General features: G+C 38.0%; 1 protein-coding gene across 1 annotated transcript; it reads right to left on the reverse strand.

Annotated features, from left to right (window-relative positions):
- Nucleotides 1–78,001: 78,001 nt before the first annotated feature.
- TTLL7 (tubulin tyrosine ligase like 7) lies at nucleotides 78,002–121,584 on the reverse strand (the record flags this gene model as incomplete). Its single annotated transcript, XM_080348705.1, has 21 exons — nucleotides 78,002–78,058; nucleotides 81,075–81,114; nucleotides 81,451–81,624; nucleotides 83,879–84,039; nucleotides 88,298–88,378; nucleotides 90,604–90,738; nucleotides 93,175–93,455; nucleotides 94,458–94,653; nucleotides 98,808–98,894; nucleotides 99,694–99,829; nucleotides 102,739–102,812; nucleotides 102,893–103,040; nucleotides 103,710–103,804; nucleotides 109,284–109,442; nucleotides 110,251–110,415; nucleotides 112,944–113,160; nucleotides 114,373–114,531; nucleotides 119,480–119,547; nucleotides 120,233–120,354; nucleotides 121,283–121,411; nucleotides 121,560–121,584. 21 exons carry the CDS (start codon nucleotides 121,582–121,584, stop codon nucleotides 78,002–78,004), a joined length of 2,709 nt encoding a protein of 902 aa, XP_080204831.1.
- Nucleotides 121,585–121,896: the final 312 nt, after the last annotated feature.

Consider the following 121,896-nt stretch of genomic DNA (forward strand, 5'->3'; position numbering starts at 1 on the left):
AGGTTCAGACAGGTTGTGTGAAACTGACGGAGACCACATTGCAGCTTATGATTCAGAAGCTCTTGAAAAGTTGGGTACATCTATTTCTGTAAACAATATACCACCATCCAAAGCATGACACAGGCAGCTTTCATAATAAAATATTAAACAAACTCCACTACATGAGTAACTTATCTTTTCCACACTTCTACTTCAGCTGAGGCTGTTGTACTATATTGTACTACACCCCACCTCACTTGTCAGCCTTTGCTTCTATTTCAGAAAACAGAGACCACATTGCTAGCACATCTATACTGATCAGCTTTTTGGCAACCTGTGCTGACCTCTCAGCAGCGACTATTCTACGGTCCTTTCTCTGCTACTACTTTCTCTGCTACTTTCACTTTCTCTGCTACTACTACTTTCTCTGCTAAGTAAGAAATATAATTTGTTTCCTTCATTACAACTGTTGTTAGCAATTTACACCAGCAGTAACACACTGGTGAAGACACTGTGGGGAGTATGCAGCAACACATCTGATGTGGATGTGTCTAGTACAGATTTGCCGACCCCACAGACCCGGTCTCTGAACCATCATCCATAAGCTTCTGTATCAAGTTTCCTCATTCTCCTTTCACTGAGATAATACCTGTATTTGTTGACTGAAAATGCTTTACATCTGAGTTTTTGTTTTTCTAAAACCAGAAGGAATGAAAAGCAATGCAAGATCTAAAACTGCATTAATGAAATCAAGTCCTCTAACACTTACACCAAAGCATTCACACCATGAAGTTGAAGCTTTTGTACATTTGGTCATGTTTTTTAATTTGCGCATTAGCCAACTGGGATAATTGTATTTTAATGCCCTTGAAGTGAAAACATATTTTTTACTCAAGATTTTTAAAGCTGTCACATATCTGAAACACAAATTGGAGTCGGTCAAACCCTTTTCCCTTCCTCCTCACCAAAGGCAGCTGCAGTGCTTGGTGCTCCAGCTGCCTCCAGCAGCTCTGTGCTCCCCCTCTCTCCCCCACGCTGGTGACCAACGAGCCGCCTAATAGCTACAGCTTCTCATACTTCTCGCCTATTGAAATACAACATCATTGTAACAGGCACACTATTACATAGAAATATTTTAAATGTTGGATTATTTTTTTATAGAGGTAGGCCAAAAATTCACTAAAGTTTGCATATAATGAAAATATTTCAACAAGTGAAACATAACAATGCAATATTAAGTCTAATATTGGTGACATTTCACAGATCTTGTCAGAAACTAGGGAGAAGGCTTTATTTGAACTTTGTTGCCCTTGTATTAGATTTCTTTTTCAGAATTAATTTATTTCCTTGTAGTTCTCATTATGTTTTTATTGCATTCATAGAATAGCGGAGCATTTCTCCAACTAATTTAACACCTGTAAATTCCCATGGCTGCTAATGAAAGATTGTGTAGACTACCAGATAAATTTCTAATTCATATTTCAAAGGTTGTAAGTTCAAATCCTATTAAGGTTGTACTTATTAATGATTCTATTAACTCTTTTCCATCTCTGAAGTTATAGATCGAATTAATACTTTCAGTTTTTCTAAAGAAAGAAAACACATCTGCTCCAGAATGTCACACAGAGGAGACAATGAAGGAGAAGGAAACAAACTTAGTAAAGGGACAGTTCAGATGCAATGTCTGCACTTTTTGCAGGGATAATGCCATTCTTGCAACTAAAGGCACAAACCAATGGACTACATGTCTTGAATCCTTCAAGTAGAAGTAAATTCTGGTGTATACCAAAGAGTGAAAAACCATACCTTTTTCATAGAATGCAACTCAATTGATGGAAGCTTTGGCTTTTGTTCCTTTCTAACATACTTCTTTACGACATTTCTCATTTAACCTCCCACTGCCTCAGTTTATTCATCTATAAAATGGATGCAATACTTAGTAGCCTCCTAGCTTAACAATTCTGAATCCTTTGCACATCTACAGCTATTTCCTTTAGAATTTCAAAGCTAATAAATTAAATGCAACTCCAATGGGATTTTGTCAAATTTAATTCTTTAGTTAAGAGATTCTTAATGAAACAGCTATAGATGTTCAAAGGATTAATTATAGCTGAAAAACAAGCACTTATAAAACTATTTAGCTATATCAAAAAGAATATATCTCTGGAAATAACCCTGCCCAATGAGACAAGGAGCTAAGCAACCTCTAATATTGCCCTTGATTGACATAACTTTAAATGCAGCAGCATTCTGGAACAATGCTTTAATTTATGCTGAGACAGTATCTACATCTGCTATCAGAAATAATTATGCAAAAGATTTGAGAAGTTTTTTATATATTGTTTGGCATATTAGATAGCATCTGAGAAGCCGCATTTTGTACAGCCATTAAAGAAAATAATTTGAGTGGTGTACAAATACGCAACAATTGATTAGCAAGCAGTATACTAGATTCCCTTCTCATTCCTTGAATCATTACTTTTTTTCAAAAGAACCCCAAAATTTTATTGGAGTAACATTATGTTTTCCACCTCTTTTAGAAATTTACAAGTATTCTCGGTAATCTTATGCTTGACCTCAAAGTCATAAAGCTAAAAAAGTGGGCTGTTATCTTCATTCATTTCTTTAACATATTTTGCTTCTCAGTCACTTCTTAATGAGCTTATAGCATATATTTCCACTTATTGTACAACAACATTCTATTGAAATTTAACAGAATCCATTTAACACCCACAAATCTATAACTATAACTTACTTGGGATCGAAAATCCCACCAAAAAAAAAAAATCTACAAATAACACAGGAATTTTTGAGCCAATCTGAATCACCATTTTAATCTGCTTGAGAAAAAGTGAACATGGAATATTTCCAACTGGAAGAGACCCTCAGGTTCACCAAGTCCAACCATAACCTAACTCTGACACTAAACCGTGTCCCTAAGAACCTCATCTATGTACCTTTTGAACACCTCCAGAGATGGTGACACCACCACTGCCCTGGGCAGCCTGTTCCAGTGTTTCACAAGCCTTTCTGTGAGTTTTTTTTTCCTAATATCCAAGTATGTGAAACACCTTTATTTATGTGGTAATAGTAAATACAGCTTGTTCTCTCATTTGGCTTTCTCCTTAGATCAGCATAAAACTGCTCAGATACATGAGGCTCTGGCTCAGAGACAAAAATACCTATTTTCCCACATATACTGCAATAGCATGAGTCCTCAAAAATGCCAAAGCGTACAGTCTCTGGTGGAAAGGCTTGTGAGCAGTACACAGTAACTGACAATACACATATGTCCTGATTCACAGGAGCCACCATACAAGGTCAGAAACTTTTTTACCGTCTTCTTGCATTACTTTGAGCCGTGCTTTACACTGTGCCTCATGTTTGGGCCACGTTTATACCGTTAGCCCAATGACAGCTGCAGACTGTAACTTCCCTGACAGAATTTGCTTTCAAAAAGACTGACTGACAAGTTCCTCTTTGTTCATTTTCTAGGGGGGGAAAAATATATAAATATGAGGGTCATGCTCTTGGTATTTTCAGAGCTCTAAAAACTCTGGAGACATGAGGGAGACAGAGCTAACTTCTTGCCGTTGATCACAAATTCCATCACAAAGAGAAAGAAGATTGAGGCCTTGATGTAAACTGTCAGGATTTATACCGAGTGGGGTTGTCTTCAAAAAAAGACTGCAGATAAATAAAAAGCCGGATACCAGGCTCTTCAGACTGAACATTAGAATCAAGGTGCATGAGCTGAGGAGCCCCATCAATAGTATTTCTGCAACAACAACCTGCCAAGAAAACTAGGGAGGCTCTGAAAAATGAGTGGACAGGGAATGGCAGAAAGAGTTTGTTTATCCATATGGTAACAATGTTCACATGGCTCCTAGTACCACGCAAGATGTAGTAATGTACTTGAGAGGAAATCATTTTAAAATATACTGTCTCCAAATTCTTACGATTCATACTAGCTTATAAAATCCTTAGGGCCAAATACCATAGTCCCTCCTCAGCCCTCATTCAAGGAAAATCTGCCCAAAATCAATAGGAGTTTGCTTATATAAGGAAAAAGTGAAAACTAAGGATAAAATAAGGCTATGATTCATGGCACACATGAAAATTATTTTGGTTGTTCACACATGCAGACTATGTATCATAATAAAAAGATGCTGTCCCACTGATGACCTGGTTTTCAAGATCTGTACGCATTTATTAATAGAACTGGACACAAACTTCAGTGCACTCCAAAACCGAGGTGTGTCACCTGGCTGGCAGTTCACAGCAACACGTCTGAATGTCCTGGTCCATCTTGGTAAGCGTTCAGCCCCTGCCTTGCATGAGTTTTCTTGTTCACACAATTATGCACAAGTATTTTGAGCAATGGCTGCATGTGATTAGGATAGGAAATGTTCTACTTATGGTGCCCCTGCATAAGAGTTCTATCAATTTTTTTTTAACTTTACCTCCTAATAACACAATCTGGGATTTATTTTGGAAGATTTGAGTGGTTCAGAATAATTAGTATCTCACAAAGAAAAAAAAAAAAAAGACAAAAAAGCAACAACAAAAAACCACACACACATTACCATGACAAATATTTAGCTATTATGTGGGTCATGTTTAATTCATTTTACTAAGTAAGAACGTTATTAATAGAGACGCTTATGAAAATAAGTAGGATTGGTTTACTATTTGTAGTGAAAATTTCCAAACAGACGTGAGAAGGACAAAGACATTTCATGAAAGATGTAAATCAAACAACCAACTATTATTCATACTCTTTTTCTTTTTTAAAAAAATGGAGACGGAAAACTCTGCTCAGCATCAAAGACATTGATGCAGCTTTTAGGGTTTCTTGCATTTAATCATCTTTGTGGAGAAAAGTGAGCCAGTGGTCCCCTGGATTTCAGCCAGTTCTATAACCCTCCTCTCATTAAATTTTCCACTTCCCTAATTCATCTTAACTCATTATCTCACTCTTACCAGGTTCTTGTTTTAGACTACAAAATGCATCTAATATAACACAATAAACCAAAACTGTCTGAATTTTAGTAGTATGTGTGCTACTGCTTTTCCTCTTCAGTTATTCATTCTCCACTCCACTCCATCATCATTTTCTGCTCAGACACACCATTGCAAACCCCTCCCCACTCAATCACTTTCATACTTGCGATTCCCTTATGTTCTCAGTTTCTCCTACCAGCAGGTTTTTTTTCCCCAAACTGTTTCATGATACTTAAGGCTCTCCTTCCCCCCGCCCTCTATCATCTTGTCTCTTTTCTGCTTTTTGTTTATAATAATCTTTAAATCTCCATCACTCACTCGCATTTGGCACAGCACATTTAGGAATCTACCTTTTTTCCCCCTCTTTTTCACAATACCTGTTCTCTCTCCTGCACCTTGATCCCTCTCTTGCTGCAAAATTCCCCTGTGAAGTGAATTTTTCTCACCCTCTCTCTCTCCAAGATGTTTTCTGAAGACAAAGCAAGATTTCTCATCAGCTTCTTTACTGACACATTAGTGCATCTCTCCCTCTTACTGTGCAACAGAACAGCCTGTGTGTGCATAGTGAGGTGTATATTCTAGCAGATTGCAAGGATGGTGAGTATTAAAATGCATATATGTGTGTGTGTGTGCATGCTGGTATGTGTGGGTGCGCATATAGATGCAAACTGCCAGCTACACTCCTAGACTCTATGAATTACTGCGACATGCACCAGAACTTTATCATTATTAAATTCTGCTTCCGAATCATACTGCAAAAATATTTTGCCTTAAGCAAATTAAAGCAGATACTGAAGCTTAGTATGAAATAGGAAATGTCTCCAGCTGATATCTTTAAATCTGTTAGAGAGTCTGAACCCAAACTAGAACATGAGGACAGTACGAGTGACAAGATGATTATATTTTTAAATGTTTAAAAAGAACAATAAATAAAGACCAAACAAAACAAAACAGCAAACAAACAAAACCTGCTGACTCTCACAGTATGACATTCAAAGGAACAAGGGAACCTGCTACTGGACTGCAAAAGTTGGAGAAACAGCTGCCAGTTAACATGGGGCAGCTAAAGCACAGGGGACAGGGATCCGCTATGAGAACTATGCGGCCTCTGGGTAAGAACAGAGGAGAAAAGAACATGAATATCCAGCTGGGGCAAGGACAAGCATGCAAATGCTGAAATGTTCTCGTGAAGCCTAGTGAATCTCTAAACTGAGGAGCACCCATGGGTCTGATAATGGCACATGTTCTTTTTGGACAACCAAAGCGCATTTAAAATATTTAACCCTTTCCTGGAATCAGAAACTGAGATGTGGTCATGCACATACAATTGAATTTGACAGTTCCTAGTGCCCACCCATGAAAAAAAGTTTGTTTCATGAAGCAAACTGTAATGAGACAGGAATCTTACAGGTCGTTTTCTAGATTCCTGAAGCTCATATAGAAATTTCAAACAACACTCAAGCCACCTCATTTTTAAAATCAAATATAAACTACTGATATATCTGTTTTTCAGAAGGTTGGTTTTTTTTCAGGTAATTTCTTTGCAGTGAAGCACCGTGACTAAGGAGAATATGCCTGCTGCTAACCTCTTACCTCCAAATTTTGCTATTGCCTATTTATTCTTCTTTCACACCTGCTGTTTCTCAGTACAACCCGATTACTCAGAGGTCATGCTAATCTTCATGTATCAAGTCCACTGGATTTCATAGAGTTACTAGTAAGAGAGGAACTTGAATGCTACTGAACCTCTTAAAGAATTACCAGGATGGTTCTCTGTATGTATAAGAGGTTGCATTTCCCATTCCTTAAAAATCAGAAGCATACAGAAAATTTCCTTTTTCAAACATAATATTAGATGGGCTATTACATCATGTATTCACTTTGCTCCCTAAGAGCTTGGTAAAGCAAGTTCACTTCTCCGTGTGTCTTGATTTGAAAAAACAGGAAAAGATTCCCCTTCTAAGTACTCTGAGGTTTAGAGGCCAAAGATCTATGTTAGGCATGCAGATTAAGAGAGCAAGAACAGTTTTACGGTTAAGATGCACTCAAGCAAGTTGATTATAAACTGCACCCAAAATGCAGAAAAAATAGTTTCATGTGCCTCATTTAGAAACATTTTTCTCTTTTCTGTTTCTCTGTCTCCCCCCACTTCATAGAACAAAAAGAAGCAATGACACTCACTGCTGACAGTCTTCAAGAAGGGTGTGATAACCAGAATTAAACATATACACAGGACATTGGCAGAATAATGCCAGAGACAGGAATAATTTCAGGAGTCATCTCATATTCACCAACTCATCAGTTTTATAAACTGGAACTTCATGCTATGCTTTCTATACTGAAATAACAGGTCTTTGTTTCAAAAAGAAAATAAAATACATATGAAGGTAAATGCAAATCTCTCAAAAGATCTATATATATAATAGCGGTAATGTTTGGTGGCACTTTTTTTCATTACTGCAGCTATGTGCTGACTACATTCAATTTGTATTGTCACCTTACTTCAGTTCCACAGACATATAATTGTTATTATGTTTTCATCAATAACTAATTTACTTGGAAAACATAACAGTCTCTGTCCGCCTCTAGATACGAAATTATTTTTGTTTCTTATCCACCATTGCTGCAATAATGAAATATCTCAAAAATTATTGTCAGATGTGTTTCTTTTTTGAAATGACATCATTACACAGTGCCCCATGACAACCAGATATGAAGAAAGAGTGACTCTTCAGAAGTCACATTTCTCAATCAACACTAGCTTGCAATTTTAATAGTACCATCAGTCAGATGGACATAGAAGTGATTGTGTATTTCATCAGGTTCCAGAACTACTGTCAGTCAGAAGTTATGTGTCACATCCATAGAAGAAAAATTCTAGAAATATAAATTACCCTTCTGTCTTCTGTAATGTATTTATACAGTGGCTCTGTCGAGCAGCATGTAAGGAAGAGACTTGTGACTAACAGAACACTCGCATGCTCAGTGTGTGGAAAAGCAGGCAGAAGAGTGTTTTTGTCATTTGCAGGAATGAGGAGACACCTAACTTTCCACCTGCCAGTTTGGCCAATTGTGTCAGAGCTGAACAGCAATTCAGGCCACTCAGCTGCGCTTCCTCTCCTCTTCAAGCCACCAGCAGCGTGTCACTGTTCAAGCAGATGCAAAGGGTGGACACAGCGCAACAAGCGCACACAGCGAGAACTGATATCACTCAGTAAAGTCACTGTCATGGCCACCAGAAGTTACGATGGCTTAAGGCCGGCCAGCTGAGACATGTAAGAGATGGAAACATCACACCCACTGCTCTCACGTGCCGGGTGAAATTAATCTAGTCAGTTTTATGCATTTATCTACTACGTGCCTTTTGCAAGTGACTGCTACCAAGAGATGAGTGCTTATGAACATTCTACAAATTGCAAGACTTAATAACTAGCTCAAGATGAGAGATATTATTTTGATGGAGGACTTGGCCCATTTCAGAAGCTTCTCTTGTGCACTCTGTGCCTTTGAAAGGGATTGCCAGCCTATGCACTGTAAATGGTAGGCAGAAGGTGTTGAGTTTTCTAGAGACAGAAATCCAAACCCTACATTACATGATCAAATTTCTCAATCTTTCCTACCTGTCCAGGACTTCAATCATACTGCATTACTCCCTGACTGGTCTCTAGGGTGACTAGTGTCTCTCTTCTTTGCACACATTACTTGTTCAGACTGCACAGAACGAATTGACAGGACTATATACTGTAACATACAATCACTTGAAAATGAGCATTAAAAAAAACATTTTCTGAAAACGATGAATGGAACTAGCAGAGCAGAAGCGCTTTGCCTATAAAATGCCACAAGCAGAGAAGATCCCTTGTAACTGCAGTGTTTGTGTCACAAGAGGTGTGATAGCTGAATGGTGAATAGTCCTTTATTTCATACTTGGAAAGTATTTGAAAAAAAGTATTTTCCCTTGAAATCCATTATTGGATTGTGTGCAGGAAAAAAAATACAGATTGCGTCTAATGCAGTTCTTTGCAGTTGCCTCCAGAAAACTAAATGTTGACTTTTCTTTTTTAAATGGAATTGAAGGAAGTTTTTTCCTTCATCTTGTGCTTATCTAACTTACTGCCATTAACCTTGCAGATAATAAGTGTTCCATCTTCTTCTCTAATGACAGAAATGAAATAAACTCATCCCACTTCAGCACTGCTTTGAATCTCTCCCTTCTGATGTGTCATCAAAGCAGTCTTGAACAGGCTTTTAAATGAGAGGGTTAAACGAATGGCAGTTATGCTGTGCTGCCTCCACCCACCTGTTGAATCCCATGACCTAGAAGTGGAAAAGCCACTTGCATCTGTACCTGCGAGTTCAAACCGCTCCACATGATTACTGCAACTGCATTCAGGATGCAACAGTGGGACGCTGAATGGCAGAATATAATATTGAGACAAGAGTAATACTAAGTGAAACTCAAAAAAGAAAACAACATAATTGTCTGCTAGCTAGACAGCCAGAACTACCTTCCTTAATACATTCCACTAACTGACACTAAACAGTTACAGCCCTGAGCTGATGGCCTTTCATTTTATTAAAATATCACTGTTCTTAAATTGAGCCAGAAGGACTCCAGATCTATAATTCTCCTTCCACACAAAAGCATACTGCTGTTTTGGAAAACATCTTGATCTCCAAGGAAGATTATGAGAAATCCCAATCCATTAATACTCTTCCTTAGGAGTTAATTTCATCTCTATGTACGTCTATAAAAGGGTTCTTACATGGAGGTCAATAGAGTTGAACTAAAACTGTGCAAAATGTGCAAAGATCCACATGAAACTATATAAAACTCACCAGGTCTAAGGTGTGCACTAATAATTTGAACCAGCAGGGCTTTGCTCTAAGTTTTATTGAGCCAGAGTACCTTTCATTAAAGGCAGAAATGTAATTTTGAGCATTATCTGAAATGGTACACATTTCTGGAGGCTAATTATTTCACTTTTTTCCCTTCCACTCTTCCCCTTCCAGGTTGGATGCTGTGGCTGTTGCACAAAGCCACTGATCTGAGTTTCATGGTTAAACTTCTGGAAGCCTAATTGGCTCAGCGGGACCAGCACGACGCCAGCTGCAGCTACGCAGAGAGCCTCTCTGTAGCTGACTTACATAATTCCTATTTCCAAAAAGTAAAAATTCTAAAAGAATCTCTTTTAAGCACTAACACATTGTGTTTCTGTCTCCCGCTGTGGCTGACCCAAAGAGAACAGCCGCCCATCACCGCTCACAGTGAGCAGATCAGTCCTTCGGCTCAGCAGCAGAGGTCTGCACATCTGGGAAAGGTCTTGGGTTCACTCCCTCCAACAAAGCAATTATGTGGTTACAAACCTCTACGAGTTTCCACAGAAAGTTTCACTACCTATTTGTGTAACCAGGGAGAAGGAAGCGAATCACTGTTAACTCTTTACCTGGCTCTCTTAGAAAAACCTGGAATAGGGATTCAAATTTGGAACATAAAGTATTCCTTTGAAGACAGTGCTGTCATCCTTCCCCACTATGTCATTCAGGTTTCAAGGCTACAACAAATCCAACAGCAGAGAGCTAAGAAATACTTGTTTCCAGTGACTCTTTTGTTAATAACTCTACTTAAAAATCTTTAAGTACAACATACGCATTCCACTCTCCTGATTACATGTGCAGTAGGAGCAATTTAACAGCCAAAAACTGTTTACAAGTGTGCAAGTTCCAGATTAATGCATACAGATGGAAAAAAATAAAATGATACACTGTTTATATGAGGAAACTGGAGCTTCAGTCTTCAACACATCTAGGTCTGCTTTTCATAACACTTGCATGGATAGATGTATAAAGCAGCAGCAGTACCAGAAGGAGCTCCTTACATTAAAAAAAATCCTTGAGAAGGGAAGAGTAAGGTATGAAAGGCAGGGGTTAAGCTTGATATATGTTCTCTTCACTGTAATTTTTATTTAAGTAGTTTTAACTCAAATTGCAATAAACTTTCTCTATTCAAATGTAAGTTGAACTAAAAATTTGGATAATTATTCAGCCTTTTAGACAAAATAGGATAAAGGATTTGGGAATTCTAGTATCAATTCTAGCAATTACAACATAAGATATTGAATTTTATAAGGGTAATCAGAACAAAAAAGGTGCAAGACATGAAAGAAATAAGAGAGATGAAAATTTAGTAAGAACTGGATGACCTTAAGAACTCAAGTAGGAAGAGAGAGATGAAATTGGATAATAAGATGTTATTAGGCTAAAAGCTTGCAAAATAATAATTAAAAATTAGCATAAGCAAGTTAAGCTAGCATACCATGCTGCAAAGCTGTGGTGTCATGGATGTCAAATATTTATGTATCTGTGTCAAGCTGGTTTAAAAAAAAAAAGTTGGAAAAATATAAATAATTATCTTTATCAACTATGGCCTAGCAGCAGATATGTAATTTTGTGTCTTGCCTCCTGAACATCTGGAAGTAGCTAACATCAGAATTTACTTTGCTTCTTTTAAGGATAGAACCTTCAGCACCTTTTTAAAAGCATAAAACTATATTGGTAAACACTTTGGGATTAAAAAACAAAACAAACAATCATACTGTACTGTGAAAATGACCCCGAGATTCACCAATGAGGAATACATAATTATAGAGGGAAATTAAATTCTCATCTTTGACAGAATTTGGAAGTTACATTTTCCCCCACAGATATCCAGAACACTATCCTGATTTTTTATCATTGTCTAAGTCTTCTTTGTATTTATGTTTTTAAGTGGGAATTTTGTTCTTTGCATAACCTAGATCTACCATAGAAAGTTATGTTGAGAATGGGCATGAGCAGCACATGTGCTGATCTTCATCCTTCTGCCGGCCTGCCCTTGGAAACTGGGATTGGTGTAATTCGGGTGTAGATAGCTGAAGTCTTAAGTGAAGGTTTCTGTGTGGCAGTTCTGGGGGAGAAGCCACAGCTCTGTCTCTTGTTTCTAGATGGCAACAACAAGGATGATGAGGATGACCACCAGAAGGGCACTTGTCAGAAATGCAGTACACCTCTCCTAGGAAGGGGCAGTTATCAGCTAGTACCCCTCATCCATCACTCCTAATGCTGCCTCACAGAGCTGCTGGGCTAAGGAGGAGAAGGAACTGACAGAGCAAGGTAGAAAGATCACAGATGTGGGGTACGTGCTAACTGCTAGGGAAAGATACAGCATACCATACAACATCAAGAAGCTTTGAAACCACTTGTGATAAAATGATAATCAAGGCAGAGAATGTATTTTACAATCAAGAATGTGATCTGGGAAATCAATTTGCTGTTGACCAACTCCAAGTACAGTAACATCAGCTGGATGAGTTGCCTGTCCTTGAGTGACCAAGGATTGCAAGGTTCTCTCTGGCATTATGGCCAGGCTGCTCTGAAATCCTTCATCACTCTAATTAATAATAACTGTTACTTTGTTGATGCATATACAGGTCAGAAGTCCAATAGCTGGTGCAAGTCTTTGTCTCATTAACTTTCTACTTACACATCAACCTTGCTGACTTCCCTTGTTCCCTCTGCTAAACATAGTACCAGCTCTGAACTGCTACAAACTGCCAAATTTCCCACTCCTCCAAAAGACAGAAACACTTCCTCATTTCCCTGTTTTACACTGTAGCAAACACAGACACTACCTGCACAACTCCCCTAGTTCACATCTGTACAATTTTCTTACAATCCTCCCCCGTAGTTAAGAGAGAAACTTACACAAAGCCTATCAAAGACCAACATCTGCTGACCAGTTCAATGAACAGCAGTTCAGGAAAGATGATCCAGAAAGACTGGTGCAAACATCTCACTATTCACCTTGGAAGAGCGGGGAAAAGTGAGGCTGAAGCACTTGTCCTGTGTCACTTAGGAAATCGTGGTAGAGACTGACAGTGCTCTGGGAATCAACATTTCCTTGGGAGGGTAGTCACTTGTAGAGGACACTCCTGAAACCTCTCTAAAGCAGCTGTATTAAATTATTGCCATGCTTTCTTGTTCTACAATTCATCATAACAATTGCATATAGAATTATTTTTAAACATTCATATCATTTGACAATGAAAATTTCCATTAATGCAGAAGTCATAAGCAGTATTTAAAGTGATGCTCTCTTCCAGGAGACCCTCATTTCTCACAAACATGCAGAACTATATAACAACTAAACTAACAAATAGTATTTCATCACTTTTCTTTAACTTTCAATAATTCATAGCCCTAATATTTACTCTATTACCTGTTCAGCATAAATATTAATGACATGCCACTACGAACTTTGAAGTACTTTCTGACTAGATCAACAGCAAGGAACTCTTGCCCTTGGTCTGAAGACAAAAGATAGTCACTGTGATTAATAACAGAAGTGACAAAACTTTGTAACTATAATAAAGATACATATTATTCTAGAGAAATATTTCACTAGTTTCTAAATGCATTTCACAAAGTGTTTTGATTAACATGTCAGAGAACCCACCCTGAAATTGTTGTATCACCTGGAAGCACTTGCAATTTTTTTATTGCATTGCAATATTCCAAAAGATCTATGCATCACATTTCACAGGCTTTCCATTTCATAAGCTTAACTTTTTGATGCATTAGTAAAAATGAAGGTTACTCCTCACTTTCTTTGACAGAATAATTTCACCTTAGTTTTAGAGGAAAGAAAATTTAAATCTTATTTAAGGGAGAAGAATGGAAGTCACTGTCCATCCAAAATATCCACCTATACACAAATAAATTAAATGGTAATCTTTCCTCCAGTTTTCCCTGAAGTAAAAACAACACTCATCTATTATTTCATTGAGTTAATTTAGTGAAAATCTAGAAACTTCTGATGACACAGATCTGCTAACACATTCAAAAGGTTTCTGAATTTCCCTAATGCTACTGCTAGTAATGCTTTATCCTAACTTGCTTTAATGCACAAAATTCTATTCAGTGCAGTTCAGCCTCTTGATGAGCCAAGGTTAGCATTTGCACAGTGCTGACATGACGACAGTTAATGAAAGTAGGAATCTGCAATGCTGTCATTGCTTAAAGAAGTCTTTAAAGAAGTATTTGGTGAGAAATCGTCACCTTATACAGTCTAGGACAATCTGGACTCCTGGACTCCAAACTAACACTTATTCTAGTTAAAACAGACAGCTTCCCCCATTTTCTCAATTTACTAAAGGAACAAAACAGGCAGTTATCTGCCCCCTCACCCCTCTTCCTCCCTCCATGATGCTGTATAATCTTTAAATGCATTTCTCACATTTCGACAATTACTGACAGTCCTCTATTAACTAGGGGCTGCCTGAGATGAGGAGAAACCTATTAGCTTTCTCTTCCACAATCATCAGGAAGAACTCAAAAACTAAGTCAGATTTTTAGTGGCAATGAATGTAGTGTTTCGGCAACCTTCACCAGTCTTTGCTCTTAAATTTTTTTCAGTTCTTCTCTCCTATGTTTGGCTTGCTGATTGAAGTCCAAAATGTGAGGGCTAGAATATGCCTAGTTTAGTATGGAAATGCAAATATCAAAAGCAGTGATCCTTTTTATGAACATACATGCACTCTCTTAGGCAACAACCATATATGTCCCACTGCTGCTTTTTGCCACTGGGAATATGAGATCTCAATCAGATTCAGAGGACAAGACTGAAAATTAGCGGAATGTAGTTTCCACCTCTTCCGACACAGACATAAGTTGTGACATAAGCAATAATTTCTATACTATGAAGTTTCAAAGGACCACAATCAACATGGGTTTCCAGTGTTTGTGTGGTTTGTTCATTTGTTTTTTGACACTTTGGCCTTTATGTAACTAATGCTTTTGGTATTAAACTATTTCAATGGATTGCTCAAGCATATGGAGGCTGGCATATCTGGACCCATTAATCAGGTAGAGAAAGACTTGGGCTCCAAGGATGTACAGCACAGGTCTCTGAGTAGAGAGAAAAAGATAACCAGTGCCATCCTCTGATGTCATTTAGTACACAGATTTAAAACCTTGCAATCCAGAATCTACCAGGAGGAACTACACCACCATGAGGACAAGACTTCTCTCTTTACTTTCCTGTAATTTATAAACTTTTCCTACAACTGGTCCCTTCTGGTTCAGGGAACCTACCTGTAGTACTCGCTTGATACAACCACCAGGGTCTGTACAGAGTTGTCTTCAAGATCAGTTTTTGATAGCTTTTCTAATAATATCAGTTTGCCTCTGATCCTTTTATTTTTTCCACAAGGACTTCCTTTTTTGCTTTATGTAAACATTGCCTTTCTATTGCCAGAGTGACCACTTCTCCTCTCTTTAAAATAAAAAGGTGTTAGACTAGAATAGACTATTTCAGCTGGAAGGGACCTACAACTACCATCTAGTCCAACTGCCTGACCAGCTCAGGGCTGACCAAAAGTTGGAGTATGTTTTTACCCTTAATAATTGTTCAAATACCTCTCAGTAAATAAATGGTTCCTGATGTTCAGTCTAAACCTCTCCTGATGCAGCTTTGAACCATTCCCACACATCCTACCACTGAATATCAGGGAAAAAGAGATCAGCTTGGAACAACAGAAAAAACAGCCATGGAACAACTGAAGAAAAGCATTAGAAAGAGCAAGAGATACAGTAATCCACCATGAAGGAATTACAGGTTGTTTAAGTGTCTGGGTCCCATTCCTGCCCTCACTACCCCTCAAATAAAATGGAGGGAACAGAGTAGAACACTTCCCCAGTTCAGCATTTTCACGGATCCTAAGCTAGAGTCAACACTTTTAGAGAATGATGCATGAAATAATTTCTATAGAAAAGCTGAAGACTCAGTGTTACCTTAATCTTGTCATAACGCAGCAAGGATTGTTCAATATCTCCTATGAAAGGACGAGAAAAAAAGAGAAGCTATAACCTAGTCTACCATTCAGTGAATTCCTGAATAGGTAAATAAAAGAATCAGATCATCAGGGGAGGACTGTGGACAGTTTCTATTGATCCTCCCAAGGCCATTTAATTATTTATCATTTCCTTGATTACCTGTGAGAGGGGTCAAATCACTTTTGTAACACATAAGGTTTTTATGTCATTTTTCAGCTGGCAAGGTAAATGATTATGGCTTTTTCCCTCCAGCTCCAGATGGGCTATTGTTGTTAATCTCTGCTATGTTAATAGAGTATGCAATATTAAGGAATATAAGATATTTATAACAAGTTATAACAGAGCTATGACCCAAACAAATCGGATATAAAATTTTAATGAATTGGTCCCTGAGTCTATTAATTTAGTTAAAGGGTAGAAAACTAGCAAATATATTCTCTGTCTCAGGCACAACAGAAAAACATTAGCCAGGGTCAAACATTGCTGCACGCTACTGAAAGAAAAGAGCATGTTAGAAGGTGACATACATTTTAATTTCAGGAAGATTTCCTAGTAACATCACTATAGTCATGTTTCCTAGTAACATCATTATAAACAAAAAGCTGAACTACTTTTTCCACAAGGTGTTCCTCTATATCATACAATGCTGGAGATACACATATACAAAATTCAAGACTGTAAAAAGCTCACAAAGGTCCCAGTTGAGCTCACTATCATTTGTAGTGGAATAATACGATATCCACAGAAACAATGTTTTCAAGTTCCTTCTGGGAAACAATGCCTTTTTGCATATGTGCATATACAGGTAGATAAACACTTATCAGATTACTCATTCCAAGGAATATTTTCTTGGGATACATTCTTCAGAAAATCCTCCAGGCTAGCTTTAAAAGCTTCTTAGAAAGTATATCATCTTTTTTTCTAGAAAAAATGCATTCAATTTCTGTAGAATTATTCTACAGTATTTTTATAAAGGTCTTCTGGAAAAATGCCTCAGGAAATTAATAGTGATTAAAAACATACATTCTACAGATCAAACTCTAATCTATTTTCTGTAGCCTTATTAGACTGAAATGTAGCCTTATTAGACTACTGATAGCTTTGGGTACCAAACATGAGATTTTTTTCCAAAAATATTGATTAATCAATCAATCAATGAAGGTTTTGTTTATGTTTGATTTTACGTGTGTGCGTGTGTGTGTATGTGGGGTTTTTTGTAGTTGTTTATTTGTTTGGGGGTTTTTTGTTTGTTTGTTTGGGTTTTGTGGTTTGTTGTGGTTTGGTTTTTTGTGGGTTTTTGTTGGTGGTGGTTTTTTTAAGAGTTCACTTGCTAACCTATAACCAAGAACATGTAATAGTTGCATACAAATTTATTTGCCTAATGAATATCAATCCAACTATGTGACTTGCTGTTATAGAAATCTTTAATCCAGGTGTTTCATTTTGCTCCTTTCTATCCCTCTCCTTCATTTTAATACACAAACTCCTCATTTTATCTTCATCTGACTCAATTACCCTTCAGGATGATCTGTCCACATTTTCCACATAGCCACTTAATTAATAGCACTGCCATTGCATTATGACTGTCAGAAATGTTACACTGGGAAGTGTTGGAGATTATTTACATTATACATTATATTCCTGTACACTCCCGCACCTACAGAAATAAACATGGGAGATTTAATTCTTTCTTTTCCCTGGCTCTTGATCACAAATGTCAGTTTTCCATAACTGAAATTATACCTCCTTGAACCAAACTCATCCTGATCGCTCCCATAAATACCAGCTCAGCTACTGCAAATGATGAGAGAAGTCACCACCGCACTGCATGCAGATCTGAGTGACTCATCTGCAATGAACCCACATCTCTGACACAGCAAAGTCTTCCAGAACAGCTCTAGATGGCTGCCAGAGGACAATGTGTCTGGAGACCCCATGCCAGTGAATGATTACACAAACAGAGTTGTGCCTCACTCTGCCTCACTGGGTTTTGTTTTCCACAGAAACTCTGTGCATCACACAGGCAACACTGGCAGAGTGTCACATTCACACCAATATGGCTTTTGCCTGTTCTTTGGGATATTCTAGAAACACACTGCATTAGACTTTATACCCTAACATATTTGTTGTCCTTTGTAATTCTTGGCAGTCTCCAGGATTTTTTTTTTTAATGTTTCAATTGCCATATAAACCACTAAAAGCTCCCATAAACATAAATATTAATGTACTAATAATGCATACTTCTCTGCACTGCAGAATAGCTTACTTTTACGACAGTTCTGCTTTGTACAAGGCACAATAAAAACAGCATCTTGGCATTTTATACTCATATTCTCTCAATTACTTTAATACTATTAATTAAGTTCTAAGTTTACAAGTTAAATGTTGTTTACCTTTCTGCCTGCCAACGCGCATATATAGGATAAAATCTGAGAGTCAAGCTAGGTCATCTGCTACTTCACAAACAACAGTCAGCAGAAGTCGAATCTATTGCTTAACTCTTTGCTTAGTGGTATCAGCAGAAATTCAGAGAGCATTTCCCAGCTGGGGCACATTATGCTAGAGATTCTCCTGCTTGGAGAAAACCAGAAAGGCAAGGAAAAATTCCTAACAGCTGCTTTTTTTACTTGGTCAAAAAGGTATTAAATAGATACCACGCTTCACAGGATTCAACACTCTGAAGCCTTGACTTGTGACTGCTTTCCGTGAAATAATTGCTTATTGATATCTCTGTGCTCTGTTACCCATTTCTCTTTGAGTACTTCCCCCACACACTAAAAGCACACAAGACATCGTTTCCCAGTGGAATCAAACTAGTAGAAATCTTCTGCTGAGAAGTGCTCAAAAACATTCTCTCCCAGCCATACAACATGGAGAACCTTATTCATTGGTGAGAGTGAGGAGAATCTATTCTCATTCGTATCTTATAATGACATTTATGATCTTTTTTGTATCATAATATTTGGAAAATGAGAATAAGGTGGATTTCCAGGAGAATGATGAGCCAAGCTTGTTGTCTTGATTGACTGCCTCTAACCAATAACTTGGTGAAAGTTTAATTCAGGACATCAGCATCCAGCCAGCTATCAAGAGAGGAAAAGAAAGGACCAGAAACTAAGCAACAGAGAAGTGCTCTAGTTAATATTTTAACTGCTACGTGACCAATAAGACCCCTTTGCAGAAGTTTATGGCAGCAGCAACAACTTGGAAGCACAACATGATCTAGTGAGAGTATCATTATCTACTTAGCATACTCCCTTTTCTGTAGCACAGAGGAGCAAGGTTAGACCGCCACATTTAGTATAGTGGGATCCACACAAAGTGTGAGTCAAAGTCACTGTTAAAAGACTCATTTCAGAATGAGGGTAATACATTCCTTGTGACAAGGCCTGAGCATTATGACTCACATTGGGGTTAAGTCAATAATGTTCCACATCCCATGCCATGTGGAGGGAAGAATCTTAAAAGTTAATTTCTCACTGACAAGTACCTTGGAGTTCATAAAACTGCCTGTGTTTCACAAACAGTTTACGGAAAACTCAAACATTTAATTGTTATCAGATTATGTAGTTTATATTCTTCATCACTCTGAAGCAAGGAAACATTTAGCAAGGAAACAAAAGAAATTTTGTGAATGCTGAAACAAGAAAAACAACTAGTTGCATTAAATATCTCATGAAAAAATTTTATAGCGTGATAAAGTAACAGAAAGGAAAGACATCTGGATGACAATTTATCAACTGCCTTCTATCCATTCATCTCAAGGCCTTTGAAATCTACTATAAAGTTCATCCCTGGACAGCAAGTATTATAAGGATCATTTAACTGAGAGGTAAACAGAAAGTCATCATAAAACCATCTTCTTCAGGCTTCATCCATTGCCATCAGCTTATGACACAAGCACAGCTGCTACCACTGTCCCCATCTCTCTTCTCAGGCATAAAAGTACTAGACCTGTCACCAACAATAAAATAAATAAAGGCTTTATTATCTGTGCTGGTTTCAATGACCAGAAACTTTTCCCACAAGGAAGATGTTTCCAAATTACAACAACCAAATGCAATGCCTGGTTTTTTTTAAAAAAAAAAAAAACAAAAAAAACAAACAAAAAAAAAAGTTATAATAGTATACCTTCAGGTCTGCAATCCTCTGTGTAAAATGGCACACACTAATACTTCTGTTACATAAAAGAAACTACCCACATGCACAAAGCTAAACAGCAGTATAAGCTCTACATAAAGAAATAAATTTTCTTACTTTGTCATTATGTTAGTAAGCCCCTGAAGAACTTTGAGACTGGTCCTAATGTTTGAAGATTTCGTTTTCAGGGAATACAAGCAAGGATGGGCAAGGAGTTCTGTTTGTTTAAAATTTTAACTAGATACACACAAAGATTTCCCACCCTAGGCAGGAAAACTTAGAAAAGCACATGTATTGTTACAACCATTTAGTAGACCAAATACTACTTGCTGCTTCAGTCAGTGGAAAGAAGAAAAGCATATTCATGTCCTGATCAGCAGCTGGCAGCCATGGTGGCTGCCCAGGCATGCCGAATCCTACAGCTTATGCAGCCTTTTCTCCACTATCCCACCCTGCAGGAGGACTGGTTCTTCCACTTCGGGAAGGAAGAGGGGAATGCAAAAGAGGTCAGTGGTAGTGACGTTACATTAATTTCCAGCATAAACTGTTCATTACTAAAGCACAGCTTTTCCCATTTCCCTCCAGTGAAGCCCAGCTGCAGAGGTCAGGAACACTGTAGGGGTTTGCAGTGATGCAGAAGATGCAGCATCTATTTTACATTTCAGATTTTAGAAGATAACTTCCCTTTTTCTTCTCAGGCCTTGCACTGACAGGAGGATCAGAATTCTGCAAACACAGTGCTGCAAATATCCCCCACATCATCTCAACCCAGGAACACCCCTAAACACCTGATCTGCAAGGTTTTGCTCCCCATGACGGCTGAGGTATGCAATACAGAGACAAACAGAAGAGTAAAATACTCTTCCTCTTCTCTCCACTCAGCACTGCCATTGCCATAATCACTACCTGCTACATTTAGGCTCAACCTTAGTTATGAGCAAATAAGCAGTCATAATCTCAAAAAACAACTTTAGCATATTAATGCCAGTAAGTTTAACAGTGTTCATTCTGTTTTCTCCAAAAAAAAAAAAAAATAATAATCTATTAGCAATAAACAAGCCCACAGACTCTGAGTTCTATTTACAACCATTTTTTTCAGGCATTAACAAGACGAGTATAACACTACAGAATGCTTACTACAAGAGTAAAAAAAAGTTATTTTGGGGAAAAATGATAAAACAAAAAAGTCCATATTAAAGCAGCAGGGGAAAGGATTTGGGAGCTGTATGGCAGCTGTTACAAATAACCATCATTTGCAACTATACTAGAGATTTTTGATTTTACCTTGATAAAGTAACACAAATCTTTATGAACTGTGTACTGTTGAATTTTTGATTTAAGAATTACAGTTAGGGCTGTTTATTTCACATATACGGAAGACAGTAAAGCTCATTTTCAAATAAAATACCCATGTACCAGAAGCTACGTAGAAAAGCAAATCACAGAAACATTGCCTTGCTTGTACAGTCTAGTACAGTGTATGTATACAGTGTGGTTTTTGTACTTAGAGATCATCATTAAGTGTTTTATGAGTATCACAGCCCTCTTAAAAAGCAGATTTTTTTCTTGAAGAAAAGCAGACACGCATTTGCCTTCTGAGCCTGTTGCTTTGTTCATTTTTTGAATAGCCTTGCAGCCTATCATGAGGGTACTGTACAAGTAAATACAAAGTGATATTTCTCATTTCTCTTGTTTATAGTAATGATGCTGCTTTTTCAAAAACCGTTGACTTGTGGTTTATATCACTCTTTCATTAGCTCATCTTGCTCCTCTAGGTCATCCGAGCCATCCTTCACCCCAAATTACATGCAAAAATGAGTCCAAAACTCATCTGATTTGCTATTTTCTCATACTTGCACAGCTCCCACCACAAAGCACACATTCTGCACTATTAAGGGGGCAGAAGGAGGGAAGACACAGACTCAGTTCTAATTCTATTCAAATCTTTCATTCTCCCTAGCCTGTAAGGGAGCCATCACATATCTTAAGGCACTTGCAAGCGGCTTGTGGACGTAAGAAAATTAACAAGAAGGACCTGATCTACAGTGATGGATTACGTACTTCCATCTGAAACTTATTTCTGTGGCCTGCCTTACCCGTGCAAAGGGAGAGCTCCGCACCCTGGCCCTTGCTGCCCACTGGAGCCCTTCGAGGCTCTCACTGGGGCTGCTGCCATCGGAGAGCCCAGCCTCACCACTCCAGCAGCCACAGCCACGCTGTCATCTTCCTCTCAGACCTTCCCAAATCAAACCAAACTCTTCTGAAGCCCCTATCCGCCTTAATAAACATTACTCAATGAAAAGATGCCTCGGACCATGCAGGGCTCAGCTCAAACCTTGGCTGATCTCAGGTCTCTGAAAGCAGGTCATGAAACAATCCAGCTGCCCAAAGACATCTCCCTCTCCCCTTGCAGATGGGGTATTTGACAGCAGCCCTACCAACCCATGTGACTTCACATTTCTCCAAAGCTGATTTTGGTTTTGAGATGCCCAGCCTTTTCCTCCTAAAGTCTATCTTTACTACAGAAAATGGCTTTTTAATGTCCTTTGTGCCAGAGTTTATCTGTTATAAAGATAAAATATTTCAGGCAGTGCCGTGACCGACATTAAAATACTAAGGATACTGCACCACAGATTCCAGTCAGGCTAGCTCGCAAGAGACAGAAATATGTGTCTGCAAAACCAGAAATGTCTAACAACAATAAAAATATCTTTTCCACCAGTGCGTATTGTTTTTGTCAACAAGCTGCATTTTTTCCCTTTTCACATTTTATAGCATTCAGAAAGATATCTTAATAATCTAAATAATCTTAACATAACTCAAGTTAGAATACATGATGGGCCAAGGAAAATAGTGACAATAGGCAACATGGTGGCATCAAGAGCATCACATATGATGATTGCCTGAATGCAATATCTTAAAATTAAAATTTTCTGTAATTGTTGCAGATTTTTCACACTTCCAACAGCATACAATTTTAATGCTTGGTTTAAAAATGTTTATAACCACTGAAAGTGTTTAATGGCTATGTGGAAATCAGAAAAATGTAATTGAAGGTTATGAGAAAAAGTAATTCACATCCAAGTAACTACAGATTTCCACCGAGTTTGCCTTGTCATTTTTTTTTTCCTCCAACAAAGCTATTCCAAATTACTGATAACATTAAAGAAAACAAAACCTCACAAGTAGGAGAGAGTAATGGAAGAACCCAGGTATCTCTTGCTGAGTTCTTATAGCCGATACAGATGCAGTTTCCAGCCATACAGTGTTCTCAATGGTGCCAAGACTTGCTGAATTGATATTTCTCTTCCAATGACATACACTTTGAAACAAAAATAGATTGAATGTGTTGCTTGAGTTTCCAGAGAGATGTAATAGTTACATTAATAGTGACCACATTTAGGGGAAAACACGAAAAAGTTATTTTTATTTGTTGCTCTTAAGGAAACTTGGAGACAAGATCAAAGGGCACTTTGATTTGTTTGAAAGTTTTAAATTATCCATTTCCAGATTTTATGAAGTTAGTGTGCAATCTGTGAGTACTTGTGCCATAATCGAGAAGGAAGGCTCCTCAGCTTCACATGTCAATGCTGTAAACATGTAAATCTGGAAAATATTTTCCAAGCAGGCAGCCATATGTAAAATTTACAGAACCTGTCATGAAAGAACGGCAGCTGCAGAAGTGCAAACTTTTCGCTGCATCTTGAAGAATCCAGATGGGGAGATGTGAGAGATACTTTTTTTTTTTCCATTATGGAGGGTTCCAGCTGGATTGAGTTGTTGGTGCCACCAACTTTTAAAGCAACACTTCACCCAGTAATGAAACACTGATTGCCCAATCACAAACAACAGAACAGAGGAACCTCTTTAAAAATAGAAGAGGAAAAAAAAAAACCCTCTTAATTGCACCAGTATGTGAAAGACTGTGGACCAATTTATGACCATTTTGCAATATGTCCAGATGTCACTGTGCTAAGACCACCAAAGTTATATTACATGAAACTTAAAAAAAATAAAACAAAAAAAATTCAGTTTGGAATTAAACAGAAATCCAGACATGCTCTTGAAAAGCAAAGGTATAAAACTGAGATTTGAAATATCTGTATTTTTATTGTGTATATGTGTGTGTGTATATATATATATGCATACAAACCCAGCCAGTCTCAAAATCATCCCCACCTTACAGTCCCCCTGTGGAATCTTAGGTGGAATAAAGCTTTGGCCATGTCTTCACCCAAGTACTTTCGTCACTACAGAGAAATGGGAGACAAGGGTCATGGTCCTCCCTTACTAACCCTGCGGTCCCAGCTGCTTGTCTCCAAACCTCTGTCCACCCTCTGCCACTTCCAACATGAGTGAAAGGACCAACACAGAGCAGTTGCTGTAGGCACACACAAAGGAGAACACTTCTGGGAGTGCTGAAGAGGAGTGCTAAGCACACCCCATCCATTTTCCCATATACTGCCTGGTCATCTGTTCTTTTCTAGCTCATCTTCTTTGAAGATGCCAGGAAATACAGAGACCACTTTGCAGCAAAAAAAAAAAAATCTTTGTCAATGCTTACAGCATCATTATAAAATACTATCCTGCAAAGCTCCATGCAGTAGGAGTAGTTAGGCAGAGAACACAGTGATCAGTTTTCAAAAAGAAATAAAAGAGGCCTAATTTCCAGTTGAGCTGGGCTATCACAGTCACACGTCTGTTTGAAATAAGTGAGAATGTAGTTGAAAAACCACCAAACAGTCTTAAATAAAAATCGCTATTAAATCAAATACCTAAAAAGATACAATCGTCACATTTAAATCCGTGACCTCCTTATAATGGTTCAGAAAAGTCTGATCTTTTGGTTTAAAGTTTGTCCCTTGACACTGAAGCCAATTCTGGGAGATTATCTGTGCCAACCGTCTTTTAAAATCTTCACAGAGCTGTGCAGTATTTGCTTGCTATTTATAGTTATATTAAAAACCTCTTAGGATATATTTAAAAATGACATATATAAACTACCAGATGGCACAGAAAACAACAACAATTTGATGAATATAGAAATCAGTGCAACTATTTCTAACACCACTAATATGTAATATTTGTGGTATCTAATATTCTGGTATAATATACACTATTTCAAAATGAAATCTGCACTTAAATGCCAATATCCTCTCCTTCTGGCTTCTCACTTTATGACACTAACATAGGATCTCATTCACCAAGCCAATTGAAATTTTAATAAAAGAAAGCTGGAGTTTCTAATAAACTCCTGCAGCGAGCGGATAATACTAAACATCTTTAGCAGCATGGTGTTTTTTATTATTATTTTAGCTGTATATTAATATGCTAGTATTTGTAAACTCTCTAGTGTCACCAGATTTATTTCAAAAGGCTTCTCTGCATTCCTCCATGTGAAAAGTGCATGTGACAACGAACTAATAATTTCAGTGGGTCTTTACTATATAGATGTCTAAACCAAAAAAGAAGATACCTTAAAAAGGAAATTTCTGATATTATTTACTTGCCATTTGGGAAAATAGCATATTGGACTTTTTTGTTGAGGGTAAAATTATAACAGCAAGACTGGTGGCATTTGCCATGTGAAGATTTATTACAGATTCTGACACAGATAAACGCATGTATTTCTTCCTGCCTCAGCTCTGCACACACAGCCAGGTGAAATGTGCACCGAATATGCTGCCCAAACACTGGCCAAAACCTACAATGGCTCACAACCAGCAGTGTGACTGGTAGTTAGAGAACAATTGTTTTAAATATTTTTAAGACCTCATCAGCATCACTCACAGCCCTGCAAAGCGCCGTCCACCCACAGAACATGCTGGAGGGCATCAGAGCCCAGAGCCAGGCTTTCACCTTCTCCCTGGCAACCAAGAGCTTTCCCCCACGGGACACAGGCTGCTGCTCTGCTCAGTCTCCTCTCCTGTCCTCCAGGCTTCCAGGATTGTAACACCGCCAGCATTAGTGGTTGCAAGAGACCCACCAAAGCCTTTGAAATCAATCGCAAAATGGCTCTTTGTCTTCAGCAGACACAGGGTAAGACATCGAGGAATCAAGTTCTTCTCTTTTGAGCACAAAAATCTGTCTACAGTGTTTAATTCAAGCGTGTTGCCTCCAGTATTTGTGCAGCAAATCAATTAGCAGCATGTTTAGTAACATATACGTAGAACCTTGTACTAATTTTCATAGATATTAAATTTAGCTTTCAGTTGCTGAAAACACACGTAACTTTCTTATCAATTTCAGGATAATAACTGTGATTGTCAATGACAAAAAGAATATCACTTATTTGATTCTTAAGCTGCCTGTACACTACCATTAATTCATTATCTCTTTCATCTTATTAGTTATGTTCTCAAACTGTACAGTATGCAAACATTAATTTGAACAGTCACCTACCCTTAAAATGCCAAAGTTTGTGTTAGGCTTTGGCAACTCTAAAAAACCTGCACTCATTGGCTTGCAAATGAAATTTATTCACAGAAAAAAACTTCTCCCATAAATTGAAGCAGCTCATCATTAACATTCAAGGAACGTGAACACAGGCTTCATAGAAAACCATTAAAATATACAGCAGCTTTCAGCCTATTTTAAGAATTTCAGAGAAATTTTGCATTCTCTTTCCCATGATGCCATGGTGATGTCAGGCTGCATTTCAAATAAAATGACAATGAAATCATTTCAATTCCATGCAATGTGCAAAAAAAAAAAGTCAATTTTTCTCTTGGCAAACTGAAGTCTAAAGTAATTAAGCACTGCTGTGTGGGTGGCAGCTTCTTCCTCTGAAGTCAGTCTGAGATAATTACCATATTAAAGTCAAAACATCGTGTGCTGGGCTGATAGATAGATGGATGGAGAGATTGGGCATCTATTAAATGATCCATTCTGTTATGCTCCCTGGGAAATGTGCCATTGATGCCAATTAAAAATAAATATTCCAAGTGAGTATTTTAAGTGACAAAACTCCTATTCAGTAAATTCAATTTATTATTTACCGATCATGAAGTACTTAAAGACATAAAAAAAACCCTGGAAAGATAAGAACCTGGAAGGAGAATTATATACTTTATGAAGTTTACGAGCCTCTCATTACCCAATTGCCACATTCATATAACATGGTCTACAGCATCATTTTTAGCTAAGATACTGAGCTATTTCCCTTCCATCGTAAAATCCTTAACTAAGGTGGAAATACTATACAGTAGATAAAGCAAACATCACCTAAGACTTCTGAATTCACAAATGTTCTGTTGTAAAAAAAGGTCTTTGTCAATTTTAATAATAAAATACCCCTCAGTACGTATTCAGAATCAAATGCCTTCAAGTCTACATCTTTTCTGTCAGAAAAGTAAATGGACTGAAACGGAGATGATTAATTGGTGCTATTTGTTGAGATATCACAGCAAGGCTTAGCATGATAAAAACACACCAAAAAAATATATCCACACATAACTAGTATTAATGTGTAATACCAACACTGTCTTTGCTGCCTACTACTGTCACTTCAACAGTAAAATGTTTCTACCACTAGGATGGGGAAAAAATGCTCCGCTAAAATTTAAAGGGAGCACTCTTTTTTATGCATCAGATTTTTATTTCATTTGCAGTGACTTTAGAGCATGGCCACTTGCAGTAATCCCAATTTAGCCTGGTATCGGAACACATTTACATCATGCTTTACCAACAAAGGAATAAAGACAAGGTTTTGCTATCAGAAGCATCACAAAATGAGCTGAGTCTCCATCCCACCTACTCTGCAGGTTATGTTTGATCACATTTCAATACTTTGAATGAGATTTATTCTTCACTGTTGCTATGATGAAGGTCACAGAACTAAAACTATGACTGTTTAAAATTAAGGACAGGAATTTCTGAGGCTCAGAAAAAGGGCTTTTTCATATTGACCAAACACAAAGTAAAAGAATGTCATGTGAAAATACACATGCACTGATATAAAAATGCTAATGAGTTTTCTCAGCAAGAAATCTAAACAATCAATATTTTATCTTTAATATTAGATTCAGATCTTGCTCTGAAGCACCTTGCTCAAGGTATTCAGATTCCAGAGAGGCCAGCATTTGAGTAAGCTCAGTATTTATGTTACCGTCTACAGAAAACTCTGACAGACAGTCTTAAGACCTTTCTGTTTAACAGATTTAAGCTAAAATCCTAGGCTGAGAGAAGCTTTAAAATTATCCTGAGGAAAGTTTAACAATCTGCAAGGGCTCAGTCTCACAGCAACTGCAATCCAAATATATGATTTGTAACAGCAGAATTTATTCAGAGTTTGTATTGTATTTTCAACAGACAATTTTCAAAACCAGCATAATTCAATTTATTATGTATGGCATAAAATAGATCACTTTCTGTATACTAACATGCATATACCTTTGCTACCTCTTAGGAAATATTTAGCACTATGGCACATAGCTACAAGAAAGAAAAAAAACCCAAGGGTTCAAAAAAAAAAAAAAGGAGGACAAAATGGTCCTGTAAAAGTGTATAAGTGGGGAAAAATGGTCCTGTAAAGTGTATAAGTGGGGAACAGGCAGAGCAAACAGAATGAGTGGGAGTCTGCTTGCCATCCTCTTATTCAAGGACAATGGAGTTACTGCAGATTTACTTTCATCTCATGAAAACAAATTCTAACAAATTCAAATCCTTTTAAACTTAATATGTTAAATAGGAAGACTAGTAAACAAAAGATTTATAAATAAATAAAAAAATGATGAAAAATTAATGAACTGACTTTAAAAATTTGTACTTAAAAATAACCTATGTAAAGCTTGTTTTCAAATGCCACCTCATTTTGAACATTTTCAAGGTTCATTTTTCACTTTTGAGCATCATTTTTTTCAAGCTTTCCTCTGTAACCTACAAATTCTCCTTACAATTAATGAAATCTGAAATCCTCTGATGCTAATATGAACTCAAGGGGTGACATTTTGAAAAACAAAAAGATTGCATGAGGCAAGCAATCAGGCAACACAGAAGCACATTTTCTGTTGGAAAAATCAGCCTTTAATTTAAAAGGTGACTGTTGCCCATAGCTTCCCACACACACTTCCCCACCCCAGCCATCTTTGTCAGCCAATTTGCTTTTTGGTTCCCCAGTGCCGCTGCTCAGCCACTAAGAAAATGTAGAATGTTTAAATCCTTTACAAGTTCTATGTTTTCTTCTTATTTCATTTCAATTGGCTTTTTTTATGGTAGCTTGAGATACTTTCATTAGTTTATGGATGTTATTGTAGGAATATCCAAGTACATAAATGAAAATAATCTTTGGTAATCAAAACCTATATTTTTTTACAAAAATGCAAGTTCAGTGAATCTCCATTCCTCTCACCTTCCTCTCAAACTTTATTCACAATCATAATGCAAAATTAAAAAAAAAAAAATTAAAAAAACAATCAGGAAGCAGTCCTCAAATAATCCCCAAGAACATTCATCTTCCCATCAAATGTAACAAACAACACTTGATTATAAATTTTGAAGGAGAAATCAACATAAGATGACATCTTGGCATGGCTATTCTTCAACCCAGATGAAGCCACCTTCCACAGCACGCAAAAATACTTACCCATCGATAAACAGCCTTTCAATTCCTAATAAATCTTTCTTCATTTTTTGTCATTGCACCTTCATTACTCACTAACCCCTCATGTAGACAGGTTTTCCAATCTAATACAGACAAGGAGCTCGTCAGGGGCCAGTCCACTCACAGAATTTTTGGAAGGATTTTGAAAACTGAAGTTTACAGGTCTGACTTTCCCCTCTCTAATATTTGGTACAAGCAAAGTCTTTTTTACTTGTGCCATTATCAGGCACATTGTTACCATTCCTTTTATTAGACCATCACACCCATCCTCAGACTTACCAAAATTTCACTCTTATTCTCTGTAGGCACAACAGTCTTGACCTCAGAGCTCTGGAGAAAAATCCTGTAAGGTACTATAAAGTCAAGTGTGGACATTGTCCACTTCTTTTCAAAAAAGAATACTACCTCATCTCTGCGAAAGCTTGAACCAGGAATTCACATTGCCTCTACCTGTCTCTCAACTGATCATGAAGAAATTGAGGCCAGTACAACAACCAGGACAGTGGAAGACCTGCTAGTGAGCACACAGACCGCTTGGCATCTCGAGTGTAGAGAAAGAATCAGACAAAAGCTGGGTGTGCAAAGCCTTCACAGAGTATCATACAGAGAAGACAGACAACTGGATAGTTCTAAACCAGAGAACTGCTCACTCTCCTGAGTGGGTTCCCTTTCTTTTTCTTTTCCTCAGAAAAAGACAGCTATTCATCAATTACTTGATGTGCTATATTTCTGTAAAACATATGTAATATTATTCACTATATGTCATCATCATAACTATCTGATGAGTTTTACAGTGCCTGCAAAACTTTGTGTCCTCACAGCATTTTGCCAGTGAAATTCCCTTCTTTAAATGCAGAAACATTTTCAATTTACAGAGGAGGACACCAAAGCTCAAAGAAAGAGGAAAATCTGTTAACTGTTGCAAAAGAAAAGTCAGTGTGTGAAATGGACAGACAGCAGAGGTGTCCTAAACACCAGCCTTCATGATCTCTTTCAACCTTAGATCATGATTTCTTCCCTCATTTATCCACCTGAAGCCCCTCAACAATCACACCAGCAAAGTGGACACCACAGCAGATCCAAGGATCTCTTTTGCCAACATGGCGCAGAGCATATAGATGTGTAAGTTCCTCAGCTGGCAGAGGCACATTTCTATTTTATTCTGTCTTACAAAGTCCAACTTTTTTCCAAAAAAAAACCAAAAAAAAACCACCAAAAAACACCAGGGATTAATTTAAATCATGAAAATCATAAGAGTGGAAATTCAAGACAGGTAACAGGTTATCAGGTACTCACTTGCCTCTAGCACATCTTATTAACCATTTCTATGTTGAACAACAAATGAGAAAAGAGAAGTAACAGATGTTGCCCATCTGGGCTGAAGACTGAAGGAATTCTCCTGCAAACTGAAGCAGAAGACCGAGAGAGTAAGCCACATGGAAAGAAAAATTGAGAACTTCAGATGAACGTACTCTTACAATAATCAAGACTGTACGTTAGAAGTCCTATTTATAACAGCAACACTACAGGTGCTCCCGAGACTGTTACTGTTATGTTACTTGCAATTATGTTTCACTGTAACCCATAAATCTGTCAAAACGAAGAAAGCAATTAGGCATTTCCACATGAACAGGCAAGGTTCTTCCTTCCCACACAAGTGGCACAAGTAAACACCTTAACCCGTGTGCCTGGTGGGGATTAGGCACCGAAACCTCCTCCTGCCTAGTGCTGCCAAGTTCTGTGCTGCTCCATGTGTAACACTCTTATGCCAACTATTAAATGAACTGATTTGCAGTTACAAATAATCTGCATATTAACTAGGAACTTTACAGACTAAGTAAAATGAGATGTACAAAATACCAGAAGGAGGGAGCATATGCATATTTCAGAAAGTCTAAGGGACAGGAGATAGCTGGAAGGAAAATATCTTGAGGGAAGCTGCAGTACAGTCAAAGGTCTCTCGCCATCACTGTTCCTCTCTTGAACAAAATCCCTGTTTGTCCTTGGTGTCAACAGCTGGTTCTTCTCCACTTGTAGCTTTCAGGGGACCAGCAAGAGGAAGAGCAGAAAGAGGAGGCCATATGGCTTCCAGCACATCAAGCACCAGTGGGCTCCCAATGGCAAGCTGCAGTGATGGCAAAATGATCAGCTCATGGTTCCTCTGCCATGGAGACAAAATGCCGTTTTCTGGCAGCCCAGTCACAGGGAACAGAAAAGCGATTATTATGCTATTGATTAAAAAATAAGCAACAACCACACACATCAAACACAACACATATGAAGATGTGCGTAAATTCTTAAAACCTGGGAGCCTGGATGGGTGCAAGGCAAGGTGCTTTGAAGCAGTAAGAGGCCAGATGCAGAGGAATAAATGGCACTACTTTGTGCTGCATCCACGCTCCAGATACCTTTGAAAATTACAGTTATCAAATAGAAATACCTAGGTAGAACGGACAGCTTCACTCAGCTTTAGAAAGCAAGTTCCAGATTACTTCAGACAGTCTAGTTTTCCATTAAAAGTTGTTTTAATAGCTAAAAAGAACTGGACTCCATACATCCTGATTTATTACAATAAGCAGTGCTCCAAATTCTCAATTAATAAAGCATTTTACTTTGATGACTATCATTTAGTTTACCCCTTGCCATAAACAGGGTAAGCACTCAGAAATATTTGGAAGTACTGCATCTTTGATATAGTCCAAGGCAGAGTGTATTCTTGAAGACAGAGTGACATCTAAAGGGATTTTGAAATACTCAAATCCTGCACAGTGAATCCAAACTGACAAAGTCAAGGGCATGTCATATTTTTGAAAACTGATGAGTTTTCAGGTTCGCTGTGGTTGATTGTCCCAAGTAACCATGAAAAGAGGATCAAATTCCAATTTTAATGACATGCCTCAGGGTGCCCTGAGGACAACTGCCATTTTTATCTTAGATTCTGCAGGTCCTCAGTGAACAAAAGGGGGAAATCAGCTTTGAATGGATTCCTTGCACTGTTGTCAAAAGTAATCCAACTGCTCTAAATATCTATATCTTAAAATATTTTCTTACAGCAGTTTTTATTAACCTGAAGCATTAAGAGAGCAGAATATTTAAATGTCATTTTTAGCTACCAATTCTCCAAGTAGATCTCATGTTCCATAACCAATAGGTATTATAGCTGGAGTCTTTCATAACTGGAGTATATCTCTCAGATACACTCACACACACAAAGAAAAATCAAAATACACTAGCTAATGGCCACATTTGGGATCCAGGGTGGTATTTGCACACGTACAAATACTTACCCTATATGTTAAAAATATTTTTTAAATTATATCATTCCAGACATACTCCTGAATATAAAAGCCAATTTAGGAAAGGAAAAAACATATCAAAGACAACAGTACAGCAGAAATGGTAGCAGGTGTTTTGTGAACCTCTATGCAGTAATGATGAGTTAGGTACCTTTAAAATAGACCTTTATTTCATTCTCCTGTTAAGTATCTTCCTGAATTCACTGACAGTGAAAAAAAATTCCTACATTAAGAACATAGTTTCCCCTCTGAAATTATAGTAAACTCTTGTGAATTTATTTCTACGGACTTGAGGCAGGAGTGGGGGGCAGCCTCTACTATCTTTAACTGTCTATTCCTTAGAAGTACAATGTCTTCTGATGCAGTTTTATTTATTTATGAAAAAAATCATCAACAGTTGTCAGGATGCTATATCTCATTTACAATCACAATGCCCCAATGAACTATTTAAATGTGGCTCAGCAGCAAAGCACTGGCAAGCTGAGTTAACTCTTTCCAGCTAGAGACAACGTATCTCAGCTTTGAAGGTACATATTTACTAGAGGAGAAAAAAACGGCGTTTCATCAGCAAAATACTACTTATAGTAAACCTGTGGTTAAAACATTGAAAATAGCTCTGAAAGGCTGTCCAAAAGTACATTTTTTGTACATCAGTTGTAGGAATGTGGTGTCTTCTGCCTTAATATTTGCTCATGTAACAGATTTGAGGTTTTGTTGGTTTTGCATTTGTTTGTTGTTTGGGGGGCTTTGTTTGTTCGTTTTTGTTTGTTTTTAAAAAGAGAGTCAGTCCGACTAAACTTTCCAGTATTTCCTTTTCAAGTCAGAGGTAGCTGGCACAGCTAATGTAAAACAAAAAGTGGGACCTGAGGCACTGAGACAATAAATAAAGACAGACCCTTTCAGCAAGACTCAATCAAGGAGATTAAAGCAACATGTAACTCTAGATGCATGTTAATAAAACAAGTGGTGAAAAATAATAAATGAAACATACAGAAAGATACCTATCGCTATGCTTCAATTAGTCTTTGTGAACACTATCTTTTTTCTTCCTCTTCTAGCACTTTCAAACATATTGTAACTGTCCTAATTTTTTTTTTTTTATTATTTTCAAACAAAGAGTTCACATAAAGAGGAACATTTGAGTTCTTATTTTAAATATTATTCTTTAATCCAGCACATTTTTTGGTAGGTTATTTGAAACAGCCTGTGATTAGTGCTGGGTTTGGGCCCCATTTAGATACTGACCAACTTCGCAAGGTGATCCAGGTTCTCACCCCATCTGCTATGATTCTGATAAGGATTCCCAGACAGACAGAATTGTAAAGTCTTGAAGAAAGGACAGAATTATAATGGTCTTTATTAGACCATGGATGAGTGTCTATGGACATAAAGAAATTCATTTTCACTGTATCTACAATGCAGTTTGAACTTTTCCTTTGTTTGGCAAAGTACATCAAGTCTGATTTAACAATTCTCTTTGTGGCTTTGTTTTTCTCTCTACAGCTTCATATATTTACAAAAGGATAGATGCATGAAGACTTCTGATAAAGTATATTAAAAAAAATAGACATTACTATACATCTCTGTGTACAATGGAGAATCACCACCTTATGAGGAAAACACTATTAATAGAAAGCATGATTTATAAAAATCTCTCTGCATATTGAAGTCACAACAATGTCAGCTGCTAGCATTTTACACGTCATGGTCATTTACTGTACTAAGCAGAAACACAAACTCATTTTCCATTAAGCAAGCATTTAGCTCTCCAACGAACAATGCAAAAGTAAAAGCTGGTATCCACAAAGCCAAATGAGTTGCTGGCTTGAACTACTTACAAGTAGAACCTACTACACAATCAAGTGCTGTCAATATTGGCATTACATTTTATTCCTGAAGTATTCCTGGTTAATAGCATCCAAAACCAAACCAAAACAAAACAGTTCGTTTGTTCAGCAGCAAAAAGCTGGAGTTTTGATAGGCAAGACAACTGCACTGGGAGAGGCCCTCTCCTGACCAAGGGTAAGGGACAGTCCCTGCTTTGTTTTGAACACCTCAGCATGGAATTAGCAGGAGAGAGGAAGGAACGGCAAGCAGAGCAACATGGATTTGTCCAAGCTCAGTGACAGGGAAGGGATTTCCTGACTTTCCAGTAGGTCACACAGCCTCTTCTTGAGTCCACATAAGATAGCACAAGACTTATCTGGCAGAAAAAAAGAAACATAGCCCTGCAGACAGCACAAAATACAAACTATACAGATTGAGAATACTCTTTCAAAGGCAAAACTTCAATCAGGCAGATTTATTTTATAACCATATTGTTTTTTTCTTTGTTGTTCTTTCTCTTTTTAAATTTAAAGGAATTAAGTTGTTATGGAGTAGGTCAAGTGGGGCTCTGAATTTGATCTTTAGGAGGATGTATGCAGAAAAATATCTACTACAATTCACTAAAATTACCAAATTTTGAAATAATAATTTTTTAAAAAGCCACAGGATTTTTTTTTCCAAACATTCTTTAACTAGAGGCAGGGTTTGTTCATTTAAGGGAAAATATATAAATACCTCAACGCCTTTCTAAAGGGTAAAGAGGCTAAGAAAATAATATATTCCGTTCACAGTAGAATGAGTTACAGATGCAAAATCTCAAATATTCAGCTATCTTTGCTACAGCTTATGCACATATCAGTTTCAGGAGAAAAAAAATAAAAAAGCAAGCTTAAATAACAAGAAGATTGATCAAGCAACAAAGGAACACAGAAAATGAAACAATAGCAAAAATTAATTAAGTAAATATATCTCAATACATCCCTTGTGTGCATGGAAGCAGAAACAGACAAACTTCATTAGTTCATGAATGTCCAGTTGTCTCCTCTGAGCAGTCACCTTCCTGCCACAACAACCCCCCCCTGCTTCCCCAGTTTTTCTATATAAATATTCACATTTTAAATTAGCCAGAGCCAAAAGCAGCTTTTCAGTTTCTCTCAGCCGCACACCCTTGAATCAGACATGCAGACATAGCGGACAGCAAGGACTGGCCTGCAAACCGCTGCCCTTATTTAGAGAAATGGGACAGAAATAGACACTCTCTGCTCAATTTCCTTTCATTTTTGCTGGACCCCTGTTGTGTTCCTGGAGCATAAAGATAGAAGCAGCAGAGACAGAGGGTACTCACACATTCAGCCCATGCTCCCAGTATCTGCCAGCATTAGTTCATCCCTTCACTCTCAGTCAGGAGCAGGACACAGAGAAGGGCAACACTTAGTGCTTGGTGCTTGTCAGAGACTAAATATCCTAAATATCCAAACCTTTCTCCTCTCTCATCCTGGTGCATAATCAAATAAAACAGATCTATCAGGAATGACACCATACCACAAATGATAAATGAAGATCATCTTGAAAAGCCTCCAAACCATAGACATCCTGGTTAGGCAAAGAAGACTGATCTTAACTCACATGAAATAAAGGTTCTATATTTTCTCCAACTTCTTAGCCCAGTTCAATCAAGTATATACATCGCACATCAAACACAAACACCAATGAAAGCTAAAATCAAGCTAGAGTCCTCTAGTGACACACCAACAATTCATTAAAAAAAAAAAAGGGGGGGGGTTTAATGGATATATTAGAAAAATCCAAATTTGCCAATGCATCCTTTTTGGAATATCTTAAATCTGAAGTATACAACAGATGTTTCTAACTTCTTAATTGAATAAAAGAAGCAGTCAGTAAGACATAACTGGTAATTTACATAAGACATTTTTTCCAGTATTTCATGCTGCTCTCTGTATAGTAGGCTCAGTAACTCTGGCATTTACAGATGAAGAGAAAAATTAACCAAAATGAGCTATTCAAATATTCCTAATCCTAAAGTTTGTTTTAAGTTACATATGTATTTCAATTCACATGCTTACTCTTTGAAAACTGAGATCTCAAAACATTGTTCCATTATTTTATCCCAACCCAAGAACATTACATGAACACAGCTATTTAGGAACACTTCAGCACAGGAAATATGCTGAAAAGCACCTCCTAGATTATTCAGCGATGGTTATACCACCCTATGTTTTATACTGCCATGTTGATATGTGCATGTACCAATGCAGGCACCTGATGGTAAGAAACCTTTCATTTCCAATTTATTTGCAGGCCATTCATACCTACTTGTTGGTATTTGAACAGTGCCCTTCAGTTTGCATAACTTTTTTCTTTGTGTTGTTTGTCATAAAGTAGGTTCTCCAATGCTCTAATCACTCCAGAAGACTTCTCTCACCCATTCCTGCAACCTATTCACATATCTATCTTTTTGTTTGTTTGTTATCTCTTTTGTTATCTTCCATATTAAAGCAAACAATGTGATTTCAACTGAGGAGCATTTTATATCTGAACACCAAACTCCAGGGCAGTGCTTCCTTTAGTCCATGTAAGAAAAGCCAGGAGTGGAGTGGGAAGAAGGGAAATCAGTGACCAAATCAAGGTGGCTTTTAATTGAAGAAAAAAGAAAGAACAACATTGTATAAGAAACCCTGGTACTACCTTAAAGAAATCAGCCAAGAAATATTTTTGAATATCAGAGGCTTCCCAAAGCACAGGTTTTACTATACACAGTACAGTGCTGGACTAGATGGGTTGCTTTGCCAATGCCTTGCTTTCAGATGCCAACTCAGATTCTGAGAATCACAGTATCCTTTAGCTTAAATTTCTCATATTAACTATCTGGTAGCAAGTAAAGCCTGTCTAGGTTAATAAAAGGTTATTTCTATTCGCTGCGCACGTCTACATGCGTGCATTATAGCACCTTTTTTCTTTGTCCCTTCCGAAAAATACATCCATAGGAAAATTCCAAAGCTCCCACACACACCCTCCAGTTTCTTTCACAGTACTAAGAATTGAGAAAATCACTTTATGTAAAATGTCTGGAATATTCAGTCTTGTAGAGAAAAGCAGAACACAGATAAAAGTTCACCTGATATAAAAAAGAAGGATGGTCAAGACAAAGCGGGTTTTGCGAATATCAAGCCTCAGTGGCCTTCTACATGGAGAATGGTCCTTTCCAAGGCTAGGAGGCACCTTTTTTTCACTGTGAGTGATCCAGGATTAATCTAAAGCAAAGAAGTAATGATTACAAATTACAGACCAATTTCTATCTTGCCTGCTGTGACAAAGATTACTGAAAAATTGGTTCACTCTCCAATGATGAGTTCTCCATCATGGTATACACTAATATTATACGGAACCATCATCCACATTTTTGGCCCCTAATGGAATCCAAATGGCCCTGGAAACATGACCAGTAGTTTCTTCTGCACACAGATCAACAGTTGCATTTCTGGACCTGTGCTCATGAATTGACAAGCTTTGGGGATTTTTTTTTTTAGTTTTGCTTTTTCCTGAATCCATGCCAGTATACTGTAGCAATGAGACTGGTGAGTGAATACACTCAGATTGTGGGGCTAGTCCTCAGCGGGTCCTCCCTCCATTTGCTTTTTCACAATGTTCAGGTGGGTCTGGAAGAAACAAAATAATGTTTCATTTCATGTTTAAATTCCTTTCAATATGTAACTCACAACAATTAGGTCTACTCCTAGAACTCCAAAGTGGAACCATATTTCTTCCTGCAGGACATATCACTGCATAAGAAGAGATTAATTGTGATACCCAAGGTGAGGACAGGTACCGAACACTGGAGAGGACACTTTTATGGGATGATAACTTTAACAAGAACAACACAAAAAAGCAAATACACCTCCTGGGGAACAGGTCTTTCTAGGCTGAAATAACAAGTTGCCTCCTCCAATGCTCAGATGTCTATTCTAATTGGTTTATAAGTTTTCACTCTTGGATGCCCTAAATGTGTTTTACAAGCACAAAAAATGCAGAAGGGCAATATTTTTCCACAGTGGCATTCCATTCAATCCAGTACAGGAAAGGTAAGCTCTAGAATCGGTCTTTTCCAGCTCAGGGGCTTTTTCAGTCACACAAACATAAGAGAAAATTCTCCCACAGAAAAGAGTGAGATGCGCCTCCCAGGCGAGCTGGAGAGGAGGGAAGACAGATCATATGAACTCAAACAATGATTGTAACAATACTGATAACCCTAGTACTGGTTGATTTTGGAAACAAGACAAATGGTAAAAAGTAGATAACAAAAATATTCAGGTAGGAGGTCATTTTGTAACGAAATGGTAAGCTAGGTTTGGGATGGGGGCAACTAGCTGGAGATTAACACATCTTTGCCAAAAAAGCACCTTCCAATTGAGAATATTAAAGCATTGTGAGAACGGCAAGATAAAAAGTTATTCTCTCCAATTTATGCACAAGGAAACTAGAGAATGGAAAGGCAGATTACTCAGTGTCACTCAATAAGATGTAAAGAGGGCAGAAACAGACCCCAGGTCTCTTGATCACAAAATCTCTCCACTTCATTTAATGAACTCGCCTCCCAGATGCAGAGAGATACTATAGTGCCTTAGGGCAAATCTAGATTTTTGTAAGTAAGCAGAATGTGAATCAAAATGGATAAGGAATTTCATCCTAACTAAAACTCTTGCTTAAGATACAAAAATTCGAAGATGTGCTTTAAAATGTCAAACAGTTTGGAAAGAGACCTTTGTTCAACAAAGCAGAAGAAGAGTTTTTCATCCTGCCTCACCTTCTACAAACTCATAGAATATACATCCAAATTCTCCCCAGATGAGCTACTAAGTTAGGAGCTTGAAATTTTACAAGTTTTACAATACACAGGAAACTGGAGGCATGGGGAGGCTAGGGGTGGGGAATAAATAAATGGGCACTTTCAGGATTTCTACAGCTAGAAAGATCTTCAAGAATGGCACAGCATGCTGGGCAGGCATGGCCCACCCTGGGAACGCAAAGCAGAAAGTTGGAAAGAAGTTGCGGGACAACAATTCCCAATTCATGTTTCATGTGCAATCCAGCACTTGCAAAAGCCTTCAGTACTGTTAATAGTCATGAGATACTAAGGCAATAATGAGCACAAGGGAGCACAAGGCAAAATGTGATGCTGTCCATAGCCCAGCAGTTGTTCAGTACTGTCACCAGCAGACCTACAGAGATTGGAAAAATGCTGCTCTAATTTCATTTAGCCCACTTAAAGACTTGAAGGAAACAGAAATAAAGCTTTATTTAATGTTCTAAACCACTCTCAGTGTAGGAAGCGATTGGACAGCCATGCCAGTTTGTGTTCAATCTGCACGTTATGTTTATGTGAGCTTATATCTTTTTAATGCAGCACGGTTACACTTACAGCAGTTTGCAGCTTCCCCAGGAAACCATTGTAAATGGGACCTGTGCCCAATTGTTTTTATCCCAGTTAAGTAAATAAATGAAATATGCTAATTAGCACCCTATTAGCTCACAGCAGGGAGTAATCCAGCGCACTTTGATTGGAAATTATTCTGTCATCCAGGAAGCTGCTCTGTAACAGAATGTAAACTGGTCCAATTTTCTCTTTTTACCAACCGTGGATGTCATCCAAATAGCAGAGATGCCACTGCACACGATCTGTAGGACATGGTGATGTTGCAATGAAACTTCCTTTCAGTCTCCCATGAGTCTGGCCTAGAGATATGCTGGCAAACCCCAGGACTAGAGACGCTGTCTGCATTTAAATTTAGGTGTCATTTCATCAAAATCACTTTCAAGCACATAGCTGATTCGCCTCCCTATATAACTGGCATTTCAAATATTGCTCCAGAATATTTTCCGAACTTATCACAAATCCATAGCAATGTTAACTTTTTTGGTTTGTTTGTTTTGGTTTTTTTTTTTTAATGCCAGAAATATTGAGGCTGAGACACATCAGAGGTATATCTGTACAGAACAGGAAGATCTGGGATAAAATAGTCATAATTTCCCAGTTTCAATATTTTCAAATTGTAAGCAAACGCAAATAAATTTTGACATGATTAATATAAAATATGGCATTTAAATATACATAATTACATATATTTTACCTCTTTGCTAAAAAAGCAGAGTTGCCAGACTAGTTAGTGCAGATCTGTACAGTCAGCCTGGCAACTGAACTCTGTCCACATGGAGCAGCCAGTCCCAGGATGCAGGACCCTGGTTCCAACAACTGATCCCAGAGAGAGAAGAGAGAAAAAGGCAGAAAGGCCCAGAGACCTCTGCAAAAAGCAGGATGGCAAAACGCTGAACTAAAGAAAGTTATGAACAGAACTCCCCCAAACAGGTCTCCATCCCAGCTCCAACCAAAGCTGGACAGAAGATCATGAGTCTCCTTAAATACGAACCATGACACTAATGGGATAGAATATTCTTATTGATCAGTCTGGGTGTCAGTCAAGCTCTGCCCCATCTGTGCCCCCCTTACTAGCTGCCTCACACCTGTGGGCAGAGCTCAGAACCATCCTTGGCTTTCAGACCAGAGCAATTAAAAACATTAAGTCTGCCCCCGGGTGTCATCTTCTTGTTCTCAAACTAAGTCCAAATAATGACCACGCTAGCTACAAAAGAGAAAGGTTTCTAATGGCACGAGGGAAAATTAACTCACTTTCAGTTAAAACCAGCACATAAATTTATATGAAAAGTTACAGGGATTACCTAAATTTTCTTACTGCCATGTAAACTACACAAGGTCCTCAATTTTTGATCTGCTGACTAGAAAGGCAGTTTGGAATGAGTTTGTTATAAAACTTCTAGGTCTTCCTTCTGCAAGGGTGCACACTACGGCATTATCATATTGCGTAGGTTTAAGGCCTCAAAATACAAAATGAAAATAACTTTTACATTAAAAATGTAGCTATTTATGACAAACAATTTTGTTTTAATTTAAGCAGTAGAATCTTTAAATTGTCATAAAATCTAGTTTTGTATGAAATTATAGTCTTAATTCATTAATAAATTTCTACTGTTTTTATTCACTACAGATTCTGTGAGTGTTATTTGATCTTGATATCCATTTACACAATAATTGCAGTATTTACATACATGAGTGCTAGCCACTGGTATCAATATTTTAAATTTCAGAGGTTCTATTTTAAAGTTGGGAAATTCAAACTAAGAAAAGGAAACCAATGAGACCTTGCGTAGCACACCACAGTCCTCCAGTGTTTCAAATCTACAATAATTACTCTTTCAAAAGGGAATATTTAAACATAAAGGAAAAGAAGACCATACTATCAAGTGGCTAATGTAACATGGCTTTGCTACCTCCAGCTTAGCAATGTCAGTTAGGTTACCCAAGGATCAGGTCTTGCTCGTGCTCTCAGGAAGGACAGTTTTATTCTGTATGTTTACAATCCCTGACACAATGTGACTCTGAATCTCAGGGATCCTCTTCTCTAATAACAAAGAATATTGTGTGTTGTGTATCCAGGACCGTTCAGAAACATGCCCAATGGGTTTGTTCGCTATGAGTTTATTTTATTATTCTTTTTCCTTTACAACCGAGATGGTAGAGTCTTCACTGAAAACTAAATAGGAAACATCAGTGACTCACAGCGTGATGTGAACAGACTCAAAGGACTGTTTATAGATCTGTAGAGAATATATAACGTGTATATCTCTCTATCTGTCTTTTGGGAATGGCCCCTTTTATCATTAGAATATATGCTTTCCCTCATGCAGAATAGGACCTTGTCTTTTTCAGTGCAGAATAAAACCCCACAGCCCCAACAATGTAACATGTAAGAAACCGGTATTTAGAGAAATTAAGCAGTTAAGACAACTGCAGCTCTCTGACCCAGCACTGCTCCTGAACACAGCCACAGAAGTACCCAGGGAGGCAGCCACCACAGGGAGCCTGCTGGTGGAAAACCTGCAGGTGAAGTACCCTGCAAATTCTCGCACTCCACACCTGATCTAGGCGAAAATCCAAGCCCATCTGTTCCTTCTCTACTGGCAAATGTTCACCAAGGGGAGACCAAGAAGCTACACGTTTCACCAGTAGTTGATATTGAGTCAGCATCAAAGAACACCAGAACATCCCCAAAGAAGCCAGGAGGACAGAAATGCTACGCTGATAGTGAAGAGACACCATGGTCAGCTTTGCATTCATCTGCTCCAGTAACTATGGATCAAGTAGTTGAGTATCTGTCTGCTACATACATTTAACCTGTTGAAAAGTCACGTGGAGAGAGCAAGCTCTAAATGCTTTTACACATTCACAGTTGCTGGGAAAAACATTTCCTTGAAATCCACATGTTCAATATATCCATCTCACTTGGAGTCTGGCCTTCTGAAAGGAAAATTCACAGCCTGGCATCAGGAGTGAAAAAACAGAGAAAAATCCCTATTGACACATTAAATTAGACATGTATGCAGGGCTGCCAGAGATAGCAATTAGTCTGTTGCAGCTCCTGTGGATGGATTACAGCAGAAAACACTGACTGCTACCAGGTAATTCTACCTGCTAATTACTTGGAAAGACTCAGGTACTAAACTGACCTGAATGTTTTCATGGGTCCTGGGACCCATTAAAGCAAAGAACTTTAAAAAGCCACACAGTGATGCTGACAGGAACTCTGGAGCTGTTGAAAACCCATCAAAAATATTCCTGCAGTATAATGATTAGAGTTTCATTCAGCCCCAGTCTGTGCAGGCATTCACATTTAAGCAGCAGTTACAACAAAAAGAAGTGCTTTAATGGAGTGGCTTCCCCCCGCCCGAGATGGTGACTATAAAAAGCATCCGCAGAGCCGGTCCTGATGCCTACCAAGTAGCAAGGCACCGCCCGTTTCAGCTGCGGAGAGGTTAGTCCGTCTTGAAATTCCTCTATTTCGAAACAGGATGGTTGAATTCGCGAAGTGAAACTGCTGATCGAACGGTGAAAAAAAAAGAAAAACCTAAACCGAGAGAAATTTGCGCAGTTTCCTAGCGCCCCCTGCCGCCCCCCACATCCACTGCCCCCCAGTTCCCCCCCTTCTCCACCTCGCAAGGCCAAGGCGCCAGTGACTTCCAGGGGAAAAGAGCCGACCCTTTAATCTAAAATTGCTTCTTCTCAAGCAAAAGTCGCACTGTGGGAAGCAGTGCAAGGTGCATTGCTCTAGCAAGGAGCTGGTGGGTAGCAGAAACCAGCAGGACAGTAAGTCTGCCCTGCCTGCCCTCTGCAGCCAAAACTGGGAGGCAGAAGCTAAAAGCTGATGTTGAGCCCCCACTGCATGTCTGGGCTTCACCCAAGACATGCAGCCCCTCAGCACAAACCAACCAAACCTCTCAAACAGGGGGCTAATGCAGGGGGCATTCTCTTCTCAGAATGGCCCTGAACAGCTTATTTTGCCTTGCTACACAGGACATCCATAAGAGGTGTCAACTGTGGCGCACCAAGCCCTAGTTCAACTGTTCTGAGCACCAGGATGTGTGGGTTGCTGCACAAAAAGCATGAGCTGGAGCTCCAGTGCTGCTCTCACAGGATTGCTGTGAGGGTGACATAGCTTGTCAGATCCAAACCATTAACTCTCTGAAGAGACAGTGCCTTGTGATTTTTTTTTTTTGGTGCTATGCTGAAACAGTACATGCAAAGATCAGATTTGGGCACTCAAGTTGCAAACAACTTTCTATTGTGGCAATAGCCTGACTCCAACCCTGCTGCCAAAGAATGCTCCGGTCAGCAAGACCTCCTTCCTTTGGTAGCTGTTTGTAAAAAGGACACATGACTTTGGGATGTCCAAAAAGAAACCAAACCAACAAGACTCAATGATCTTTCCGTCACAAAGAGAGTTCTGCATGCAGCCACCAAGGCAAGAAAGAAAAACAGAAGGGATACGGAAGCTTTCTGTAAATAAATCTACACCTACCACCACTTCCCATCCAGCACACTCCCCCTGTTGGGGACTGGAGTTGTCCAGTGTCAGACAGCAAATCCAGCCCAGGTGTCATGGTTAGGAGCACCTAACAAACGTTATAGACACACTGGTAATTTCACATGTCTTTACAGCTTTTAGTGTCTTCTGCAGTACAAACGAGAGTGGAAAAATCCAACAGAGCTGCCATACATGGGCAAAACCTAGATAATCCAGGACCCACAAAACCTAAAAATTCAACATCTAAAAATTCAAATCTTCTACCACTGCAACAACCTGCCATTTGTCATTCTATAAGAATTTGGGTATAATTAAATACTGCTAGAGATGCAAGGAAAGCTGTGTTATTTCCTGTGAGGAGAAAAAGGTGACTTAGAGGTTTTTAATATTATAGTTATTGCTTTTCAGAAACTCTCCTCAGGAAACACTGGAAAATCCCTTCTCTCCAAACAGACAAGCCTAAAATTACAGATTCATTAAATCAGTGTGTGGGTAAGAAGTTTCTTCACATAGTATCACTAGGTTTAAAACAGAGAGAACACACAGCCTCCTTTCATCTGCTGAGGATGAGAAATCTATAACAAAAAGGGAATATATAAACAAAGAACACTGCTCCTTGGCATAGTATTTGCTGTCAAAACTTCCTCCTGCTCAGGAGCCTTTTCCCCATCCTACCCACATTTAAACAATCACTGTCCCAAACTGTTATTTCAGGGTTGTGTTAAACACTTTAGGATTTACTTATTCAGTGAGCAGTGATGCCACCAACCCTTCAGCCTGACACCGAAAACATCTGATCAAGACTCTGCAACAGAATTTAATCCACTAGGCAGCTGCCTAACGTGAGAAAATATTCTCTACACAATGCATCTCATCACACACTTCTGAACCAAAATATTCTTTTTAGCATACCGAACAAAGAGTCTGCTATTCTTTTTTATGAGATCATGGCATACATAGAATTATTAAGAACAGTGCAGCAGGGACATTAAATAAACAAGGCACTTGGACCGAACCAGTTGAAAATTACTAGTTGTATGCAGTTTAGGTCAATCTGAGTATCTTCTAGCAAGTGTAACTAAACAAAGTAAACATTTCCATAAATTTAAATACTTTGAGTCATATTAATTTATCTATTATGCAATCTAATTTATCTGAGTCAGTAAAAAAAAACAAGAAAATGTGAGCTGCTCACATTTTCCCACAAATAATATCCCACCATGTTGTCTGTGATGGTGACAACTCTCAGCTGCATTCCACCAGACTTACACAAATATTACCACTAGGCACTATTTTTTCTCCTAAAGGCTTCACTTCTCTTCTGTAAAACAAGCAGCTATTATCAACATGCTAGTTCTCCAGCTAGAAAGGGAACCAGGTGTCCAAATCAGGGCTCAGTGGAAGCTGATAATTATGTATGTCCACAGATTCTCCGGTTTAGCGGATCTGTGCTACCTCCCGAGCCAACACACAACTCTTGATAATGAGGCACAGAGGTAGCAGCTGCCCTCTGGCTCTGTACTTCTGCAGAAGTGCAAACCTCTTTATGGCAGCTTTGTTAAAGCTGGATTTTGAGAGTTTCTTGCCTAGCAGCCAGAAGCTAGCACCTTGTTTCAACAAGGTGCTTAGATCTGTAAGCTATCTTAAACTGGACAACAGTCCCACTGAAAACAAAGGTCCAATGGCCTTGACATTAAATACGCACTTGAGAGCCCTGCTCAGTGATTGCTTCTCTTTGTGGCTCTCCAGATGGTTGCCAGAGCAGCTTAGGGCGGAGGTGCAGTATGTTGCACATGCAATAAGCTGGTGTCACACTGCACAGGTACACAAAGAAAAGACTCAGAAGGATCATCTTGATGCATCTGTGAATGCAGGACAGGTAAACAGGTTTCCCTAACAGTTATGTCAAGTTCCAGCAGTGATTTCCCTTATGACTGTGAGAAAACAATTTTGTTTCTAGGCTCTGTTGCTGATATATAAAAGGGACTAATACTTGCATAACAACATTTCACCAGCTCCCAGAATATTGCAAACTTGAGTGTCCATAAAGCACAATGAGAAGTAGACTGATGAGACTCACTATTCCTGCTCCAAGACCACCCCCAGTGGCTCATTAGCAGTTGACTTTACAGTTATACATGCAATTTTCCACATGGGCCACCTCCTAGGGAAAACAGATGGTGAGAAAGAGCATTCCTTCCCCCTGCCACCATCCCCCCAAAGAAGCAACTTTGACAGGTATTTTCCCACCATTAACATTAACTTTACAAAAAGAAGAAAGTATTGGTGTGTCTTAGACAAGTAAATAGCTATACACAGGAGAAACTAACACATCCAAAAGAAAAAAGGATATTTTTGTATTTGGAAAATTACACATGCATTCTTATTCCTTTTTTCTTTTTTCTTTTCCTTTTTCCATTCCAGGAAGCACGCTAATGTTAGTGATGTTTTTGGTCTGTGCTTCAACTGGACTATAACACATTACTATACAGTAGATGACAGTTGAAATTATCTTTTTTATATATAGTTGGCTTATACACATTCTAGACTTTCCCAATTTTGTTCTCACAGACGTACAAGAATGCAAGAGAATTAAAATGTATAGCTGGTTCCAACAGTACAATTCTGTCTCTTACACAGCTCAAAGAAAACTGACACATATGGATATTTTACTCAGTCCATGGAGAACTTTCTCTGTTCCACATCGTGGCAGTGCTTGTAGTGCCAAGGATGGCAAATAAAGCCTCATGGTCCCCCTTTCACAATGCAATAATATTTATGTATGAGGGAAAACAACATATAAATCACTGAGTCCTATTTTCTCCTGACATAGGTATGTTGATTTAGATAAAGTCACAGACGCAAAGCTTTTTCTTCAACATTGACACAGAATGTTCCAAAAGGACATTAAAAGACAGGGCCATCTATTTCTGAAAGGTAGAGATGTTTTCCCTGGGTCACCCATGTTTCATATTTATTTCTCTGCTCGTGTTGTAACTAATTTAAAGGTACTTTTAAAAGACATAGATTCGGGTCTTTCATTTGCAAAACCTATTGCCTAGCTTTCAGTAATTAACTGCTGATACCTTTGAATGAAAAAGGATGCAACAGGACCATCACAGGTCTGACACTCCAGAAACTCTCTGCCTCCAGCAGCCCAGGACACACACTAATGAACTGGCTAGCTCTTCAATAACAGCTGATTTATATAAACTACAATGCTTTCTACTGAGTTAAGTGTGTTTATAACACATTGTAACATATAAATATGCAGCAGGAGGGGACCCCATGCTTTGCATGTCTTTTGATCAGGCACTGTGTTTATTGTCACTCATTTTGAAATCAGATGCCAAAGTAGAAGGGACTTCAATCACAGTAACCCTATCTCATGGTGGTTTTGGAGAGCGCCCTCCAGCAAAATGGCTAATTAGCAGCATTTTCTGAAGATTTGGGGCATCCAACTTGAGACAATCTGCGTCTGATTTCCAGGAACACTGAACATTCACAGCTCGCATTGGATCAGCAATAGCACCAGGTAGCTCAGCCTGGAAAGGCAGAGATGCTTCAGAAGATGAAGACACAGAATAGGTGGTCACTTCAGTCTGCACACACACTGAGCAGCATCAGAAAATGTTACATGTTGCCCGATTCCATCAGCATAAAACTAAGCTTCTTGTTAACAGTCAAGTAAAATAAAAATGAAATAGTTGTTTTGTACTTAGATTGCCGTTTTGAAGATTGTGGCATCTGTTGGTATGTATCTGTTGTAGAGTTAAGTATGAGCAGCATCCCATGCACAGACTCATTTGTCTTGGTATAATACACATTTTAAGTTGTTCTTAATTTCTAGGGTTTTTTTTTCCCTAAGACTCCTTATGTATAGAATTGTGATTTTGCAATCATAAGGTACATCCAGTCACTACTTGAAAGTATTCCTTACAGCAAGAATGAAACTCAATAAATTTAGATAAGTTTACAAAAGTGCCTCGATAACGCTAGAATTAAAACGATACTGGAAGAGAATCCCCTATGCCTCCAGCACTTTGCAGTAAAAGAAACATCTTTCTTTCTTTCTTTGTCAGGAGAACAGCAAACAAAGTGTTAAAACAGCTAAAATGGATCACAGAACAAAAATGGTTGCATTTCCTTTACTCATAGAGTGCCATAGGATAGACAGAATATTTATATCAATAAAATTTCTACATTTAGGCAAGTCAGGAAAGAAAGTGTTTAGTCTGGAGAGCGTAGCAATTTTTTCATGGTGACAGGGTAATTTTGGTTTTGTTTTGGTTTGGGTTCATTGTTGTTGGTTTGGTTGGTTTGGGGTTTTGTTCTGTTTTCTTGGTTGGTTGTGGTTTTTGGTTTGTTTTGTTTTCTTAACCTAGTAAATAGTATTTTTGCTTTATAGTTTCTTTTACTGCTGCTGGTTATGCAGCTGACGTGACTGCCATTGACAGGAAGACATTGCACTGATTTTTATTAATAAGAGCAGCAAGCATCCAAAGGCTGACGCAAACAAAAATGATGTCATAGTTGCAAAGATTTGAATTCACATTTGAATTCAAATGCTTGCAATTACTCAACTCCATTTTTACTTTTTGGCTACAGGGTGATGCAGGCACAATGTTAGAATAGACCCACTCTGGGGGAAGCAGACACCAAACCCTCTAACGATGGTCCCCAACTGAGAACTATTTGAACTGTTCCAGACATGTGCTCATGGGAAAGTGAAACAAGCCTCTGAATTTAGACAACTGTTACTAAAGCTATAGTTTACCTCACAGAGTTACTGCTTGAAAGACAAACATTTCCAAGCCATGCAAGTAAATGGACACTAAAGTACCAGAAGGGATAGCTCTCAATTCCCATGAGTTTAAGCTAGTCCAGTGGAAATTTTTGCTCATTGTGACTTACAAGTTTTATTGCTACAGCAAGTAACTGGCAGTGTGTTTATACCCTCCGCAAATCATCAATATCCTGTGTGGCCACTGCAATATGCTGTTACAAGGTAAACCCACTTACTTTCCATGGAAGTGTTAAAGGAAAGCAGCACTGCACGCTCCAAATAGTAATTAAATAGTAATTAAAAAAAGCTGCCAGTACCCACTCAAGAATTATGAAGAGGAAAGTAACACAGACTGTAAATTGTGCAGCCACCCCAGGAAGCTCGGGCCAGTGGCAGTCCACACCACTAGTGTGTGACAGCCTTTAGGGGATTCTTGTGTAGGAGGGTAGGGTTGAGGAGGATGACATCTCCAGGCAATTCCCAGCCCAGAGACATCTAGCAGCTTCTCACTCCCATATTACATATATATTTTATAAACATGCCTATCCAATCATAAGGGTTTTTTTCTTACAGGGTGTCAAGGATTTGGTTGATCCTCACTTAGAGAGCAAGAGTATAGAAAAGGTACCCATGGCATGGGGTCGGCACAGCACAGCCATAGCTTCAGTCAGTAAAACAGGGTCACAGACATGAGGAAGAAGTTTTTTTACAATGAGGATGGTGAAACACTGGCATGAGTTGCCCAGAGAGGTGGTAGATGCCCCATCCCTGGAAGCACTGAAGACCAGGCTGGATGGGGCTCTGAGCAACCTGAAGTTGTCCCTGCTCATTGCAGAGGGGGTTGACTAAATGCCCTTTAATGGTGCCTTCTGACCCAAACTATTCTATGATTTTATAAGAATCGCCAACCAGGAATCTCCAACAGAGGAAAACAGAGTAAAACAAAGTGATCACTACATAAATCTAAAGCAATCTGAGAGGTGCTCTACAAGTGTCCCTCTCTATTTGCTAGCAGCAAAATCTGCTTATGGCTGCATCTTTCTTTGGATTAATTCACCAATTAATTCAAATGGATCTTGACTACTTCTTGCTTTGCAACGTTTTTTCTTGTACTCAAATAATCTTCAGGTTTGGAGTCTGCAGAAATGCAGACTGTCAAATTCTGCAGCAGTGCTGATGTTCTGGTGTAGCACCAGCCCTTGCCTTGAAAACTGAGGAAGCCCAAACCAAGGGATGAATGTGATACTCGCTGCTCAGGCTCACACAGACTAAAGCAGCAAGTCACTTCTATTGGGAGGGAGCAAAATATTCTCTACATTACTACTACAATTAGAAAATGAGAGATTGGATATCACAGTAACAACTATGATCTGAAAGAAAAAACCAAGGATGTACAGTATCACCCTCCATATTGCACATCCAGGAATTGTGAAGAGAAGGGAAAATCCAGTCTGCATTGCTGGGGAAAGCTATAAAAAATTCAGAAGCATTTAATAATTTATGCAGTCGGACCACTGACCTTAAAAGTTGTGTTAAAAAATTAAGAACCTCAAAGAAAAGTTATTAAAAATACCGTCTGTACTTAAATAGATTATTAGTTCCCCAAAATTATTAAATATGACTGAATTTAATAACAGATTATATATGAACACAATTATGTATATAAGTAAACGCGATCAGAGCTGAGAACTTCAGAGCGCAGCTACGCAGCATCAAGACGAGGCAGTGAGTGAGTGTGACACCTACAGAAAAAGCCAAGCTGAGGCACTGACAACTCTCATCTGTGCTCAGCTGCTGTCTGGCACAATACTGAGGACATTTGCAGCCTGGCAAAATATTTATTGTGAAACTCATCTGAATTTAGATTTAATTATAAATAAGGCAACCACCCCTTTCTCCATCATACCTCACGTTAAAAAAATTACCTCTAAATGTCAGATTCTTCCCCTCCGTCTTATTATCCCTAACCTGTTCACCACAGAGGCCAAAGTAAAACAGCACTTGAACAGTAATTTAAGAAATAGGGGTGTGATCTCAAATCTGGTATAAACAAGGATGTGTTTGTTAACTGTCACTAATATGGCATTCAGTGGAATAACAGAATTCAAGATGCGACTAAAAGTGAACAAGGTGTTCTTCACATCTCATTAAAACTTTTACACAGATTTATTGGTACAGAATACAGGTATTTTGGTCAGTTGACCAGTAAGTAATCCCTAGTTATACACTCTGTAAAGCACTTCATTATTGGTTGTGAAGAAATAAACTCCAGACTATTATTTTCCTGTACACATTGCAAAGATAACAAGCCCTTCATTTGAGAGAAATACCTTTTTGGGGTTCAGAAATGAAAAAAAGAGAGAGAGAAAGCAGTGTTAACCTGCACATACGAGAAGAGCATCTTTGATTGTCAAGTGCTGAAATATCTTGCTCAATTTGCCTTGACTCTAGAAGTGCTCTCTGATCTCAAAAATGTTGGTGCTAAAAAAAGAGCATTGTCTTAAAAGAGCAAAGCAGACAGTACTATAAAAATAATGAGCTGGGAAGACTCTTAAGCCTTTTACATAATAGAACCTCTCACTACACTGAGGAAGATTCCCTCAAGGCCCAATGTAGCTCTTTACTTTTATTTTGGCTTAAACAGGCAAACACCATAGCATCAATTAAAGAGGCCACTTATTTACTAAGCATTCAAAGTCTACAGCAGTTAAGAGGATTAATTGTCTTCATGCATATAAAATTTAAACATGAGAGATTAAAGACAAACCAACCTGGTCACACACAACTAACTTCAATTAACCTATCTGCACTCCCTAAGCATTTTTGTTAATAAGCACAGACCACTGGTCCCAATTCAGATCCTGACCCTGCAACAAGTTTTCTCCATGTGAACTGTGAGAGGGAGCACTGTCAGAACACAGCTTCAGAAGGAAAAAAAGATGTCAGCTCCTGGAATAAACTGTAAAGCAGTAGCTGCAATAGTATGTCGGCTGAACCACAGTGGAAAACGTATGTGGAGCCATCCATAGCCATCTTCAGAAATTACTGGCATTTCAGCATCCAAACACTGGAAGTAACGTCACTGTAATGTGAAATTTAAAAACAGCTCTGACTACTAATGATAGGACAGGAAACCATCCAGTGTTAGAAGCTATGGCTGCTCAGTTCATTTCAATGGAGTAACTGTGCTGCAGTGATTTATATCTACCACATTAAACATCCCAAAATAGGGACTAGAGCCACTTTATCCTTACATAATTAAATTAAGGCCAGTCTCGAGCTTTCGGCTCTGCCTGGTTAGGAACCCATGTTCTGTCTGACCTTCACTGCACAGGAGACTGCCAGCAAAGAGCTGCAGCATTAGGCAGGCTTGGATAGTATACACTTGTCAATATTGGTTTTCAGTATTAAGCCAAGTCTAGTTCTTCTTAGTGAGGCCTTTTTCACAGCAAAATACTACATTTAAACCTTCCTGTGCTATACCACTTTCAGTCATTGCTATGGACAAGTGTTGGGAGAGTGAGGGAGACAGGAAAGGTTATTAAAAACTGAGTATTGCAACCATGGTTTTTATTTGCCCAGACTGTACAGGATTTGACCATAATAAATACAAGAAATTTCATTTTAAGCACAAGAACAACTCTTCTTTTCTATGAGGGCAATTGAACAATGGAACACAATATCCAGAAAGACTGCAGTTTCTTGATCCTTGCAGATATTCAAAACCCATCTGGACACACCTTCCCACAACTTGCTCTAGCTGACCCTGCTCTGAGCAGGAGGGTGACACTACCTGATCTCCAGATTTCCCTGCCTACCCCAACTTCTTTGTGATTCTGCAATCACAATTAAAATAGTGGCACCCACTGCTTCTGGTCCCTGTGAACGTGCCTCCGTCACCAAGCAGAACAACAGTAACACAAAACCCCCTCTCCACAAAGCCAGAAACCTCTCTAACTCACCCATGATATGCAAGTTTCCATACTACCCAGCTTCTGAGATTTCTGATTTCAAGCCACAACACATCTTCAAACAGCCCCCCAAAAGATCATAATGCAAGTCCTGCATTGAACACAAGATGTGATGGAGTTTTTAATTAAAAAAAATGTAGATACCACTGGCAGCTGTCACACTGTGTGCCTTCCCAGTAGTGTAATTACATGACAATTAGGTAACACAGAAGAGTCACATAGCAAAACTAAATCTAGTATCTCTAGTTTTCCTGATTAATAGTTCATTAGAAGTGATCTTGAGATAATACCAGTTTTAACCAATAGCCTCATTTGCAGAAGTGTCTATTCGGACAGATATTTTTCCTACTTTTACTCCTGCTACCCCTGTGGAAGGTAATCACCTGGGCCAAATGCATAGGACCATGAATTTTACTCCACCTTCTGAACTACCAGCAGTATTGTTGACTAATTCACTAATTTCCAACCCATTACACCTGCACAAGCCCATAGGCTCTTCATGGATGCAAGCAATCAGAACCTTAACAAAAAGAAAAACAGACAACAAAAAATTAAGTCTGGGCTTTTTTCCACAATTGAAACTCAGTCACGGGGGTAAGGTCCTATGTGTTACAAACACTATGGCAAAATGTACACCAAAATTAAGACAGGAATATAGGAAATTGTAATCAGGCAAAAATACAGATATTCATTTAGTAATACCTTTTCCAAGCAACTATGTATTTAGACAGAAACAATCTGACAGTAGATGTTTCACAAAACGCAGACCAGTTGCAAAACCTGGGAATTCATCAAGCAAAAATAGTTGGTTTTGAATAAAGATCCAAATAGAAACAGTAGATTACACCAAAACCAAGTTATGTGGAAATTTGCCAGTTTAATGCACTTCTGCAGCTGGCTTAGTGAGGCCATTTCACACTTGGCTGAAATACCTGCACAGTCCCCACCAGCACAACGCAGTATCTGAACACCTTCTAGTCTCCACCATGCAATGCTGACAGGACAACAGCTGTTGATTTTCTCCATTTTACAAGTGGAGAGTGCAGAGAAAGGAAGAGTTTGATACACCAGAGCAGCTTGCAGAGATAATGCTGGGCCATGCAACTCTCACCCACCAGGCACTGGGCACCCAGTGCAACATCAACACTGGTGGGATACAGGGGAAAGAAGCCATGCCTGGGTGCCCAAGTGACTGATCCAGTCCACAGACAGTTACCTGTTAACCACCTGCTAAAAATATAGAGCTAAGCTCCATTTCTCCACCAGCAAAAGCCCACAATGGATTTACATAAAAAACCTCCTCCTAAGACTCCCTCTCCCCCCAAAAAATTCAAATACCTCATAGCCTTGCATTAGTTTTCAAACCATCCAAGTAAAGCACAAACCATAAGCCCACTTTACCAAAACATTAAGTACAAGGTGTTTCTTTCCTGTTTAAATTCCTCTGCTTGACATAAGTAAAATTCATAATGAGAAAAGACATTCCCTCCACAGCTCAGTCCCTGGGATATTATCCTAAAACACCAGCGACCAAAATTAAAATTTGTACTCCAAAGTAAAAACAAACAAACAAACACACACAATAACAACAACCACACCACACTATGTTTTTTCTCACTCTGGGCAAGCATTCTAATCAAAATACTTCGACACCCCAGAGCTCCTCAGCTCTTGGTTTCAGCCGCTTTGTGCATGAGCAGCATTCAGCTGCTGTGAGTTCAGAAAGTGCCTCTGCAATTCAGCTTTACCGATCATCTTGCAGAGCTCTGGCTTCAAGTGAAGGCTTCAGAAAAATGGTTGGCCAGAAAGTATTCACAACTGGTGGAGGTAGCAAGGGCTGGATGACTTTAAAAAGTTGTTGCCACTTAGAAGACAAATGCCTAAGGGCTTCCATTATTGTTCAAGTACATTTGAGAATCAGAGCCTGTGTTATCATTCAAAAGTCACAGAGAAAGTCTGAGCCTCCAAAAACCAAAGCACTGGAACCACAGCCTCTTACTTTCCTTTAGCATATTGTATACATAAGCAGAAGGAGCATTTGTAATTTTAGAAAGACAGCAGAATTAAGCAGACCCTTCACCTTATTATGTACTGCAGGGCTAAAGCCTGCAGTGTTCCCTTAACTGGTTAACTTAACTGGTAAAATATTCCCTGCAATGAAAAAAGTATTAGGCCTGAGGGCACATCAGCTAAGTTAAACTGACCAGAATAGCTACTGAAGAATACACAATAGAGGTTTTGTAAGAGTTCTCCATGCAGGCACTCAACTCCCCAGTAACAGCTATTCTGTTTCAGGGGATTAGGACAGTACCAAAAGGACAGGCGTACAGAATAAAGCACTAATTTGGGAATAAAATTGTTCCATAAAAAGATAAAACCTTGCTTCTGAAAATCCTTATTGTTCAACAGACAGTAAAATTAATATCAAACCAACCAGAGTTTTCCCTTGCTTAAGCCAGCTGAAAGAGAACGGTTTTTTCTTCTTACACATTCTCCCTTCTCTTATAACGCTGAACAGCTATATCAAGCAAGGTGCTCTCAGATTTGTCTGGAGAGCAACATTTATACCGCATCACTGATTTACATTCCCAAATAGTGGCTGTGAATGTTGGGACAATGGTCTGAAATCCACACAGAATCACAGAATCCAATCTCATCAGTATTGGATAAATACACACACTATAGGATACTTTAGTATTAAGCCCAAATGTAAAAATGTTAATCTGGGGCATCAAGATGCCCTAAATATAAACACAGTAATAAAATAAATAAAAGATAGAGAGGTGGTAATTTGAAAATCATCAATTCTTCACCAGAAAAGCAGAGGAAGTACAGAGGAAGCCTGACACCATAAGAAGGGATGCACAATGAATGAAGGCCATCCTTAGACACCATTGTAATCTACATGAAGAAAAGCTCTTGTCCATTATTCAACATATGCCACTTAAATAATTAAGACTTTTATTTAACCTTGTGTTTCACATTTGCTAGACTGACAGAACCACTTTAACCTAGAAGTCTTTGTGTGTAATCTTGGTTTCTTGTCTGTCCTCTTTTGTTTTTATCTTACTTTCTATGTGTATACAGCTGGTATATAAAGAACCTTAGCCTGAGCAGAACTAAAAATCACTGAAAAATCCTCACTGAAAAAGAAATCACTTCATCATCGGATTAGTCTGTTGAAAAATGCCTTTTTTGTAAAGCTGCACAAATGTGGAAACTGACCATGTGTAAAGTCAAAGTTAGCGGCTGCATTCATGAAAGAGACAGACCAGTTTGTATTATCAAAAAAGAGATGGTTAGTTTATCCATCCCAGAGTGTCATTTCACAAATCTTTGATAACCTCATCAAGCGAGATATCTCAAGTCAGTTCACATTTCAAAGAAAGTCCTAAATAATTGCCTTACTAAAAGTAATAAGGATTAGAAAAACTAGAAAGTTATGATTTTATCAAAACAAACATTAACATTTTTGACAGAAATTCTAGGTGTTATTACGTATTTTAAAGCATGATTTTTCATCTACACATTTAACACTTCCTTGCACTTCTGCAAATGTTATAAATCCCCAATAAGTCAGCTTTTCTTTCCAAACCTTTGCTTCCTTTAGGTTTGGATGCAAGCTCCCATGTAACAGTAGAGTAACAAGATCCAGTTCCCATGTAACAGTACAGATGCAACTTTTTAGGTTATGTAGAACACAAATTTATGGCAAATGACACAGTAGTCACATGTATTGCAATGTTGAATACCCAAACCTCAGTTATCCAAAATTCCTGCTTGCTGATATAAGGTTGTATGCTGCTGTATCTATCAGGGGAACTTATTTAATGTGATTAACTGAAACCTTGATCCTCTGAATTCATGTTACATCTGACATTTGGATTATTAAAGCTATAACTGCTCTGAAAAAGAAAAGGCTAAAATGAGCTAAGAGGCAAAGACCATTCTAATGACTGTGTTATTTTAAAAAGAACGCCAGGTGCTTACCCAGGCAAGGAGAAGACAGAGTTCCCCACCTTGAATGGCCCACAGTGTACTCAGGCACAATGCTTGAAGGCACAGAAAGGGCTGAGACGAAAGAGTACAAGAGTTACAGTAATATGATTACACGGTTGCATAGTTAAGGAATGTGAAAATCTTGATGGTTCAGTTGCAAGTCTGCTGGTCATTTTCTGTGTGTAATTATTATTGATTTACTTCTTGATAGAATCTCAGAGAAAACACAGAAAAAAGACATTTGAATGAGAAGATCCAGACGTAAATGCAGATTTTAAATGGTGTTTGCACTTGGCACTAATTATTTTAATGGTATTTTTAATTCTGTTTTCTAAGTTAGAAATTTTTTTTCTCTTGACTTCACGTTATCACATATACAGCTTTAGCAAAATAAGCAATGGAGTGTGGAATGGGCACTGAAGGCAAAGACTCAATAAAAGAGCAGCATGCTTTTCAATCTGGCCTTCTAAAACATCCACTATCAGAGGGCTTTGGAGGTTTAAGGGATTAGATACCATGACACATCTGTCAGATTATTATGTAAGAAAACTCTCCTGCTGTTTTCTGTGAGTAGAATGTCTGCTGTGGAATATTTAAAAATAGTTTTAAAAACAAACCCACACAAAATAGGCAATATTGCAGTTGCTTCAAAGTGTGTTTTCATGGGAAAGAAAATGATAACTTATTTTTCCTGGCCTAAAAACAAGTTACATTTAGGACTTTGACTGCAGGCTTGTATCTGAATATGGATTAGCAGAACACACATGCTTTTACTGTTCACAACAGAGATTATACAAAAATATCAGGATTTGTGGGTTGGCCTAACTTAGCTATAAATTACAGAGTCAGGAATCACTGACAGCAGGCAAAGCATAGCAATGAATTATGAAATGATAATTCTTTCACATTTCAGTTACATGGCTAAAAGCATTCTAAATGACTGTTGATCTTAGGAAGCTTTTCTGTATAAAACAAAAGCCACAATAATTTAATGAAAAATACCTAATATCACCCTACTGCTCACATGTTTTTTTTCAATAACGTGGTTATATCTTGTCCATGGTGTGGCAGCAGTGTCCATATGCTGTCGCTGAGGGCACCGCAGAGCCATGACCAGTCTCCAAATCCACACTATACATGGCTGGAAAGCCACAGATTCATTAAAATTATTATTAGAAGAAGTCTGAAGCCATCATCCACCACCAGTTGGATTCTACAGATTTAAACAATTATTGTAAATTCTGTATCGGTCAATTCTTGCCTTCAAGTTCTGCAATTCTCATGCCCCTGCGGGGCTCTTTTAGACATCTCACCCTCACAGCAGGGAACCAGATGATGCAGGGCTTTTTAGGTGGTAAGAGCTCTAGTACTGTGTTACACAAACAAAGCACAGAAGCAAACACAGCAAGAGTTGAATTGCAAGTTTCTCCAGTTCCAATAATTTCTCTCTCCTAGCAGCTGAAGTCTACCTTTGCCAGAAGTTCCATTACCAACTGCACAAAGCATTTGAGACTCTGCTTTGCACAGACAGATGAACAGAAAGTAATTGTCAAGAGATGGAAACTAGAAAGAGGCAGATTAAAAAAAAAATATATCAGCAAAGATCTGGAACACAAGTATAGCTTTGGATCACTAAGAAATATGGCCAAAATGTGGGGGAACAGATGGCAGATTTATTTATTTTTTAAACAAACTTGTGCATAGATATAGATAGATAAAATTTCTCTGAAATCTGACCTTCACAAGAGCATAATATGACAATGAAAAGCATTCCCTGCTCAGGGATCAATCCTTTTTTTTTCCGTTTATGCTGACATTATCACAATTTGAAGCAACAGGGCTCAGGTCTTGAGCACTAGCCATTACTCTCAAAGGGTGCAGATTAAAGCAAGAATCTTCTGTGTCACCGCAGTCTGTACTGGAGCCCTTGCTGTGTACATGAAGCCCTCAGCATAGACACACTTATTTGCTCCCCACTTCAGAAACATCACACCACCTGCATAGCAGCCCTCACTTCTTAAGGATGCCTCTACTTTCAGTGAGCAGGAACCTAAAGGCAGCATGTTCTCAGGCCAACTAGTTTCACCAAAACTTCCCAGAACTTTTTGTTTAGGACTGGTGTTTCACTGTCTGCATTCCTGCAAACCAGAGCACCATGAGTGGAAGATTTCTACTTATAAAAGTACAGTGCAACAACAGTCATAAAAATTACAGATCTTGCTCTAAATAAGAATGATTCAATAACAACATTGCAGATTATATTGACCAATACATAACTTGTTAGTAAAGCATAGGCACCTTTTGTTCACAGGCATTGTGCAAACTTTGTCTGGAAACCATGAGTCATATTTTGTGCCTGTGTGTACCACTGTCATTCACACTGAAGTCAGCTTAATTCACGTTGATAAGTTTACACAATTTAATAGTTAAAACACCATTCCTTATTGTGTATATACATAGACAACTTCAGTGAGTTTAAAAAAACAGTTCAACAATTCAACATTTTTCACAAAACATAATTTCTAGGAAATAACTTTTTTTCTTTTGTCTAGAGCTATGCAGATGCCACTTGTGGAAATGCCCCTTCCTCAGCTGGGTTTCCTAGCCCGGCTGTTTAACCTATGATGGATCTCATTAATTCAGAAAGATCAGATACTCTTGTAGTCAGGAAAGTGAGTTCAGTCTCTAAAACTAAGTGATCCATAAGGTCCACCAGCAGCCTTTCTAAATTCAGTTTTTTTAAACTACGCTAAACACCTCTAATTTGGATAGAATCAGTTTAACCCCATTCTGCATAAAACTAGCCAAGATTCTTTTGCAAGAACCCATATTTTTGAAACAGAAGTTTCAGAAATGCTCTATTTCAATCTTGGATGAGAAACATCCACAGTCCTAAGTCTTGAACACTTTGGCAGCCTCAGAATTATTAGCCTATGCTCCTTCTAAATGTTTATTTAGTCTGAAAATATTTGGAAAATTATGTCTTGGCTAGTAGTCAGAAAAACATTTTTATTGAACCATCTATTGTTTCAGAATTCTAGATTTAAATATTTTGAGTGAAATTCATGTGTGTACATGCATGTAGATCTGTAAATATATACAAGTTTTGTCTTGTTTACATGCAGTCCCTACACTTAGGCTTTGTGCAGCTTATGCAGACATCTCTTCTGGTGGGAGTGAAAACCAGGTTGAATCCAATGCTTATGTGCAGCTGCAAAGAGATGCGAGAGTGGCTCTTCAGGGGACGCCTCTGCCTGGAACACACAGGGTCACTCTGCGCACAGAGGTCTCAGATGAAGAGCTCCCCGTTCCAACAGACACACCACAACAAACAAACAAACACAGGCTCCAAGCCTCAGGCACAGCCAAATTGTGCTGTATATTTGCTTAGCTCTCTAGAACCCAACACACTCTCTCACATTGGAGCTACCCTTTTGTTCTTCACAGGGAATTTTCACAGAATACTGAACTCTGAAATTAACTTTTATTTTTAAATGGAAGTAAACAGGGGCACATACATTCAAAATTCCAGGCTATAGCAGAACATTTTATTTCCAGTGACCCACACACCTAGTACTTCCTGGCTCCAGCAAGCCTTTCATGTGAGGTTTTTAACTATTAAAAACATACTATGGTTTCTGTTGCCTCTGGCCACATTTAGATTCAAACTTATTCCTATTTTACATACATCTCATGTTTCATTACTGTTACTATGCATCACCCACATTACTAACAAACATGACGGGATGCTGGTTCTGCTACGGCAATTCTTCAGCATCTCCATTATTTCTGTTTTCACGCTGTCTGACCCTTTCCAACCTTCCACAGACCTCAAGATGTCATTCTGCTGACATTTTGTTGGACCCCCTTAAGCGAATCCTAGCAAAGCCCATGTGGACTGCAGGATCTTTTCAAGAGTATTTGCAGAGTGCGGCACCCACCTGCAGCCATCAGGGCTGTCAGGCCATGCAAGGCCACTGGCACAAGCTACACATTGGACCTCCAGCACCACCGACCACCCCAGGGCCCCGGTTCACAGTATGTCCTCCCACACACCGGTCTACTCTGTGGAGTCAGTGTTACTAGAGTGAAGAAATGTCTGTTACCAGTACATTGGAAGCAATTGGAAAGTTTATGGCACTTAGTTTCTGCTGCCCGAGCAGAAAAATAGCTGCAACAAACTTGGGTTTCTTTTAATTCAACCTCTGGACTACACAGGAAACAAAACAAGGAGAAAGGAGTCAAATCATTCATTCTCTCCTGTGTACAAGAGGGGAGAGAAAACAGCCCTTTCCAACCTGGCATAAGATAGATTTTGTTGCACATTTCCCCCTCTCCCTTCACTGCTGCAGTAACAGCTTCCCTGCTTTCAGCTCACAGAGACGATGGGACAGGATCCAGCACTGCTCTAAACCAGGTCACAAGACCATGACCCCAACACCTTTATGCCAACCAAGGACCACAAGATATAGTAACATATAGACAATGTAAACAACCAGTGTGCTAATAACCAGTCCCAAATCCAAGTTACAAGAAATGAGACAAGTAGGGTTTGGACACTGCAGATAAGCATATTTTGTCTAAAAACAACCTTATGCATTGCAAATCCCTTGTTCTTTTATTTTGAGGATTGCTTATCTCAAGTTTTGCTTAAAAAAAACCCAAAATCACTATTACTAACTTAAGAAAGACATGATATTTTAAGAAAGAGACTTCAAGAAACTTCTACATGCTTACCTAAGAAGTGTCTTTACATATCTGAGTGCATTTATCAGCTTTGGGGATAAAAGGATTATTCAGCAGAGTGAAACTGAATGTAAAATAAAACAGTCTCTAGACAATCAGGATGGTGACAATCATCAATACTAAAAAGAAATACGCATGTTTCTAGGCTTACAACTTTTTTTCTCCAAGTCAATTGAAAATGTAGCTGATATCATGCAAAGCATTTAAGTAAATTCAAAATGCTAAGTACATTTGTATGACTTTAGCCAAAGAAAATTCAGGCATGCAGTCTGCTGTTGAAAAAAGTTTATAACGGGGGAAAAAAAAAAAAAGCAACAATGTTTCAGCAAATGTATAAACATGTATCCTAAACGCAATCATAATGAATGAGGAATCCTATTGTACATAAACATCTGAAAGATAAAAATATGATCCATAAATCATACATCATCAGTAGCCATAAACCTAACGAATAATTGCACCAGATCCATCACGTTCAGAGGCAGGTAAAAGATAGACTAAAAGAGGACAAGGTGTCCCTGCTCACAATGTGAAACAGCCCCTCGCCCGCAGCACGTACAGCGTGCCGATGGTGCTCTCTTTTGGTCAATGTGCAGTACTGACATTAATTGCTCTGTGCAACCACTCCAGCCCTGTAAAAACCTTTATTCAACTCTAACTCCAAAACCAATCTTACAAATAACCCTTACCTTCTCATCTACTTTAAAAAGCTGGTTGTTTTTTCATCATTATTTCAGCAAAGAAATGGCTGTCGTTGTCCTAGCTCCTTCATCAGGCTTAAGTCTTATGTGCTACAGGCTACTTTATCAAAGTGATCAATATCACATCTACATGCACCAAAATATTAAGGAAAAATATGTATGTCAAAAAGGAAGAATAATTTTGGAAAAAAGATTATGATAAGCTGTTTGGTTCTTTCATATGGTAATGGCAGTTGTACCTCATTTCTCTTAAGGTTAAACCAGGAACAGCAAAGAGCGGCAAACAGTAAAACATACACTGAACATTTCAGTGTAAATAATCTGTGCATGATGGCAGAATAACATAATATGACAATTGAAACAAACTGATCCACTCACTTCATGCTCCAGCTCATTGAGGGAACTCCCTCTCTTGCATTTCACCCTCACTGAGCCTTCCTGCCCTCACAAACCACCTGGTTTAAATTCTTCCTTACCTGACACCTTCTCACCAGTAATATCTCTATATCCTTGTTTTCCTCAGCTGTTGTCTTATTTTGTCTCCCCTGTTTCAGATTGTTTGCCTGTGCATCTGTTATGCTATAAAACTGTTTAATAATAATCCATGTCCTTTCCACCTGGTCTGCACAGAACTGCAGTAATAACATTTATAACCACTTCCATGTGGTAGTTATACAGGGCCAAGTAACCTTCAGGCTATTTCTCATATGGGGCAAATAATCTAAATTAAAGAGATTAATCCGTAGGGTACACATGGGCTTACAAGTACTAAAGGAGGGCAAATACTTTCTCTCCATTTATTTTTGTGAATAAGTCTAATCAACAATGGACAATCTTCTTAAAATAAGCACCTAAAATAAAGCATTCAAACCTACATGTGTAAAAATAGATGGAAATTATTTCATATTAACATAAAAGAACACTTACAGCTCTCTTGGCTTTCAGTGTCACAAAATAAAATGCTTAACACCTTTTAATCCTTTCTCTTTAACTGGGATGTATTAACATGTATTTGACATATAATTTTGGCCCCCACAGTTTGAAAGCTTTGTCCTTCCTCTGTAAAAAACAAATAAAGAAAAACATAGATTTTGTGTAATCACACAAAAAAGTAGCTACTGAAAAACTTAACAATATTTAGAAAAATCTCATATTTTACTGTCTATCAAAGAGCTGTTTCTCTCGCATGATCCAGATATCACCCCCTAACCTTTAATTCAATGGAAATCACACCAGGCGATGAGAGTGTTAAATCAGATGAGAATTTCTGAGCATCTTTAATACTTCCCAAAAATCCGTGAGCGAAATTGTGTAGCTAAATTCTGCATTCACACACATACCAGAGTAACAACAGTAGAATTGTTGTGACCATGCCATTTGAATATAATAGCATTCCCACTACGGTTGCTGCCCCAGAAGTAACTAGATGTTATACTTAATGCAGCTATCCTGATGAGTGAAATTTTAAACTAATTATTACATATAAATAATGAAAATACATTAACGGAGCCATACTTCAGCCAAACAATTCATCCAAAGTCTTGAATTGTGAAAACAAACTGAGTAATTCATAAACAGCACCATACCTCTGGAGGAGAAACTTAGCTGTTTTAACTAACTGCACCATATGCATCTTTGCAACACAAAACAAAAGCAAAACAATAGTGTGTTTCAGGGAAAGTGTATCAGATAAGCTGCAATAGTGGAAACTGTTTGATATCAAGAGCACCAAAATGAAAATCTGTTGATACAAAAAACTGAGGTTATAACATTATAGAAGACAAAGGATGATCACTACTAACACAGAGAAAGAGACATGCAAGAAGGAACCTTGTGGATCACAGCTGAAGTGACTGGTATCTACACCCAGTGCCCATATGCTTTCACTGGGTACTCTTTCAATTTGCTACATAGCCATAATTCTTTGTTCTGCAATTAAATACTGCCTGCCAGCACCTTGGCAGCAGTCTTGCAATCACTTTGAGTCATGCAGACGACAGTGCTCCTCAAAAGGAAAAGTATATTAATTCCTTCAAACTAATTGCAGAAAAAAACAAAACGTTTTTAGCTTTCTGCTCCCCTCAGGTACAGACTTGTCACTTGGGAGATCAACTACAACACAAGGAAGATGTTTTAAAACTGCACTGCAATGCAAACACTCACATGAGTTTAGGTCTGATGCTTGCTAATATGAGAAGAGTCATGGTGACATCTATGCATCTGCCCAGAGTTTGGAAAACACCTTGTCCCACAGAATACCACCCGTTGCTGCATCTCTCTGGAAATCAACCACAACAAACTGCAAGTCAATTTTCAGTTTTCTACTGAACACTATTAATTGTCTCTTGATCCCCTGGAAGGTCCACCCCTTGCAGTTCAGCATCCCACCCCTCTTCCATTTTGGCCACCCTGCAAGGCAGCTGTAGGGAGCAGGAGAGGAGCTGGCACAGATGGGGACTGAGGAGAAGGGAGCAGCCAGGCTCTGCTGGCCTCACCAGGCTGGAGCTCTCTGCAGCTGGCAGGGTGCAGCTGCTACATCCATGACCCTTCACAGTTCAGACCACTTAATACACTCTTGCTGCTCTGAACTCACCTGAACTGAAACTATTCCAGTTACAGTTGAGCCTGAACATGAACAGAAGGCAGAAATTTGCTGGTTACAGTCCCTTGACACAGCTGATATATCTGAGAGCAACTTTCTACCGCTAAGATTTTATTAAGGGTCACACAGATTACTTAGCCTTTTAATTTACAGCTTGCAGAATAAATGCAAGGTTAAATATGAAATCCCAATAATCCATAGTAAGCGGGGAAAAAATATCCTGAAACACTGAGCTTTAAAAATTCAATTAAAAATATAAATAAATAAATAGCCAATCACTGTTTTTGTAATTATTTAAACTTTGATCTTTAAAATCTGCAAGTTGACTTATATCCTATTGCTACAGAAATAAAATCATTTTCACAGTTGATAAACACTGAAGTTTACCAGTTAATTAAATCCTTTTTGGATTTTATTTCCCCTCTTTCAATTTGAACGGAAAGAAGTTTAAGCTTTTAATAGCAAAATGGAGCAGCATTATATAATTCTTTTACTTGATGTTTTTAATTGCAATTACTGGTTTAAACTAGAAAACTCCTTTGGGGGGAGCCTGAGAAGAGTTACGGTTTTTCTTCCTTAACTAGAGCAGTAATTAGAAAATACTTGGCTTTACTACACCTCTGACAATCCGCCTTTTACTCTTCTAAACAACTACAAGTTTCCCACATCAGTAAAATTACATGAATTAGGTTTGCAAGTTAATCACCAAATGACATGACATACTTAGTTCATACAAGTTACACATTAGTGTCATTTCAGACTCCTGAGTAACACTAATGTTTTATGGAGCATTATAAAAAGATACTAAAAATTTAATTTTCATGTGATAACACGCAACTCAAATTATGCAAGAAAAACAAACTGCTTTAAAAAAAATGGATAAACTTAAGGATGCCATCTTTGATTTCTATTTTTTTATCACAGGCTTGATCCAGAAAGTATTTTTTACTAAGTGTCACTCACCGTGCTTCAAAAAAGGCCTCATATTAGCAACTGCTCAACCTGACAAATATTACAACCCAGCGGAGCCTGACTGAACTCAATTCAAAGCATAAGGTTTTCCAGAAACCATCATGACAGATTTTCTTGCAACCTGCCAGCCTCATGCTGACGGCTTAAACTCATCCACTCCCGTTGCCCCAGCCCATCTCCTCTGCAGCTGGGCTGAGCACAGCTCCAGGGCTCCCAGGCAGGGACGGACAGACAGTCGCAGGATAAGATTGCATTTGCCTCTGGCTGCCTGCCAGGGCAGAGACACCAGCCCTAAAGGGCTTGGTGCATGCTGAACTATCTCATAGTTCTTGGCAATGGATGCTTGTCAAACTGCTGTCTGACAATACCCGATTGCATAAATGTTGCTGGCCCTTATAACCCACCTGGTAAAAAAAAGATTTATATACACACACACACACACACACACATATACTTGCTTCAGTTAAGTAGGGGTAGAGTCATTTGCACCATTTGATTAAAAAGGAGTGTCTACAGGCATTAAAACTTCTGGAAAAAAAGACTGCCAGTAAGCAATAAATACCAGTACGGGGTAATTATTTCTAGACTGCTCTCTTCGACCTTCGCAACAAGAAAAAGTTAAGTTGGGGAAAATCTCCCTCCCTTCCCCAGCGATTTTGGAGAAAACAGTAGTAATAATAATAAAAATAACAGTCAAGAAAAATCATCATCCATAGCGCTGAAGTAATTCCTCCACTGCTGTGGCACCACAAAACCTTAGTCCTTTGTACTGAAGGGCTTGAGATTGGAAATGGATTATTTTCTTGGTGTTTTGAATAAGCACATCCTGCAGGCTGAGACAGTCCTCCCTTCTCAGAAAGGACAATTATTTTTCATAAGCTTGCCCATGCAGACTTACAGAACCAAAACACAAGTGCAACCCAGCATTAGAGGGTGGGAGGAAGGGGACTTGCTGCAGATGACGAATGACACAGGCCCCTGCCACCAGTGTCTTTGCTACTGGAAATGCTGGCTACCATGTGCAGTATAACCAGTGACATTACTGATGTCTGATAAGGTCTGGAGGTGGAATAGAATGCTGTGTATGTACTATGACAGTGTGCAATCCACGGTATGTTGGTGCTTCACCGTATAGCTTGGTTGCTTTCATATTTCCACACACAGTTCCCAGAACTACAAATAATCTCAACACACAGTAGTCTAAGACCAACACAACCAACCTGTGAAACCATTTCTCCCCACAGAATAGCAAAGCTTGGTATTAAAATTTATAGGGTACAGACACAAGAAGGGAACATTTCTAGACTCCAATTACTGCACTATACTGAAGAGTGATGGTTCACCAGCAGATGTGCAATGAAAGCGAAGTCACTTCTGAAAGATACAATGTTTTCTTTCTTTTCTTTTCTTGTAAACCACAACAGCACAACACTGTAAAGCACAATTTATTGTTGATTAAATAATTAGAATACAGTGCTATACTTCCTGCTGAGATTCAACAAGTTGGACTGCAACTTAGGTGAGATAAAAATTCCTATATAACAAAAATGCTGACACAACATATATGCATATTAGAATTTCTGGATATTGTTATCATTGTTGATACAAAAATGTTATACAATTGTCCTAGAATTGTAGAACAGTTAATACAGCAGCCAGCTAAAACAAAAGCATGTACCAACTTTATTTACTTGACTGCAATAGCCAGTAAAGCTATCCCCACCATGTTGTTGCAGTCCATACAGGAGAAAAAAACCTACTGTGAAATAGATTGCATCATTCCAAAAGCTCATCTAAATGCCAACCTTCATCCAAACGTGGGTGTTTCTCAAGAGTAACCATCTAATTACTTCAGTTTTCTAATACTGAGTAGGTTTTCTATTATCACTAATAACACGTGTTTGTGTTTACTTGAAAGAATATAAATAACAAGCAGAGATGTTACAAAGTATATTAATTGGATATTGTTTGAGCAAATCAAACATCTACAAAATATTTGTATTCAAACACAGTTAAGAACAATGATTCACACTAAATGATCACTCACATTAAAGCTTTTTCCTCAAACTCAGATTTGTCAACATTTGCAAGTTATAAGCTGTACAATGTTTATTGTTTCCTCCATCTGAGCAGGCTGTAGGTTGAGGGAAGGAAGGGAAGAAAAACTGCAGATTTTCATAGTTCAGAAAGAAGGGTCTGTGCTAGCGGTGCCTTCCTCTGCCACAGCAAACAGCCACGCTGCTCTGACAGCTGGAACCACGTTGCCCAAGTAATGCATCAGCAGCTTGTAAGCTTGTAAGTATAAAACTACAGCACTGTACACTGCTTTAAAAAAACAACAAACTTCTGTTACCTATGTCCCCATTATTCACCAGTTGTGACCAGTACTGTCATACTCAGTGGCACACCTGTGGAGCAAAGCATTTAGCTTCTTGTTATGTCAAAAACCATGTCATGGCTGAAGAAAGTTAGGGAGCTGTCTCTGGTTCACATTCCCTGTTTCAAAATAAAACCAGAGGCTGCGGTGACAGGAGAGGAACGCACACTCTGAAACCACTACAGACAAAAACAAAAGCATGCACAAACTCTGTGCTTGATGGGCGACAGTGTAGTGCACCCTGAGTATACCCCAACCACACAGCTGTAGGCAATCACGCTGATTAATCTGGCAAATCACCCCACAAATTAAGTAAATTAAAAATTGGAAGGATGCTGTTAGGTCCATCTTACCGATGCTGGTAGAAATTATTTTAAGTGCCAGAGGAACTTATTTTTCTCTACATCAGTAAGCTTTCTCAAATGCTTCTGTTTGTGTAATGTGTTAAACACCAAAGCAATCAACAACGTGACTAAATGAAAACCACCCTATATAGTGTATTTGTCTAATACTATGTAATTTGATGCAGATAATTTATTCATTCTCTGAATCAGAATAAAACAAATCAGATGGCTTGAATCCTACATCATTGTGACAAGAATCCCACTCCCATGAAGATCACAAACCCTGCATGGGGAGTGAAGAGGCTGCACGACCAGTGGCAGCTCAGCAGAACACCCACAGTCACCCAGCAGGGCTGAAAGGGAAAGGGTAGCTGGGCTGGAAAAAAGTCCAGTTCTTCCAAGCCTGACCCCTCTCTGAGGTTGCTGACTATTTACTAACATGGTCAGTTACTAAAAATACATCTAACTCTGCACAATGCCCCCTACTTCATTAGGTACCAGGGAAACTACATATTTCCACATAGGACCCTACTTCTCATTAGCAATATTGAGTTGTTTGACTAGTTTACTGCCTTTGTAAGGGATACTGCATATCAGTTATTTTACCAGACACTTGTATTAATGAAAGTTCCAGCTGTACGCAAGTCTCTGGCGGAGCCAACAACGCCAGAGCTACAAGGTAGTGACTTGAGGGCCAAGACCATTCAGTGTCAGTAGAGGTGCCTGCACATATGGGCTCCTTGGCACGTTCCTGGGAACACATCCCAAGTGCTCACCTCTGCCTGCTCTTGCATCAGATGCACCATTGCTGAGTATTGCTGAGTCCACTTGTGTGTCACTCAGAGCTCTGTTTCTCTTCACAAAGTAAACTAAACCCATTCCTTCTGTGCAATGACAACCAGACTGCTTCTTACACTGGATCAATAAATCCGTGCAGTACATAGAAGTTTGCAATGCAGGTATTACATGCCTTTTTCTTTTTTTAATCTTGAAATGGAAAGCTTCTACTTAGAAAAGAGGGTCCTCTGTGTCCTTTCGAGAAGCTTTTAAGGGAAACAGTGGATTGTGGCAGAAAAAAACAAGTGGATGTAATGCTACAGATAGTCAGAGACACTATGCCACTCAGTTAAAAATCATACATAGCATTAAATGAAACAGTCTTTTGTTCTGCTGTGACAGAGCAAATCGTTTCCACAAGAATGGGCAGAAGGAAAACCTTTAATGCAAAAACTACTCCAGGATAATGTTGTTTCTTACCAGATGTCCTTACTTCTTATGGCCATTTTGGGCTCCACTTTAGTGCATAACTGCTACCCTCAGCCTTCAAGGCCAGTGCTTTTGAGCAAGTGAACTGCCCAGGCTGCCAAACCCCACTGCAGCAGCATGTTACCTGACAATGCTCAGCAAAACTGCGTGACAGTAGTCATGGGCAGTGGGCAGGTCAGGGCACAGCAGAAAAGGTCACTTCCCTATGCTTGTCTACCCTTCACAATGCTGCTGATAGCTCCCAATGGGCAGAACCAGCACAGCACAGCGAGCAGATTCCAGGCATCCATGCCAGCCACCGCTTCAGCTGGGTACGGGCTCCACAGGACTCTGTGGTGCTAAGAGCCCACTGGCCTGTCTAGAGGGCAGTCCAGGGCCACACACTGCAGTTTTTAACTGTATTCTTTCATAGTATGAGTAATATCATCTGTGGTGAAAGCAGGGCATTTCTAAGTTCAGTATTGAGAGTTCTCCTTCCTAAGTAAATATTGCCTTTTGTTTTAAAAGAAGAAACAAGGATATATAAAAACAAACAAGAATGTATCCACCTTGCTCCCCCACAAGCAGAATCTTTCCATATACATAAACTGGTAAAAATTACCCCGATTTCCTTGAGTCCTCAAATGCTACAAGTATTTACACACCAACAAAGGCCCTTCTACATTAAGATGCAATTTGAACAAGGTAGGGAACTGCACAGAGGTGGCTGCCAGAGAACAAAGAACACCGATACAGAACAACTAATGCATGGGAATGCTACCACATACAGAAAAAATTGCAAATGTTTTTAGCAAATGCTGGAGTGACAGATTTTCAATAAGTACACTATTTAAGAACAAATTATTTTCTCCTGAAAACAGGAATAAATGCAACAGCTTCAAGTTAACTGTTTTAACACTGCAAGCAAACCTAACTTGCAAATATTCACATTCGCTAACAACTAAATTAGATGTTAGGACTGTCAATGGAATTTCATCTTTTCACTTTAATATACAGGGACAGTCAAAACCTATAAGTGATCGTTTTACATTTAAGAGTGAATTTATTCTAGAACTCCTAGCCCTGCTAAGGAACCATTCAAATGTAGTTTTAGAAGTTGATGAATTTGTTTACTTTCCTGCAGAGACAACCAACAATTACCGACTAATTTTCCCATAACAAGGACAAGACATTCTTTTCTAGACAGGACATTAACCAAAGGCTGAGGTCTACCAAAAAGGTATCCTTAGGAGGTATCTTAAGTAATGTTTCCTTTAACATTACTCCAGCAAAGCAATCCTTTGAAACAGTATTTTTCTTCTCTTCTAACTTTGTATTTGGACTCCAAAGCTTGTTACCAAGACCCAGAGAAGTAATTTTTAGATGTGCCGTCTTTTAGCAGAAAACTCCACATCTTCAGGCACAGAACAAGTCTGGCCATGTTGAGAACACAGCAAGGTAGAGATTTATTTAGGCAAGATACAGATCTGGACCTGCAGCATCTGCTGTGGAAAGCAACACCTTTCCCAGTCAGCCCTGGAAGCCCATTTCACAGCCTCAGTGAATACAGCTCCTGCAGACTTCAGTAAAGACTGGAAGAGCAGATGCCATCAGGCCATGCTGTCACAGGATAAGAGCCGTTTCACACCACAAATAAAGCGTGAGGTCTTTGTAAGGTTTCATAACCGGCACTTCTGAGCACAGCCCTACAGCTGCTCATCCTGCCATCGCACTAGCGCAGTGTGAGAGCTGGGACACGGAGCAGCGAACCAGCCTCCACAGCACAATGGTTACACCAGAGCAGACTCCTTCTAAACATCTGCTCAATACATGAGCTTGCCACACGCGCACCATCATCAGCGTGATGAGTTTCCCTCAACACAGCAGACACGGAAACGGGCATTTTTCATAGCGATTGTGGCTGCCTTCAGCCCTGCGCCTTGTTCTGCCCACGGAGCCGCGGCGAGAAGCTGCCGGCACACCAGGGCAACCCCCCAGAGCCCTCCCCAGCCGCCCTTACCTGCTGCCGCCTCCTGCCGGCCGTTCTCCGAGCGCCTCCCCGCACCACACGGCGCCGCGGCGGCACGGGCGGGGAAGTGGCCGCGCTCGGTAAGGGCTCCCCCGGAGCCACCGAGCCCCGCTCCGCCGCCGGGCAGCAGGCCGGCCGGGCGGCGATAAACCAGCGGAGCCTGCGCCTCCCACCTGCTCTAACAAAATAACAACGTAGCGGAAAAGTCTCCAACAAAGGTTCTGTCTGGACGCCCACGGGTTTTCTGGAGACTCAGCTGCTAATAAAACTTCGAGAGGGAGCCCGAGCGACTCCCTCGCCTGCCTCATAGGGGCCAACAGGGAACGGACCGACCTCGCACCTCCACGGCCGCGGAGCACTGACACGGCTTCTAAGCACTGCCAGCGGCACCCGCCCTTAAAAAACACCACTGGCTTTCCTTCCTGCGCTGAACAGGTGGAGATCCACCTGTGGTCAAATAATTACCTGGTCTTGTCCTCTTAGTTACAACTCTCACAGAACTTGGAAGTATACTTGAGCTCCCGTTGCGCCACAAGAGGCATTGAGGAGGTTGGTCTCATCTCCGGTTTTGATTAATTAGTTGCTTGCTGAGTAAGGACTTGATAGTGAGGCTCTGAGGAGGGGTCATCAGGCTAAAGGCTCAGAGGTGCTCGCAAAACCCCAAGGCTAGAACTAATTACTATTTAAAGGCTTTTTTGCCAGAACCATTTATGTGATTGCAAAGTCAATCCTGCTGTTTTGCAGAAGGAGTAAATGCTTCCACCTGTGGCACTATCTGGAGTCAGCCTGTATCTCACCCACAGAACACACACACTGGGGCTGAGGAGCTGGCAGGGTAGTGCAGCATTACATTTATTGAAAGCATTGATTCACACATTATTAGGAATACAGTACCACTTTAGGAAATATTATCAGAAATATGAATATATTAAATAACATCAGATGTAAACCAACCATCTGGTCCATTTTTGTACATGACAAATGTATTTTTTTTCTAGATCTGTCCATACTGCATAGGTGTGGCTAGTAGCCCTCCTTCTGCTGGCACAGTGTGCTATACAGATTGACCTGTTTCAGCACTGGTTACTAAGAACAGAGATCATAATGTGGTTTAAAAGAAGACAAGCTGCCTTGACTGAGACCTGGTGGGAAGATGCTGGTACCCACGTGTGGGGCTGCAGGGTGTGCCCTGCTCTGACCTCAGCGAGCAAAGCTGTGGAGCTGTGCCCAGGGAGAGGAATTCCTTTGCTTGGTGACAGAGCTCCAGGAGGAGGTTGACGAGTATCAGGGAGTGAGAGAGGGAGACAGACAGGTGGAGTCACACCGTGCCCTCCCTGGGACCAGCCCAGCAGGCAGATAGGGCATGTGGTACAGAGGACACCCTGCCCTCTCTGCACAGTGGAAAGTAGTGACTCAAGGGTCAGGGGACAACGGCAGTGTGTTTCTGCCTGGTACAGGAGAAGGGGCTCTGCTGTGAGTACTGCACCTTCCCAGGTTCCCTTGCAAAACAGCCATGAGGCTCTGCAAGTAGAACCGAACAACAAAATTGAGGAAGGTGGTTCAGCTGAGTTGGAGGTGCCGCAGAGGATAAGTCAACCTGCACCCTCCATCAAAATAGCTGCTATAAAGAAAAAAAAGCAGGTTGTGGTCATAGGAGACTCCCTTCTAAAGAGAAGAGAAGGCCCTATGTGCAGACCAGACCCACTTCTTAGGGAAGTCTGCTGCCTCCTTGGGGCCACAGTTAAAGATGTGAAGAGAAAATTTCCTGCCCTGGTTAGGCCCTCAGATTAATATCCTCTATTAATTTTTTAGGTAGGAAGTGATGAGACTGAAACGGAAATCCAAAGGCAATCAAGAAGCACTTTAGGGCCTTGGGACAACAGGTTAAGAGATCAGGAGTACAAGTAGTGTTCTCCTCTGTCCCCTCAATTGCAGGGTATGATGGGGAAAGATACAGGAAGACCCAATATCTTGCTGCAGGACTGGTGTCACCAGCAGAATTTTAGGGTTTTTGTTCATGGGTCAGTTTACATAACACCTGACCCCAATAATCTCAAGGGGAAACGATTGGCAGCCTGCTACACCACTTAGACACACATGAGTCTATCGGGCCAGACAGGATCCATCCAAGAGTACTGAGGGAGCTGGCAGAGGTGATCACTAAGCCACTTCCAATTATATGCCAGCAATCCTGGCTAACTGTGAGGTCCCAATGGACTGGAAGTTGGCAAATGTGATGCCCATCTACAAGAAGGGCCAGAAGGATGATCCAGGGAACTACAGGCCTGTCAGTCTGACCTTGGCGATAGGGAAGGTCATGGAACAGATTGCCATCACACAGCACATACAAAACAAACAAACCACCAGGCCCAGTCAGCATGGGTTTATGAAAGGCAAGTCCTACTTGACCAACCTGATCTCCTTCTATGACAAGGTGACCCACTCAGTAAATGAAGGGAGGTCTGTGGATGTTGTGTACTTAGACTTCAGTAAAGCCTTTGACACCGTATCCCACAGCATCCTCCTGGAGAAGCTGCAGCTCGTAGCCTGGATGGGTGTACTCTGCGATGGATAAAGAACTGGCTGGAGTGCTGGGCCCAAAGAGTTGTGGTGAACAGAGCCAAATCCAGTTGGTGGTCGGTCATGAGTGGTGTTCCCCAGGGCTCAGTATTGGGGCCAGTGCTGTTTAATCTATCAATTATGCGGATGAAGGGATTGAGTGCACCTTCAGTAAGTTTGCAGATGACACCAAGTTGGGTGGGAGTGTTGATCTGCTGGAGGGTATACATCTGCTGGATGGCCATACAGAGGGGCCTGGACTGCCTGGATTGTTGGGCTGAGGCCAGTTGTATGAGGTTCAACAAGGCCAAGTGCCGGGTCCCACACTTGGGTCACAATAACCCCAGGCAGCGCTACAGGCTCAGGGAAGAGTGGCCGGAAATCTGCCTGGCAGAGAGGGATCTGGAGGTGTTGACAGCCAGCTAGCATGAGCCAGCAGTGTGCTCAGGTGGCCAAAAAGCCAACAGCATCCTGGCTTGTATCAGGAATAGCGTGGCCAGCAAGACTAGAGAAGTGACTGTGCCACTGTATTTGGTGCTGGGGAGGCCCCACCTTGAATACTGTGTTCAGTTTTGGGCCCCAAACAACAAGAAAGACATGGAGGTGCTGGAGAGAGTGCAGAGGAGGGCAGTGAGGCTGGTGAGGGGTCTGGAGCACAGGTCTTGTGAGGAGCAGTTGAGGGAACTGGGGCTGTTTAGCCTTGAGAAAAGGAGGCTACAACTACCTGGAAGGAGGTAGTAGCATGGAGCGTGTTGGTCTCTTCTCCCAAGTAGCAAGATGAGATGGCCTCCAGTTGCACCAGTGAAGGTTCAGACTGGACATTAGGAAAAATTTCTTCACAGAAAGGGTTGTGAAGCACTGGAACAGGCTGCCCAGGGAAGCGGTGGAATCACCATCCTTGGAGGTGTTTAGAAAAGGTATAGATGGAGCTCTTAGGGACATGGTTATGTACTAGATTTATGTTATGGTTGGACTCGATGATCTTAAGAGTCTCTTCTAACCAAAATTATTCTGTGATAAAAAGGGGAGAAAAAGGCATGTGAACCTACTATCTAAGGCTCTGTTTGAGTCTGGCAAACTAAGCTGGAAGCTGGTTTTATCCTTATGGTCAAAGGCAGAATACAATGGAAGCCTCCCCCAAGAAGAGAGAAATTACAGCTTTTATTAGGTCTCACAGATAACCATAGTATGCTTTATCAGTAGTCACTTTATGGACCAAAAGAAATACACAATTAATGTGAACATACTCTATTACTAAACTAGTATTACCACAAAAAAATGAAAAAGACTTTTCCAGACCAGAAGACTGCTTATATTGGGCTAATTCCAAGAGATGTTTTTAATTGTTTACAAATAGTCTCTCATTCTCATAGATCCTGCAGTTCTAGACGTGAGGCACTACAGCACAGGCATCAAAAATCTCACCCAAATTCCCAGGTTTTATATGCTGTGACTAAAATTTTTAAAAATCCTTTCCAGACAACTTCAGTCTCAAATTTCTTAAGTGTCTTAAATTAGTCTTAAGTCTCTGGATATCAAAAACCTTTAACATACTTGCTCTTGAGGATAATTAGCCCACAAGTTATTCATTTAAGTATACCTGAAATATATCAATAATTTATAAACACGTTCCAGGGTTACATGATTGGTAAGTAAACAAGTCTTTGGTAAATAATTACTACTCTTTTCTTTACTCAGTTAAAAAAATTAATTTTTAAATCTAGATTAACTGATTTTTTAAAATAATTATTTCTGTAATGAATAAGGCTCATGTGGCACAATGCTGAGCGGAATGAATTGGTGTACCAAAACCTGAATGATGCTTTCAGGTTACAAGTCCTGTTAATAGTAGATTCCTGCTCTGACTCATTTCTTTTTGTGCCCTTCAGCCAGACCCAGGAAGCTAAATCTGAATGGAGGCTTTCTAATGAATTAGATTTCCAACATTTACAAGTGTCAGCAATCTAGAAAATACTGTCCATTGCAAGGATACATTCTAGCATAGGTACTGGGTTGTATGTTAGAAACTGCAAGAAACCAATTAGTTTACGGTTGAAATAATACATTACAGCTGCAGTATTTCCTAAAGATGTCTGCTTTCCACTTGTGCAGTAAAACAGAATAACTATGCACTATGCAAGCCTGTGCAAGTCAGAGGTGACTGATGCTCCCAAAAGAAACCTAAAGGCACAGGACATAGGTAATGGGAGTGAAAAACCGGTAACAAACATTGGCTTCCACTTTAGTACAAGAATCCAATTAGACACTGAATGCCTAAACTGATGTTTTTACTGTTTATGTGCTAGATGCCTTCACTTTGGCTAAAAGATACTATACCACATCCTTTAAGAAAAATAGCAGCGTTAAATAGATCTTGTAATTTCAGAGGAGAAATAAAAAGATGTCTGCCTCAGGTTTGGCTTAAAGAGTTTTGGGGATTATTTTAAACATGTCTAAGAAATGGTCAGATTATTTTGATGACAGTTGCAGTTTTACTGTTCTACTACAGTTTTTAAATCATCTTCCTTATTAAAGGATAAATTACATTTGAGACAATAAATCTTATAACTTTACAATAAATAATATTCAAGTCAAAGTATTGTACTTACAAAATAATGTAACACTGTAATAGGATCTTCAAGATCAATTCCATTTTATATATTCTGCAGAAAAAATTACATTTCTAGTAGGAAGGAATTACTTATAAACCTAGCAAGATCTACACATTCACACGTGTGTGTAAACAACTTAACAAGGTTTATTATGTTTCCCAGAAAAGCTATGCTTTTACAGTAGGTTTTCAGCTAAATTTTATCATAATATGGTAGCAATTATATAACAGCGCTTGTATTTAGCTCCATGACAAATTTTAATTTGAAAAAAAAAATACATGGAGTGTCATTATTTACAAAGAACAGCAACTTTCCTTTTGCTTCACAAATGACTGTATCTGTGTGTGAACAAAATGTTATGGCGAGGCATTCCAGATGAACTGCAGCTAACGTTGGACGAGGATGATTTCATGATGAACAGTGAAGGTCCTGACAATAAATACCTAGAAAGGATATGAAAAATATAGTAGCATTTACAGGCAAAGTGACATTCAAGAGTTAAAGAATTAGTTGTTCATGCACCATACCTTAAAACTGTTGTATCAAAGAAATTACATACAATAAATACTACTTATGAAACTCACAGGGCACTAGGCACTAGCTAACTCAGGAAACAGATCTAAACCCAGAGAAACTCTCAGCAAAATTTCAAGATGTTATATGAGGATCAAACATCTTTCCAGTCCTTTATGTTTGAAGCAAGCGGATAAATAACACAATGGCAAACTGTCTAACACTACTGCCAAAAATTAATACTTCACCCAGTGCTCTGTTATTATAGAACTATTTATTCAGCTTACACTGGATAAAAACTGCAATTGGTGTTACATAGCTTATAAAACATTAAGTTGTAAAAAGAAGTGGATCAGTGAAGAAACAGAAATGTTCAGCTTTGGTTTCCAGTTCTAATTCTCCACAAATAGACATGCTATCATCACTACTCTAGTAAAGCAAGAAACGATGCTGCAGCCTAGTAAGTCACATCAGTGACTATTTACCTTTTAAATTCAGACAACTACATAGCCTATATTTTAAGTAATACTACCAACAGCAATTTATCAAATGCTTAATATTCATTCTTCAATTTTTTCATGTTTTCAGTTCCTAATAGTTAACTGCAGAAGTCATTAGATGAGCACAGTAAGTGTGCAAAAGTAACCTCCACACTAAATCGGAATTTCATAATGAATTATGTCAATGTTAGGATGGATTAACACAACACACCGTATAAATTATTGCTTAAAAATTGTTGTATCATTCTAGTGAATCATATTGATTAATGATGAATAAGTTAAAAGACTGATCGTATTAATCACATTAATAGAAACAGCATCACAATGGGAGACAACCTGTATAAGAAAGCATACACATTTGGTTTAAGCTTTGAGAAAAGCTGTTATTAGAAAAATACTATCATCAATGTATTTTTCAAACAATTTACAAAAAAATAAGGTCTGATTTGATATGGGTCGGTGTTAAGCTTGACGGTTCACTACATCGCCAGACTGAGTCCTACCATTGCTTGACAATACAGTGAAAAAAAGAATGCTTCCCAGAGAATATGCCATGTAATAGATAAAATTATTTAGCAAGCTGTAAGGATCTAGCAATAGATGGGATTTTTTTTAGATTTTGCAACCTAGGTGAATAAATCAAAGTACAAAAAGTCTAACTTTTTACACTGATTTTAGCTATTATTTTAAAGATATTTTGGTATAGTTTTTGAGCTCTCCTATTGTTTTCAATACACTTTTAATTTTGTGAGGGGAAAAAATGACATTAATGCACATTTACATTAATACTCCCATTCATTCTCTTCATGGCACATAGTGGATTTACGGTGTGGCGGTGAGATTGAGAACAGAATTGAAAAGTGAAAAAATAAATCTGTGGTGCTTTCATTATCTTCTCTCTCCCTGTTCAAGTAAATTTTCTCATCTAGGCAGGTATCTATTTGTAATCTTCGAACGCTTTAGTTTCACAAACATTTGTTTCCGAAACACAAACAAAAAATGGTTTGTGCTCAGAAAAAAAAGTTATTCGAATTAGATTTTATAAAATCTTGAAAAAATTGACTTCTTGTACATTTATTAAATTGTACTCTGATCTGAAAATTCACAAAATTTAGCAGAGTCAAGAAAACTATGATCAGTAGGGCAGATTCTTATATCATTTAAAAACAGAAGCCTAGGTGAAAAGTGAAATAGCATTGTGGTTATCCCATTTCTACAACAATAGTTCATTATCCTACAATTGTGGGGCATAATGGGCAAGAGCATTTATTTCCATATGTATCTTTCATTTCACAAATTCAGAATACCATGGTTAACTAGCATATTGATGTGTCCACAGTACAGATGTAATATTTGTGGAGATTAATATAAAAACTGTAGCTTTAATCAGAGTTGTCATGACACTATCACTGAAGACATGCTGGTATTTAGGATATAGAGGACTTAGATTAACCTGGCCCGTGAAATTTGTGAATAAACTTCCATTCAGTATCCAAAGAAATACAGAAACAGGAGATGAGAAAGTTCTGCTTGCTGCAGTACATTAGAGTAATCCGATCAGTTTGAAAAGTTTGTGGTTGGTCATGATGAAAAATTTTCTGCAGTACTAACAGTAAAAGCAATAAAAACTTCAAGGTTGAAGATTTTCTAGTCTTAGCTAATCCAGATGACTTTACCATACTCCTGCTACAGCTCAGTAGATGTTAATATTGAATACGATTTGCTTTGTGGCTAACATACTTCTGCTTTGCTGTGACCAAACAAATTGAGTTTCTAGTTGGTTTTAAATTATGTTAGAGTGCCTTAAGATCCACATGACAATAACAAATGGGTTCAGTGTATCAAATAACTAGTCTGAGATATAGCAAGTAAGCAATTATGTCATAAAATAAGTTTAACAGATAATATATCAAAGGTCTGCTTTGCATGTAATATTTAACTCAGAAATCCCTTCTATGAAATAATGTCTGTAAGATGTTGTATATAAACAAAGCATTTGTAAGTTTATATACATAATAATTCAAATTGCCATTACGGATAGAAATTGGAACCTCAGTGATTTGAAAATTACGTTTCATTCTTCACCTACAACTGTTAAATTGCAGATCACAGACTCCCACAGTTCGAGCATTTTCAGTACTCCCTATACTGACAACATTATAATCGCTATTGTAGCCAGTTGGAGAACTAAACCAGCCAATGGAGAATCGGGTAAGTGCCAAATAATTTCTTTACTATATGATGCTGTTTTGCAAGGTTTGAAAGTATATTTATGCTCTGTGAGATGAATAATAAAACTTCCAATGTGCAGGTTTTGGAAATCAACTTTGCAAAACTGTGCAATACAGTAAATCAGATGGCACTTACCTGACCCTTGGCTGGAACTGTGCCCCTATAGCATCCCACTGTGAATGTGACGTCAGAAGTATCATACATGTTAGGATACCTCTAGGAATGCAAATCTGGAATCAGTGACTTTGAGGGATCTGAGAAGGGGAAGAAAGGAAATTCTCAGTTTACTTTATGGAAAGCCTCTGCTGCAGCTACTTGGGCAGTAGGCAACCAAGATTTTAATAAGTGTAGCTTCACACAAAATCTGTGTATCTAGTCTTCCTTTAGCAGCTCTTCCTGAGTAGGCTAGAGAGACCAGAGCAACAGAAACTTGGGAGCAAGGGAAATGTTAGGAGTTTTGCCCTTTGTTTTTTTTAATACGTAGTGAACTAGGCTTAAAGAAAAGTCTAGTGGTAGCAACATAGACTGAAAGCTGTTCCAATATTATCCTTTATACTTATAATTTAGGAAGAGAATATTGAAATGTATACCTTGTATCATCCCAGTAGGGGCTAATCCCAGTTGGGGATCCTCTTGAATCTGATGAATATTTGTAAACCACCAGCAGGCAGTGTTTACAAAGTTGTACTATTCGTCGGCAACACTGGAGTTGCTCAGGCGTCACCACCTCTGTGCTTTTACTGAATATGGTTTCCCAAGAGCTCCTGTTATGGAAAAAGACATGATTTCATGTTCTCTGTCACAAATTGCAATTTGAGAGCTTTACTGCTTTGTATCAGATTGTAACAATAGAAGAACAAGAAAAAAAAGCATGACCATGCCTCTTTACAGGAAAGGTCTATACTATTTAACACCAATGGTGGCAGATGCTGAGTCCAAAACACAAATTAAGAAGTTAATCTTCATATGTGAAGTGTCCATGGCCATTTTTTCACTTGGTTTGTTCCTTAAAGCATTTACAGGGCCATTACTTAGGTTTAGCACGTAAAGATTTACTGTCACATAATTTATATGAGTCTTAAAACAGGAATAAGAAAAAGCACTTACTATTTTTAACAGGCTACCAGCTGAGTGCAAATGTGATGTGACATTAAAGGAATTAATAAAAATAATAAATTATTTCTAAATGTCTACACAGCATAATATTACTCTTCTTCTAATTCAAGTACATGACACTAAGAAACAAATACGAAACTAATTTACAGGAGATTAGTATGTGCTCTGCTTCCTTATCCAAATAACCATATGAGGAGAGTTTCTCAGTTCAGTCATTTAAATATTACTTATCATTCCATCTGCTCATATGGGCTTGGTCTTCTACAATTAAGCAGAACTTGCAAAGTGTATCTATAGACATATTCCTTTTCCAAATGCAGACCATCATGCTGTAGTTTTCTTGAAAAGCCATTTCTCACTCCAAAAAACCCCAAACCCTACCATACCAATATAAGCCAGGTATGTTTTACCACAAAAGACGACAATAGTTCTTTGCACACACCTCAACCCTCTGTTTTGTGCCAAATTCTGACCAGATTACAGATTGATACATCTGTTTTAAAGGCAACATGGTCCCTGTGAAGACCTTTTTTCAGGCAAAACATTATCCAGTAGCACAGATAGTTTGTAAGCTTGAGGTTTTTTGTTTGTTTAAGAAAGAAGCAAAGAGTGAGAAAAATCTGTTACATCTGGCTTCAACATAGCAGCCAGGATGATTTAACCTTGGCCGCTGACATCAGCAGTAGATTTCACAACCCTGCTGTGGGAAGTTTGTCCTCAAAACAACATCAAAGAACCAGCAAGCTTACTTCTGCCTAGTGGGATGTTTAAAATTACACCGTATTAGGATGGAACTATAAACATCAATGACAAAAAGATAATCTGTATGTATAGCCCAAGGAACTGATGACCTTTTGGATACTCTCAGGTCCTTTTTCTTACCAACCATTTTGTGGGGAAACAATTAACAAGTGCATAATGTGCATTCTCTACACATCATAAATGACTATATGTGAAGAACATATTGACCTGATTCCTTTGTTCATACAATACATACAATTCCATCAGCATACTATTGTGTTTGTTGTATTCATTTTCAATAAATCTCTTAGAACACCTTATGCAAGCTAATCAACCCCCCATTCCTTATACATTGTATATACTTACAGGGAAAATCTATTTTTGCATGCAATCTATTTCATATTTAAACATTTGTATTTTTATTTTATGAAGAATTTGGCAGGCGGGGGTGATTCTTTTATACCTATGATCTGATCCTCCAAACCTATCCTTACATGACTGCTTTTGATTTCACAATTGTAGATTTTGAATTGTAGGATATTGAATCTTCCATATATGGCCTGATCTTTTTTTCCCCAACAGAAAACTTGTATTTGCTACCCAAACCAAAAACATCTGCTTACCTCAGTGTGGAAATTTCCTATTTTGTATATACTTCAATTCCCACCAGTGTGGGAACCAGTGAATGTAATCAAGCACAGTGAATGTAATCAAACCCATTATTTGTAAATAACAGAACTGACATTGCATTTGGCATGAGATGTCAGCTGCACTTCTGAATTCTTCCCTTCTAAGTCTTGACCTCAAATAGATATGACAATGATTTCTATTGATGGCAAGTCTATATTTGACACTTACAGTGGTCAGGCCTCAAAATTGTGCACCATCCAGTGAAAGAGTGGACCTAAAGCTCAGATATTTTGAAAATTAGGTTTTTTCTTAAGGTCACTGTATTTGTAAATACATTACTAAATGTATGATTCCATTACTGAATTGGGTGCCCTACATTATTAGATTTCTAATACTATATGTTTGGATGTTTATAAAACAATTTCAATGTATTACAGCAATCTCTTCAATGAAAATGAGCAACAAAGTGTGTCAGCATTGATTTTAATTGTGAAGGTATGAAGAAGACCAAGATACGAAAAATAGGCTTACCCTGAATTACAGAAACAGTTCCATAGACCTTGACCATGGCTCCAAAGTAAGCGATTAAATACACGGTTGAAGAGACGGTACAGATGTAGATTTTCAATGTCTGGAGCCTTCCAGACACGCTGTAGAACTGCACGAACACTTCTCTTGACTATATCCAAAACCTAGGAAAGAGTATTCCAAGCAAATTAAAGCAAAGGCATATTGCAAAACCTAAACCCAACTGTTCAGTGATTCACTGCACGCATACACATAAACACACACACAAGATGACTGCATAACTCTGAATTCCCACAGATGTCTGTGTTTCATTTCTGTGCATTCATCAGCAAACTTTTCCGATATGCTTTCTCTGTCAATAACATTTTGCAAAGTCAAATCAAAATATTTTCTTTTTATTACAGAAAAGTTCATTTCTATTTTTTCAGTCTGTTCAATACTAACTCATTTAAATTACAAAAAGAGTTCAGAAAGAAACAAAATGGACACAATTGCAGCCTAAAAGCAATAAAATTAACAGCCCAAATATTATATATTTGAATATTATGTCATCTTCTTTTCCCACTCTTTTAAAATACCATTTATTTTATAAAGGACTAAAATGTCCTGAAAAGCTACAAGCTACTTTTAGTTTAATGTCTGTTTAAGCTCAGTGTTACCCTAGATCAAACCATTTTAGTTTACCTTTCATGCAGGGAACAGCGTAGTGAAATCAATAAGTAAGAAAATAATCAGCAAGAGATTTAAAATTGCGATGTTTATAGAAGCACAGCAGATTTATGGACTCCATTTAAATGCAAGTGTAAGGATGCAGGTGAAGAAAAGGCTGAGCTGCATTCAGTACAGCACAGAGAGCTCTACTCAGCAAGTCTTGGCTCCTCAGTGCACACACACACTCAGAGGCAGTCGCACATCCTACTCATCAGAGTCCTCTGGGATACACCTTTGCACATCCCAGGGACCTTTCCCACACAAATGGCTGTGATTGTACACACCCTTTTGAACCAACTCAGTCCCTAAATTATAGAAAGGATCAACCATACTTTTCTTTATGCTGACTAATAGTAATTTATCTCCCTGTGTGAACTAGAACAATTTCACCCCATGTAGATTCTCTCACTGGTCCAAAAGACATGAACTAAGAAATATGGTGCCAAAGCAGAGGTTTTCCTTTCACTTTAGCACTTGGAGTTGGAGAAAACTAAGGACTGAACCTTGCATCTTAAAGCAAGACACAGACTGCCAGGTAGTCTGGAAAAAAACTTTCTTTCTGTTTTGACTATATTGATATTGCCAATATGCCAGAGGGAGAAACATCCTAGTTAATTGTTCTTAATTTGCAAACATGGCCTCAATCATCCATTTAAGAAAAGAGACAAGGCATTGCACAAGAGCTGGAACTTCATGAAACCTACATCCTCATTTTTCTAAGTTAATTTCCCTAGTTTGCCTTCAGCTTTCTGTTTACTTTAATTCACATCATTTACTTTAGTACAACCAATTATTTAGGTGTAACAGAACAAAATGTTATGAAAGAGTGTATTCAAAACCCTCTGGTAACCATCAAAACACTTTAAAAGAAATTACGTAAAGTGATGTAACATGAAGCAGTCCCAATTCCTCCCATACAAAAGTATCTTTTTCATAAAAGTCTTGGGAGGCTAAATTTCATTTTAACATGTGTTGATTTCATTGGTTTACTTGCTTCTAAATGCCTCCCCTACCTCTGCTGCAATGCCAGAATATTACACGCTAAGAATATGAGCAGAAGTTTAATTTTTCTACATTGAATAATTGTTAAGCAAATACAGCTGTCAGGGATGAACACCATGAAATCTAGTACATTGCCCAGGTATTTTCTTCTTGCACGTTAGAATTTCCCCGTAAGTATTGAGAAGGGGACTGAGTTTCTGTTTTGTATTTCATGAAGTTGCAGAAGGTCCCTTAGAGACAGATTCCCTACTTGCATAAATATTCTGTACCTTGAGCTTGCTTCTCCTTTATCCACCTCATTGGAATATAAAACATACTTCTTTCAAAATCAACAAAAGCTTACACATTTGGCAGCCCTCAGCTGCAATGTCATTGTCAAAGTTAATCCGTTTTTATAAACTACCCTTGTAAGAATAACTTTCTGATTGCTTGAAGGGTTTGAGGTTAAAAGCAGTTTAAAAGAAAAAGGCAAATTATTTCCAGTGCAGGCAAAGATGAAGGGCCCAGCAGTGCTTCAGGAATTATAAGTCTCCTAAGTTGTAAATGATGTTCCCACAAGAAAAGCAAAGAAATACACACTCCTGATTGCACTGTTTTTGCTAATAACGACGTAGCATATCAACCTATATCATCCTGACTTTGTGCACGTGCCCTTGGTTTTACATGACTTTCAGTCAAATAAAGGACAGAACCACTCTTCACTGATAGACTTCTGAAATAACACTTAAAGGATAAGATGTTGACTAAATTTGAAAGTTTAAAAAACCCACCACACCCAATAACCAGACAGGCACAGGTAAATTAAGCCAGATGGCCCAAAGGAGCTTAGGAAGGGCAAGTGGAGAATGTAAACAGCCTCAGTCCCTCAAAGAGTAGATTTTTCACTCTCCCTGTGGCAATTCCTTCCCGTAGTTTTGGGGAATGTCCTATGGAGAAGGCTTGAAAGAGACATCTTAACCAGTCTGTTGTGAAAGCCATGAATCTCAGTTGCAACAATGAGCCCAATCTGGTGACTTCTTTTCACACTTGTGGCATCATAGATTATAGAAAGCAATTCTAGCAACATATCCCACACCAGTTCCAACTGCCCCAAAGATTCCTGCTGAGAAATGATATCTCCATTGCAGCAGCAGTGTGAATTTTGGGCCCTATTATGTATGTATGTATGTATGTATGTATGTATGTATCCCTCCTGTCCTAGCAGTTCTTCCTCCGTATCACCATTTTCTATAAGCCCCCACTAAGAATCAATCTGGTTTTGGGCAAAAGGCTACAACTGCCATATTCACACAACCTGTGCATGTGTATTGGGATTACAGCACTCTTTCCTGTAATTAAAAAGGAATACAAGATCATTTGAAGCAAAGGACTATTCAGCAGAACTGCTGTAGATATCAAACAAACATGACACTATTTCAGTCAATGAAGTTGGTTGCTGTACTGATTCCTGTCAATGGCACAAGAAATAATTCTGCTAAATTATAGATCTGAGCTGCCATTTGACATGGTTTGAGAAGAATTTTGATTAAATTATAGCCTCCTACATTTCCAAGTTCTTCTTCAGTTTGTCATGTCTAATTTAGTTTTAGAAAGCTGTGCGGACACATATTCCATCTAATATCTGTACTTAGCTTGAACGATCTAATATATTTCTATCATATGACGTCACATTAAATAGAGATGTCTTCTCCATCCAGTATGAAATACAAGCATTTAATGCAATATTCAATAGAATATGATTTGAGAATCACACTGATGATTTTATAAAAAGTGATTTGAAATGAGGATCTGAAATCATTCTTCCAGCATTCTGTAAAAACTTACAAATCTTTTCCAATTATCACATTTATCATGTATGCAGCATTTTGATTAAGCTACTTTCTTTTATGGTCTATAAAGACAGATTGTGAAACTGAAACACACAGATATTAAATGCCTGGACCTGATATGCTAATTCTCATAATTGGTCTTTCTCTGTCTCAGTCACTGACACAAAATACTGCTATATTATTTCTGCTGCAGTAAGGAAAATAAATATGACACTGGGAAGATGATTTTGACTGACATATGTCATACAGATATGACTCACATACTACCGTATGTCAGGTTTTAAACAGATTAAAAGCTGTTTAGATGTTATGCACAACGGTAGCTCCTAGATAGCAAATGAGTGAAGACAGAATGATAAATATAATTAGTCCTTTGCAAGACTAGACCACTTAGTCGAACATTATAACAATGTCAATAATCTTCGCTTGGCAGGTCTATTTTTCTATTCAACATGATCTATTGTAATACTGTGGGTCAAAGACTCAAATAACCAAGTGCAGTATCACTAACTCTAATGGAGTTTTGATTTGCCTGGTCTGAAACTGCTGACTGGTTTAGCCCTTACCAATCAAATCTGTTGAATCAATACCCTTCTAAGAATATTTGCTAAAAATTAGGTATGTAAGCACTGGTCACGTATTTGTTTGCTTTTCTTTCAGCAGACTAATTTTTTGATAAATTGTTTTTGAAAATGTGTTCCAGGATAATTATGCTTGTCTTAATACAGAACAACGTAACTTTCTGCCCTGGAATTCATTCATATATGTATTAGTATTAATAGCATCTCAGGTCACTCTCAGCTACTGCTAAACACTAGTAGAAACAGTGCTATGCATCTATTTCAGATGATCTCCAGCAAATGAGATATATGTCACTTACTTTTCGTTGCTTCACAGAATCCAGTTTTACCAACCAATAGGATGCCACTTTTGTTTTATGATACTTCCAATTATCCATAATCTGTAGTCATTGCAAACACAAGATAAAAGAAATACACATAAAAACAACTGAAATCTGGCATTTCATTCATGAGTATTCCTAATGCTAAAAAGTATGAGCACCTAAAAAATATCTGTGAAAATAACTTTTCTCTGAAAGAAACAGAAAAATGTTTGCAAATTCATGTGAGGGAATGTTTGCAAAGACTTGTGCAATCTTTCAGTTTAATTCCACCCTCTTTTCCACCTGATTCTTACAGTTGTATGCAACAAAGCAGGTAGAAACTTGTCTTGACTGATTCAGCTTGGATTCCTTGAACAAAGCAGTAAGTTCAATAATGCATAACCGTTAATCTATTTAAATTGTGAGGTTTTTTGTTGCATAAAGGACATTAGAGATACTTTGAAAACATCCTTTCTATAAATGATCCCATATGAATTGCAACACTCTCCTTTTATGATGTCTAAGTGCTATCAAATAGCTCAAGCCATGAACATATTTTTATTTTTTTGTTTTATCTTTCTATTTTATTCTTTTCCAGATGTACGACAAGTTCTCCCTCACCGATAACTAATATGCCATTGCTTGTTTCCTTACATGGTGAAATAGTATTTCCCATCAGAAACTGGTTAAGGCCAGAAGAATTTACCAAAGAATCCTGAAATAAGTGTATGTATAACCATGATAATGTTATATGAGAAAGCACCACTAGATGGAGTGCATACACACAGTCCCACACTACATAAATGCACGCACACTCTCATGTGTCTGAAAGATAAAATTTAACGAAGCGTTTTATATCTGCTTCTAAGATGAGAAACTCAATACACTAGTTATGAATGCTCTCTTCCAGAATCACTGAAATCAACCATCAGTGCAGGAGAATTCCTTTCCACTGTGTAGCAAAGAGCATTTCTGCCTGGATAATGAATTAGATGAATTTTAATACACGATGGACTGTGCTTCCTACATCAGAATACAGGTGTTAATTTAAATTACTAGATACCTCCATAGTTCTAGTAGACAAAGAAATGAACTTTTATCTTCACTTTTTTCCCTTTTCCAAGCTGAAGTTAGTTTCTTCACACTAGATATTTTAAAAGGATTTAGATACCATGTATTTTCTGTTTAATATCTTAATATTAGGTGTTGTTTTTTAATTGCCCTTTAGATTGGTCATTGTTTCACATGTTTGATACCACATTATGAGGCTCATGACAACATTGGATGCAAGAAGGGGTAAGCTGGCACACCAGAAGAGGCAAAAAGAGTGTGACCAATGTTCTTTATGACTAACAAACTGTTGTGGTTTAATCAGGCGGGCAGCTAAACACCAGACAGAGCCATTCGCTCACCCCCACCTCACAGTAGGATGGGAGAGGGAATCGTAAAAAAACAAAGAGGGAAACCTTGTGGGTTAAGATAAAGACAGCTTAATAGAACAGAAAGGGAAAATAGTAATAATAAGAATAATAGAGTATATAAAACAAGTGAAGCAAAATGGCAATTGCTCACCACGTGTCAACTGCCACCCAGCCAGTCCCTGAGCAGTGGTACCCTGGGCAGCTTCCCCCAGCTTTCTACACTGAGCACTCTGTCAGATGGTGAGGAATGTCCCCAGGACCCGACGGCTGTGCCCCAGCCCAGCTCCTTGTGCACTTGGCACAACGTGAGAGGCTGAAAAGTCCTTGACTGCTCAACAACAACTAAAACATCAGTGTGTTATCAACTTCATTCTCATTCTAAATGCAAAACATGGCACTGTAGCAGCTACTAGGAAGAAAACTAACACTATCTCAGCTGAAACCAGGACACCAAGTTCCAGTTTGCCCTGCGGCACACCAGTCTGAGTTCTCTACCTAGCGTGCTGGCTCAAGAGCAAGTTAAACATGTCAGGGTCTGCACTAACAAGATCAGATGAAATATAAACTGTTAATGAATTGTAACATTCTTCTTAGCTTAAAGTTTAAACTTTCTCCACAATGAAAAACTGAATTTTCCTAACCTTCCTGATTGTTTCTCATATATTTTATAAAGACACAGGAATGTTTTCAGTGTTGCTCTTTTAAGGTCAGAAACTATGCAAAATCCCCAAGCTTTCAAAATCTTTTGAATTATCCTGAGTTTTAGAAGTTTTAAGGCCACAGAAGCTTATGAATCATAAGCTGAGCTTTATACTTTATTTTAGTAGCCTAAATAGTAAGTGCCTAGCCTGTAATTCTTCTTTCTTATTTACAGATACTTACATCTTCTATAATTAATTCTGATTCTTCATCTGTTTTTCCCGGGAACTTCATTCTCATGTCATTGATAATGAGAAGAGTCTCTTTTGTCAAAGCAACTTCTTGCTCCTTTGTTTTCTGTTGCAGCAAAGACTCGCTCTAAAAAAAACAACATGAAGCAGAGGAAGAATTTCAGGCATATCATTAGGTTACATTATAAATATGTTTCCTTGACAAAAGTAAATTCTAAAACACAGTGACATAAAATACAGTATTAGAGTGTGTAGAAATATCTAATACAAAACTAATATATACACATATGCCTCATGTACACTAATGCATTATCATTATTTATGGTTGCCAAGAAATTAAATACAAACTGTTCAAATATAAGTTTCTTTTTCAAGAATGAAATTCAAGATTTTTAGGCATTTCTAAATCTTTGTATTTTGTAAGAACTACAATATTACTTAAGGATATTTTTGCTTAAGTAAGTGATAAATATTTTTGAACTTAATAAAATATTTTGCTATATGATACATAATAATGTGGATGAAATAATAAAATAGCAAATATAAACAAAACTGGATTTGTAAATAACTGCTATAATAATATGTCTGTAATCCTTGGCTGCAAATGGCACAATCTAAACATAGTTTCCACACCTTTAGAATACATATGGATCTCAGCAGGCTCCAGAAGTGGCAATATACTGTTCTTTTCTTGCCTAAAGGTTGGATAAACTAATACTTTATCACACACAAGTGACTTCTTCTAAGTTACAGCTTATTGATTTTAATTTTATTCTATAGCAGTAATATATATTATTCTTAGTTGCAAAAATAATTATGAACAGCGTTCCATCCACAATACAGTGCTAAGTTACGAATACTTCTTACCCATTCTGTGAGTAATTTTATTCACATTATTTTAAGAAGCATGACTTCAGCTGTATCACCCAGCATAATTGTTCTGTATATCAAGATCACCTCTGTGGTGGAGCTTTCTCAATGAAAAAGAGAGAGTATGGTTTCTTACTAATGTTCATTTAAGCGAGTAGCCCATTTTTAATGTCAGATGGCAAGAGACTGTTTTTCATCTTTCAGTAATTTGTATTTGATATAAAGTTAATGTGAATAGAAAAATCTATATAAGCCCTGTCACATTAAACTCTCAGAGTACATCTTGATGATAAAAGGGCACTTTTTAAACCTGAGATAGGTAATGTGATAAAAAATATCTTCATCATGTTGTGGTGAAGATACAATCATCTTAATGTCTTTTCAATTCTATTAGCTGACTTTAAAGATGGAAATCCACGTTAAGGAGTATTTCACAAGATGTCAACACACCATTTTAAAAGGATCCTTTTTCATTATTTAGACAAAGCCTCACAGGCAAAACAGACAATGAGCATTCTACCAGATAAAAAATATTATTAGATACGGTAAATACTATGGAGCAAGTTAATTAGCATTACAAAAGAATTTCTCAGAATCTAAGCTCACCACAATGGAGAAAGGCTGCAAATATGGGTTAAAAGTGTCAATTTGTTTTGCCCCATCTTGAGAAAAATTATTTGGATGATGAAATATGTAGGTCAGCACCAAAGCATGACTGGAAATGCACTGGCACCAGCACACAATAAAATACTGAATGAGGCTGGGGACTGATCCCAGCAAACACTGCCCAGGGATAAGTGGCTACATGGTGCATAACGCAAATACAAAAGAAGTGCCTGCATTGTGAAGGAAATACCAAAATGGATGACAGTCTGGTCACAGAAGGAAAAAAGGTATGATTCAGAAGTACATTGTGGAATTACAACTAACCACAGAAATTCTAAACAGCTGAAACTCTTTATTCTGATCTATTTATTAATATTTAGATTGAGTCTAAATGCCTGTCTCAGGGACTGGCTTCAAAATGAAAGAAGTTTTACCTTCACTCTAAAAAAACAGTGGCTTCTGATGCAGGTATTGCAGTGGCAAATCCTAAGGATGACAAGACCTATCTACAAAATTTGAATTGTTCACTTTGCAAGTATAGCTCTCCTTTCCCTGCAATGGACACCCATACAACATCTTACTAATGTTTAATTCTATTTACCCTTGGTGTATACACTGGGTTTGAAATATTGACGCATTTTTGTTACTGTAAAGATAGCCAAGGTAGGCACAATCTTCTTTCAGAATCAGCAGTCCCCAAAGAAATCATAGAAACTTTTAAAGTGAGGTAAAAGACCTTTTTATCTTAAAAAATAAAATAAAATAATAAAATAAATAAAATAAAATAAAATAAAATAAAATAAAATACAATACAATACAATACAATATAATAAAAAATTTAGGAGAGAAGGTTTCCCAGTCACAAAAACTCAGATTTCTATCTGTATTACTGCACCAGGAACACTGAAACATCACAGCTAGTACTCACTGTAAGTCATATGCAGGTCTAGAGATTTACCTGAGCTTCTGTCAAAATAGCATTGACCATAGTACCTCAGGTTTTCTGACACTGTAAAAATTAGTAATGTGTTTATTGAGTTTTAGACAAATGGAACTGATTTTGAATGCAACTGCTGTCTTAACTCACCCCCGATGAGTTCATAGCTCCCAAACTGGGCGTCTGAGAGACTCTGGCTGAAGATGGGCTTCGATTTAAAGAATGAGACCTGTTCACTGAGGATGCACGCTGGATTTGCAGAGGTGCTTTGGCTGAAAAGGGACGTTGCTCTGCTGCCTGTGACTGCATAGTCAGTATTGATATTGAACGAGGGCAGCTTACAGAACGCCTTATTGGACCTGTGGATGAGGTGGGGGATGAACATGATGGAGATTTTATATTTTTAATCGAAGGCTTCCAGTTCATTCTACCTGCAGACAAATTAAATGAATGATGTAATTACTTGTTATTCTCTTCACACCCATTTTTCAGTTTTTGTAACTAACAACATCTATAACCAACTTGTGTGCACACATACCATAACGTACATTGACTAACAATTATATATGTGGCAATCAGTCATGTCAGATCCCCTAATAATACACACTTTATATACTCTATAAGTAACATTTCTTTCTTTCTCGTAGTTTGCTTTAGTCAGGTAGATTCCAGTTCTCTATAACATGCATCAGATTTATGACAGAGTGTGCATGCCCTATAGGTCATAGAGTATCGTGGCTACTGTGTGAAGCTTCTGGACTGTAAGAATATGGAAGCAGGAGAGAAAATGTGATGGTTGGATCCCATATTTGCAGATCTGGTCTCCCTCATCTGCTCCTGCACAGCTGTCCAGTTTTTTATTTCAGTTTCCTGCTAAATAAAGGATTCTGCTAAGAACAATAAAATTTTAGAAACAGTGTAACACGTGTGCAACTACATGATGAAATTATTTGGGACAGTACACCACTAAAACAAAAAATAACACACTATATCATGTTCAACAGAACATGCTCACACTAATGGTCTGCAACAAGCAAGAAAACAATCACCAAACAAACAAAAACTATGCAGGGACCTCATCTGGAATATATTACTTTCTATATTCGCCCAGATACATTTCTTTATCCCTTCTATACCCCAGCAAATTCAAGCTTAGTAAGACTACCTTTTATAGGGGAAAACAATAACAAGCTACTCAGAAAAAAATCTAAGAGCAAAAAGGAAAATTCCCACCATTTCCCAAGTATATTTTTCTCTTTAGCATTTTTGGAAAAAAATGTTTCATTTTTTTCCTTTTTAAAAACTTCATTTTCATTAATTTAGTAAAGATTTTCAAGAAGATGAGACAAGCAAACCAATGTTTAACCCTGAAGCACTTTATATAATTCATCACGAATGCCAGACTTACTTGGAAAAGTGATCATTTAACTTACCCGAACGTTCCAAAGATTTGTCTTTGTTTTCTTCAAGATCATATGAAACTTTCTTCTCTTTTTTTTCATTGTGATCTTCCTTTTCAGTTTCTTCTCCTGATTCCGACGTACTGCTATCACTATCACAGCTACTATCGCTGTTGTAGTTCTTGAGTTTTCTTAAGGGCTGTGTGCTTTCTGGCATTGAATACAATGGCTAAAGGAGAAAAAACAACTTAATTCCTTCACAATCCCAAAAGAACATGTTACTACCACACTAGGTCTCTGATTCAAGTAGGTTGATTTGTACATATTTAAACCCTCTCAAATTTGATTGAAAGGTTGTCCTTAATTTTAGAATAAATGCTTATATATTTCATTAAATTTCGCACACAGAAATCCTAATCTTTGTCACATGAAGAGCAGCAGAATATAGTAAGGGGTAAAAAATTATTTTGAGTATGACTTACATTACCAGACATACTGAATTATAGTTTGAAATCATAAATCAGGTAATACAGAATACCATTTACAATCAGTTTCAATTCCTCACTGATATAATAACTGAATAATAATTTAATAACTGAATAATATAACTGAAGCTATAGTTTAACAACAATCAATGTGAAGTAAAGAAACGCATCAGGGAACTTTGGCTGGTAAAAATTCTGCAAGAGAAAGTGATGAATCCACATCCTGCAGAAACTGGCAGAAGACAGCAAGCTGCGCCAGGTGTGCTGAGTGTCCCATATGCACATGGGATTCAGTGCTGTTAGTTAATTAATCTTGTGCTATTACCAAGGATACTTCAAGACAAAACAAAAAGTAGGAGACAGAGAAACTGATGCAAGAGCAGGAACTAAAAATTAAAATGTTTCATCTTCTATCTACCATCAGGTAGACAAGAAAAATGCAATATCCTCTACTATATCTGTCATCTTAAGAAGGCTCATGTGGTCACTTTTTTTCCCTATATATTTTCTTTCCAGTAACTCTCAGCTATAAAGAAGCTACGGTGATGGCTTCATCCTCTTAGTCATCTAATGGACTGCAATTAAAATTCAGATTTAAAAAGATCAATATAATTTCTGAACATATTTTGGGTCAGAGTGAAATAGAAGATCTCTCAGGATGAATTTAAATTGCCCTATTATCTTAGCATAATGTAATGCACCAAGATTTATTGTGAATGGCAATTGAAAAAAGCCTCAAAGATACTGTTCCTGCAAGATACACTTTGTAACTAAACATGTGCTACCTAAACTTCTATTCCAGACGAGGAAGGAAAGAGATTTCTGCCACTAACTTAAAAGTGACAGTATGTTCCTGCAAGCCCAACCTGTTAGATCAGCTAAGGACAAGCTGAAGAAAAATATTCCGCTGAGGAGCATCATGACAATTGTCCAGTTACACAAATAATATTTTGATATCCATCTACCTGCCAAAAGGACAATTTAAGATGCCTCTACACTTACTGCTTTCTCAAAAATAGCTGTTCTAATCATGAAATGCTATGTATCATGGAGATATATTGATCAGACATTCCTGATGAGTTATACAAGATATAATAAACATTTTCAATCAAAATTCACAGGAGTGTTGAGATAGAACTCATTCCACTTATCATCTGAATATTCCTCACACAGAATATGCTAAACAAGAACATCCTGACCGAGACTTCACATCAATTAACAAAGAATAAAAAGAAAGGTCAGATAAATTATGAAAAATGCATTAATGACAAATAATAGCTGGATCTGGGTTTAAATTGACCTCTTAAAATAAGAGGTACTTGATTGTTTAGCAATTCCAACGACCTTGATTTTGCCCTCATGCTAACCTGATTTTTCTCTAATTAAACTCAGCTGATTTTATATCAGAAGAATAAAAATAAAATTAATTGCTCATTTCCTCTAAAATATCTGTTATTTTATTTCTTTTGTTCTTCTTCCTGCACAAACAGGAGCAACGTAATGAACGCCAGTAAACCCCACAGTGTGTAAGGACGAGGTGCCCTCTAGAGGCTACAAATAAATCAGACATTTCCAGAACATATTTCTCAATCTAAGTAGAATTCAGTAAAATTTTAATTGCAGGCAAAAATGCCTTCATTCTGGGAAATTCTTGACTTCTACTCTGAGCTCATAATCACGTTCAAATAAAAACAAGCCTGAAATACCTAGCAAATATGGAATAGCCGTTACACGCAAAGCTTATTTATGGACACTGAGCATCTGACCTCCTAACAGCAGCTTCTCTCAGCAGGCCAGTCACTGACTTGTAAGGGATGATAGGACTTTATGACCTTCTGAATGAACCTTACATGTTGGGCAACATGATGCAAAAAGTACTGTTCCCTCAGGTTTGTTTTGTCCAGTAGGTCTTGCATATGTTTCTTTTCTGAGATGCTAATGGATTTTTATTTGTAGGATTTTCTGATTACAAGAAGATGAGTTATACAGCTGGATTATTCTCTTATCTGAAAGACTGACAGGCAATAGTAAGTTCTACTGCCTACCTCACTCACCAGATTTCTATACAGATTTATATTTGGACACTACGTATCTCACAGTAGGCCCTTTAAAAGAGGTGGCCAATCAAGTGCATATTACTCGCCACATGCACCTGGCCCTTTACAGGAAAGAGGAGATGCTCGTTTGGTACAAGATACAAGGACCATTCGCAATGGGCATGTGCATTTCAAAGCGAGTGCATGAGATATTGTGCAACCAGAAGTCTTCAGTCATGTGGCTTCACTGTAGGCATGGTTTAAATGATTGAGAAGGATACCAGGGCCCTAAAAAAGATGCAGGGAAAGAGATCCTGTACTGCATGAAGTGTGTACACTGCAAGGAAAAGAAACAATCTCCTTGGATGAGCTAGTTTCATTGCCTTCCCTTTAGATTTCATCAATGTTATGGGGGAAAAAAAAAAGGGGTGATTTTGGTCACAAGCAATTTTTAATTTCTCCCATAAGTGCAAACAATATTGTACTGGTATAGCAGCTTGTAAGCTACAGAACCCATTGGCCTGCTATAAAAGACCATGTCATTTAGTTTCACTCATAAATTGATCAAACTTCATCTCAAAGCTAATTAAGAGAGGTTTCTCAATTTGGGCTCAGTTCCCTACTAAATGTTTATGGCCTCCAGCACGGGAATGGTTTGTGTACAACCAGTGCAGAGATAGTACAGATCAAGTCTGTGTGCACACAGCCAACCAGATAGATGCTCTCAGAGGGCTGTTGAGAAAAGATAGGCTTCTGGCAAAAGCAAAAATGTGACTGAGACGTTAGACTTGAATTAAGTGATCCTATGTTAAAGAACTGAAAATAAAACCCCAAGGAAAAGAATCCCTGAAGAATGTGGATTGAGTATATTGCTAGGGTGGACTGGATTTTTTTGCCCTTCTTTAAATGAATCCATCACTGTTAAAGCACTAGCTCATAAAATTCCCATATTTGTAATGAGGTTCCTGCAAATCCATCTTAATGTCAGGCTGGGTATGCAGATCCTCTTCCAGTATGCACGCCTGTAGTGAGATGTAGGATTCTTGCACATATATAAAGTATCCCCAAAAGCTTGGGACAATTGTCAGCATTTATTTTGTACACAAATGCCCAGATTTGTACACCATGTTCTCAGAAACATAAAATGTTGTAAAAAGATTTACATGCATCCATAAACAAATCCATCAGAGCTCGGGAACATAAATGTAGGCTCTTCCAAGAAGACTTGACCTAAAATGTTTGCGGGATGTAAGAAACATACTTAATTTAGCCAAGCCTAAACTATTTTTCTTTCCTGGCTTACAGATATATGCAGTGTATTTAAGACAAAGTCTTGTATGAACTATGCACACGACTAGAAAGCATTAAGTGAAAAATAATATACATTCACTTTAAAAGCATATTTTGGCTGTGAAACAGGCTCCAAGATATACTGTACAACCCTTTTAGCAAGTAAGCAAGCTCCAGACACATCATAATCATAATTACTTCTCTGAGCTTCCATAGTGCCTTTTATCCCATGATCTCAAAATTCCTTAGTGGCACTAATCAATTAAAGATGAAAGTGTTCTTTTGAGATAGGCTACGGATATAAAAATAATTTCACACACGGAAATCAAGCAATCTCTTGTACAACAGTTGTTGCCATGCATGACAATTCCTCAAAATAGCTTAGAGAGGAAAAGAAGGATCTCATATTCAGTTAAAATTTTAATGGGTTTTAGTTGGACACTTAGAAAAAAAAGCAAAAAAGGCTAATGGCAGTTTGAGGAAGAAAACTTCCAGCAGGATCAGCTAACTAAACTCCCCACTTCAAATTCCCAGACTACTTCTCTACAGAGTGAAATGTAAAAGTCAAATACCTTAGGTCCTCGCTGCCTCGTGCATTTTCCCATTAGTTTTTCATCATCTATTTCGCACTGCTCCAGAAGATCCAAAATGTCCTCCTCCTAGAAAGGGGAATTTCACAACAATTAATTCAAAGCAGGACATATGCTACCCTTCTGAAATTCAAGCACTGAGTGGTAGGAATTTGAAATTACTTTGATTTTTAATTCCTGAAATAAGACTATGAATCCCTCCACAGGATGACATAGAAGTACTTCACTTGATGCATGTATCTCTGCTTGCAATCAACATGAAAGTGGAAGTTAAAATCAAGTCTAAAATTTATTAAAGATAAAAGTCTGAAGAAAGGGTTGAAGAAAGATTCTTGTAAAGCTGCTGGATGATGCCAACTACAAAGATGGGAAATTATTTCTTAGATTTCAAATGAAATCACCCTAGTTGGTTATTTTATAGCCATTTTCTTACTGTCTCTGACTGCGTAAGTAGGCAGTCAGGCAGAGCTTTTGGATGCCTTAAACTAGTGGAGCTGGTTTCACTGTATCTCTTGTTGCAGTCTGTACTAGTGGATTAATAGGCTGGGAACATCGCTGGAGGAAGGAGGAGACAATTACCAGCTCCTGAGTAGTTTCTGCCAACCTCTGGTTTGGCCAGGGGTAAGGCTGAGCATCAGGGAAATGGTAAAGTAGCTTAAAGCCATCCAGCCTGTCTCCAGACTGGGTTCACTGCCATTCATCCAGATTCAAGGATCTGGCCCACAAGCTGCACAGAGAATAATAATAAAATGATGGAAACATTGTCAAATGCTATTTATTAGCCATCACACATTATTATTGTGAGATTAATCCACAAGGTCATGAATTCCATGGAAAAAGGAAGCCAGTGCTTCTTAGGCTTCAGTACCTTCATTCTTTTTAAAGGGTTATTCATTTCCCGCTGAAGTGAAGCTGCTCTCCCAGCAAGAAATGTCTGGAAAGCAGCAGTTAACAAGCTCTCATACTTTTCAAGTAATGTCTTATCATCCGGAGGATAAATTCGCCTAAAATAGGGGAAAAAACATTGCATTTAAGACACAAGCTGAGCTATTTATCACACTAGGAACAAAAATAATGCAGCTAATACTCAGTCTCTTCTATAATGCACATGCAGCCCAGCTATAATACTTATATAATATCATATCATAAAGCATATACTCTATACATTGCTCTCTACATCTAATTTTAACACAGTGAATGCATTCATGTTTAAGTCAGCAATTAGACAGTCAAAAGAAATATCATGCAGATCATTTCGGAGATATACCAAAACTTAGTTATGCAGCACCCTGAAATCTCAGTGAGTATGAATGATGCATGCAAGTGTCAACGATATTAATGAAATATTGCATGTAAAATTCAGAGCCACAAAATAATTTTATTAGCAATAAAAAGACACAAAACAGCGAAAATCTGAACAATTGCATTGAATTAATGGACATGATGTAAATTGAAGATTGAATATGGACTGCACATAAATGCTAAATAATAAACAGGAAGAAACAGATACTATAAGAAAATAAATTTTCTGCTATACAGATGTACAGGGTCACTCTGCTTTTCCATTAAAGCAGCTGTGCCATTATTCTCCAAAATCACAGGTAGGGAGGTTATAACAATACATGAAGCAGGACTCAGTGATGCATTCACACTCATCGAGCAACAATGAGCTTTGAATAAAACTACTCTAACCCATTTGTCATGAATGCCTGAAACACAGCCAGAAATTATGAAGGTGGAAGACTAATTTCTAGTGTATTGTAAGTAATAATCCATAAGTTAATTCTGCCTGCATGGTGCAAAGCACAGGTACCATTTCTATATTGACTGGCATTATGGTTTTGTGGATCTTTTGTGAACTTTTTACTTCCTCCTTCTTACTTTTCAGTCTTTTCCTCCTAGAAAAACTACCTGTCATGATGATTTTGTTGCAATAAAAAAAGGATTGTTATGATCACATTAGACTCAGGGCAGTTCTACAGCAAACCAAAGATGGTTCTAGTTTGCATAAAATACCTGTAGGAGCTCTAATCTAGCTGCGGTCAACACTTTGGCATTGATTCTACTGATAAAAAAGTGCTATGAAAAAATACTTCAAAGAAAGGACATTCATTTTAATATATGTCAAAACACATGGCAGCTAAAGGCCACTTCACAGTCGTGTACATTCTTTTCAGTTCCTCGTGAATTTGCAAATGCTTGAATGCAGAGCTCATACCTGGATCACCCAGGGCTCCTTCTGGCATCAGTGGGCCAGTTGTGCTTCCAGACAGACACCTGACTAAGCCAGCTGCTGAACTGATTTAACCCATAGATTAAATCAAAGCCTGCTGAGGTTGATCGAGGTTTCTCTGGATTTTTATTCAGAAAGCAATATTAATCCTTGCAGCAACACCAGCACCCAGAATTTCCATGATTCTCTGGCAATGCCTGACAGAAGCTAGTCCTGCTTGCACGACAACATCACAAGGAGAAAAGACTGCATAATGCTTCAGATGAAATTTCTCTGCATCTCTAGCCAACATTCCTTTACTTCTCAGGCTCTGCTGATTCTTCAGCCTTTTTGCAAACATAAGGCAATAAGAAAACACAAAGGTGTTTTGCCCTTTTACATGTGGACGTTCTTCATGAAATGATACTTGCACTTTTTCACGAGGAAAATAAATACTTTTGCATTTTTATTGATTTACACCAACCAAAAAGCTGAATATAAAGAACATTTGACTCCCTTTCAGTCGAGAGCTGAATAAGCAGCCCAAAATGTCATTAGTCTAAAAGTTAGATTTCAAAGTTACTGAAAAACCAAAATGTATTAAAGCATCATGGTAGTCTAAGTAGCATGAAAATAACTGCTCCATTGTGAGGGTTTTTTTTGATGTACTAGTTCAGCTCCACATACATCAAGAAAGGATGTAATGAAAGATGGATATATTAAAAAGAAAGACTTTTTGTAATCAAAAAGTTAATTCATCAAAAATGAAACTTTCACAGAAACATCTATTTGTTTAAACAAGAACTTTACTGGTAACATAGAATATCTGCTCAAAAAAACAGAGGTGAAGAACAGCAGTAAAGGCAATTTGACTAGTTCAGAATAAAGGATGTGAACCCAGACCTCTCATGCACTGGAGGAATGTTATAAAGAGTGGGCAAACCCACACATCATTTCTCCACAGCCTTACTACGCGCTCCCTGGTACCAAATGTCCATAGGCCTTGCTTGAACTTTTCATTGAAGCAAATATCAATAAATAATAATAAAAACTTCATAAAACAAAATTCTTGTTTTCTGGCCAATGCCTATTGTAACTAACAAGTTAAAACTTCCTTTTGAATGTATTTTGCCAAGGATTCTGAAGATACTTATGTTTAAGCCTATTAAGATCTGAAATCAAAGTGCAGAAATATGAATACAGTATTATAAATGCCATTTTATCTAAAATAATGGAAGTACCAATAAAGTTTCTGAGTTTTTGGCAAGCCTCATTGATAACACTCATATTTGCTTTTTTACAGGGCAATACTCAGATTTGACTTTTTTATAGGGGAACACTCACATCCATATGTTGCCACCGCCTTAGAGATAAGAATCATCATATGTAATTACACACAGGTCCATTATGACAGTCATGGTTCTTGATACACTGAATGTGAACAATCATGTCTTTCAAGCAAACATCTTGCAAAAACAGTAGTGATTGATATCATATAAATTCCTAAGTGCATGCAAAAATTTGGAATAAAAAAATGAGCTGTATTTAAAAAAACCTTCACTACTTGGTGCACATGTGTACATTTTCTATAAATGCCTACACATTTTTGGCAGAAAATTATCGTCTACCATAAGTACTAGTTTCCATTATTCCTAAAGAATGAATTGAATAGTTCCTACTAATACAGTCAAAAATAGTTACCTGTAGTTTCCCATGTGTCTATTTTCATGCTCCTCTTTGGAAATCTGTTTACGTACTTGTGCAAGTCTTTCCTTCTACATATCAAGAAAATAAGGCAATTAAAAACAAAGAGCATAATCCATTGGCAAGGAACTGCACGTTCTTTCCTTCCTACCAGTTCTTCTTTTCTCCTTTCCAGTGTGTGGCGCTGCTTCTCCCAGTCTGAGGATCCTGGCAACAGTTTTTTCATTGAACCTTGACCATACAGTCTTTTTTGAGCCTCAGCCTTCTGTTGAGCTAAATTTCTTCTTTTATCACTTGTCCTGAAACACAGGTGATATTAAGATATGTCAATCCAATGCAGGAAAAATGAGATGCACTTTCATCTCAAGTATATCACCTGTATTTTTCAGTCAGTCGTGCACTTCCTGATATAAAATTAGAATTGAAACACTCATTAGGAACTTTTTAAAAATATTAACTTCTAAAATATTTTCACCCTTTAAGGTGCACTGCAGTCACTCTGTACTGTAATTTCATGTACAAACATGGTTGTATCTATTTTCCTGAAGTGGAGATTTTCTCCAACATATCCCAACTACAAAGTTTTCCTGTAGAGGGCTATGGCTTTTGACTATATGTGAAAGTATCACCAAAGACAATTTCCTGTGTGGTCACCTGTCCATAACTGGACTTCTATGTGCACTTTGAGGCCTGCTTGAAAAATTATTTAAAAAAAAAATAATAAACAAACGAAGTTTAAAAGTTACCGCTCATTTTTTGCAAGCACGTGAGCAAGAGGAAAAATTAAATTTGGGTTAATTTTAATAACAAAACTGACAGCAAGAGAAACAGCTACATTTTAAAAATATTAAGGTGGAAAAAATGGTATTTTCTCCTAGTCCAGATCAATTTAAAAAAAAAAATTTAAAAAAAAAAAAAATCAAAGCAACAGAAGGAGAACCAGACTGCAGAAAAGAAGACAAGTTTACCGTATGTTGAGAAGTTTTAATGCATTTAGTAGAACACCTTTTTTTACGTCATAGTCTATTTTTTGATCAGTTCCAAAGCTTGGGGCACGATTAACCTGAAAAAAAAACGAAGATACAGAAGACTCAGGAATGTCACCTTCACTGGGAACACATCTATTGTAACTGGCTTTGGAGAAACCATTATTTCAAATACAGTAGAGATTAAGAGAACACATGTTGAGAAGCTAATTTTCATTTGTATTTAAAAAAAAAAAATAGAGCATGAGTATCAGAGATATTGGGAGCCACGACATGTACCTTTTAGCCACCAAGTTATCCAGACACTTAAAATGAACACTATTCAAGTACCAGCACGGAAAATCCAGTCTAATCTGTTCTTGGTTGCTGCAAATGTTACCATGCAAAGTGCTGCTGAACGTGTTATAACAGTCTATGTGTCATGCCGTGGTAGTCCAGAACAGGAAGAGTTAAACTCTTTCCTAATTCCCAGTCTTAAAACAATTTTGAATACTTCTCTCAAAATTAACAGCTATATGAGGACAGAAACAGGCTCTAATTCAAGGTCTTCTGAAGTATATTTAAAAGAACTATTCAGATACACTTTACAGCAACACCTAGAGAACTAAGCTATTAAATCAGCACATAGTGTGAAAATATAAAATAATTAACAGTCTCAATAATGCAAATCTTCTAAGCTAAATACAAGAGAAGAGATTAAAAATATTACCATAAGTATAGAGGAACAAGGGAAACACAACTGGGAAGCAGCGAGACTGAATAACTGACATGAACAGCCAGGAGTCTCAACCTACCACCCCATAACCACTGCCAAGCTCTGGAGCCCCTGCAGAAGAATGTCAGCTTCTGGAAAGCTTTGAGGAGGCATAATGAAGTAGCTGCATCAACATTTCTAGGAAAACCTTCCAGACTGGTGTAAAAGTGTATACATGAGCAATGGGAGCTAATAAGAGGCAGGAATCTCACCTTGACAGTGAATGAGCAGCACTGGTTACAGAAGGGACAGACACTAAAGACACAGGATAAATTTCAGCCTGGCATTTCACCTCTTTACCAAAAGAGTCAAAAAGGATATTCTCACCTCCCACTGCTGCACCCTGTTAGTATGGAGTAGGAAAAGAAATTTTCCACTGTCACATATCTACTGAAAAGACCTTTCAAATGTAAAGAGAGATTACATGAATGACTTTATAAACTTAAAATCAATTGAATAAAATATTACATCCTTTCGGAAACAGAGATTTAATCTCTGTTCAATCTGTAGGACAGCATGAATGTTTTGGAAGGGATCTCAGTCTTTAAGAAAGTGATTGAGATTGCTAACAATAGAATTCAAAAAGCAAAAGAAATTAATAAGCCATAAAAATCCTATTATATCAAATGCTGTTAGTGTCTATCATTGAGCAGATCTTTTATTAGAAACAATCATGAAGTTCATTCGAATCACTCATTTCTAAGCTTCACAAATTGTGAGAGCGCTAACCCCCTTTTTCTTAGCTTAAGCAGAAGGCTGCTTTTCCATCACATTTTAAACTAATACAAATCCAAGCTGTCACACTCTGCCTACTTCACTGTCTTGGCACAGGGGTTCGCAGAAAGGGAGGAAGCTGATCCCAATTATCCACGTGAAGATGACCTTCACCAAAAGATATTTTTTTCGTTGGTCTTTGATCATGTCAGAAAGCAATCCTACAGGCAACTGTGCCGTCACAGGGCAGGGAGCACGTATTCAACAGGGGATAGAAGGGCAAGACCTTGCAGCGGGTACATTGAAGCACCATAGAACTGCCTCACGCAGATGGAGCTTCACATTGAACCTAGTCCAGTGCAACCGCAGGCTGCCAGCAAGGACCAGTGCTGCCCCGCTCTCAGTCCTGCCTTTGTGTCACTTCCCTCTTCCCTGCATCAGACCAAGCTTTGCAAAGTCCCTGTGTGAGGAAGTTCTGTCGGCTGATTTAGTGTAAAATTATGTTTTGCTTGGAATGGTAAATGAGATGTTCATTCAAACAGCAACCAGAATCATCTAAGCCAGGAGGCATGACCACCAGACAGAAGCAAGTTGCTAAACCAGCTCTTTGGACAAGTGCCCACAGTAACCCCGTGTATGTTAAATCAAACTCTTTATTCACTGAAAAATTGTGAAGAGTAGGAGTTGCTACTGAGGTCAAATATGGAGCCAGTTAAAGCCGTGTGTGCTTAGTGGATTCATTGCTACTCCTTGAGAGCAAAAAGAACATACCAGTGGTACTGTCACAACAGGTACTCATAGTAACTGGTTATCAAAGCATTATACATGTATCTGTTTGCTGAGAGATAATTATTTAGAGTTCGATGACCTGAGAACCAGGACATATACATGACTTGGTTGTATTAATATAACATCAGTAATTTGATCAGGAAGGCACATGTTGAAGATTGTTGGCAAAGACAGGATTGTATGAAGGGCCCCGAAAGTACCAGCAATGATCATAGAGAAGGTCTTGATAATCCAGAGACTCTGAGATCCACACTGATCACAGTGGCCAAGTTGTGCTCACTACAGGAATGCAACCCTGTGAACCAGATGACACTGGGTTTAGGGATAACCAAGAGAACACAGAGCAGAATCCAAGAAATGTAAAACAAACCACTTATGGCAAAACTTGGAGACAAAGCAAAATTTCAGGCCAGTGAATGAAGAGCTGACAAGTATATGGTGGCAGCAAATGAATGAAACCAACCCTAAGTGAAGCTAAGAGCAAAGACAAATAAGCCTTCACCATCAACAGCGTGTTCTTCCTGATGAAGAATACAAGACACTGACAACTTGCTATAACCACCTCCCCACCTTTTTTTGGAGAAGTACATAGACTTCTCCTGCCCCTTGTTGGTCTTTGGATCTCCAGGGGCACAGGTAAGGTAATCATACCACAAAAGAAAGTAAATACCAGAAAGATTGTGTATGTGAGCCTTAACTACTTATTAATAGGAATTAGCAGTAATTGGATACTTTGGCATAAGATGTCCAAAGTCCTCTAAGTTTTGAATAGATTTTCCTAGTTCAGTTACACTAAGTAACAAATTTGCAGATCTGTGTGTAAGGTGAGCATCTCTCACCCATGTAAATCACAAGCAAAGTTGGGTACCCTACACCCACAGCAGTTATTAAAATGACATTTTTTTCTCATGGATCACAGCTTTGTGATCCCAACTGGATATAATGAGGTTGAATAAGATGGAGTCCATCCTAGAACTTCAACTGTATGATTTTCCTATGTACATAAAATAACATAGCTTGGAAATATCGGTCCAAAAGAGTAAAACTGGATTTTCTGGGAACAGAAGGGAGATGTAGGTAGTTGTTGCTGCTCAGAAAGGATGGAGGCTGCTGGGACTGTACAGACCCTTGCCAGAAACATGAGATGCCACAAGATGGCAATCACGTATTTCCCACAGCCCTCATTTCAGTAGAATGTTCCGGAAGTTAAGGACCAGGAGAACGAAACCACATCAAGGCAATATAAACAAAAGTCATGTCAGGAAACCAGAGTCATTATAATGTTGCACAATTTATTTCTTATAATAGTTTATTAAGCTATCTTTATAACAGAAAAGCTACATGAGCTATGGGAACATGAAACTAGATTCACCATCCTAATCCAATTTTGGCAATTTTCCCACAACATTGGGAACATTCAGGGCCTTGTGATTAGTACTTGTTACCACTGTTAGAATGATTCACCACCATGAGTGGGGTTTGCCAAGAGTGAAATGGTGGGAAAAGGTAAAAGCGGAAATCTGAGGAAGAAGCCAGAACTGTGTTAAGGAAGAAAAAAAAGAAAAAAGAAAAAGAATATATACACACACACACATTATGTATAATGTACACTGTATATTTGATCTTGAATACACTACGTATAGTATGCATAGAGTGTGCACATATATCCATACTGTGTATTTATTCTGAGAGTGCTGCAAAGAAACATGAAGAAGCACACTAAAAATTAGCGGATGAGTACAGAAACTGAATTACTAAGCTTCAAAGTTTGAAATTTCTGTTAGTTTAGTTCAGCGTCTGGCAAAATACATTGAAGGATACCTATACCACCAAAAGCAGAAAAGGAAATAACTAGCCTTCTGTATTTAAAAAAATAACGAGGTGCACAACCATAAATCCTGGATTATTCTCCAGGAACCCAAAATACCAGACCAGCATTAATTACTTTATGAGATCTCTCCCTCACAGACAGGGCATGTGGGAGAGTATCACACTCCTATGAGACCCATTATCATAAACGGTGAATCAACCCCCCTAAAATCTCCATACTGCATGTAAACATCCATGGAGATAGAGGGGTGTCCTCCAGAACGGCTGATTTACCATCTCTCATAGAAGAGGTATGGCACCATTTCCTATATGGCTGGATGGAATGCATACATACACCAACATCAGTCTGTGCTTAACGATATACACTTACATGCAAGATACAGGTATCCTATAGGTGATAATCTGGAAGTATAGAACTAAATCAAAGGGACAGCAAGCTTTACTTGACAAAAAGATAAAATGTCAATGTAGTACCAACTAAGTTCATGCCATGTGCTGCTTTTGGCTAGCACATCAAAGCCAACAAATATGCCTATGTCTGCATGGCAACAGTGAAGGAATTCATATTTTTCTAATGAAAATTATACTGAATTCCTGAGAGAAATAAGCATGACAAAACAACTCTTGACAGTATTAATGGCTTGAGAACAAGGTTATAATTCAGTAAATTAATTGTGTACATTTTGCTCATTGGCAGCCAAATCATATTCACGATTTATTGTCAGACAATACATTTTGCTTTTTTCCTCCAGCGGTACAGCCTCCCAACTAGTTAATAAAATGATAAAAGACAATCTGAAAAATGGCAAGTGAACTCCATGTGTATGTTATTAGTAGTGTAATTAAAGAGACACAATAGACAAACCTCAAACATTCCCGGTTGAAAATGTGTTGAAGCATCACTTAAGATTAACTGTACCAGTAACAAGTCAGAGGAAAAACGTTTCTTCCAGTCCACTCAAGCCAACTGTTTCACAGCATTTCATGTATACTGAGTTAGATTCCTCTGTTTTTGTGGGTGCTTTTAAAAGCCACAGGAGAGGAAAAGAACACATATCCCAAAAAAAAAAAGAAAATTAAGACCATGCATTCATAAAATTTGCCAAAGCCATATACAGAGCCATACTCATAAAGGAAATTTATATAGCACCCAATCGCTATAAACAAGGTCCTTCAGCTACAATAACAACTAGATTGACATCATACTCCTTAGTAAAACTTTCAAAAAAAACATCTGAAATGTAACATTCCTTCAAGAAGACAATTACCTTTACCCTCAGTCTCCAAGAATCACTGCAAGGCAGTGTTCTCATATGGATGCTGCAGAAAAGGCATTATCTATGCACTCAACAACAGCACCTCCTGCAACATGCAGATTTTCTTTGGAAATTTTCTTATGTAGATATTGATTCAGCTGGGGCTTACTTCACTTTACTCTTAAAAAACTACATTAGTTTAAGGATGTTTACCTCTAGGAGCCACGGTTTTAGTTTTCTGTCCAGCAGAATATCAAATCCCAGGACTTCAAAGCAGACACTGTCACTTCCCGGTGCTTGCCCTGGCCTGCACATGCGATAAGCATGAAGAACATGTGGCTCGGCAACAATGAGAGTCTTCACTATTAACTCCTGTAGGGATTGTTTTCAGAAAAATTCTTCAGGAGAGAAGACACCAGTATATATTGAACTAACACGTTTTATACTTTTAATCTTTGGAATGTCATTATTAAAGATACTACTCAAAAAATATTAAATATATGGTCTACAACAAATAAACTGTTTATGTGGAGTAATAGACATTTTATACAGCTCTGGAGTACATTGTTACACTATCCATAGTTCATATGTACTTTCAGATACGTAATAACTTAAATGCTAAAGGTATATTTGGAACAAAGTATAGCATAGCCAATCTTCACCCATTTCATTTTGCAATACAATTTTCAATAAACATTCTCAGAATCACACGTACAGATGATGCCCAAGCTCTAACAATCTTAGGCCTGTTCCTAATCTAAAGATGCCTGTAACATAACCACTGACTTCAATGACACAGGTTCCACTTCACAGACATATGCACTGCTGACTACAATTCTGTAAATATTCACACATAAAATTAACTTCATAGTCCAGAAAAGACTCCAAGAATTTAAATGGTATAGCTCCTTTGTATCATATTCTTTATGTGAATAATTGTTTAAAAGGGCTTTTGTGTCTTAGAAAAAGTTTAACATTTAATTTCTAATCAAACTCTAAATTTAGCCTTTTAAAAATATAATCATCATTTATAGTAATGTCCTTTGTTCCATGCATTGCTGGCAATTTGGATTAATAAAGTTTAGAAAATCATTCTGGATTCCAGTAAAGCAGATGGCAGAAGCAATTAATTTTCTAAGAATATATATACACAAAATAAAGTGTATTAATTTTATCTTACTGAAATATCACTCCAGAATTTGGAGACATCCAGATTATTTGTTTCTAGAAATTCAGTAAACCATTTTATGGAGCGTTTGCTTCCTTTGTCTTCTGTTTCATCCCGTTCAAAGCGTTCATTATGTTTATTGACAGAGTAGTTAGTCAGATGCATATACAATTGACTCTAAAAAAGGGAGAAAAGACATTAAAAAAAAAGCCCCTTAGATAGAACTCTAGAATAGTCAATTCAAAATAATTAAAAGAAAAAAAAAAGTTATTTCAATAATGACACAGTGAAAGACTTGATATTTGATATTTGCAAATAACACTATGTGTAGATTTAATGTTTCCAATTCTTGGAGATTTCACCTACTGAATGTTTCAGCCACCTTATAACAAAACTTCTGCTCATATTTCAACCAACCTACCAGTCGACATCTCTTTGGGCAATATAATATATTTGCCATTTTTAGAGGTCTATATGTAAACAACTACCTAAAAAAGTGAAGAACAGTTGTCAAAACTTACAGAATGATTACATTCCACAAGAAGCAAACAATAAAGATGGTATTTCAAAGTGCTACTTTTAAAAAGCATTAAAAAACACTCTGGCATCTGTTTCATAGACAATCCCACATTTCAGTTTTCACTGTAGTTTATTTATGAGAAAATTTCTCATTATAGCGATACTTTAAAATATCTTTCACATACAAACTCATCTGTCTTGTTGATACCTGCCAAAATTGCTCATTTTTGACTGGCTGGTAGCCATACATTAGAGGGAGGTAAATATCAATATATACTTTACATCAACGAGGGAATGCTATAGTTCCTTTATGGAGCAAAATGTCACCAGCAATATATTCGTGTTATCAGTTGCATTAAAAAAAATAGATAGATAGATAGATAGATAGATAGATAGATAGATAGATAGATAGATAGATGTAACCTTTCCAAGCACAATTTCTAAATCATGATTTATATGTTTCCATTATCTCCCAGTAGAGGTAACAATTCAGCTTTCCACCTACACTACCGTGACAACTGTCATCTTCACAGTGACAGTTGTCTGTCATATTTGATTCCTTACTTTAGTTGATATTCTTAGCTGACCATAAGCCTTCTGTTCCAGTTCCCTTTTGATAAGACAGAAAATAGATAACCCAAGATTTCTGCTGTCATTTATGTCATTGCTCTTACTTATATTTGAAAAACCTTAATGAAATTAACAAAATCAAGTCAACTTAATTGCAGGTTAGTTAACAATATATTGTATTAGCACTACAACTAATTAATTTCTCCCATGGCTTCTAATTACTGCTTTAAGAATCATTCTGAAGCCTATTGGTTTTGAGTCATTATAAATGTCATCTTTCCATGAAATTCAAATTATTTCAGACAAAGGCAATTATTTTTCAGACTAGGAAAAAAAAAATGAAATTCTTTTTAGAACATTCATTAACCATCTGAACTCAACTTTAGTCTGAAGTTATAGCAACAATTTCATCCAAAGAACAATGACATTAGTGATAAGTCAGGTTAATTCATACAATAGACAAACTACAACATGAACAGTTGTAAGAAAACAGAAACAACTGCCTGTTCTGTTTATCCACTCAGAGCATATTTCGGCACTGTTAATGCAGAGATTAGCAACAATTTAAAAACATTAAAAGCAAACTATTCAAACTATAATTTTGGAACTCTTCCAGAAATGCCATTTGTACTGGGCTCCTGCATTCTTCCAAGGAGCTAGTCACAATTTTAAGTGACAAGTAGGAAAAAAGGTTCCTCATCTGTTGTCGCGTAATTACATGGAAACCACTCTAAAAGTACATGGTACAAAAAAGGAAAGATACAGTAGCAATGGAGTACAGAGTGAGGTCTAAGAATCTCAAACCTACTGGTGCCTCCCAGTGCTTCAAATCTATTAATACTTCTGTCTTACAGACATCTGCATTTTGGTCTGTGCCAGAGGAGAAGGCTGACAGCTCTCAACAGATGAAGGTACAATACAGTGAACAGGAGGCTTAAAGTGTCCAAAAACTTTAGCCCGTCCCTGACTATTTCTTGGCTCTCTCCAAGTTTACAGGCAGCCCTACTCTATGATCCTGAAGTTATGAGGAACATTTGCCTTTCCCTGCTGAAGCAGGGACCTGACACAGCCCCAGCAGCAGATCCCCTCGTGTTCAAGGAGTGCAGTGTCCACTGCCATGCGCTGGCCTTTTGTGTCACTCTGTTTTCTGCTGAAACAGCTGAAACATTGTAGGATCCTCAGCAGAAGCTCTAAATCGAGCAGAAGATAAACCTTATTCTCCCCGCAACCCCACCTTGTGTCTCGGATAAATATATAAAAGCACTGTAACTGTTCTTGAAATGATTTTGTCTACTTCATCTTCTGTGGATTCAATGTCTATAATTGACCTGTTTGGCTTTCTTATAAGAAATATTTACACTTTTTAGCAGCCACACATGCAAAGTCATATACAATTTTCATACAGATGCAATAATATGGCTACACTTGTGATTTTGATAGAAAAGCATGAGTTAAATATCTATGATTTTCTCTCTTCAATGACAATGCAAAAGTTCAACCAGATGAGCACCAAATTACATCTCATGTCACAACTTATTTTCTTTTACCTCCTCCAGATGCTACAAAGGTAAAAGTCTACATACACAAGCAATAAATTGGAATGAACTCCAACTTACCAAATTTGAGTCACTGGGGGGATGATACTTTTCTGTGCCCATTCTCACCAGCCCATCATGATATAAAAATACTTTCAATGGATCACAGGAGGTCACAAGAATATACACACGTAAATCAAACTTGTAGCCTTCCATAAGAAATGGTTTGTCAAGATATTCCTGAACAATCAAGTGATCCTGAGCTTGTAACTTTTCTCCATTTCTTATTAAAGAGATCCTGGTAAAAACAAAAGTTATGTCAAAAACATGGAACTTCGATATTATTCTTCAGAATAGATTTTCATGATCACCCAGCCAGGTAGTCAGGCTAAAGTCTATCTGGAGAAAGAGACTTACACATATGATTTGTAGGGTGGAGAAAAAGTGCCATTCACTTACATGGCTCTTGGTTTCCTGTCCTTTATGGTGCTCCACTGGATGAAAAAAGGCAATGAGCTGTTTCAAAATAACTTTCTGCTTCCTTTGATTCAACAGTTTGTAATAATGGGTTCCCTCTACACTTGGAAATTGTTTGGCAGAACGACAAGTCTCCAGTTTCTGTGATTATTCTTACCCATGCAGCTCTAAAAATAGGCTTCCACTCTTTCTTTGTCACAACTTCTGCCTGAGGCAAAAGTTGCAAAGAACTTTCAGTGCTAACCTGATTTCATGATGATGTTTGCAGAGCAGGACACTGATTGTTATGACTAAGGATGGCATAGATTAAGCTCAGTAGTTCTGTATTCCAGTTTCCCCACATCAGAATAAAAAATGGTTTATATACAGACTATACATTGGCAGTCCCTTACTACATAGACTTTTAAATAACTGTAATAGCTAACATTTTTCATTGTATCATTATTAAACCCTGAACTGCCATAGTGTTTTTGCCTTAATCTTACCATCGATTATTTATAATTCATTTCAGTGTTCTGGTGCTGAATACACTGAAGTACTTTCCAGGTATTTCTCATTATTATTATTATGCTACCTTTCCCCTCAGCTTATATTTACCCTTACCAAGAGGACTAAAAAATAAGGAAACTGAAAAGTCTGGGGACTTTACTTTTACAGTAGAAACATAGAATACCAGGTTGGAAAGGAGCACAAGGACCATCTGGTCCAACCTTTCTCACCAAAGCACAGTCTAGACAAGATGGTCCAGCACCCTCTCCAGTTGAATCTTAAAAATGTCCAATGTCAAGGCAATATTTTTAGTAACTAAAAGCTTTACTATACTGTAAAACCCAAATTGATATTAAAAGCAATACAAGCTAAAATTTAAATATCTAAAACCAAAACAGCCTTTGTCTAATATATGAACTTTCTTATACTGATCATAAAACATGAACCACAAACTTCTTACTAATACACAGCTTCTGTAATGTTGTAAATAGCACTGAATTTCACCTTTAATAGGTAAGAATACCAAAGTTAACACGAAACTTACCCATGTCCCATGGCACCGTTAGCTGGTTTGACTATGAAAGTTTTCTGTCTACGTTTCTTTTTCAATTCTTTTACATAGTTTTGAAACTGTGTGTATTCTGCAGGGAAGATCCATGTTCGAGGAATAAAACTATACTCCTGAGGCTGACTCTTGATCATTCTGAAAAAAAAAAGTGTAACTGAGTCAATATCTTTTAACTACTTGGATGTATCTGTCCTCAGAATTAAAAAGCATTTGCAATAATTTGACATGGAAACCTTTTCAGCAAAATGCTGTAATATGAAAGCAAACTTCTGCCATTGTTTAAGAACACTTAGAGCCCTATTCTATATTCATATGCATACTTTAAGAACAACAAAAGCAGATAATCTTGTGCATTTTTGCTTATTATCATACCGTATTTTCTTATTATGTTACTGGCAACCACCTCATTTCTTGGTGTCCATCTCACTCCTGTTATAGTGTTTGTTCAGTTACTCAGATGATTTAATGCTATTCCTAGAGATATTAAACTTACAATAGACCACATGATTACAGATCTTTCCCTACCTAATAGACTCCTGGATTCCTCCTTCCCCACCTTTTTTCCTCTTAGGAGAGGTGGGTATATTTGGCAAGTATTTTAGTTTTCTTATTGGTATGTATTTGGGGATATATGAGGATCAACATACACAAAAACAAGGACCTGGCCTCTTTGGGTTTTCTCCATGAGTGCAAAAAAATATTAATAACAATGACTGAATTTAAAATTAAAATGAAAGCAATTTAAGAAGAGTTTTCTTTCTAGTCTTTTGAAGGAATTTCAGAAGTAAGGAACTGTAGTAAATATACTTTCACACAGGCCAAGCAACTGCTCATGCACTTTCAATATAAGGCAAAACACACAAGCTTGGATTTGTGTTTGGTACCAGCATATTGTGATTAAGAGTCTTTGAGCACCTTATTTAGTCAAAAGGAATCAAAGAAATGCAAAGCAAGACAAGGGGGTGGAAATAGAAGTAGTAAACCTAAAGTAAGCTTAAGACATCATAAGGAACAATCTGAAAAACTGAATCTGGTTAAAGGATACAGTGAGGTCTCAATCTCCCTGCCTTAACAGGGAGATGCAATGAGCATCTCTCATTTCACAGCTCTGTAGTCTGAGTGCAGGAGAGACAAACAGAAGAGGAAAAATGGTAGCGAATTCAGTTAGCAGAAGTTCGCACCATACAAAGCTGTGTAGCTGGCAGATAGGAAGCATATACCTACAGCTGACTGGCAGTATGGGCTAGATACATATGGGTCACCTTTAAACAAAGTAGCTTTAATACCAGTTAATGGCCAAGTTATAGGAGCAATGGTGGCACTATGGAGACTACTATACCATAGTTCTCAGCAGCATAAAATTATAGTCTTTGCTGAGTTAAACACTTGTGTAGATACCTTGTTTCACGTACTTAGAATACCTGAAACTTCATACATAACTTCATGTGAAATTAGTTAGGATAACTCAAAACTACTCTGTAACACAGGGCAGACACACCTAAAATACAAATATCCACAGACCAAGAGAAGGTGTCTTGATGTTTAAAAACAAACTGACATAGGAAGCTCCCCAAATTTGATTTTTTTTTTTAAATGGCACTATGATGAATTTAATACTTTTTAATTAATTACAGATTTAGGTATACTTCTCCTTTTGTAATGAAAATCAACAACATCAGGATAACTTAAATGTAAGAGACTTACAATATCATTTCAATTTTTCATATCTACTATGAGCCTATATAATGTTCCTAATGCAGCACAAGACACTTTTTCTTTAAGTGGCTCAAATACTAATAGAAAAAACAGAACTGCCAAGCACATCTGTAAGGCGAGGACTGCAGCCAAGTCCTGCTGGTATAATAGATACACTGTCACCAAATTGTTTAGCCAACTACCTAACAAATGCTCTCCAGAAACCACAATAGCTATAGTAGTCTTGAAGTACTGCGTGAGGTTCAGTGCTTCTGCAGCTTCATTGTAAGTATTATTTTTACACATCTGTTTTGATGAAAGACACCAATTATTCATTTAAAAGTTTTTAAAAACATAAATAGATTTAATTCATGATTCATGCATATTTTTAAACTATTCTCCATCTGCTATATATTTACAAATGTTATTACCTTGCTAACTGAATAGCTTATCTAGGCTGAAATTATCCTATTTTTAGGCAAAAAGCAATTCTTGTGTTAGTTTCCATCCCTCTCCAAATTATTTATCACATGCATCCTGAAGTGTTACATGATAAGAGACTTGTCACTTAACTTACAGGTTTCAATACACATTCTCTCTACTCAGTGAACATAGCTTCACAGTGTTCTAGATATATTTATATTATTTTGTGACTGCAAGTACATCAGCTTTATATGCCTTTTTCTAAGTACATGAGTTCTATACATCTTTATCTTATGCATAACCGCACAGACTACAAATACTTAATAACACAAAGCAGAATACTTAACCATTGTTTACAACTTCTGGTGCTCACTACAACTTTCAACAAAAGAATCCAGTTCTGTTCTTCCCTTGGTCATATTCAGAAATGGCTTAGGGACACCAAGTAGCTTGTAGAATCAAGACCCATTCCACCACAATAGCCCTATTTTCCAGCACATCTGCAGTCCACTACTGCATCCTTTAGCCTTTGCAGTTCTTACCAGAAGGTCTAAGAATTAAACAAAAAGTTAGTGTTCTTCTGAGTGCTATTCTAGCTCATGGATGTGGTCAGACTATGCTCTTGTTTCTCAGAGTGCTTTCTGTGCAAAAGAATCAGCGGTGTTGAACAAAATGTAGGTTACTGAAGACATGACCTGTCAGTCTAATAACACAGGTTCCACTACCTCAGTTTCAAGATCCTCTGACTTTTCACGTATGAAAGGAGGTTAGTGGGCAGGTATGGATGATCATCTCACAAACCTTTTAAATGTAAACAACAAAGGTGCAAAAAAACCCATCACATACGCTAGTCTGTTGCCCTTCCCATTTGTTCTGGACATCTTCTCCCCCACTTACTATATTCTTTCTGCAACCACACTTATTCTTCACATGAGATCTCACCTAAGAGACCATTTACAGAAATTAAGACCTAGTTGGCCCTACAATGGCACCTCTATTGTTTTTTGTTTTCTGTATTCCAATTATTCCCCGTGAAACCAATGCTTGTGCCTCCTTTTGTGCTCAGTTCCCTTTCTGCTTCTACCTGTTTCATCACTCTGTGTCCTTACACTTTCTGTGCTGGGTTGTCTTCTTTCAAATTACATATGCTACATATTACAACACTCCTTTCTACCCTTCTGCGTGTGAACATCACATTGTTCTGTGACGCAAAGTGCCTGAATACTGGCTGCAAGAGGAATTCCTGAAGTGCGGTTCCTCCTGACGAGCATTTGCCTCTCAGAGCCCAGCAGCTTTGTTCTTTTACTCCATTCCCAACAGCTTGCAGAAAATGGAAGGGTGAGATCAATATAACAACAAAGGTAGAAGTAAAAGAAAAATAATCTACTCTCTACCAATGCTCAACAGTTGTTTCAGCAACTCTCAACAGTATGAAAACCACAGCTATTCTGTATGAGTCAGTATCAGGAACAGAAAACATGGCAAAAGAACTGAATTAGTGTTTCTGCACTACCCTGTTCAAATACATTTTAAGACAGAACAGCAGCTGTATGGAACAAAATCCTCTACCGACAAGAGCCTGCCCAACCACGGACCGCAACTGACTTGTGATTTCTATTTCACAAGAAGTCTCAAGGCATTTTGATTTTTATAAATTATGAATACTAAGCATTGAATTGCGAGGCTAGTACTGTGAAAAACAGACTGATTAAAACCCTGTTATACCTCATGAAATCATAACACAGATGTTTGACCCAGAGTTATCATATCAATTATTCCTATCTTATTATGTGCAATCTCTGCATTGAGTAGCTTGAAACTGTGTTTCAAACCCTGAACTCAGTAGGCTGAAAGAGGTATAACCAAACAGCATTGGAAAACAATGTGTGTGTGATAAGACAAGCCTTCTGCCCTTTCTTGCACAGAACTGTAGCAGTATACAGGGACAGCACTGCCAACGCGACATTGTTCCGTTGTTCTCTAGACCTCTCCAAACAGCCATTTGCCTCCATGTGCTACCTCCATGTTTTTACTTTTAAGTCTGGAAGGGGCAGTGAAAAGTGCTTGTATAACATGTATTGATGCAAGGGAGTCCTGGCCCACATGTAGAGACCATTGCAATGCATGTAATATTTGCATCATAATACTTGGATACCTTCTAGAAGCAATGTGTTGTAGATACAGAACAGGAAAAAGACAGAGAGAGAGGTGGTATCACATTAATTACATTAATGTATGAAAAGAAGTTCTGTTCTGGTGACAGGAAATGCCATGTAGGTAACATTGGGGATCAAAATATTAACTCTCTTAATAATTGCTCTTTAAACTAATTTGGATTAGAAGAATTAAAACATTCACACACATTACTCCCTAAGCTCTTCTTCATTACCAGGTTGTTGAATGATTACTTAGTGTTGTTTTCTCACAGGTCTTACCCACAGATTCTCAGCTAGGATAATTCCTCAGAACACAGTTATTCCACTAGAGTGAGGAGAATTTATAACCGAGACAAAGGAGCCTCTCTGACTTAATTCTTATATAAACAGTAAGATGCTTCATGTTTCCTAAATTTGATATACACAAAAATAGTTATTAATTATTTTAAACAAATAATATCCATCCAAATACTAGTTATTTTTTCCATTCTACCATTACATGATGTATGCCTGGGTATTATGCATTAAGTGATTCATGCAATAATTTAAGGCACTGTCCTACATTTTGCAAGGTTATACAGAGAATTGAATCCACATTGTTTTCTGCTGAATTCAACTGGAGAGATACAGGAGCCCACTCTGATGCTATAGATCAGGACCAAAGCCAAAGTTCTTAAGGAACTTTGGAAATTATTCTCAGTCCACTCAAAGCCTCTTAGTTAGAATAAACAAACCTTATAAGCAATAACTCAGTATTGTTCTGCATTTAATGCCATGGTTGAAAAACTTAATATTAAAAGAAAGATTACTTAGTCATGTTTCTTGCCAGAAAATCCTTTCTGCAGATCTCTCCCATTCCTGGAAAATGGTTGATTCTCTGAGGAAGGAGAAAAAAAAGAAAGTTAGTTGGTAGGTTTTAGTTCTGCTGGCACACCTAATACTATCATTTAAAATGTTCAACTGCATGCGCAGACAAACATAATTATTGTTACATATAAATCATTCAAGGTAATATCTTACATTATGCTATGCATTCTTAGTAATACTAGAGATACTCTAAGTTGTATTCTCCTCCACCAACATGACTATGTCCACTGACTTCATTTCAGACTTGAAAGGATATTACTATACTCTTATAAAGCTTTCTAGGAACAAAGAATGCCACCACAAAGTCAAAAAAAAGTCATTATTTATTCACAGAAACTGGGGAGAGAGCTCTGCTGCTTAACTTACTACTTAAAAGCTTATGAGCAACTTATAAAGGATGTTTTGTGTTTTCTTTCAAACTCTGATCATTCACGACACCCAACTGGCAGACAAAAGCATGAAAGAACACCCCCAGATATTTAAACAGCAGTTTCCAAGTGGTATGAACAAATAACTCTGGAAAAGATAATAGGATTTTAAAATATGCAGTGGTATAGCCTTATTACAGTCTAGTTGGTGGTGTTTTGTGGAGTATTTTTCTCTCCATAAAGAAAGTGACCAAAAGTGACACATTACTGGACATTTCAGAGTGCAGTAGTTTACTGACATGTCAGAAATCCTCACTACCACTCTACCTGATAGTTCCGTAGTTCAGCAATCTTTTCATGTTGCACAGCAGAATCGCTCCATATAAGATTAGCTGTTTCATCTTCATCACGTGTTTTCACAAATCCCATTTCTTGTATTACCACGCGTACTATGGAGAAATCACAGACTTAAGGAATGTTTTGAATCTCCAAAAGTGATTCATTTTCAAAGTTAAAAAAAAAAACAAAAACCTATCATGATTTTAAATACTTCCAATATTCGACCCTTTGTCTGAGAACAACATTGGCATGCAAGCTATTATTTATCTTGCAATATATTCATCAGTCTATTGCAAACTTGTCATTACAACATTATAGCACCTTGTACTGAGGCTGGAATCAGAGCACAACCACTGATGGGAACAGTAAAGAGCTTCAGGACATTCCACAACTATGTAGTAAAAGTCCACTTGCACGGCTTCTAGACTTAATCTTGGCTAACACGTATGTTAATTTTAAAACAGTGATGACACAACTGTCACTGCAGACAGGGGACAAGAATGCCTCCTTAGTCAAGGTCCAGTAGTTACAAAAGCAAATGCATAAGTTATTTTAATATTTAAATAAAGGAGAAAAGATGGATTATGTGCCAGGCATAACAAAGTTTCAAGAGAAAAAGATTTTTTTGAAGTAGCCCCAAGCATCAATATACAAATCACTAGTTGATTTTATTGAGAAACCTCTATAATAATTAGGGCATTTAACATTAAATTCACACTGTTCATCTTTCAAGGCTTTAAGGAAACTTCAAAATACATAAGCAATTCATAATTAGAAGGTTTTTTCCACAGCCTTCTTGATTAATTATTTTATTTCAAGTCCGTTTCCTGAGTAAAAAATGGGGCATAATAGATGCACAGTGTTCAAAGCTATCAACTCAATGGTACAAAAAAAAGAACAAAGGTTTCTTACAAAAGAAAATCCACTGGAAAAATCTCGCTGCCAGCTTGACACAAAGTCCATTAATTCACCCCATTAGTTAGTAATTTGTTCATGTCAATAGCTATTAGGATGAAAACAAAATATGTAGCTTCCTACCAATTTCATATTTTGTGCCAGCAACATTTGCAGTGATGACTCCATTCTTCTTCTTTCTGACTTTTCTTTTAATTGTGCTTTGATAGGGTAGTTCCGAACTCAAAGTCAGAGGAGCAGTCCCATGGTTATCTTTGAAATATAATGGTGTAACTATCAACATATCTCAAATAACACACACAAATGAACTAAAAGTACAAACATTTCCTTCATTACAGCTGTGAGGGACAAGCATACTGATTGATTAATAGGCCATATTAAAAATCCAAGACTAGCATACCTCCCTCATGAGGCAATGATGGCATTATAACCTAGGATAGTGCAGAAGCTGAGCCGAAAATCCGTTCCAAGTTCTCAGAAAATGATGGAGCCGTCAAAGGCAAATTATTTAAAGCTCCAGTCATAGCATTTCAGTCTCTGGTTGTAGCAAATATTAGTTCTGGAATGGATAAATAACTATGTTAAAAACATGAGAGGCTTTGTTATAGAGAAATCTAGACAAATATAAACAGCAGAAAACTAAATATGGAAATGTTTTCAATAACAAGTCAAAAGTAATGCTTATTTTTAAAGATTGATCAAGTTAATGTAAATATGGAACTTTGTTCATTCAAAAC

The sequence above is a fragment of the Nesoenas mayeri genome, assembly GCF_963082525.1.
Source record: "Nesoenas mayeri genome assembly, chromosome: 8".
Lineage (NCBI taxonomy): Eukaryota > Metazoa > Chordata > Aves > Columbiformes > Columbidae > Nesoenas > Nesoenas mayeri.